Here is a 121896-nt window from a genome sequence, read left to right as displayed (position 1 = left end):
TTGATTCGTTTGCATTATCGTAAAGTATTTTCATTAAATTTAGTTTGAAAAAAAAAGATGCTATTCAGTAGTGTAAACATTTTCAATATAAAATCAGATTTGGATATACTTATTTTATTTTTATTTATTTATTACTTGATTTTCTCTATATTCTTGAATATTCCATAACAGTAAAACTAGGTTACAAGATTTTATTTAAAAAGATATACATTAAAATTTTTAGTTTGTCGATTTGAACCGAAAGTAAACAAAAAGTTTCAAAGTGGGGAATTTTCGGAAAAGTAGGCTCAAATGGTCTGGCCGTAGAAAAGGTGCAAAACTGCTATTAAAGAGAGCCCTCGTGCTCATCTAAGGTATGTTTTGAACAATCCAGATTAACACTATTTATATTCATTATTATATTTTTAAACTTCTTACAGAGAAAAACATACCGACAAACTACAGTTTAACTGGTTCAGAAGTTTCGTATAAACGTGCATACATACAAACATACTTGCAATGCATATACTAGAGAACGGCAAATTTTGAGGCCGGAACCGAATTTCAGCTAATTTCGGCCAAAGTGCCAGAAAATTAAATGAGCGATGACATTAAAAATCCAGTACTTTTATAAGTAAAAACAAAACGAAAAAGGTTGTTGTTGTTGTTGTAGCAGCATAAACATTCCCCATACTTACATATGGGGAATGCTGCTGGAGTGGCAATCCTTGGCCGAATATAAATCCGGGTCGTTTCGGTAACGTAGAACCGCCGTGGAAACTAACGAAAAAGGTATTTATGTATGCTCATTAAAATAAAAAATTTTGTTTTTGCAAGTGTACATGTGGTAGTTATTTAATACCCATAGTTGAATAATTTTATATTGTAATGTAAAAACAAGAGCTTATCGGCATTTTTACCTTGCTAGCGGCGCCGTTTATCGGTATAGAGCTGACCCGCAACTCGCTTTTACTCACTACCTGCACTCCATGTAGAAGCAGATACAGAACATACATACACCCATACATACGTATATATATCAAAGCAAATTTTTTGCAACAGAAAAAGTGGGCTTTGGTTCCTGATACCAAAAATATTCCAAAAACTAACATTCTGTAGCAAAACAAAATGTAAGAAATGTTCGGCCAAAGTTCGTTTTTTTTTACCAGAACCGACAAAAGTCGAAGTCGTATCTCGATTGTCCTCTAGTACTTACATACATACATATGTATGTATGTATTTGCAGTAGCAGTACAGTTGAGAACTTACCATTGGCACTGCCATTTACATTACAATTAAGAAACCCAAAAGCATTTACAGAGAAAATCGAAAAATCGTGAACAATGCTTGTATGTTTGTATGTATGTATTTTAAATCTAGTCGGAATTCCAAAGATTGGCATCAGAGTGCCTTTTCCGGAAGCAACAGTGTAGAGATTGGGGATGAAAACAGTTCATCATCTTTCCACCGCTCAGGACTCAGAATTCAAGTCCTAACAACTTCAAAAATCGGTTTGAATAATGATTTCTTCGCCAAAGGAAACTGAATATTACAAAGTCAAAGCAAAAGTGCCAGGCATATGTATACGTGCATACACTTGTGTACACCTAATTAAGTCACTTTAATTTATTTATTTAATTTACAAAATTTTTAATGTTTTTTATACCAAAATTCAATTAAAAAAGTTATCATCAATATTTTCAACTTGTGAAGTGCTCAAAAATGGAATTGATGTCTGACAATTTTGTTTTTTATAAAATATTGAACATTTTCTCCCATATAAATCTGACTTTTGAGTGACTTCTTCAATCCGATTTGTGAGCAACTTCAAAAATTGAATGGGCTATTTCTGTACACCCAGAAATTTCCAAAAAGCTTCTGATTGAAAAGTTTAAAATTTTGAGGACAATGTTTTAAAATTGTTAAATTTTTGAGAATTTTATGCAAAGTCTGGAACTTTGATTTATAATGTTTTTGCCATGCAATAAACTGTATTTTTATAAAAACTTAACGAAAAAACTTTGGCACGAAAAATATACGAATTTTGTAAAAAGATAAAGCTACTTAATTATGTGAGCACAAGTGTATGTATGTAAGTATGCATTATGAATAAGCAATTGAGATTTCAAATCCTTAACTTTTAGTTGCTCAGGTTATTTTCAAAGACTTGCAGAGTACATCTAAACTGCAGTCGACACACAAAGATACACATTTTCCAGAACAGATTAAATTGTTTTTGTGTCGAAATTCGTATAGCCATATACATATGTATATGCGTGGGTGTGTGCTTGAAAACAACAAAAGTATACTCGGGGAAAAGCGATATTTACATGCATATCTGTACAGAAAGAGGCATTGGATTTCCATTCAAGGTCTATGTATTGGTTTGCCTAAGCAGCATGCAAGTATTTACATATGTATCGAGCGCAGACGAGTAAGCGCATTGAATTTTTGAAATATTTCTGTATTGCACTGATCCTGTAGCTCAAACACTTGCACAATTTGGCTGTATGTATGTGTACATTAGGAATAAGCAACTGAATTTTCTTTTCCTTAACTTTCAGCTGTTCAGGTAATTTTAAAAGACTTACAGAATGTATGGAAACTGCAGTCGAAACGCAAAGGTACAAATTCTTCAGAATAGAAGAAATTGTTGTTGTGTCTAAATTCGTATAGACATATACATCCATATGTATATACGTGGGTGTGTGTGTGTGGCATGTGCTTGACAACGACAACGGTATACTCGGAAAAAGCGATGTATATCTGTATACAAAAAAGGCATTGGATTTTCATTCAAAGTCTATGTATTGGTTTGCCTAAGCAGCATGCAAGTATTTATGTATCGAGCGCAGATGAGTAAGCGCATTGAATTTTCGAAATATTTCTGTATTGCACTGATCCTGTAGCTCCTACACTTGCAACGTTTCGCCAAAGCGTTTTTTGGGCTGGCGTGTGTATATGCGTTATGGGATGTATGAGTATTAGTGAGTATGTACTTGTGTTTCATCGACAAAGCGGATGTTTAAACTTTCTCTCTTTCTCTCGTGTTGGCACCAAGGATAACTTCAGTTATGTATAGATGTATGTATTAGCGTAATGTACAGTGACAACAACAACATTGTAGCAGATGTTTGCATCAATGCAACAGTGCACAGATACTGTCTGGGTGTAAACTGCACACAGTTATGTGTGTGTGTGTGTGTGTAAATACGTGCCTGGGTCTATTTTATGTGTATCCCTAGGCAGGATTGAGAATAGCTTCTATTTCACGCATTGCTATTTTGCTGACCTCTAACATGGTATGCACACACCGACATACATGTGCATAAATGCATTAGATGCCTGTGATTCGATGAAAATCGAAGTAACGCTTAGAAATTTAAGTTAGCTAAGCGCAGTGCTGAAACACGAGTTGAGCTGTTGCGACGCTTTTTTTATTGTGTGTAGCTGTGTGTCTAAATCAATATAAAATATAATATTTATATAATATATTAGATGTGGAAGATTATAAGAAAATAAAGCTTTAAAGCTTCCAAGTGCTTTGATTCCTTATGTGGCTCTTTAAAGTGTCGTTAGAAACAATTTTTTTATCTGTGGTGATTTTAGTTCATTGATTAAGCCCAGATGTGTTTATGTTATTACTAAAATTGTGCAACTAATAAAATTCAAAACATTCTACTTACTATTACAACAAGAACGCGATTAGTTAGTTGTTTTCTTTTGTAAATACAAAAACAAGACGTTAAATACAACTTTTGGTATTACTATTAACAAATTTAATAAAGAATAAACAAATGGTTTTCAAACAAAAAAGCTGCACACTCGTCGTTAAACAGAGCTCTCGTGTTCCGGCACTGCCTAAAAAATATACATGCATAGATCCATACATATACTTTCACACATAAAATCGTGCTAATCTATTCCTTTTTTATTTCTCTGCTTTTAGGTCGAGATTTTTGTTTCCTGCCAACGAAAGTGACATCAATAAAACCGGTTTTTTAAGCGAGACTAACCTATTTTCTCTTTTGTTTGTTCACAGAAAATTGAAGGATGAAATGTGCTCAAGCTCTACAAAAAGTAAATGATCAGATGTACCTGCCTATAATTGTAGATATACCTGTATGTGAGTAAGTGATTAAGCATCCGAAACAACAGCTAATTATTTTTGAAACATCTGATCATTCAAGTTGCACATATCTACTCTCTTATCATTTATACACTAAGTTATTAAATATACATGCACGCGTTTGTAAAGCCTCCACCAGCATTCGCAAACAGTCCAGTTGATATATCCATACATAGTACATACATGCATACATATACATATAAATATGCACATACATACTTACCAAGATCTCATCATACAAAGTTATTAATATATAATATTCCTCCGATTGAGCGTCCTGAAAGTCCTTTTTATCATACGCTGATTAAAATATCCAATGTTATGAGAAAATTTTGGTGCGAGTACTTTCAAATTGTATGTAGTACAGACAGTCATACATATATGGGCTTTAACTTTGTTGGTCCTGCCGCAGTCCGATTCAGTGGAGGAAATTGACACAAGTATGCAGGTCTAAAAATAAATTGCATGTGTACTAGTGTAGATTTCTAAATTCATTTCCGGAGGCTTTGCAAAGAATATCGAACTGTTGATACGGAGTTAGGTATTCTGGGCTAAGATTAGTTGCGACCATATACATACATACGCATATACACGTATGTATGGATACGTACATATGTATGTGTGAATGTTAATTTTTCTTAAAAACTCACTGGTTTATAACACAGCTCCAATGCAATTAAACAATTTACATGTACGCATACAAATATACATAATTTTTGTAATAAGATAATTTTAAGAATGATTTAGTTTACTCGCAGCGCTTTTTCGATAAATGTAAAGCGTCATCGTTTTCACTTATTTTTTAAATAGATTGTTTTTTACTAAGTTCAATTAATTATTAAGTTTTGGTACTGACTATTTTTATTTTTAGACCTGTATTTGCAACACATGTTTCTCATAATAACGGATTTATACATTAATGTGGCTGCCGTATCCGAATGTCAGGACATAAAATATAAACACTATAGCAAAAGTTATTTCTGTAATAATAGCAATCGGGACAATAGAACTGTACCTTCATCTGTCCGGTAGCATAAATACACAACCAACATTCCAGTAGAAACTCGAACTAGACAACCGTCAAGAATTTAAGCTCTGAAATATTATTATTTATAGCGGATTCCCCTGCAGTATTTTCTCTTAGATACTTTGTGTTAAGTTATTTGAATGCATTCACGTTCCCACTACAGTCGTTTCTACGTGACCGGAACAACCCGGATTTACAACCGGCTGCGGACTGTCACTTCAGCTGCATTCCCCGTATGTAAGTATGGGGAATGTTTATGCTCCTACAACAACAACAACCCTGATGTACTTACATGTTTAGGAAAAGGGATCCATTGCCATCTGTTGGGAGCACTCCAAAAATTTCAGAGGGGCAAGCCTTTTCTGGACCTCATACAGTTCGGAATGAAGTAATTTACTAATTTAAATACAACTGATGTCATTGCGTTGTAAACATATGCATACATACATATATACATATTTACATCTTTATACATACTTGATCGGATTGCGCACAACAAATTAAAAATAATTTTTGTGTAAAAAACGAATTCGTATCATCTTATATTTGAAAAATATAAAATTGAAACATTCACGTCATGGCTTTTTATTTTAGTTTTTTTAATTATTGAACTTTTAGTAAAAAATATTTAGTAGTTATAGTGTATTAAAAGCAAGTGCATGTGCCTCGAATATTTTCTTTGTTAAGTTTTTAACTACTTGAAAGTATGTAAAACTCACTTTCTATCTTTAGTTAGTAACTTTTGTCCGTTGCGTCTACTGTGCACAAGTTAATTTCTCACTCAACCCTATTTTCCGTATTCATTTAACACACTATTGATTTTCCATACAAATTAAGAGCTTTCCTCATACATATGAATATAATTACAAACAATTATTTAATAATATTGAAAAAAAAAATTTATTTTACAGATTTGAGCCGAAAACTGTCCCAGTTGCACAAGGAAAACACCTCGCCACAGGGAGTTATAATACAAAAGACATGCCAGCGATCTATTCTCAATACACACGCCGTCAAGCGGCTGAACACTCGCAACGCTTCGACGCCAATAACAGCACCACCAGAATCTTCGCCTGTGTTGGCGTCAGTTCTGGTGCCACATCCGCGCACCGACCTAACCTCAAAGCGGAGTGTAAACCGCAAAAATATGTCCATGTCGGATGTTTCCGATATGCTTATTCAGTTACGTAAAGCTAATGTAGCAAATGCACCAAAGAATCAACAGGCAGTTGCCAGTAAGAATAGACAAACTTCGCCGTCTCCTGCTGAGAGTTATGAGTCAAGCATCGCGGCCATTGCAACCAAATGCGTCGCTACAGTTACTGAGTCAAAAAACTTGCGACGTGATGAAATGGTGGCAATCCCAATAGAACAGGAAAGGCCGACTATTGCACCTAAGCCAATTGGCGAGGGCGCAACTGCCGCCGAAAATGCATCATTTCATCAACCCACTGAATATACAAGCGTAAATAAAAGTACTGACCCGGGCAAGAGTTTGATGGACAATATCAAAGCATTACCAACACTTAGGTCGATCCCCACACCTGTAGTGGTTGCACCAAACTCCTCACAAATTGACGTTAAACCACTAATACATCCCTCAACTGGTTTAGTAATTCCTACAGGGCCCAGCCCAGATATCAGTATAGGTTCTTCAGTAATTAAGGAGGTTGCTAAGATTGTCAATGTCCCTGTTCCGTCTTTAATACCATTGAGTACGGCTATTGACAATACAAAGCTTATTCCTGGCCAAAATAATATCGCTACTGCAGGTGTAATTTCATCCAATGTCGATGTCTTGCCGCACGCGGCAGCCATTGCCGCGGCCTTCTTACGCGATGGATACAATAATTTTCAACAACAACTACGCACACAAGAATTATTAAAGGTAAAGGAACATTCAGACAACGATAGCGTCAATGCAAGCGACATCAATACGGCAGCAAACACTTATTCGTCAAAACTACTGGAAAACTTTTTGCGGCAACGACGCTTTAAATCCGAAAGTGCGCTAGATAATACCGCTGATGTGGATGCAACCGATGGTGATGACGAAGATAACGGTTTCGATGATATACATTTAGTTGAAAACTCAAAAGCCAATTACAATTGTTCCGCATCAAACATTTTTAATCCCAATGGCGCATCTTCCTCCTCGCCGAGAATGATTGCATCGAATACGGATTACATGTCCGACGACTCGCAAAAATTCTTATTTGCAGCACAAGCACACGCACAAGCACAAGCTTTACGCAATTTAGAGTATTCACTTAGTGACGCAAGTCACAACTCTTTTGGGATGCTAGGCAATGATACCAATAGTCCAAGTAATGCCAATGAAGGCCCAGAGGCTATTTACGAGTGCCGCCATTGCAGTAAAAAATACCGCTGGAAGTCTACACTTCGTCGCCATGAGAATGTCGAGTGTGGCGGCAAGGAACCCTCACATCAATGCCCATATTGCCCTTATAAGTCCAAACAGCGTGGCAATTTGGGTGTACACGTTCGAAAGCATCATTCAGACATGCCGCAATTGGCTAGTAAACGACGCTCGAAATACTCAAATAAAATAGATTGTAGCAATAACAGTGCAAATGCTTCCGATGACTCTTCCAGTAAATTAGTAATTGATTGCTCCAAATAATTGACACAACTGGCTAATCAGCCTAGTTCGAAGTTACTTACAAACGAGATTAAATACATACCTGCAAACGCGTTTTCGTAGCAATTTGTTTAAAGTTTACTTCTGAATACGTATAATGCATTTTTAATCAAGTATATGTTTTTTCTATATAATTATAACCTTTACATTTAGATCGACTGAACTGATATTATATACATACTTACACACATACATATTGTATTTATAATTACATTATCATATGCATAATTGCGCTCTAACAATATGGCGCCCAATCCCAATGAGAACCAATTCGACTCTAAATGAGGTTTATGTCTTTAGACGTTGTCCTTTTTATGTTGCTGCTAACTTAGTGGAAGGGTTTTAGTTTGGCCGTAATTATATGCCGATAATAACTCTGTGCCTTTACTTTAAGTTTTGTTTACGTCCATATCAAAATAATATTCACATTGCCAACATGATAGATATTAAGAAAAAATTACCGTTAAGAAAAGATCACAAAAAATGTAATTTACATTTGAAAAGTCATAATGGGTATAGTATCCATCAAATGATTTATGAGCTGATTACTGAATTGGGTGAAGCGTTATTCTCGGTTGAAAATAATATATGTAGTAGCATAATTAATTAATTTTAAGGACATAACGGCAAGATATTGTGTGAAGACTGGTTGATTTACTGTTGGAGTTTTTTATTACCAAGTGGGAAAAATTTAATTGAGTTGATTATTATCGTGTTTATGTTAAAGCCCACGGCACAGGGTAGTCACTTTGCTTTAAAAAACAATCACACAGAGAGTGAACACACAAATGGCTCACTGTAGCTGGAAAACCAAAACAAAGTTAAATTTACTTAAATAATTACAATTCAATATGAATAACGAAAATACTTTTCCGGTCGACTCTATATTTGGATCTGGCTTCTGAATGCCAAATTTACGTTACTAATAGAGGAAAACATTATTTTTTGATCAAAGTTTACTTTTAGAAACCAGAGAAATTTTTTTGGTTTCAGACAGTGTACTTGTAAAATAGAGCACACAAATTTATATATTTGTATTAAAGTGTAAGCAAAATGTATTTCACAAAGTGTGATAGAATTTGACAGTGCTCTCATAAGAAATATACTATAATGTCAAATTTAAAAAAAAATGTTAACCCCTATCAAGAGAGCTGCACTGATTTGTCAATCATATTTTGGATATAACAGGCAACAAACGAACACTATGCAGGTTTTATGCTACATACGAAGAGTGAAGTAAATTTACTTAATATTAATAAATAAAAAAATAAAAAATATTTAATATAGTAGTAACCAAAGCCGAACACTTCCAATGATCGGGAAAGCAATCTCAATCAAAAATAAAGATAAGAAAAACTGTATATCGTAAGTGTAATTTTTGAAATTTTTTCTAAAGAAAGGCTGAGTGAGAGCACGTATTAGACAATATTTGTATTTGATGTTTATTTTATATAAATTTGAAGATTGCCGATTTAGGCTTCAGCGGCGATAAATTAAGATTTAAATTCCAAATTATATGTATTAGAAATATATGTACATATGTGCTTATGCACTATGGACGTATGCAATACAATCATTTAATCATGAGTGATCTCTAAGAAAAATTTTGACTGAGTTTATTATTTGTAATCAATAAAGACTGAAAGAGCCTCTATACGGCACAAAAAATCGTACATTTAAATATGAATATAAACACATACACACAAACATATATTTTATTGTATCCACGAAAAGTTTAACATATGTATAAATTTATGTAAGCGCTATGTATTATGTGAGAGAAATCATCACATAAGTTTAAAAAAAAAAAAAATGATCAAAAATGTAACCAAATATGTAAAGGTCGTTTAGTTAATATACCGCAAATAAATATATGCATGCTTAAACCACAAACGCATTCTTATGTAGATACTTCAGAGTGTTTAAGTGTTCTTCTTGAAAGACAGCATTAAGGTGGATGTGCTTGTTATAGCAGCATAAAATAAAAACATGCGGAATATAAAAATAGTTATAACAGTTAAGACAGTGCTAGAGTGTGACGAACCTGCTGCGGACAATTAGGCGCAAAATAAAAAAATATAAAACATGCAATAAAGAATTGTAAACAGGTATAAACTATGTTGTCAAAATGGAATTGGCAAATTCAATTTGAGTGCACCAAAATTTCGTGGATTTAAATTAAATATAATGCGCGTTTATCTTTAATTGCGAGTTAATTATTAGTAGGTGTATTTTGTATTAATTAGCATATGAATTGTAATCAATTTTTCCTAACTTTTGAATACTATTGCAATCAAGACAAATTCACACTAGGTGATAGCAGTAGTCTATATCAGAATGTAAACAAAACAACAAGGGTTTGTTCGAGGCGCGTAATGAAAGCGGCAGCATTGAAGCACTATAAACGTTAAACGTTAGCATGCCTGTTGCAAATTCTAAGCTAATACTTTGATGATGTGCGGTACTTATTTTACGTATGTAGATACATAGCCGACACCGTATAAGTATTTTGCTTATAGTTGAGTTTCTCGCTAAACTACACAAAAAACACAAATATAAGTTGTTATGTATACCTATATCGTAAATTGAATATATTTTACAAGTTTCAAAAATAACTATTTTGCCCACCTTTCGTCTTCCATTCCATTGCACTAGAATCCGACCGCTGCCGATTTATTAAAAAAACTACCTGAACATAAATTCATTCATGAACAAATGTTTTTAATGATCAAAAGATAAACAATCTGTGCATAAAACATTATGTGTATACTTAAATATGTCCTCACAAATTGCTTCACTTAAAAATTGCATTACAATATTTTGTTCCATAGTATTTTTCATATTCAACATAAAATAAATGTTTCATTCGAAATTGCATCTCCTAGTGGTACTCGTAGCAATAAAAATATGTAGCCTCTGCTGACTATTCGAGAATTAGTATATTTTTAATGCAATCATTAATAAACAGTAACTGTAAATTTCAAAATAGTGATGTTAAGTATTTTTGTAATGTAAACAAAAAATCGGTTGAGTTCGCCGAACTCATAAATTATAGTAATATTGCGACACTGTTACTGTTTTGATATATGTTACAACATTTTTGAAGTTATTTCGCGCCAAACGTTATTGAAAATATTGAAACTTGGACCAATAGCTTCGTTTCATTTAATTTTAATTTTACGCTAAAACCAATAAATAAACGATATTAAACTTCAAAGTGGTATTTATTAAATAAAAACTTACTTTTCCTCTTCCATTTCAACTCCGCAGTGAAAACTTTTATAATGCGCCTAATTAGCAGGTGCAATCAGATTTTTATAACATTTTATTGATACAAAGCGTGACGTTGGCATTGTTGGAGAAATTTTGTCACAGAACGTGAAACTGTATCGTAAAAAATAACTGCCGCAATTCTTCCCGCTCGAGCGCACTCATCAGTTTGATTAATTTGGCTATACGGCATGATGTCCAAAACTTAGCTATTCAGGAAAGTTTTTAAAAACTAGTATGTCTTTTTAGCTATCCAAAAAAGTATAATATTCGAAGAATAATGTACGAAAAAATTACAAGGAATCGGTCAAAAACGACTCGATAGATTGACCGCTATATTTTTGCCAAAGTTTTGAGACATCGACAAATTGCAAGAAACGAAAAATTGCATTCATAATCATTTTGTAATAGTAGGCAATTTCCCCTCTCGCTATCTCTATGCTCAATTAAGGGGGTGGTAGGGTTTAGCGCTAAAAAAACACTTTTTTTTGAATTTTTTACAGAAATATGGCTTAAGATACTTTAATAAAATCAGTTGCATGTTATTGTACATCTTTTCAATAAGTTTTTAAAAAATATTAGTAATAAAATATTGACAAATAAGCCCATGACAGAGTTTTTTTGGAGATATGTTTTTCGAGAGGTGCTCTGCGGTGCCAATCGGCATTCGTCGTAGAATCATCTGAAACTAAAAAAGTCGAATTTTTCAGTTAAAGTATGACTTTTAAGAAGTCGTTTCGGGAAAAACGCGTTTGAAAAAATTACTCTGAAAAACTATCGATGCTCCGCATTCGAGGTAGAGTGCCTACAAAGGCTATAACTTTGAGAGTTCTGCTCCGATCCACTTAAAATTTTGACACAACATTCTTGAAATGATTTACTATAAGATGAGTAAAGAAAAAAAATTTCGATTTTGTTAATAAGGAATGGTATATAAGGAATGGTAATAAATAATCGATTCCTTCAGTCCACAGCAAAGAGTTGATTATTTCTTGAATTCCTTGGAAGTAATTTCAAAAGTTTTTTTTTCGATTTCATTACAAGGAATTATGATTTGTTGACTTGAAATGATTTGGTACTTTGAAAGGAATTGAGAATGTAATAACATATGTAATTTAAAAATATATGTTTTGCTTCTATTCCATTTACGATTCCTCAAAGTAATTTAAAAAATAATCGAAAAAATTTATTAAATAAATTGAAATCTCTTTCTTCAGTTCAGTCGAATGTCGAGCTGCCAGCGGAGACGAGGGCCTGTTTCAGCTAAAAATTGCTAGTCTAAACAAATTAAAGGAATATTCGATGCTGGAAACATGATTTACAAAGACGAATACACCGTTTACCTCATCAGCGCCGATTGAGAAGTTCCTCTTATTTGGTAGCATTTACGTCATGCTTTCTCCGACGACCACTCTTTCGAAATTCTCGTGTAATTCGTCTGAACACAATTTTCGGTCACAAATTCATCATCAATAAATTACTTTGTAACTGTCACAATTTATACACATATACATATGTGCTTCTGGAGTGACAGTACTTGACCGGATATAAGTCCGATCGTTCTTGTAACGTAGAACCGAGCGCCGTGGGAAGGAGCGTTGTATACTCATTAGCACTGCATCAAATCTTGCTCTACATAATATTTTTTTTAAATTTGTCTACTTTTGCTCACAAAAATAAAAAGAAGCATCAGAACGCAACGTCCGCAACGCCAGGATATTGCCGTATCGCAATTTTCTTGATTATATCGGGTGTTATTTTTAGCTGCATGAGGACCATGATTCAAATATAAATACTATAATTGAATCATGCATCGGACTATCGATATAGACCTGTTGACATTTCTGTTCAGTAAGGTTTGACAAGTCATCATGAATCGTTTAACGACGGAACGCCTCCAAAATGTGGAAATTTACTTTGAAAATAAAAAAATTGTTTGCGAGGTTCATAGAGCACTGACGGCAACATCGATCCTTATTATTTTCGAAATTAAGAAGGAGTTCCTGTTACGGTTAATGGCGTCCGCTATCGAGCCATGCTGACTGAATCAATCAGCTAAACATCAACGTAATTTGGTTCCAAAAGAACTTTAATATGGGCAAGACTCACCAGACACATGTGCCTACAATAACCTTTTACATCGAACACAACACCATAACAAGGATTGGTTCAATTCCACTACATCAGTATTATAAACTCTTAACAACAAAATTCATACATCCATACAAAGAGCAATTATTGCGTTACGGTAATGATTTATTTATTTTAAGTAAGTCAATCATCATTAACAATAAAAGATAACTGCTTTAAAAAAGTGATTTGCGGTTCATATAGCAGCAATTTTGTACATTAGCATATTCTATTTCTGTTTTATTAGAGAATCTAGGAATGACATAAATATTCTTCTGGAGACGTGCATATATATATTGAGATGAACTTGTTGCAATTTTCGTACAAGCTCAATTTTTTAGGATCATTAATATGAACATCCAATGGCAATGCTTAGAAAATCCTCAAATCCTATTGTAATAGTGCCATTTTGTTGCGAGTCCCGTTGCCGAAATGCCTCAGTAAAACGTTGAATTTGCACACAAAGAACAATAAATTGATCAACGGAAATTTCTTTATGCTCCCTGGGATCACTCTTTTTGACCAGAAAGTTTATAAATTCCGGCGTGAATCTGAAGCCCATTTGAGTAAACGCTTTTAAGAAAAATAAGACAGCAATTATTTAAATTGGGAATAACTTTCTCAAGTAAATTTCTTACCTTGCGCCAACTCGTTTTCGTCAATATGGCCGCTCCCATCTCGATCATAGGTTTTAAATACCATTAACCACTGATTTATATATTCATAAAGCTTTTCGAATTCATAGACATCAATAGTGCCACTAGCATCCTTGTCGAACATGCCTAATAAACAATAATTATAAAAATATGATTCAAAAGCAAGGAAAACCAATTGTAGAATACTACAAAATGTGATCAAGAGATACAATTTCTGTTAATGCCAAACTTGCCATTTTCCATTTCCAACTTTCTATTAAAGACTGGTTTTTCTGTGCTAGTTTAACAGAGGAGAATTTTTTAAACTGACTTTAAGACTGCAAAATTGTGCGTTTAAACTTAATTTAACTGGAAAGCACTGAAAAACTGACCCTAAGAAAGCATTTCGTATGTTTAGGCACAATTTTTCAGCGTTAATTTAACTGCTTTCAGTTTAACTTATAAACTAAATTGAACCCTGTTTAACTAGAAAATACAGTTAAATGTGCACTGAAAAACTGACTCTTAATGCTTGAAAATACGCATGGCATCCACTTACTAATCATTAGTTTGCAAGCATTGTCCGAAAAGTTTTCTCCTCGCCCATTCACCAAAGCTGCCTTTAACTCAGTGGAACATATCTTGCCGGAACGATCGCGATCGACCATATTGAACCACTGTTGCGCCTGTGGAGAAACTTGAGCATTTTGTGGTGAAAAGGCACCAGGAGGGGCGGCATATGGATTGTAGCCCCCAGGATGTCCGCCCTATTCAGTAATATTTATTAGACACGCTGCTCCAATTATTTGGAATTTAACAGTATATACTTACACCATATGACATATTGACCAATAAACAAATTATTCAAAAATTAAGAAGTAAATTAAGACAATTACTAATACTACTTTTCCAGTAATGTAATTTAATTGTTTATGCTAAGCAAATACCAGTACAGGGTTGCACGCCAGCGAAATAAATTTTTGTAATTAGTCACCCAAAGCGAATCTATACAAGGTGATATCACGGTAAAGAATATAGAAAATAGCGCTTCCGGAAACCCTTACTTTATTTTTCCCGCTATTGACAACCGGGTGACCTCGGCGCTGCAGATGTCCAAACAAAAGGGAGAGAAGTTACGTATTTATAAATTCAGTGAATGAATAGAACAAAATGCCGCGTCTTAAATTCGGACAGTACGAGTTATGACAATGCCTCCCAATGCATTTTCTGCTTATGTCGTGAAAAGAAAATTTGTGATTGTGTGTATCCGTTTACGCTTATTTTTTCTCTTCACAAACAATTAATTCTTCTTCCTTTTTTTGGTTATGTGCAGCACTGACATTACAAAATGTGCAATCTTGCATTCTACCATTCTTGAGGATATATCGATTCTACAGAAGAATGGCGAAATACAAGGTTGCTCCTTCCCAACTCGCCGTGACGTCAATGCTGCGAATAAATAGAAATAGACGAAAAGTAAGTGAAAGCAATGGGAACTACCAATGACAAGAAATTATGTTCAGCCACACCACAGAACGTTAATTTCATTCAAGGATGTTATAATACAAGGTTGCGATCTTACAGGAATACGAGATTTGGCGTATGCAAGGGTAACAGCAAATTTCGTGGAAAAGATGAGGTGCCAACCATTCATAAGAGGAATACAAGATCCAGACACGAAAGGGCAGCGTACTCTACACCGAAGGAGAAGTTTGCTACGACAGTGGACTTTGCACTAACAGAGGAAACAGCAGCTCTCTTGAGCAAGCCAGAGCCGAAAGTCCATCGGGTTGAAATGGAAACGCTTACCTCGGTAGAAATCTTGAGGAGAGTAATAATCAATTTACACGACCCAGAAGCTCGGATTTAAAGTTTTACAACTGCCGACAGGACATAAGGCTCGCAATTACAGCCAATTAAAGATGAGCTCAGGTTGGAGGAAATGCTAAGACTGACAATGACGCTCTCGAAATACAAAAACGGTTAAAATAAAACGAACTAGTTATAAGAGGCGAGAACTAGTTCCCACTGCGATCATCCGAAAAACTTGGCAGAAATCCTTCAGCGCATTGCCACCGCGGGTTTACGATTTAATCCAAAAAAATGCGCCTTGTTTAAAACAAAAGTCGTGTATTTTGGGCATAAGGTGCCAATCGAAGGCGTTAAAGCAGACGATAAGAAATATAAAGGGGTAAGAGGGGTCAACAATTACGGTCAACGATTGTGGTTAGGAATAGACTATGCAGGATACGGTGGAAAAATATGCTTGGTGGATCGAAAGGCCCCAAAATTATGACTTCGATATCGAGTATCGAAAAATGTAACAATATGGAAATGCTGACGCACTATCTCACCGACCTTGTGCCATAGATTGTAAGCATAAAGTACAGAGATTTGAAGGGATAGTTGATATCAGATTAATGCAGTTGCAACCCGATGATGAGTGGGAATATAGACGATACGAAGAAGTTATGCTAGTCTGGAAAAGATCATGGAAGCGAAAGACGTTCAGAGAGACCATCTAAAAGTTCCGCAGAGTTTACGGTAGCAAAATGTTCAAAAGAGAGAAGTGAAAAAGGACGCATTTTGAGGTGGTGTTATAATTCAGGCTTTCATTCGCAGCACTTAATTTTTATTAATATACTTAATTTAAAAATCCCAAATTACCAAGCCATTCACTGAATTTATAAAATAATTTACTTCTCTTCATTTTGTTTGTTCATCTGACGTAACACAAGAACATTTTTCGGAAGCCGTCACCTTCTGTATTCTCTATACCGTGATATCAAAGCGAATTGAATATCTAAGGTGGCCAAATTAAAAAACAGTTTCTTTATTTTTCGCGATTTTGAGAAGTCTGACGTCAGCTCCCTCCGCAATACAAAACAAACAAAAGTAGGAGAAATAACATGCTTGTGAAAATTCCGTGAATTGCTTGGTAGTTTTGTGATTTGTAAGATTTAAACTAATCAAACTAATGAAAACGTAGTTCCGCGTGTTAAATTGTGAAGCATAAATTAATATAAATCCTCCAAATGCAGTTTGCTTGCGTTTTTATGCGGAAGACGCCGTGTCAAGAAAGTATGTGTGTGTGCATATAATTTTTTGTGTTTTGTTGTTTCCTTTCGCCTACTCTTCTTTTTCACAGACAAGTAATTCCTTTTCGTTTTGCTTGTTTATTCATGGGCTCAAACGACACGGGGAATTTGGAAGGCGCAATCGTGTATTCTATTATTCTTGTTCTTGCTGTGACATGAAGCTCAAGAAAATGTTTATAAATATGTAATGTGTAAACGCACAGTAACTCTAAGTATCGGAATCGATTGTACATCCATAACGAAAAGCCGCACCGAAGCGTAAATAAGAAAAGTGCTTGCGAGGGAAAGTAATTTCGTGTTTAAAGTTGTTATTGTTTAAAGCATGGCTAATTTTGTCGATCTAGAAATTTTTGCCAAATACCAGAAGTATATGGAAAATGAACAGGAAATTCGTGAGGTGATTAGTTATTTAAAGAAAACATTGACTATCCATTAAAAGTTTTGTACCAGCCGTACCACCACAGGTTTCTCCGTTCAATTGTATATTATATTTCTTATTTCACAGAATATCAAAATAAAAGTGCGAGAAATTGAGCAATTGGCAAAGGAATCAACAATTCAACTTCAAGTCATTCATTCTGACTTATCAAATAGTAAGGACATAAATATATATTAATTACATGTTGGTTCTTATATTATTTCCTTTTCAGTTGACAATGCGTGTAAGGAAGCCCGTAAACAGATATCTGCTTGTTCTAACATCTATAAGCAATTAGCTGAACTAGTTCCCATGGGACAGTATTATAGGTAATTTATTATTACTATAAGCTAGCTTCAATGATCGTGTACCGCGAATGAACCGAATAGATGTATCAAGTTTGGTTAATTTACCAGCGGCAAGCTATCTACAAAGTTTTACTCGTACTGATCGGCGTGACTCCAGCACCATTCCCGTACCTGTATGCGACTATCTATCGTCAAAGTACGAGTTGTCCATATGTTGAGCGATGAAGAGGAATATATGTTATTATATTACCTTCTCCAGAAATGAAAGAAAAAGAGGCATTGGGTACATCGGTACATTAGGAGTAGCTCAAACAGCAGATTATTCATTGCCAGGAGGGAGTTACAATTTCAGACATTTTAAGGGATCTCTAAAAATACTTTTAAGGAGCCTGCAGAAATTGTGAAGCCGGCTATTTGTGCCAAAAAAAAAACAATATTTGAGGAAAGTTCATAAAATAAATTTTTAATTGCAGTCAAAAACTTTTTAAACCTTTTAAATAAGAGTATTGCATCATTCCAAAAAAAAAACATTCCTTTTGAATAATGAAATACATGAAAATCCAAAATAAACCACAATTGTACCATGATATTTGACGACTCTGTTCTACGATAAGCATCATTCTGCATGCTTGCTGTGACGAGTATGAGTAGCTAACGACTTGTGAGCGTTTCGCCAACACAAGGCTGCGAGTCTCGGGTACATTTTGTCGCATACGCTACGATGACGATACGAGCCGTGTGCGAATGGATTTGCTCCCTCCAAAAATGTTTTAAATGTACTCAACGACCTTTTGTATGGTGTGGAAGGCTAAAATTATGTTTATCTGGAACTGACCCAGACATACTAATGACCAATCCTTTGCATCTCCAATCCCAGGATGGCCTAAATCTATCGTTACGTCTTCCAAGATAGTTGGACATAAGAACCAGTTTTTTGGAATGTATTTTTCAACCTTTGGATTGTCACCTCATTCGGGCGAATATTTCCACCAAAAAATTCACGAGTTTCGTTCTTAACGATCGACGATTTTTATAATAAGATTCAAGAATTTTAACGCGTTGTATCATGTAAAATTTTATCTCGGTTTTCTTAACAAATGTCAAAGATGGCATAAAAAAGGTACCGCCTAGGAATTATTCACTACTAACATCTAGCCTCGCTTTTGAAAGACGCTTTATTAAATATGTATATGTATGTAATTATTTGGAAGGGCTTCATTTTTCTAGTTCTTTTTCATATGAAATATGTAATATTTTCTCAGGGTGTATGGCATCATTTTCATAATGTTGCCATATAATGAGTACAAATTGTTTTTGTTTTTCAAGAAAAGAAAGTGATGCTACATAAACAAAATCTAAAATTCCTAACAAACCGAATTCATGCATGGTGGTAATAATAGAGCAGCTGCTTGCGTTTTCTTTTTGCGATTTGGTATTTTCAATGTCAGAGTGACCCGCTTCTTTGTTTTTGATTTGTTTACATTTTGGTTTAAATTTTGACATTCGAAATACCGAATTACAAAAACAAAATACTTGTAAATGTATAGATTCGCTTTGATTTCTAACTTCTTGATTTTAATAGCTAATGATTTTATGTAAAATTCCTCAATACTTTCAGATACTCGGATCATTGGACATTTATAACACAACGTCTAGTTTTTCTGATTGCAATGGTTGTTTATTTAGAAGCGGGTTTTTTAGTAAATCGTGAAACTGTAGCGGAAATGTTGGGCTGTAAGTATAAATTTCGATATTAGAAGTTTATAATTTCAGTAATCCAATTCTTTATCATAGTGAAAACTAATCAGGCGCATGGCTTTCACCTGGATATAGAGGATTATTTAATGGGAATTTTACAAATGGCATCTGAACTATCTCGTTTCGCAACCAACTCGGTAACTATGGGTGACTATGACCGGCCTCTTAACATTTCTCACTTCATGGCGAATTTAAATTCTGGCTTTCGTCTACTTAATTTAAAAAATGATGGTTTGCGAAAGAGATTTGATGCCTTGAAATACGATGTGAAAAAAATTGAAGAAGTGGTTTATGATATTACCATACGCGGACTGCGCAACAATGCTACACAAGGTGGGGGAGAAGAGTCAAGCTCAAAGTAAGTGCGCACCGGGGAAGTGTCAAATAATTAAGAAAATTATGTTATGCTTCATGTCTTGTAAAAATTAAAATTTAGCAAGCAGTTCAGTATAGAATATGTAACTTAATGTTTTAGTCATTAATATAATTAACGAGTAGCTCTATCTCATGTTCTCGGAAATATTACAAATTTAAAATCGGAATCAAACGCTGATATGGTAAATTTGTGACGAAAAGATGATTTGAAATTCCACATATTAACCTTTTACAATACATTATTAATAATATTTGTGTTTACGACTAATTTAACTTAAGGATGAATAATTTTAAACTCGGAAAATGAGAGCGTAATAATAATAATTTATATTTACGAAGTATTTAACAGAAAATGTAATTCCAAATCTTTAACAAACTGCAAACATTTTCATATGAGCTTTTAATAAAATGATTTATACAGAATTTATTAACGTATTTACATTATTATCAAGTGAAACTTTTTCCTTGACCGATAAGCTTGGTGTTCGAAAAGTACAATTTTATCACAACGGTCAAATGCTCCACACATATGTATGTACGTATGTTTAAAAAAGCCAGACAACAATGGCCAGTGCCGATGCGCAGATATGAACACATGATAGGCCTCTGGTCAACGGTTTTTAAATCAAAGCATTGCGTATTTGGATTCATCAGGCGCTTAAAACTCAGTAAAAGAAAATATCACACCTTTGTTAGAAAAGCTAAATTAAAACAAAATCGAAAACATGGGTTTAAAGTATTCTCTCTTTACTACCGCACCCTAAGTAAATAGTTATTTACGACTAGTAGCAAATGCTATCGGCTTTTGTTTTAAGGCGAATTATAATTCGCATTTAGAAGCTATTGAATAATGCAACACATTCAGCCCTATCATGCAATTCATCGTAGATTGTTTTTGTAGAAACTAAGAAATTTTAATCATACAATTCAAATAGCTCCGAACGGGCATTCGAAGTTCGTAGAGTAGCATTCACTGCGTACATTCGTAACGTCAAATCTTAGAGTTTTGTACAATTTTTCTACGACGAGATTAGACTAACGGACAAAAATTAGAACGTGTAATAAAAAGAGCAATTACCATTTATTTAAGTCCTATAACAACTAAACTGTAAGAAAAAGAATTTTTTTAAGTACATATACTTTTATGTGACTTTCACAGGTGTAAAGTTGTAACAACACGGCACCAACAAAGTGGCATATTGTTGGAGCTAATAAAGGAGAAATCAATCATTCTGTAGTGGCATTAATTCTGTAGTAGCCCTTCCCGTTGTAGTAGAGGAATGTTTCTTAAGGCGGGGAAATAATTTTTATGTGCGTCCCATCCACGCCCAAAATGATGCCAGGAAATCTATATTTTTGATAGAATTCAATCTTGCTTTGCCGTTTTCCATTGACACTCATGTCGAGATTTAACCACGGAGGACACACTCAAATTTCAAAGCTGCATTCGACAGTACGGAAAGGAGTTACCTGTATGCCGCGATGTCTGAATTTGGTATCCCCGCAAAACTAATACGGCTATGTAAGATGACGTTGCTCAACACCAGTAGCGCCGTCAGAATTGGGAAGGACCTCTCCGAGCCGTTTGATACCAAACGAGGTTTCAGACAGGGTGACTCGCTGTCGTGTGACTTCTTTAATCTGATGTTGGAGAGCATCGTACGAGCCGCAGAACTTAATCGCTCAGGCACAATTTTTTATAAGAGCGTACAATTGTTGGCGTATGCCGATGATATTGACATCATCGGCCTTAACAACCGCGCTGTTAGTTCTGCCTTCTCCAAACTGGATAAAGAGGCAAAGCGAATGGGTTTGGTGGTGAACGAGGACAAAACGAAGTACCTCCTGTCTTCAAACAAACAGTCGGCGCACTCGCGTATCGGCACCCACGTCACTGTAGACAGTTATAATTTCGAGGTTGTAAAAGACTTCGTCTATTTAGGAACCAGCATTAACACCGATAACAATGTCAGCCTTGAAATCCAACGTAGAATCTCTCTTGCCAACAAGTGCTACTTTGGACTAAGTAGGCAATTGAGCAGTAAAGTCCTCTCTCGACGAACAAAACTAACACTCTACAAGACTCTCATCATGCCCGTCCTAACGTATGGCGCAGAAGCTTGGACGATGACAACATCCGATGAAGCGACGCTTGGAGTGTTCGAGAGAAAGATTCTGCGTAAGATTTTTGGACCTTTGCACGTTGGCAACGGCGAATATCGCAGACGATGGAACGATGAGCTGTATGAGCTTTACGACGACATAGATATAGCGCAGCGAATAAAGATCCAGCGGCTACGTTGGCTGGGTCATGTCGTCCGAATGGATACAAACGCTCCGGCTTTGAAAGTATTCGATGCGGTACCAGCTGGTGGTAGCAGAGGAAGAGGGCGGCCTCCACTGCGTTGGAAAGATCAGGTGGAGAAGGACTTGGCTTCACTTGGTGTGTCCAACTGGCGCCGGTTAGCACGAGAAAGAAACGACTGGCGCGCTTTGTTAAACTCGGCCAAAATCGCGTAAGCGGTTATAGCGCCAATTAAGAAGAGAAGAAGAAGAAGGACACACTCGTGTTTGTAGTCACGCCAATGTGTATTTTTTAAGTACATAGCTAAATGTTGAGTGCTCCATTGGTACGACGAAATCTTTGCTAACTCTGTAGTGATAGACTCCCTCCGCAAGAAACAGTAAAGCAGAGGATAGTCTGAGAACTGGAGTCATGGGCTCAATATTTTTCGCTCAATTCTGAGACTCCGTTTGCTTCTCTCACTTTCCTCCTCCGTTAACACCAGCGCACATGTCAACGAATACATTCTAATTTGAAAATTCAGCTAACTGGACAAAAAATATCAGAATTTGCCATTTGAGTTTGGCAGCACGTTTTTTGTGTTCACATGGAACCACGATTACAATTTTTTCGTATTCGTAGTAGACATTCGTATTCGAAGGTTTTCTACGACGGATTCTATCATAGGGCTGATTAGTTATGTTCATGTAAAAATTATCCACTAAATTAATTTGCTAGAATTTGCTCTCAAAGAGAAAAATATCAAAAAAGTGCATGAGCTCAAAACTAATAACAATTTGCAAGTTTTATGAACAGCTGATTGAATTGTTGGCGGGAAAAATTACAAAAATGAAAAAAAAAATCGGTTAAGTTACCTCGTATTGAATTGAAAAAAATTAAAGGAAATAATAGACAAAATAACGAGCTTAGCATCACATGATTTTATTTTGTCCACAATAATTTGCTCCATTTCATCATCGCTGTTAGATGAAGTACATTACATTAGCAATTGTATTGTTGTGGCAATCATAGCCTTCTTCATACTTTCCTTGCTTATTCTTCTTCTTGTTATGCATGTATGTACATATGTATGCCAAATTAGTTAATAATCAAGAAGTAAAAGACTAAAACACAAAATATACTTCCATGATACACTGCACTTATTAGCCTTTTGCCCTGGACTAGATAGACAAAGATCTCAGCATTTTGACGGGCATGATGCACTATTACTACTAATTAACCCCTCCGATTCGAACATTTCCTAAATCTATAAATTTCCGAAGGATTCCGGTCTTCCACGACGTACTTATATGTATAAACTAGCAATACTTCACCAGCTGAAAGCCTCCGTTGTTAGTGCTGCGTTTCCTTTTTCTTTATTTAACAATTTTATTTGTATTTAAGCTTTTAAAAATAAAATACCTTCAAGACTTTCGATTTGTATTTAAGAACCTGAGCAACAGTGATTGGCCGATTCCTATTTCATATGTGACTTCAAATAAACTTTAAAATTTTATCTAAAAAATATTTACTTTCATTTTATATTTTCATCACCATTTTTATTTAAATTTGGAAGTTTGGCTCAATTCGCAAATTTTAATTCGTTTTTATTTTTACTTTACGATCAGCTATTTTCTCATTTGCAAATTCTTACAAGTACAAATTTATCCAGTAAATATTTGCAACTTCCCCTCGAAATGAATGCCATTTTGCTCTCTCACTTTCCCCTACTTTGCAAGTTTTTTGGATACATGAACACTAAAACTGGATAATTTGTAACAATTGCCTGAATTCGTTCAATTCTATCCAAAGGAATGTAGAACAGAAAATAATGCGTAACCAAAATTAGTTTAGGCCATTTAGGCCATTCACAGTCAATATTTTCAAATACAATAAATAAAAAATAATAATTTGTGTAGTTTTAACTTTCATGTTCGGGAGTTTAGAAATAGTGGTATTAAAATTTTGCGCAAAACTGTATTCAATGGTTATACTTATATGAAAATAGGGTGGAGAGCATGTGCACACATACATAAGTATACGCAAGAGAATGTGTCAATATGTATTTATGTATGTATGTATATGCTATGATTATGAATATTTATTCGATGCCTGGCTTCAGTATTTTTGCATACTGAGTTGTTTATTTACTTTTTGCCAACGCAAAAACAAACTTTTCAGAGTTCAAAGTCCTACTCTTGTATGTGTACGCGTACATACATTGTTGTATGGACGTTTATTTCTCCCGCAACAAGTGCGCGGCAGATCTAATCAGCTCATGCTCCCAAAATACGATTCCAAATGGTCACCTCGTCAGACGTGTTTCAAAATATTGTGTTTTGCCTGTATGAAATCTTCTATACATATACTTATACATACAGACGCTCATAGCCAAAATGATGCAGCCGCATTTTTAAACCCAGTAATGAGATCAACGGCAAATAAATATGTATGTACATATATAGGATAATTCATTTTGAATATTTACGATATACTGTATAGTGCAAAAAACAAAACCCAAGCTAAAAAGGCAACAGTTGTGAAAATCACTGCTTATGACTATTATAGTAATAAAAACTTAAATTTGTAGTAGATTAAAGTTTAGTAGGGTATCTCCTTTTGTCAATCACAGCTAGGAGCCTCCATAAATCCGACTCTACTAACTTCTTGTGAACAGATTCACCATCAACATCTCGACACTCATTTATTTATTCAAAACGCAAAATAAAAATGCCAAATTTGATTTAATGCGATGCCAATATTTTAAGTGGGGACATTGCCATGTTATGTTATAGTCAATTTGAAAATGCCAGTACTCAGTATGAAAAATAGGCCAGTACTTTGTGAACGAGCTCTTGATTGTTTGAAAGTATTTTTTAATTGTACATACATACATACATATATGAAGAAAAGGAAAGAATTATGAATTCTTTTTGCAAAGAAGGGAAATGTATAGTTGCAGTTGCACAATGCAAATTATCAAGGATGCTGGCAAAGTGTCACAAAAAAAATACTAGTTGGCTGTCAAACATGGAAAATAATAGTTGGCAATATATGACTTAAAACTTTTCATGAGATGAAGTGCAAAATTCTATCAATTTGTTGTCTCCATTGGCAATTTAATTGAAATTGATCATTGAAGACAATCAAAAATTTAGGGTTAGATGCCTAATTATTTTGCACACGATTTTCGCGGACACTACGTTCAATAACAGGCCTCTTCTATTCGCCACTTCTTTGCTCGGCTCGCTTGACGAAAAATTTTCATGCGAAAACAACAACAAACAGTTACTTTATTATTTGACAAGTCTGACATCAGCCCCCTTTCCAATACAAAACAAACAAACAAAAGGAGGAGAAAGTACTTATTTGTGGAAATTCAGTGAATGGCTTGATAGTGTTGTGATTTGTGAAATTTAATTAAACCAACTAGTGAACACGAAGTGCAGCGTGTGAAATTGTGAACGCACAAATGAATATAAAGTCTCCAATTGCAGTTATTTTGCGATTGTATGCGAATTTCTTGGGTTTGGTTGTTTCCATTGCGTTCGCCTACTCTTCCTCTTCATAGACAAGTAATTCCCCTACCTTTTGCTTGCTTATTCGTGGTCTCTGACGACACAACGAATTCGGAAGGCGAAACCTAGTATTCTATCCTCCTATCTCAACAAAAACCGAGTTAGTGAGATACTAAAACAAAAACACCAGATGACATGTCTGCCTTTTTTTTGAAAACAAACATGGGTACTTTGGTCCTAATATTTCCACTCTTGAAGTCTGAATACCTGCCCACCAAGGAGAGCGTTATCATCCAATAACCCTCCTTTCCCTAATAGTGAAGACACACGAGCCTTTCTCGCTTTTTCACTACGAGGAATTTCCAGCTTTTCCCCACCATATCCAAGACGACCCTCTTTACTACCTGGACGAAAGAGGTCAAACTACATCTAAAAGTGAAAGTTGATGACACACCAATACCGACTGTTAACAACCTCAAATTTTTGGGTGTCATCTTCGACAGTTTGCTCTCCTCAGCGTATACACCCGCAATTGCGCTAAGGTCCTCTAACCGCTAGCCGGTAGCACTTGAGGCAAAGGCAATGAAATTTTTCAGGTGACATTTAAAGTGATTGACCTGTTGATTCTGAATTACGCAGCGCCCGTCTGGTCGCCTGGTACTAGTGATTCGAGGTGGGCAAAGCTCCAGACCTGTCAAAATACTGCTGTCAGGACAGCCTTGGGATGCCTCTTGATGTCCCGCTGCAACACCTTCACAACGAGACTTCCATGCTCCCAGTCAAGGAGCACAGCAAAATGCTCAGCAAGCAATTTCTGCCTGTGCGTTATGGGAGGACTCATCCCTACATACATTTGCTACAGCTTGAGCTACTTCCCAGGCGAGCCAAGGACATCTCTTAGTCACCGACGAGATCCAGGACAAAACAATTGCAACTACTGGATCTGATAGTATATAGACAGACGCTAAACGACATTCAACGGGACAGTCTTACCATCTTCCTAAACTCCCAACCCAACCACCTATTGCAGAAGAAGGCAACACGTTTCCTGGGCCTACCGTTAGATGCGTTAGACTACAACAACAACAGCAACACGTGTCTGGAAAAGCATATAAAAGTTAGAGGCCTTGAGTGTTTCTTTTATATTACGTCTACCTTTTTTTATGTACATATGTACATATGTAGATTAAAAAGTACTTGGTGCTTAGTTCTCTGTGTATGTTATAGATACAGTATTTTCCTTCTGCGTAAAAAACGATGAAACGTCTGAGTACGTTTTTTATGAATTTCCAGTCAGCAGAAGGCCTTCAAGCAGGTTTGGCTATCTATGTACATATGTATCTACTTTCACAAGTAGCTAGTTTCGGGTAATTTTTTTATGAAAACTGTGTTATATCAAAGGCGAAATGCTATTTGTCAACACTGTTACACACCTCTTTTTGCGCTTGCATCTAAAATTGATTATATACATAGATGCATACATACATACATACATACATACATTAATACTACGTAGTACGATGGTGGACGCTAGAAGCCACTGTAAGATATTTACGCACGTATGTATGTATGTGTGTATGTATATACATCTCTATGTGCGTTATCTAAAATATGTATGTATAATATTTATGAACACACATATTTGCCTCCATAAAAGTGTGGTATACATACATATGTATGTATACGAGTATATGCAACGAAGGTATTGGCCCAATGTTAGCCCAGCCAACAAAATTGTACTATTTCTGAATTGAACAAGAACAGGCCTTCTTACCTGCCTGTCTTCAATGAAACATTATAGCGATCTATGGTCACATCTACATTGTAGTCAAATACATATACATACATGCACTTCCCACACACGTTCATACGTACATATGTAGCCAAGCAAGAGTGTCTCTATAAATATTGATATAATTTTGAACAAAAAAATCGTGTTTTCTTTGTTTTGTTTGTTTTGACTTTTCAGCCCTCGTGTTAAACATACATACATACATACATACAGAGCTGGGTCGTAATAATGATGATTTGGGAATGAAATTAGTCTCAATTATAAATTACAATGTAAGTAAACAATTCATTCAGTCCACAGCAAAGGAATTGCTTAATTTTCCAATACTTTAGAAGTAATTTCGAAAATAATTATTTTTTTGTATTTTCTAATTGGAATTTATTGTGTGATTAACGTAATTGTTTTTTCCAAATACTGAAGGTATTGATAACCCGTTACTGAGGAATGTATTTGTGATGCAATGTAATCTAATGTATTGTAATTTAATACATTTATCCAGCTCTTTATACATATCTACATATAACTGCACTTGTGCAATACAGCATCAAGGTCGTGGTAGATTTATAAACGTGGGCTGAAAAGTCCCGGGCCTAACAAAAGGAAGAACGTGTTTTTGTTCAAGATTAGCTTTAGTCATCAACGTAATTTCCATCAAGAACAACATGAAATTTTAACAATAAAACTAGTACCATCTACATATGTGTTAGGCCTGAGACTTTTTAGCCCATGTGTTAATGCGTTTCTACTATCTAATTTATCGTAGGTGAAGAGCCGACTCAAAGCTATTACAGTCTGCACCATCCGCTCTGTAGCTACTATATTTGAAGCCACTGTACCATTAGCAGTACATATCCATTCACTTTGAAGCACATAGACATTTTTGCTGCTGGGTGTATGTATATAGAGAGCAATGTAGCCGCTCGCACTAACACAATCGCATCGACACATACTTACATATATGTGAATGTGTGTATCTATGTGCACACATATACATACATATGTATTCCACTAAGATCTAGAGACAATTTTCAGAGTTTTCACTAATGGGTAGTAAGACTTTAGCAGCCAAACGATCAAGTTTGATTTTAGAGTAGAGTCGAGTCGAAAAAGAGAAACTCAAGTAAATTAAAGCTAATTAAAGCAAAGCCGTTGTTTTATTCAAAGCGTTAAAAGTCAGAAAAAGACATATTATAAATAAGTAAATAAGAAATCGTAAGTGTAAAATATATAAAAACAAAATTAGTGTTCAGTTAAAGATGAGAAATAAGAAGCAAAACAAACAACGACCTTCTAAGAGTCGAGCAGTGAATGTGAATGAAGCAAAAGTTTTCAATTCCATACAATTCGAGTAAACATATGCAGCATTTAAGTATACTTGACCGAGTTTTGAACCAACAACAAAGTGGTTGGATTCGTTTTCTGAGTCTAGCATGCAACATATACATACTTACGTATTTACATGAATGTGTATATGTACATAATCATACGCATGTTGATATGTGAGTGTTTAAAGCATATCTAACTTAACGACAGGTTAACTTAATAATTCGAAAACTTATATGTAAACATCCATACACATATTGTTTTAATTTTAATGTAAACTAAATTGCGTAATATACATATGTATACATTTAAATGTACAAACGTTTATATGTACATATGCGCAATAACATTATCAGACAAATATTTTGATCCGAGTACTTGTGCGATAGTTTATTTTGTTTATTAAAAAACCGGTTTATTACGTAGCTGTAGTTGTTTGGATTTGTTTATTATATCGTCAGGAGAGAACTAAAAATATGCGGCAATTGTCCCTCAAAGCCTGTGCGTGAGCCTCCAATATTCCAAACCAAATTGTCCACATCGCGATGCTGCACTTTGTCTACAAATATGTATGTGCAGATTTGCGTGCATATATGTATGTATATATGTATCTATGGATATATGTATGTATGTACGTATGCGCTTACACCTACACCACGCAGCAAAACGGCCTATCTCACGATATGTGAAGCGAATGATAGGTAGCACCTGATACCATTGCAAAATCCTACAAGTGTGAAAAAAGTTTGGTCAAAACCGAGATTACGGGATTATTCGAGCTACGCAATAATTACCGCATTACTGCTGTTTGCTTGGCACTCTGGCTGATAGCCTGCTGCAACATTGCGGGGGTTCCTTTTTTTTTTGCTTAGAACCAGAAATGCTCAACAAACATAATAAATCCAGCTCGTTTGTTTAGCGAGTAATAATGCTTCGTATTTCATATTAATAACACAATAGAACACTTCCACAAATTATAAAAATTGTATATAAATAAATAACTGCAAATAATAAAAAATGGAGTGGTATAATGAAATAGAACAACGAATTACTTCCATTTTTTAACAATTACATTTTTCGTCGAATTGTTTTTCTGAACTTATGTACACAGATAAACAAAAACCAGATGCACAACGGTCACCCTCAATTTTGAATAGGGTAGAAATGCCATACATTAGCCTGGCCAGAGTGTAACAGCTTGGGAGCCTTGTCGCGGGGTGGAATGAATTCGACATTGTTGTGAGGAAAGAAAACACTAGAAAGAGAGAGCTTAATACTAAGATTTTCATCTAGGGTTTGGCATTTTTCTTCTTATTTTTCGACGAATTTTCATCGCATATGTAATACATACTTCCATAATTCTATGCAGATGTTTGCGCATCTATGTTTGTTTTTCATTCCAACAATACATTGGCAATACCATCTGAAAATTGCAAACAGTTAAAGTACCTGCTATTTATATACTTTTACATAAACTATGTGCAGGTATTTGCCGTATTAGCCTAGGCGAGAAAGTATTAGGACAACAGCCAGTAATGGAACCACTCTTCATTTGAGAATACCATATTTCTTGCTGCTAGGTATGCAAGAAAACTCAAACGTGTATGTATATTCATGCATATATGTATATGTAATCATGCATGCACATATACACTAAGTTAAATAAAGAAACAAATTCTCTAACAACGCCACCTCGCTAGCAATGATGAAAACAAAAAACATCATTTTGGACTTTGAACGTTTGCGGCCAGAGAATTAAGTCTGGTAACTGTAAAATAATATGTAGATGAGTATAAACATATGAAAGTGTATAGGTGTGTACATACTCATTCATGTGTCAGATTGTACATTTCAACATTTGTATTGATTTAACTAAAAAAATAATATACGAATAGTACGAGTACACCTACAAATGCACACACATACGTATGTATGTATGTAAGTAGATAAGTTAAAGTGTACATATGTATGTATGTACGTTCATTCGCACTATAAATTGTACTGGAATAGAAGAGCACGCGGCTCACTTGGGCATACGAAGTATGTGCATACGTACTTAATATAATATTTTTCTGAAATAATGTCTTTTATTTTAATAATACTCGTAAACGGTCATCGAACGTGTTATCAATCAGCAGTTAAAGCACCGACAACTTCAAACTATACAAAGTTGTCACAAATATTTTAATATGCATAAAATCATATTTGCACGTACATACATATGTATGAATAGCAAGCCTACATACCTACATTTGTTTGTGTTTATGAAATTTATGAATTTCTTACCTCTCTGGTTCAACCATTTGCATATTTAATCGTTGATGCTGTAGTGGACTTTATCTCCTTTCAATTGATCTAAATGATCATTTGGCGCAAAATAAAACTGACTACGAAGTCAAGCTCCATACAGCTATGGACAATAACATACATACATATGCATGTATAATGAACCAGTAAAAAAGTTATTTTTGCACACATGTTTTATTTTCTTTTAATATTATCAATAATTGTAAGAAGTTCAAAAAATCGGATTTTACACATTTTGAATTGAACACTGAAATAGCGCACTTTCATCGATCTGCAAGAAAAACGGAATTTAGTTATTTCAAATTGGTAAAATTTGTTTATTAATTACCTACTTGATAAATATTTTGTTGAGTATAAATTATTTTTTCAACCTTCTTCACATTTGCGAGGTATCCCTTGCTATAGTTCAGTGGCATTTAAAATTCTTTTTTGCCCAACCTTAACCTCAAACTCGTTCCACAGATTTTCAATGGGGTTTTGTGCTGGCCAATCCAGAAGTTCAATTTTTTCTTTAGAAAGCCAATTTTTCACCACTTTTGCTGAATGCTTGGGGTCATTATCAGCCACGAATAATCAGTTTAGTGGCATGGGCTCGAAGAAATAAGGCTCCATTTTTGAGAATATCAAGATAAGCAAATGTATCGATATTATTATTTATTCTCACTATTGATCCAACTCCATTCAAAGAAAATTATTCCAAAACTTTCAAGTTCTCTCCACCGTGCTTAACGGTCTTTCTTGTATGCCGGGAAGTGAGCAGTTGGTTTTTTTTCATGCACAAAAGTTTTCAGGACCAATCACATTAATTTTAGTTTCGTCCATAAAACGTATTCTCTTTTAGAATTGTACAGTTTTGTGTCTATGGGCAATGGCGAAAGACAAACGTTTTTTCGACCGTAACAGTTCACAATTTACTTTCCTTAACGCGTCTTCCCACAAGTCTGCTTGATATATTCAGGCTATATTCCCCATTAATTTCGAGCGTTATCCCTTTGGAGGCTTTAAAAGGGGGGTCACACTTATTTTTCTTAGCGATGGCCTTGTCCTGCTGAATTGTTGTCTTTCGCGCAGGCGTCTTTCGAACTTTCTTTCTTTTAAGCATTATTTTGTCTGTGCCAATACATTTGATGACATTATTTCGGGAATTTTTGTTTGTTTTCATAAAGGGCAAGTGAGCAGAGCCCTTGGCACATACATACATATATACTATATATTATCCCGAAATAGTAAAAAACCAGATGCATGTGTACAGTGGCGAGCACAACTAGAGTGCTTTGAAAAAAGTATCTAAATATAAATATAAAGAATTATCTTTACATGGAATTGAATTCGAATCTACATACATACATATATGCATATCTATGTTCTTTTCAACAGAATAAAAAGAATAAAAAAATAAAATGATCTGTTGTGATACCACTGTAAAACACGGAAACCTCATTTAATTTTCTCGTGAAACTATTTTGACGCCCTTATGAAACGTAGTATTGATGCCAACCCCACGCCAGACAGATCTGTAAGAGAATTAAAATAGTATTTACCTAGTCAACCTGCTCTGATTTTAGCTAGGGCTGGACAATTGAAAAGGAAGTGCTCGACTGTTTCTTCTTCTTCCTCATCTCTGCAACTTCTGCAATATTCATGGGAGAAAACTCCTAGTCTCGAGGAATGCCTGCCAAATAGCCAGTGACCGGTTAAACAAGCCACGACCTTCGAGATATTGTCTCTTGAGAGACTAAGCAATTCCTTTGTTCTTTTCTTTTTTATTTGCGGCCATAATAGCCTAGCTGTTAGACACGTATCTTCATTTCTTCGTGATCTATTGGCCTCTTGGATAATGTGGTTTTTTATTATTAGCTTACTCGTGGCCATCGGTATTCCAATGGAACTTTTATCACTGAGCAGTTGGAGAGCAGTACCTTTTCTGGCTAGCTCATCAGCTTTACAGTATCCCTCAATATCTTTATGTCCCGGAACCCAAATAAGGCTGACCTTGAATACGTCACTAATATCATTTAGAGCTGCCCGGTATTCCTGGGCAACCTTCGATCTTAGTAAAGCCGCATTCATTCATTTGATGGCCGCCTGACTATCCGAGAATATATTTATAGTCGTTTTTGTTACGGCGTGCGTATTTAGATACATATGTAGCCACTTCTTTTATAGCTCCATAGCCAACTTTATCGCCTAGCTTGGAACCATCTGTATAAAAGTTTAATTCCCCCCTTCTCCATGGTCTTGGTGTCTTGACGGAATACTCGTCTTGAAAAGCCTTTCAAAGGTGAGTCTAGGGATAGAGTAGTCTATTTCTTGTTTGTGACTATTCAGAGAGTGCAAAATAGAAGCGTGGCCAAACCACCGGTCTTTCTATAGCGCCATACTTTTGAGTCTGAGCGCCGAGGCGGCGGCCACTTGCTTCCCTACCAGATTTAGGGCAGGTAAATTGATTAGCACTCCCAGCGCTTTGTTTGGGGTAGTCCTTAAAGCGCCAGAGATGCATAAAAAAGCTGTTCTTTGGACCTTATTCATGATTTTGGCAAAAGTTGCCTTTTGAGCAGATGGCCACCATACAAGTATTCCATACATTAAGATTGGCCTAACTACAGAAGTATAGTTTGACTTTATATCGCTTCGTTGGTCGCCAGTGTCGCTATTCTGCAAGATGTCTATAAGTTTGTTCAGCTTACCATCTTGCCTTTGCATGGTACAACCCCAATTATTGTTTGACAATGATAACACTTTGGTATAATCAGTTTGGACCTCTTTGCTGTGGTGATTGCTTGACAATCCGTAACAATAGTGAAGTATTTTCCGAGTAAAAACATTCAGAATCTTTCGCAAGCTTCTACAACTGCAAGAACTTCTAATTCGTACGCATTCGGCTACAATATGCCACTGGCCGGAAATCGTTTTCCCCCTTTTGCAACAGGATAACAGCGATGCCGTGCTCTTTCGTGACGTCATAAATTGTAAGAACTGGAGCTCTAGTAATTAATTTAATTAATAGCCCGCACGTTTCTTCGCATTTCGAATCCTATATAAAATCAATGTTCTTTTTCGTTAGATGGGTGAGGGGTTTAGCTACATGAGCATACCCGGGAACAAACTTGCGGAAAAACCCAGTCAACCGCAAGAACCGTCGAACTTCTAACTTATTTTGTGGAGTCTGATATGCCTCTATGGCCACAGTTTTCAAAATCCTAGGCTTAATGCCATTTACATCAACCCAATACCCTAAGAAACTAACCTCGTTCCTCAAAAACGAACACTTCGATAGCCTTAATGTTAGCCCCTCTTGTTGATTGATTTTCAGAAATTTTTCTCAATAAAATAAGTTTTCTTCTTCAGTATCAGTTGCTATAATCACTTCGTCCACATAGCTAATGACTAGACTTTAAAGGCTCAATTAATTCTGACATCATTCTGGAAAGCACATGGAGCAAATGACATTCTATTGAACTCAACATCCCCACCAGGTGTTACGAATGCAGTGAACGTTTTGGAATCTTCTTCTACTTCAATCTGGTAATGTCCAGACATAAGATCTAACGTAGTGAAAAATTTCTTTCCAGACAATGTTGCCAAAACCCCATCTACTGTAGGTATTAACCAGGTCTGCTTTTCAGTAATTGCGTTCAGCCCTCAAAAATCTACACAGAGCCTCTCTTCGCCATTCTGTTTACGTACCAAAACAACAGATGATGCATACAATGAATTGGCCAAATGCAACAACTCGTCCACTGTTTCTTCAACTACGCGGAATAAGAATACTGCACGGCTTTTTAACTACTGGCCTGTGAGACTTTAATTTAATGTTCATCTTAAACTTTCTCGACTTTCCTAATTTGGGTAACTTTTCTCCAAAACAATTCGCATATGCATTCACTAAATCAATTAAATTTTCCTCTACCCCCAATTACAACACGATCGTCGATTCCAATAGGTGCATCATGCGTCATCATGGAGTCATTTATAATTAGCAACTCGACAATACGTAAAACATCATCAAATCTAATACGCGCTGATGTTTTCCCGAGGCAAACAACCTCACCACCAGCGAGACCAGTTACCTTTCCACGGTACCCTATGACACATAAACCACACTTTTCTGCAATCGACCGCTTCACGAAAGATTTGCTGCTGCCCAAATCAATGAGCGCTTTACACTTCAACTCTGTTACACCTACGATTGTAATTTCTTTACACAATTCCACGCACTCATTTTTATCAGTAGTTTTATTTACTAATGCCACACTTTCAACACATTCCTCACTTACTATCTGATGTACAGGGCCTCCCTGTGTTACCTAAACTTTTCTTTCCCACAATTTCTAGCACTGTGTCCTCTTTCCCTGCAATTGTAGCCAATTGGCCCACTTTCACTTTTATAAGCATAAGTTTTATTCACGTCACCTAAAACATGCGATGACTTCTGAGTTGTGGTTCTTTGACTCGGCGTTGATCTTATCTGCACTGGCTCTGCTGCATACTGGCGTCATATGTGTCACGTACGGTTGACCCATAGTAGAATACTCGTATGATGAAACTGGCTGCTGACTACGACATCGAATACATACCAGCGTACTGCAAAGTAAGTGGAAAACTCCATTCCACTGGCAGTGGAAACGAAGTTCGCAATGCTTGTGACACTTGCATTGATGGTGATACTGCTTTTTGCGACTGGGCTAACGGCGCCTGCGTGACTGCGGTCGGTGGCGATCGTCTTAAACTGCAGTTTTTGCAACACGTCCTTTAACTCTGCTACTGTTAAGTGGTTTAGGTCCACCCCACTTCTGACTTCTGTCACCACTGACAGATTCAGGATAAACAACTTTATTGAGATCACTCTAACGACTGTAAATTTTAACTTAATACATATATTTTCCCGTGGCTCCCAGAATGAGCAAAGGGCCTCGAAAGTATTAGAAAACATTATTCAAAAACTTGCTTCCTGACGAATGACTAGCATGTTTTAAAAATATTTGGTTTCCCTCCAATAAACGGCATCAAAAATCGGAAAGAACAGTATCAACTTTTCACTTATATGTGAATTTACATACATAAGTAAACTCTTTGGAGCATCCTGAATAAAAATGGCCCCTAAGGGGAACTGAATATTTACAAAACTTAATTCAAAATAGGGATTATATAAAAAGTATATGTAATACTTAAATCTATTAATGAAAGTAGCTATAAATATGTTTGGGGTGCACGCAATTAAATAAATTTTAACGGTTTGATACATATTTTTTTATCAGATCCAAGTTAATTTTTGTGCGACTTAAGTTGCCTCTAAAATGGCTGAAGCTCATTCTGCCGTGGCATTCTCCTTCGCCATCACCCATGAAGGATTCGATATCAATTATGACCAAGAGGTTTTAAACCTTGTCTGGAACTCCGGAGTGCGATCGTGGAAAAAGCGTTTGGCCCGTGCCCGGGTAAGTTTTCGAGTTAATTTTTACATACTTTTGTTATTGAAGACTTGGTTTTATTTTCAGAACGGAATTCGTAATGGTGTCTATCCGGCGCATATACAGAGTCTTTGGCTCATCACGGCCATTGCCATGGGGCTACATTTTTCTGGATTTGCAGTTCCATTCAATCTTGTTCATCATATTCTGGTGCATCTACCCGCTAATACAGTCAATTGGCAAGTGACCGCTTGTTTTTTTGCAGCACTGATTGTCTGGCTTTCTATATGTTTTACCATGCGTTATACGCTCAAATTACTGCTTATGTACAAAGGTTGGATGTATGAGTCCAGAGCGCCGGGCAGCAAGGTGACTTTAAAAACGAAAATATGGGCTGCAGTCGTGAAAATACTCTCCAGCTGGAACACGCCTGGTCTGTATAGCTTTCAGGGCTCTCTACCCAGGCTGCCTGTACCAGCGTTGCATGACACAATGCAGCGTTATTTACGTTCTGTACGTCCTTTGTTGGATGATGAGAATTACGTTCGTATGGAGCGTTTAGCGAACGAGTTTGAGAATACAATCGGCAAAAAATTGCAATGGTACTTAAAATTGAAAAGTTGGTGGGCTACCAACTACGTTTCGGATTGGTGGGAAGAATACGTTTATCTCCGCGGACGTAGTCCTTTGATGATCAACAGCAACTTTTATGGTACAGATGCTATTTTCATGAATTTGACTAGTAATCAAGCAGCTCGTGCGGCGAATGTTGTATACTTGTTGTTGGGGTTCCGGCGTCTCATCGAACGCCAAGAATTGCAGCCGGTATGAAATAAAAACAAATGTATTAATATATTGAACTGTTGTGTTACTTTAATAGTTTTTCGCATGTTTTATATGTAGATAATGGTGCAAGGTATGATACCGCTTTGTTCATGGCAATATGAGCGCACTTTTAATACTGTACGGGTGCCCGGTCTAGAAACTGATCGCATTGTTCATTATCGCGATTCAAATCATATCGTTGTGCTCCATAAAGGGCGTTACTTTAAGGTGATTATCTATTTCAAGGGACGTATACTAAGGCCATGTGAAATTCAAATTCAAATTGAAGAGATACTGAACTCTAAAGCCACACCATTGCCGGGCGAGGAACATTTGGCAGCATTAACATCCATGAATCGTTCGAAGTGGGCTGAGATACGTAACGCAAACTTCTCGCGGGGCGTAAACCGCGTTTCTCTCAACATCATCGAATCGTCTGCTTTTGTATTGTCATTAGACGATGAGCCTTTTGAATTTGATTTGGCACAACCGGAATTGCTTGATAAATTTGGCAAGACATTATTGCATGGAAATGGATATAATAGATGGTTTGATAAGAGCTTTACTGTGTGCGTCGGTACAAATGGACGCGTGGGCTTTAATGCTGAGCATACTTGGTAAGTACCATTTACAAGTAAAATGAGTTGATGTTCCCGCTGCAATATTGGTTTTTGCCGTTTTGTTGACCGTTTAATACTTTAAAAGGGCCGATGCTGCTGTTATGGCTCACTTATGGGAGAATCTTGTTATGGACGATGCCGCCACAAATGGGTAAACGAGATTCCATATTTTCATAATGCACAGGGAGGCGTTCTAGTTAACATACGTTATACATATGTACATTTGTACTTAAATCAGTTATAATTGAAGTATCTTAAATGGTGGAGGCTGCTTTTTCTTGTATTTTATACCGCTTCTTGCGAACAAAATGATTTATTTTTTATTTTTATTATTTTTATGAGGGGGTTTAGCACTGTAACCTGAAAGATCTATTGTGCCCCCTACATGGATTCAGAGTATTTCTCTGATCCCAACTTTCTCAATAATTTTTCGCATTTGTCCTATTTTCTATTTATACGAGTATAAGCATACTTTTGACTTACGGAAATGTCCCTTTTATTTATTTTGTATTAACATACAATACATACATATGTACATACAATATATTTATGGGCAATATTTTGACTATGGCATTTAAAGGTATTTTGTGCTTTGTTTCAGTTTTTTGCTTTGTTTTAAGGTTTTTTTCACTAATATTTAAAAAAAAAAACGCTCTTGGAAAGCAGAATGTTCAAGAAAAGGACTCTAATTGTTGTTGTACTTTGGAATCACACTCCAAACCTCTATTCATAATGTACAATCCTCATTAGGACGCCATCGTAATAATTAGCGTGAACAAATTTCTAATTCGATTACAAATACGATTTTTATTTAGGATTTATTTAACGGCTTTTACTCTTTCGATGCCACAGCTTCTCGCTTAGCAGTGACGTTCACTGAAATGTACAGGAACTTTATAAATTTTTGTCCATATTGATAGCTGTATATACATGTGTATGTATGTATTTGTAAAATTTTGTGTAGTTTGCACTACCTGTGTTTTTTAATGCAGTTTTAAGTAATCCTCTCAAAAATTTTAGGGCTGATGCACCGGTTATGGGTCATCTTTGGGAATATATGTTCGGTGATGATTTATATGGGTAATTCATACTTACACATGTATATACCTTATAATTAATATAGATTTCATACCGATTTTTTATTGCGACGTCATCACTAGTCTTAAAACTGGCTTCATTTGTATGTTCACGTAGTCGTAGATAACCAAGACAGCAGCAAAACTAACATCTATACGTAATTCGGACGCTATAAATACTCGCACGTGTTGTTCCAAAAAAGCTAAAAACTTTGCCTTTATATAAAATGTATTCACTGATTTCTAAGTAAACACTAGTGTTAGTCAATTATGTAATGAGTGTTCCCATATGCTCTGATATAAAAATGGAATGACTATGATTTTAGTGGAAGAGGCGATATAAGAAAAGGGGTAATCGTATGCGAAAATGTAAACGAAATTTAAAATTACGACAGTCCATCAATTGATTCTGTTAAATTCATTGACCGCGCTACGTGATACGCGCGGAAAACTCTTATAACCACCACAACCTTCTTCAGTATTCTCTCAACCGTCCTCTTGTCGGACTGACGAATTGTTAGGTTTTACCGAGTGAGCATTTATAAGTCATTTTGAGAGCTTTATATTATACTCAAGACATGCTCGGGACCGTCCAGAGAAAACTCGGAACCGAGACAAAAAAAATCGCGATCTCTATACAAAATTGTTATTCGATTGGAAGGATGTGTAAAAGTTCACCGTACACCCCTGAGTATAAAGAAGGCCGTTAATTGTTTATTCTTCTAATAAATTCACAATATTTCATAAAAATCCCACTTCTTGGGTATTTCGTTTCTCATAACTTCCGTATTTTTCATCCAATCTGTATCTTCGATAACGGTATGTATATCACACATACATCTTTGTTAGGTGTTTGGCCGAACTTCTCCACCAATTTGTAGTTTGATATTATCCTACGAATGCGGGCCTTACACTTGTATGCCGTCTTAGATTACTCAACTATAGATAAAATAGGCAAATAATAATTAGATCGACTGACTGGACTATTTTGGAGATGTTTGTGTTCTAACATGCTGCTTAATATGTACGAGGGCGGTTTAATAAGTACTCGTGTGCTGCCATCTATCAAACGACGGCAAAACAAATTTCAAACGGATGGATAGATTAGTTTGGATTTGGCAACTATTCGAGTAAGACGTGTTTCCTGATTTTCGCCAAGTTGGAAAAGGAGCAGTAACGTTTGGTAATTCGCTTTTTTTTTTGGTTGGAAAAAATGCGAGGAGATAAAAGCAAAGTTGGATGCTGCCTATGGGGACGTTTCGCCATCTATGATCACAGTTAGATATTGGTTCAATGAATTTAAACGTGGGCGGACATTCGTTTTTGATGAGGAGCGACCAGGACGTCCGGCAGACGTGGTTACCGGGAAAATCATTCAAAAAGTCCACGGTATGATTCTCGCTTATCGACGAACGAAAGTGCGCGAAGTAACAGAAGCCATAGGTGTGTCGACCGGAACGGCAAATTTGGAAAAATGGTGTATTTATTTCTAACACGGGTACCTATTGAACCCCCTTCGTAAATATATATCGAGCTTATTATGTTTCTATTTTATATGCTTTTATTATTATTTATGAATATACTTATATATACTATATTAATATTATACATATATACATGTATATACGTATGTATTTACGTCCTTCCATTGTATGCCTTTTAATATTTCATTTATATTCATTATTATAAAATCTTTACATATCTGTATGTGTATGTATGTATGCTAATTTTGCGTATGACTTTTAACCTTTTTTTATGAGCTTTTCACAAATATAAGACCCATAAAACTGCTTCAGTGGTCGAAAAGCATTTCCGTATGACATCAGGGTCATGAAATAAGCGAACTTCATATTGGCCAATGACAATGACGACAGCGTTTCGTAAACATTGATGGGGAAATGTTTTTATTAATATTATACTATTCCATGACAAGAGTAGCGAAATATGATGATGCTACTGACTACATAAATAATATGAGATTAATACCTTCAAGTGGCCAGTTACTGTTAAAACTCTTATTGAAAAATATGGTTGGTTGAGATTAAATGGAAAATCTTTGAGAAATTGGTTATACATATATTTCGATGAAACATCTTTTTGGCCTACATATACTCTTATCCTAAGATTACGCTTTAACTTGCAGTGGTACGCAAAATGTGTTCATACATACAACCAGATATAACCCACTCTTTTTTTACGCGGTAGATACGTTCCTTGAGAAACTGTGCAAAAAAAATCATAATCACAAATTGCAAAACAAAAAAAATGAATTTGTGTAAAGCTAAAATTCCATCGATAAATACATTGAGCATATAAAAGTTTAATTTAAGATTAGGAATAAAAATAAGTCACGCAACTATTCATCGCTACTTGATGGCAAGCGTGGCTACGGGAATAAAAGTGATATCATCACTAGATATGTAAAAGCCCTGTTTCCGATATGTCCAGCCCATCTATCGGGTTTGATTCAAATTATTAACGACTTCAGTTGATTTTTTCGTTTTTATAAAGTCTGATATTCGCGACGATCGTTTTGGTTTCTCAAGTTGCTTATACAGGGTACTCGATCGCAGAATTAGGCCTTAGATTTAAATTGTCGCCCTAGCCGCTGAGCGTATGAGCGTGGGGCTTTTAAATTATTATGTCGCAGTGGACGGGGGAACAACGTACATTCGAAATCGAAGCGTACTTCAAAGCCAATGGATGATTCCGTGTGCAACTGCTCGTCGCAGATTTTGTTCGCCTTGCAATATTCCACTTTTACGTTTTGCCCAAGTTAAGATTTGATTCGTTCAAACAGCCTACGGTCGCGCCCAGCCGAACATCGAGAGCAAATGAAAATATTGAACTCTTCTCTACAAGCTGTAGGCGGGCGGTATATATAAATACATATATAAATAAGCAAAATTTCCGTTATTTTAAACCTAAATGACAGAACCCTACTCACATGGTTTCAGCAAAATGGCACCACACACACGGCCAGAGGGACCATGGCGATACGGTCTGAACTATTCCCTAACAAACTGATAAGTCGCTTTGCTGACATATCCTGACCATCAAGGTCACCCGATCTTACACTTATGGACTTTTTTCTGTGAGGGTATCGCAAAGTAAAGTCTATGAAACAAACCCAGCGATCTAAAACACTAAAAGAAAATATCGCAAACGAGATTAATGGCATCCCGACACCACTTCTTTAGCGAGTGACACGGACTACGGAGGCCAGATTCCAATAGTGTATCTGACGTAACGGTCCAGGTTTGGTGGAATACTTTTTAAAAAATAAAATCCACACTTGTCTTCTTTGTAATAGTTATTGAAAAAACTCTTATCGGTAGCATTTTTTTATTTAGCTTTTAATCCCTAATACTGCTATGTTGAAATCTGAATGATCAGATGGCGACTTAGTTAATTCTAAAATGTACTTATTGCATCGTTTTAAATAATGAACATAAGTATGTATGCATATATTACAAGAAAAACTTTTTCTTTATAAATCATTTTTTTAGAAATTATGTTTGTTGTTTAAAAAAAGGTTTTTCTTTGTTTTTTGAGATTCGTGCAAGAACGAAATTTTTTTATGAAAATATTTATTGGTGAACCGTGTTAAATCAAAACCGTGTAAAAAAAGAGTTTGGTATATTTAAGTATACAAATACATGGACATGGAACTCACACATAGGAATTTCAAAAATCACCCATTATATATTAATCTAGATATGACGAGGCCGGAAATGCAAAGGGCATTCCTGAATTTCAGCCACCATCTCCTACGCGATTAAATTGGGAACTAACTGCTTTGCAACCACAGATTGAAGAGGCGACATTGGATGCTACCAAGCTAATAAATGTAAGTCAGTCTACAAATATCTAGCAACATTTGCTTGACGGTTTTACATATCGCTACCTTAATACGAATGTGTATAGAAATGCCTGGATATTTTTACCAAATAGAGTTTTTAACGGATTTTTGTGTATGACCTCTAAAACCTTCACTGAAAAAATGATTGCATAACTATGGACCCTGTTCTGGTTAAATTTGCACTCCTTCTTCTGTAAAGTAAAAAAAATATATATTAAAGAAATATGTTCAAAAATATATTGTATTAACGTAACGATGTGTAGATACACAGGAATATGCATACAATACTCATATCTGGTTTACAAATACAATAAAGTTATGTAATATTTGCTTAGGACGTGGACTTACGCATTCTGGTTCACAACGAGTATGGAAAGGGTTTCATGAAGAAGTGTCGATTGTCACCCGACGCGTATATCCAAATGGCTCTCCAGCTGGCCTACTATCGTGACGCTGGTCGATTCTCGTTAACATACGAAGCATCTATGACTCGTTTATTCCGCGAAGGTCGAACAGAAACTGTGCGGCCATGCACGATTGAATCAGCGGCTTGGGTGAAAGCAATGGAGGATAAAAATTCAACAGTAAGCTTATTAATTTATGTACATACACTTTTTATATTATCGCAAACTAACTCGCAGGAGGTCTCAACTCCACAAATATTTGTAGGCTTTATATTTTTGTAATGTTATATGGATAAGGAGGTGAAGAATTCACGACTGTGAGCAAGCTTAGCTAGTACTTAACTAGATAATGGCTAGATAATTTTAGTTGCACGATTTTTGATTATGTGATTTGTGATATATGGCTATAAAATATATGTAATATAAATTTTATAATTTATATAATTTAATTATAATTATTATAATTTCTTTTTTTAGAATGAGGAGAGGATAAAGTTATTGCAAAAGGCATGTAAGCGTCATCAACTTGGCTATCAGGATGCTATGTGTGGAAAAGGTATCGATCGTCATCTATTTTGTCTTTACGTCGTTTCTAAATATTTGGAGGTGGACTCGCCATTCCTCAATGAGGTATTGAGCGAGCCGTGGCGCTTGTCAACAAGTCAAACACCTCACGGCCAAACCCCGAAAATGGATTTAAAGAAGCATCCAAACTGCATAAGTTCAGGCGGAGGTTTTGGGCCAGTTGCCGACGACGGCTATGGTGTATCATACATCATAGCAGGCGAAAACTTAATCTTCTTCCACATATCAGCTAAATTAAACTGCAAACAGACGGTAAGTAACGACCTATACAATTTTTGAAATCAAACTGAAAAAATATCCGTATGCATTTTAGGATGTTCATCGATTTGCAGAAAATATTTGTAAGGCTTTATCCGATATTCGTGAAATATTCGAGAAACACTTTAAAAAGCAAATGTGCCAAGAAGAAAATAATACCAACAACGGTACTGCCTCAACAAAGCCACATAAGGCGAAAGTAGTAAAATAAAATTATATAATGAAATTAATATTAGAATTTGCAAAATAATATAGTAATTGTTAAAATATGATAGATGATCTGTATCATAATATTTTTTTTGTATAGCATAAGTCGGAGCGATTGAGTCAAATTACTAATTTTCTCAAACCGTAAGCAATTTTAAGCTTATTTGTAAGCCTATTTTTAAGAAAGTGAATAAAAGATCCAATTATGCAGCTTAATTTATATCTGCTTTATGGTACATTGCATAACTAATCGAAAGTAATTTAGTTGGGGAGATAAAAACTTTTACTGAAACTTGATATTTCACAGGTACGTCATGCGATATTTTAGGCGACCACCATCTTGACTGAAATTTGTAACACAAGTTGATTACTAATTCGAAAAAATATATATATTTTTTTTATATACTAAAGTAACTGTTTACTTATAAATATATAATTGGCACTTATACACATTATTGGGTGTTTGGCCGAGCTCCTCCTCCTGCTTGCGGTGTGCGTCTTGATGTTGTTCCACTGTTTACTTGGGTTTCTTAATTATCAATACAAATGCCAATCTCCTCAATGTTTCTGACCTAAAAATTAAATCGCCTACCCTATATAGCCACCTAACTAAAAATGATTAAGTGAAAAGAGCAAATGCCATAAATCTGACCAATTTATTCTTAAAGTACTTATATAAGTTTATAACATACCAAAACAATTGTCAAAAATTGAGTGGGCTATAAAACCGAATACCCGGAAGTTTTCCAATCGAAGTAAAAAAAGTTTTCAGTCACATGCGAAACTCACAAGACTTATGATTACTCATCGATACACTTTTCTTATACAGAGTAGCAAAACAATCATTTGGGATGAGTGTACGATGTCACACAAACGAGCAGTGGAAGCACTCGAACGTTGGAGGGTTTGCGAAATAATCAGGAGCTACTTGAAGGTACAATGATACTGCTGCCCGGTCATTTCCCCCAAACGCTGCCAGTCATTCCAACATCAACAGCCTCTAATGAAATGAATGCTTGCTTGAAGTCGTCGAATTTGTGGGAGTTAATTCATTCAACATCCTATAAGGAGTAAATATAAACTATTCGATATCTTTAAAGACTTTAAATCAGTGTTTTCACATGCAAATGAAAAGTAAATTTGCTTTCGTTTGTTATCCCGCCATCTAAATAAAAATAAAAAAAAACACAATTGATTGTTGATTTCACTAGCTTCATTTCGTTTCCACCGGTTTTTGCCAATTTACGACATCGGAAGAAGAATTGACAACGAAAGTGTTCCCCAATATTAGTGCATCCACACAAATCTTACATTAGTTGATTTTTTTTTTTTTTTAATTTAAGATGATTTGAAGACTTCATTGTTTTTAAATATGGAAACAAGGTCCGTGTATGAATCAAAAAAGCTGTAGTTTGTTCTGATGTGATCAAGGAGTGGACAGTTAAAGAGTTAATTTCACCACACATACAAAGATCAGTGTTATTGGTGCTTTTTTGCAATAGCATCGGTTTTTCATTTATTCGAATAAGAACTTGTCCAGCTGACCAAATCACCCGAACACTATGAAAACCATTCATCTAACTTTTGTTTAAAAAGAGTGACACAACAGTTGTGGGAGCTTGCTTTCTTGAGCAGCAGACATGAATTCAGACTATCAGTAAAAATACACATCTTACTTCCTGCATCTTTCGCAATATCTAAGGCCTTAAGCAAAGCCCACAACTCACCAAAAGTGGAGAAGGTTCTCCAGACGTATTAGTTGAAGATCAGAAGACCAACATCACCGCGCTTAAGTTCATCCATTTTTTCAGCAAAAATAGCTTTAATTTCTTGATTAGAAACTTTACTTTTAGCTCAAGACAAGGAGTCATCTATCACCACCAAATTTTAAGTGGTATTCACAAGAATATCTTTAAACTTTTTGAAAACAAAGCTATCATTTTGTAAATGCTAGGATTAGTTTGCTTTAATTTCCAAGCTTCTTTAGCAGTAAGCCAAAGAGATCTTTCAGCAGGTGGTACCTCATAAGCAACATGCCACCGCACACAGTCGACCTGGCGTTGAAATCACCACAAATGAACAAATTTCTAGAACCGTTTAGAAACTGAAACAACCTTTTGACTTCTGTCGCAAAATCATTTAAGTGCAGGCTTGGAGGGAAGTAGAACGCACGAACTACAAAATTTGGGTTTAAATTAACCGTTTTTGCAACAATTATATCAAGATTAGAAGAGAACGTAATGCTCTTGAATTGAATTTGTTTTTTCAGGGCTATGGCTACTCACCCATAGCCATCTGGTCTATTTTTTTTATCAAAGTTAATAAATTTCCTACATGTATTTTCATTTCAGGCTTCACAGAAGACTGATTGGCAATTGCACCCCTCTAGACAAGTGAGCTGTATTTCTTTTGGGTCAAGGACTTCATTAGAGTCGATCATGTTGTTATTCTCAACCAGTACCGGGAATTCCGTATCTTCTTTCATCGAAGTGGTTCTTCTTTACGAGATAACTTTTTGACTGTTTTCAGTTTGTTTATCTCATTCTTCTTCCTCCCGGTTTGACCTTTATTTTTAGTCTTTCGCAGATTTCCTCAAAATCGTCTGCTGAGCTCGATGCCGAAGGCGTTGAGAACGTCATCGCATCACCTTTTTTGCGGCTTACCTCAGGCACTTTTGCGGTAAGAAAACTCTCTACGTTCACTTTTCAGGGGAAAATTCCGAGAAGTAAAAAACCACGTGGTTTTCACAAACAAAACTATTACCGGATTCTGCCAAAAAATTTCACAATCTATTGGATCTTTTAGTTTCACGATGCTTTTTATTTTTGCCATTTTTGCTCTGGTTTAGCACTGACAAAAACACACCGATCACAGCTACATTTGTATCATATGTATGGATGTATGTCACGTTGATTTTTTAATGATTTTTTTTTTTTTGCGATAAAGGACTAACAGACACCCATGAGCATGTATATAAAGAGAAGAATCAAAAAGAGTTTCAATATATGAATTAAAAGTCAATCATGTGAGAATATTCGGAAATTAATTCTTACGTTAAATGTTGGAATTTGCCTGAGCTGGCGCTAGTTAAAAATATGTACATAAACCTATTCTCGACGAGTTTCATTAGACGAACTTCGTCGTCGTCTTAGTTGTGTGCAGTCTGATAGACTGCAAAGTGTTCTCATTTTGACAGCGGTCTTTCCTCCGACGAAGTTCGCTCAATGATTTGTCTCTATTTAGAATTTTAAGCAAATGTGGTAATGCGTCCTCGTTTGTTATAACTAACAGAGAGTAAATCCTAGGTGCAACGGCGATTTCTCGGATAATATCAATAACTGGAATGCTTCCGAAGGGCTTTTTTACCATCTCTATATTTTTTTAACTCTCTTTGAGAAATCGGAGGAGGGCGCACCAAGCAAAATACAAAACGTCCCTGTCAGCCTCACTCCACAAACACGCTTTGCGCCGTACGCTCAGGCCCGGTTAAGAAGCATGACTCAAAGTTTAAAATTGATGAGGTGATAAACTTTGTCACCAAAATATGTAACTCCACTATTAAAACATCTGGTGCTAAAGGCAAGAGAAAATCACCCTGGTGGAATCCGGAGATTACCGCCTTGAGGAAGGATATCAGGAAATTGTTTCATGTGCCTAAAATAACCGGTTCTTGGCAAGCCTATAAGGATTCCCTCAAAATCTTCAATAAATCAGCCAGAAGGGTCTAAAGACAATCTTGAAAAGACTTCTGCAGAAACATCGAAGGACACTCTGAAGGAAATCGATTATATTAAATATGATCACCTCTTATGCAACGAAATGCTACACGTTGTTGTTGTTGTTGTAGCAGCATAAACATTCCCCATACAAATATGGGGAATGCTGCTGAAGTGACAGTCCTTGGCCGGATATAAATCCGAGTCGTTCCAGTAACGTAGAACCGACTGTCGTGGGAACGAAATGCTAGACGTCCTAATGAGCGCCTATTTTCCTGTGTTAACAAAAGACCTTGGCTCGAACACTCTTAACTTGAGGACCTGGAATTTCTACGGGGGTATCATAAGTCACTCAAAGGTAGAATGGGTGATTAGGTCTTTCCATCCGTACAATTCTCCAGGCTAGTACTAGATGACATATTTTCTGCTTCTAAGTCCCCTTTTCACAAATATCTATAAGGCTTCCTATGGTGAGAGTGGTTTCGCTCCAAAATGTGGCTGAAAAGGATATGAAGCCAAAGGATTATAAACCGATAAGCCTCACCTCAAAATTCATCACAAAAAAAAATCTACCGAAATTGCATCTCATCGGATGATTTTAAAGAATTTTCGCTAGGTCTCTTTCCCGGTATAGAAGAAGTTTTCAACAACATCTACCCTGATGCTGCTGTCAGGGTTCTGCCTCAGGCGGGTCTGGATTGGTCACTGGTAAAATGAGTGCTGCTTATTATTGAGGAATGAACCATTGCCCCACTTCATGAGGTGGGATCCTCTCCCTGCTTGTTTTAAATGTCACTGTAAGTACTCTACTCTTAAATTTGCAAAATACTGGCGTTTACGCTTATGCTATTGCATTACCAGCGTCAAGAAAGCATCTCGAAGCTCTGAGCGAACTGTTACAAAACGCTCTCTACATGGTGGATAACTACTCCAAGGGAGTGAACTGAATATCAACTCTACAAAAACCGAAATGGTTAAAACAAATATAAAACAAACTTGCTATCCAACTTTCAACCCTTTACCAACAAAAACTTTTCCATTTTATGGCCTAACCATCTGATGACTATAAAACATACCACATCTATGTAAGTAATACGAATGTAAGGAAAATTAATACAATTTATAAGCAATAAAAGTTTATTTTTGTTTTTTAATTTTGTTAGATTTTCTGTATAGTTAATGTCGCCTTCTTTCCCGCTCATTGCGTGAGTCGCGATTATCATAACGTCGTTCTCTGTAATCTTCTCGTCTATAGTCTTCTCTATAATCATCGCGTATACCACGATAACTAGAGCTTCCGCCACCACTACGGTCTTCCCAGTGGCGATTACTACTTGAAGTCGAACTAACACCGTGGCGATCCCTTTCACGATCACGTTCACGTTGACGATTATAGTCCTCCAACTCAGTATCATAATCGCGAATACGTCCGCCTCTTTGTTCCCGCGGAACAGATGGACTACGTGAACGGGAATGATCTTTGCGAGATCTTTTCTTGGATAGAAACGATTTATTTTTTTCATCGTCACGTTCGCCACCACCATCATCATCGCTGGCCATATCATCATCTAAGTCCTCATCAAGAACAGATAATTTAGGTTCAAGTTCATTATTTTCCTCAAGTACAGCACGTTTTTGTATTCGCGGAAGAATAATGTCACAAACGCGGTCACTTCGGAGCAACTCATCTATAAAATCATCCATGTGAACTATTTCGTACTGCCCAGCCCTATTCTGACGTCGAAGTTTACGATTGTCATTATACAAAGGTTCCAAATACTTATAACAATCTAGTGCGCTCCCCGTGAGACTGTTAGAAAAGAAGAAATTAAGACACCTTCTACGAAATAAATTCAATTTAAATTACCGTAAATAAAAAGCGCCTAGGGCCCTTACGTATTTGAATTCTTCATTTTTGATAAATTCTACAACAATATCTTTTTCAGGTTGAATCTGAAGCATTTTAAGCGTAAGGCAAAGGAATTGAGTCGGTTTTATATTCCCGCCGTAAACACCACCGATGAATCGCAGCTCCATAGCTTTATCAACCAACAGCTCGGCAGTGAGTGCAAAACATTGCTCTTTCCAGTACTTAGAATCGTATATGCGGGAACGTATAATTTTTTCAACAAGATATTGCGGATTTGTTCCATGAATATTTTTCGCCTCTTTTACTGTGCGATTGGCCATACTTCTTAATTAAACTATTCAAATACTTCCTTAAAAGCTAATCTGGTTTTGTGTTAGTTTTGTTTTGGTTATACGTAATTCTGTGCAGAAATCATCGATAACGCGAGCGATATTTCTATATTCATTAATGGTCTGATCCAATACTCGATAATTTTTCATTTCAATACAATCATAAAGCTAAAGGTGCATATTATAAATATTCGTTCCCACAATCGGATCTACGTTATCGGAACGACCCGAAATTATATCCAGCCAAGGACTGTCATTCCAGCAGCATTCCCCGTACATGTATGCTTCAACAACAACAACAACCACTGTTGTTGCCGCCCCAAATTCTCCATTTTTTTAAAATGATAATTCATATAATTGGCAAATCTTCGCTATCGCTAAATTTTTTTTACTATTTTCACTGCTATCAGCTGCCAGTTATTGTTTTAGTTAGAGGCTAACCGGCAGTTTATTACCGATAAACTTTATTAGAAGTTATCTGACGGATATTCACTAACGCGGCCTTGAAAATTCAAACATTGAGAAAACCTCCATTTTTTCATTACTAATTATTTATCTCAATACCAAAGCGGCATAGTTCTGCATTTTTAAAGAGTATTTCATGAAGCAATAAAATCGATTATATCCATTTCTTAAAATAAAAAAATCGATAAGATAATTTCCTTTGGTATATATGTATTTAATTTACTAGGCAGATTTAAAACTTTTCAATTTTCCTTATTGTTAAATTTATTCGATTTGAAATATACGCATTGAAATCATTGCTTAAATACATACAATATGTGTTAACCATTTCTCATACTCGTATACAGTTTGACGTTTATAATTTTGAATACTTTTATTGATTTTTAATACTGCATACTTATGTAATAGATAGGCTACAATACTTATAAGACTCTTTGTTATAAAATTAAATATATAGTTTAGGAATGGAATAGAAAAATTGTCTGTGAGTTATTAACGACATATTGTTTCACATTTAAAACGGAGCCGAGAGATTAAATTTGCAGTGGGCATTTATGGAAAAATTTGTATAATTAAAAAAAATGTGAAAAATTAGTTTTGATATTACTCATATCTGCCTATTCAAGAGTTTCATATCACTTCATCTTTGCTGTCAATACTGTGTCGTCCCTATTACAAGCCCGTAAAAGAAAAATTGATAATGCTTCAATTTTTCATCTGCTTATTCAAACGTTGCAAACCTTTTTTTTTATTTATAATAAATTATTTGAAGTTCAAAAATCGGAGAAATTTTCGTTAAGTTGAAAATGTCGAAGAGTACGAAGTAAAAATATTTATATGGAAGTTCGTTCGGCAACGCCGAATGATGACGCACCAACGTCAAAACGAAAAGCAATTTTTCTAATAAGAAAGAAAACACGGAAAGTGTGATTAAGTAAAATAACGTCTGATATTGATAATTTTATTTTAACGCGTATAAAAAATAAAGTTGTAGTAAAATGAGTTTCTTTGGAAAAATGTTTGGTGGGAAGAAAGATGTAGCGCCTACCACTGGGGAAGCTATACAGAAACTTCGTGAGACAGAAAATATGCTTATTAAGAAGCAGGAGTTTCTCGAATCTAAGATAGAAGAAGAGCTTAATATTGCCAGGAAAAATGCATCGAAAAACAAAAGAGGTGAGCATCTTTTTGTATTTTACTTGAAAAGGAGATTCTTTTATTGGTATAAAATAGCGTTTCATTAGTATTTATGTAAATTCCGTCTCCTTTCACGAGTTGTCAACTGGGAGAAAATGACTCATTGTTGACTATTAAATATCTTTCTTTTTGTCTTCTTCCTTTCATTTTCTTTAAATAATGCTACAACTGCCCGTACAAATCTTCAATTCCGGGACTCGTCCATTTCTACCAATCATTAGAGCGTAATGTTGATAACCAATAAAAATATATATTGAGTGTTATAAAAAAGTGTTGTTTGTACGTGCATATTAACAATAAAATGATCAAGACAACATATCCAATTGACATGAGCGAATTATACCATTCAACCATGTCTAATACACGGTGCACAGAAACTATCAGTCTTGTGTTTTATAGATATTCACTTTTCGCTGTATATGGACAGTTATGTGAACATATAAACGTAGAGATACTCAAAAAATTCTTGTTTATATCGATGGGGAATTGAGTCCATGTTACTGATAATTGTAATAATTTATATGTGCAAGTGTATCTATGTGATTTATATTGCGTATTTTCTTATATTTTTAGTTGCATTGCAAGCGCTTAAGAAAAAGAAGCGCCTGGAGAAGCAGCTACAGCAAATTGATGGAACCTTGTCTACGATTGAAATGCAGCGCGAAGCGTTGGAAAGCGCTAATACGAATACAGCAGTCTTGACAACAATGAAAAATGCTGCTGATGCACTCAAGGCAGCACACAAAAATATGTTAGTTTATACAGTATTTTAAATTTTTTGTGTAAAGTCTTCATTCACTCGTTGTGTTTATTATCTTTATTCCAGGGATGTGGATAATGTGCACGATATGATGGATGATATTGCTGAGCAACAAGATGTTGCGCGTGAAATTTCTGATGCTATTTCCAACCCAGTTGCGTTTGGTTTGTATTATAATGAATTATTTGCTCACATATATTATATTATAATTTAATTTAATATACAGGCGCTGATTTGGATGATGAAGACCTTGAGCGCGAATTAGATGAATTGGAACAAGAAGAGTTTGATAAAAAAGTTATCGGTATACCAGAACCAAATGTCACATTACCCGAGGTACCGGCCGATGAAGTGCCAGTGAAAATCCCTGAGAAAAAGAAAGAAACGGCATCTGCTACAACTTCAGCAGAAGATTACGGTAAAATAAGCATTTGTCTATAACCCTAAAAGTGTTTTTACTTATTTATTGCGCATTTATTTTGTTTTTTAGAAAATGATCCTGATATGAAGCAGTTGCTTTCTTGGGCTAATTGAAGTGTTTAGTAATCTCAACAGTACATATTGGGGAAAATGTGATTGAATATTGCGAAAAGCAACATGAATTTACTGAGCAGTTTTAATGGTTGTTTTGCAATATTATCGTAGGAAGTATAAGCCCATATTGGAAACAATCGAAAATTAGAATAATATTTTCTTTATTAAACTATTTTTTCTGCTTGCTTACCAATGGAAAACAATTAAATTTTAATTTTGAAATACACACAACTCATTTATGTAATAATAATTGACTTGTTCTAATACGGAGGATAAACTGATATTTTTAACAATTGACATTGAAATCATTATCCAAAAATCGCGCATTAACGAGTGATTTTAAGTGTACAGAATTTTGGATAGGGTTATTCGTAAAACGATCTAACTAAATAAACACACCTTTTTGAATTTCTATTCAGTTCATTCTGGCAAATTATATTGTTAAGAGGTACAACTGAGTAAAATGTCGACGGTACGGGTTGCTAGAAGTTCATCTTTAGGTTATGAGGATTAAATGTGTGAATAAACAAAATGGTCACATTTGGAGCGAATCTGGACAACAGGTGACACACCAACTGACGATGCACTATTTGGTCGTCCAGACCATGCAATTGGTTTGTTTTGGGCGATAACCCATATGCCCGGGGTTTATATAAACACTAAAATTCGTAAAATTTGCGAGCCAATAAAGTAAAAGTATTGGCAATTTCCTAAATTGTTGTTGTTTTATTAAGAAATAAAAGGTTCATACATTTTTGTTCTGTTCTTAGTTTAAAGCAGTTTTGGATAATTTAAATCTGTTTTCTCAGGGAGGGATTGCGGATAATTTTTTTAATATTACAATCCAGTTCATTTTATGCATTAAAACATCTACAGGTAACCCTCCTACAACGCGATTAATTGGTTCCTGAAAAACTCCGCGTTGTAGGAAAATCGCGTTGTAGGAAACTTTTTTTTCCTCCATTTTTCCTTTTCTTAAACAATATCACGCAAGTAACATTTTAAAGTTTTCTCAGCCGAATTAATTATATTAGACCTTTCATCGAATAAAAAAAATTTATTTTTTCAAAGATATTTTTCTATTTGTCTATTTCAATATAATAACATAAATTAATTCATTTAATTAACCAGCAAAAAGCAATTCATTTATTTAAATAACATAAAACTAAGGAAAATAAAATCTGGGAAAAATAGACACGGATTTTCAAATCTACATATTTCAGAGGATTTTAAATCTCAACCTTCTACAAATCCGCTTCCTCGTCCTCGCTTATTATAATTTGCTTCAAACGTTTTGCTCTTGGTCGTCCTATTTCAAAATCCGAGCAAACACTTTTAGTATGTACATATGTATAATACAAACATATTATTATTTCTTTATGAGACTACGAATAATAGATATACACATATACACAAGTAATTTTTGATAATTGTGTGTTTATAGAATACAGTTTATAGAATATGTATTTAAAAAATGCTTAAAAATCGCGTTGTAGGAGTCGCGTTATAAGAAACATTCCGCAATTCGCAAACCGCGTTGTAGCGAAATCGCGCTATAGAAGTACCGCGTTATAGGAGGGTTACCTGTATTTCGTCCAAAAAAGCATACATCAATTTCTCTAATGAGGTTTCGTTATTAGATACTTAAACCGTTTTCTCGTTATAATGTTGCCTTTTTTCTGTTCTGCGCCAGGGTATTCAAGTTTTCCTGTTTTTTTCTCAGCATGTAGCGTTATTCGATGTTTTTTCGTGTAGAGAAAAAAATCAGCATGGCTGCCGACGAGTGCACAGCCGTTCCCACGACAGTCGGTTCTACGTAACCGGAACGACCCGGATTTATATCCGGCCAAGGACTGTCACTTCAGCAGCATTCCTTGTATATGCACGGGGAATGATTATGCTGGTACAACAACAACAAAGAGTGTACAGTACCACTGGCTGGATATCACCCTAATATTGGTGCGCTCATCAGAGGTGAAAACCGATTAGTTGTAGGTGAATTCAATGCGCGTCACGATCTTTGGCATTCAAGCCCTCTAAACGATCGTAGGGGACATCAATTGGCAGAGCAGATAGACGATTCGACATTCAGCACTGCGAATGACGACGCCCCTACCAGGGTAGAGGGCAATTGCAACAACTCGCCTAACATAACAATAGCTAGCGGTGGTCTGATAAATAGCAACCTATACTATCGCTATCATGAGACCACTTGATTGAGAGACCTGCCCACTTTGTTTCCGCGAATCATCGGTCTTATAGTAACTTTAACAAAGCTAATTGGACCGGCTTCGCGGAACTTACCGAGGACACCTTCGCCGCTCTTCCCATTGTCACTGATGTACGCGTAGGCGAACGCACATTCCGCAAAGTGCTCACAGCTGCTGCGGCTCGCGTCATCCCTCCTGGAAGGATCAGGGACATACATCCTAATTTTCCAACCGAAGAAGTTGTTTTAGCAAATGAGCGTGACCACTTACGCCAGGTTGGTCCCGCGGATCCCCGCATAAGGGATCTCAGTTTGGAGATCCGGCAACTGGTAGATAAACATAAGCGGACCAAATGGGTTGAGTATCTTAAGACCTGCAATTTCACCACTGGTGTGAGTAAGCTCTGCTCCACCCTCAGGTCCTTGTCGAACCCAACGAAGCATAACGACAAGGTGGCTATCACCTTCAACGGCTGCACTTCATTGGACCCGAAGAGATGCGCAAGCTATTTTAGCCGACTTTTTACACTGCATCCTCCGGCCGACAGAACCAAGCATCGTGCCACCAGTCGGCTGCACAACTGACGAACAACAGTGCGCCACTTACTTTATCTTGTGATGAGGTTCAGGGGGCCATCAACAAATCAAAATCATCAAAAGCCATTGGCATTGATGGACTGAACGCGCTGATGTTGAAGCACCTGGGACCATTGGGAGTAGGGTATCGCAGAAGGGTGTTCAATCTGTCCTTGGCCACTCTCATCATCCTTGACAAGTGGAAAGCAGGGAGAGTGGTCCCACTACTGAAACCCGCGGGCTTAACCAAGAAGCGTTGGTCCTGAAGAAGGCTTTCGACACCTCCAACCACCTACTTCAGCCAAAGCCGCCTTCCAGGCACGTCAGGAGACACCTCCTCAATTACGCCGACGAGATCCAGAACAAAACGAACAGACAACTACTGCACCAAACAGTGTTTACACAAACAAAAGACGACATTCATCGGGAGCCCATCACCACCTTCTTAAGCTCCCGACCACCGCGTAATCGGAGACCAACTAGCACCTACAGCAGACGAAGAGCTCCAACTTCCCCACGGGACCCGCGTAACACCGGCACAATTACATTCTGGATATTGCAATCGGTTAAACTCCTACTTATCCAGAATTGGCCCCGACATACTAAACATATGCCCTGCATGTGAAGGCCCCCGCACGACACTAACCGCCTTTTCACATGCCCCTCTAAACCCACTCATCTAACACCCCCCTCCCTCTGGACCCAACCTGTCGAAACAGCATCTTTCCTGGGTCTACCTTTAGATAAGTTAAACGAAGACGACCGGTGATTTACACTACACTGGCAGGGTTTAGTTCTCAAAATGTTGCACTCTCACAATAGTGCAAAAGTTCAACATTTCCTGCCGTATGCAAAAAGTGGGAATGAGCCTTGCCTTCCTGATTTTTTAGTAAAATTTAATTTGGGCTGGTTGTTAATTTGTGGTTGGAACTAAAGATTTATACCAATAAATACTCTAACGAACATGAAAAAATGTTATATCGCGGTAAAAAAACAGCCCAGCAGAGTCCGACCAATTCAACGGCAGGTATCGGCATCGGCCTTGGTCGATTCCTTGCACTTTTTTAGCACATTATGCCTCTCCACCAATTTGTGGAATGCGGTTTGATGCTTTCTCACGAGCGGGAAATATTGTAGTTTTATATGAAAAGCTTTTTTCATGACAGAAAAGTAATAATTAAATTGTAATTTCGAACAAAGTGTGTTATTTACAGCTGTTGACAGCTAATTAGAAACGACACTCATTTCAAAATAAATTTTCCATTTTCCTTTTAAACACGTATTTTCATAACTTTTTGCCAATTTTATTTAAACATATGATAAACTTAAAAACTAGTGGAAAACAATTTAATCGTAATTCTTTATTAAATACTAGCAAACCCGGCCCGCTTCGCTGGGCACACGAAAAATTCATGGATGATCAGGAAAAAAGACGATTGTTTCTCAGTTATTCATTTGCGTTGATTTGAAATTTAAAAACAATCTTCTTTTTTCCTGATTTTCAATTTATATTTTATATTTACTCAAAAACAAATAGAAAAACAAAAAATATTGTTTATGTCAAAGCGCTTGAATAAAGAATAAAGAAATAAATAATATGAAAATCATATATTTTCTGCTCTAAACCATATATATTCTATTTTAGTGTGCTCAGCTTCAGTCGACGATGCCGCAATCGAGTTTTGTTTCTTTGTATTCCAACAAATTCCAACTTTATATATTTCACCTGAATTTAAACTTTCATAGTCCAATTTACTTGAAAGTGGAGTATTAACTGGATTACAACCATTCATGCCAAATTTTTCCAAGACTTTATTGATATAAGCCGATTGACTAAGTTCAATTTTATTTTTTGTCTACTAACTTTTATTCCGCCCGAAAATTCTACCAGAAAGGAAGGTAGGTATGAAAATTACCCCATATTAAAGCACTTATGAACAGCTTTCATTTGATACCCATATTGTACATACACAACCAAACGTTACCCGGGTCCACGTTTTGACCTATGTCTCGAGACCCCAGTCACGGAGCGGCATGAAAAACACTTTGTACTAACAGCTTCAATTTGATATCCATATTGTACAAACACATTCTAGGGTCCACGTTTTGGTCTCTATCTCGAGACCCTAGTCACGGAGCGGCATGAAAAATACTCTGAACTAAAGCATTCACCAACAGCTTCCATTTGATACCCATATTGTACATACACATCCGAAGGTTACCCGGGTCCACGTTTTGACCTATATCTCGAGCCCTATCCACCAATAGGCATCCAAACTATAGGTAAACCATCTTCAATACCTACTTAACAATGTGTGTAAGTTTGGTTTAATTCGGTGCAAAGACACGGCCGGTTAGCGAACACACACAAAAAGTTCACTTTATTTTATATATAAGATATACATTTTTTTTAAAGCATGTGAAATGCACGATTTGGATAGGGCAACTAATTAGAAACAGTAATGTACATATTATCAGATCGACATAAAGATTATGTTAGTATTTGGTTCCATAACCCTTTTGCTTCAACACTGCCTCACATCGATTGCGCATTGATGTAATGAGATTCTGACAGCGCGCCACAGGTCTTGCTTGCCATGCCGTTTTTACTTCGGCAAAAAGGACATCCATATTTGGGATATTTTTGGCACTCACGGCTTTTTTAACGTCACCCCAGAGATGCTCTATTGGGTTTAAGTCCGGACTGGATGATGGCCATTCCAAAACATTGATGGAATTTTCGTCGAAAAACTGTTTCGTCAACTTTGCCGTGTGCTTTGGATCATTATCCTGTTGAAACTTCCATATAACAGGCAAATTTTCCTCAAAATTTTAAAATTCCATCAATCGTATGGATTGGGCCAACACCATTCCACCAGAAACATCCCCATACCATGATTGATCCTCCACAATGCTTCACTACCCATGAAACGTAGCGAGGATTGAATTCTTGGTTGATTGGCCGTCGAACATACCTTCTACCATCTGGGCCTATGCGATTTATCTTGGTTTCATCGCTCCAGACGATATATTTCCATTGATTTGGAGTCCATGACCACTAAGACTACTCGCCGTCTCCTTTGTATCTTGGTTAGAAGGGGCTTCTTGCGTGCTGCTCTGCCATGCAGTCCAGATTCGACCAGACGCCGAGCAATTGTCCTCTTGGATATTTCGAAATTATATTGATCCTGAATTTCCCGTTGGATGTCAGTGGAAGTCTTTTTTGGGTCTCTTTTGGAGATGATTGCTATCTTGTGGCCAATTTCTGCTGAAGTTTTCCGCGGCCTTTTCTTACGTGAAACATTGTCAAAAGTCTTAAAAAGTTGGATATGCTTTAAGGCATTAAAAACCATTTTTTTTTGAGCATTTGACTTGCTTAGAAATTTCACTGTACGACTTTCCGTCTTTACGAAGGTCAAAAATGGAGCTCCGCAGGGCAGGTGTACAGCTGCTGCTTTTTCCCATTACACATCTTGAAGACGAATATTTTAGTTGCTTTTAAATAACCAATTTAAAATATAATATATACACACCAAAAAGTCGATTATATTACTATTAAAATAACACAACTTGCCGAATATGCTTCCATTGAACAACTGTTTCTAATTAGTCGTCTCAGTTTATTTACCTTGAACTAAGTAACCCATGCACTGCGTTGGATAATATTAACGGTACTTCAATTTCACAACTACAAAACTAGGCGCATTGGATGAAAAACCTTTCAAAGCAGTATTGACAGTTGATTGTCAATTTTGCCGTATGTGAACGGGTTAATCAATTTTGTGGATTTATTGCTAATTACTGCATATGTGAACGTACTTAAAGACGAAAACAATGAAAGACGAAAGACAAATATCGAGTACCGAATAGCAAGTATTGGGTATTGAAATTTGAAATATTGCAGCTGAAAACTTGACACAACACTGTTTAATTATTAATTGCTAATTCGTCGTGGTTAAGAACTTTAAGCGTAAATATGGCTAACATTTCTTTAAGTGAAGCGGAGAAAACTTTTATATTACACGGCGTGGAGGTAAAGTTATCGAACAGAATTATAAGAGTAATTTTATTCTGCGGGCTTGCAGGAAGATTTTCGGTGCGATGGACGCTCGCGACGTGATTATCGGCCCATGGAACTGGAAACTGATTTGGTGAGCAATGCCAGCGGTTCAGCCAGGTTGCGTCTAGCCAATACCGATGTGTTGGTTGGTATTAAGACTGAAATTGATAAGCCAAATTACTTAACTCCGGACCAGGGAAAAATTGAGTTTTTTGTTGATTGGTAAGGCACTAAAACATGCTATTTGTATTGAATTGAAATGATTTTTATTTGAAGTTCAGCAAATGCGGCTCCGGAGTTTGAAGGACGCGGAGGGGAGGAATTAGCTTTAGAATTGGCAGATACTTTAACAAATGCGTACGAGTCCCCAAAGGCTTTCGATTTGAAATTTCTTTGTATTCTACCTGGCCAACAATGCTGGAAGCTTTTCGTAGACATTTTGGTATATTGGAGTGCAATAGTTTACACGAAAAGAGCCAAATGATTTTTATTATTCTAGATCTTAGAGTGCGGGGGGAATTTATTTGATGCAGTGTCCTTGGCGGCAAAGGCAGCTTTGTTTAACACGAAGATACCACGTGTGACGGCAGCACTTATGGATGCCGGTGAAGCTGACTTAATAATATCAGATGATCCTTATGATTGTACTCGGATTCAAATTGAAAATTTGCCTATTTTGGTGACAGTGTGCAAAATTGGAGATTCCTGTGTAGTAGACCCTTCGGCAGAAGAGGAAGAATGCAGTATTGCCAGCGTTGTAGTCGGTGTTTCAAAAAGAAATGGCAAAAGTGAGGAAGTGGAAATATTGGGTGACTTCCTAAACGTCAGCTACTCTGCATAAGTTTAAAGTCAAATGCTCCTAAACAAAAAAGTCTGATGCAAACCCAAATTGCTTATCGCAGAATTTATGATGCAAAGTATCATATTGGTACTAGAAAATTGCAGTGGCTTTTAGGAAGTCAGCCATTCCATATACGTGATTTTATTTATTTACAATGCAATATTGTAGGTTATATGTCGAATGTCCATACAATAGGGGAAGGATCATTACATAAGGATACCATGCATAATTGCGTACTTCTGGGTTTATCTGCGGCTGATGACTTGAACAACGAATTGGTGAAAGCATTAAATGTTGAAGAGCAGCGGGTGGGATCCAAACGTCGTAATACTATAGGATTTCTCAAATAAAAAATTAAACTAATTTCTACTAACTCCTTTATTTAGATCAGTAATAAAACCAGTGCTTATACGAGTATAAGCACTAAAAGATATTTCGTATTAATTACGTTTTTTGTTTTGTTTTGATGAAATTGGTTTCTTTTCTTTTTCTGGTGGCTTACCACCTGAGAAAAATGATGTAATCATTTCGCTGATTTCTGGCATCTCGTTGCTCACCTATGTGAATAGATATTTTGTATATGTTAATAAATATCAAAAAATATTTCACTTACTTTCGGGAATTGAATATTCTCAATTTCCTTCTTTGTTTCTGGATCATTGATCATCTTTGGTAGAACAAGCATTACCAAAAGGGGTAACACCATCATTAAAACCATTGGGCTGAATAAGAAATCCGTTATCTGTTTAAAAAAAAATATGTAATTAATAATCATGAATCCAGTTTAAGTAATTTTAGGTTTTTCACCTTCCATTGCTCACGTGTCTGGAAGTATTTAAAGCGGGTTAATGCCTTCATTTTCAATGGGTATGGCACTTGTATGATCTGCGAAGGCTGTATATAATTTACCTTCCTAGCACGGAATTTACCTTTCGGGTTAATTTCTACACGAATAGGCTCATAATAGTAGTCCGGATTGTGTACTTCTAAAACATAACTTCCAGACGGTACACTGCTTACGATAAATGTGCCATCATCCCTCAAAAACCCCTTGTATTCTCCGCCATTGATGGATAACGAAGTTTCGGATTGGCCTTTGTTTTGCGTCTCTGGTGAAAATATTTTCCCTTCTATCGTGAAAAGACCCGCAAGCTCCTCGATGAGATCGTCCTGGCCAATCACCAATTCCCCATAGGCGACACTAGCCGTAAGTGCCAAAAATACACACATTATTCTATGCCAGAACATAGTTACTTATTATTTAGGAAATTTTTGTGTATTCAAGTCAAAAATGCAATTATGAAGTAAATATTTGGTCCAGTGCAGCGATGTCGTGATCTTTATAAATTTTTAGTCACACACAAATGACATTTAGCTTAGCATTGCCAACGAAAAGAAACACCTAAAATCTATTACATTTTTAACAGGTGGGGTCACCATAAGTCATAAAGTTTGCGTAAAAGTAAAAGTTCACATATGCATTGATTACCAATAAATCCACAAAATGAATCTACCTGTTCACATATGGCAGATTACCTGCAAAACTGGCAATCAGCTGTAAATATTTTTGTGAAAGGTTTTTCTTCATAGAAATTATTTTGGTGGAATATTTCGGTGTTTTTGGTATCTTTACAATTGTAAAAATAATGATCTATTACACAAAAATACAGGGTTGTATGTCAAAGAGTAAGGTTATTATCTGGATTATTTTATAATCTCAGATTTTGGGAGAGAAATTTTGTATGGGAAATCTTGCTTTTTCATTACGGATTGGGAGTTAAACTCGAAAAACTAGATAATCTACTTATATGTGAACGTATTATAATCTAAATTATAACTCCTTTTATGTATTCCCATCTTCTCGAAACGGAAGCTGCATTTGTAGATTAAATATCTTCGAAATTATAGCCAAATCGAGTCGTTTAGTTTGCGTCAAGAAAGGAAGTGATTGGAAAATAAATACCATCGCTTCCCCCTGAAGGCATAGAAATTATTCTGGGCAACTACATAGCTTTCACTAATAGCGTTTTCTTGTTTCGTAATAATGTTTCAATTTATTTTTTCCTTCGTCAGGCTGTCAAATTTTCATGGTCCTTCCTCAGCATATTCATAGGATTGTGTTCTTTTCTCAAAATGTTGCATACTGGTAAAAAAACAAGCATCATTTTGTGCGCTCTTGAAAAGTGACGTCGTGCGTTTTCCAACTGATTTTAATTTAGCTGCGTTCATGAACATAGTTGTATCCCTTAATTTTATTACATTCAATATATGTACACTGAACTATATATTTAATAAAGATATATAAATAAATATATGTTGAAGTTAGCTAAAGGCTTCGTCCACCTTCTGCCTTGCTTGGACTGCGGCAGGAGCTCAATAATGCAAAAGTAATTAATACTCGTATTTATTAAGTAATAAACACGCTCTGGATCTCTTCTGCGATAGTACCATATTACCTTGTTTCTGCTATTATTGATGACCCTGTAGGTCAACGGCTCTTGAGCTAGTATTATATCAGGATCTTACAAGCTGACCTACACGATATGACGGCCGTGGTCGCTATGGCACAATATAGGTTGATCTGGGCTACTGTGGAGTCATTTTCTCAGGCACTCGATGACGTCTGAGAGCCACAGACTGAACTCGATCTTACTGTCGAGCTCATTTCTTCTTGTGTCGAGCCACTTCATCAGCTTTTGCTTAGTTAGAATGGTAGACTGGTATGCTGACCAGTGACTTGTCAGGAGGAACTTCATATACAGCGGGGAGGCTGAAGCTTTAGCTGTTTAGGCTTCCAGATAGTTGAAATCGTTGGATAGCATAGTTTCGGTTTTGTTTCTTTCTTACCGGCAGCTTTTAGTCTCGGGGCCTTCTGGTGACAAAGCTGAAGCGGTGGCGGATTTAACGGGTGGCGAAAGAGACATTGTCGACTGGGCACCTCCCAAAAAGTAGGAGTCAGGGCCTCCAGCAACTAAACCTTTTTCTAAAGATCTGGTTGCGTTTATTGACGTGTATTTGGAGTTTGTACCTGTAAAGAGAATTATGAGCAGCTTTCCTGAGTGCTGCAGTGTATTTTGGGTTTAATTTTCTCTATTGGTTCAGCTAGTGCTGGGTGAGTAATGAGTTCTTTAACTGAAAGCATATTCAATAATTTTAGTATTCTTTACATTAAAAAATCCGCCACTTGCCTGAAGCCAAACCTATCCTGTCGATCCGTAGGCCCTACTAAAAGAGGTGGCAAGTTGTCACGTTGTCGTTTGGAGCTGGGTGTTTGCGGTGTTCGTTTTCCGCTTTTTCGCTCAAATGTCAGCGCGATTGGTATAGCCCTGCCTGTTCGGCCGTATTCCCTTTCGGCGCGGCATGCGGTTACAGGTACTGGTACAGGTTACTGTACTTTTCCTCTTACTCTTGAGCACGTTGGAGTCATTGCCCTCCTAGTAAGAGAGCTACCTCAGGAGTTTTGTGCTCCATTTGAACCCACTCGGCCCAGCCCTTCTAGAATCATCCAAGCCGCCGCAGTGTCCATGAAGCATCAAAGTTGGAGGTTTGCCATATCTCCAACTACCCTTTGCCGTTTTGAAGTCGGAAGATTCCTCGGATCAGAGTGCCTTCTCAGGCGTGAATTGTACCTGTCTGACGGGTGACTTCTAGCCGCAAGCCAATGCGCACAGTGACGCATGACATCTTGGACTATGAGGTGCTAATTCTTGGTCTGTTTGCGAACAGTACTGCTTAGAACAGCACCAGATATCGGGCTGAAGCACCATTTATTGAGCGACAGTCTCTCACGGTGTTTGAATCCGTTTTGAAATTCGAGTAAGCCAGGTCGAGTTGCCTGCCCCATAAGTGGTAATACCGTATACAAATATGCTTTCCTGCAAAGTAGACCCAAACGTAAAAGCGTTACGTAAAGCACATCCGATTATCGCGAGTTATACACTCGTAATAGTCGCGTTCTTTCGCAACTGACCTGGAATTCCCCTATAATTTACATATAAATACATAGTTACCTCACAACACTGGCGTCATTGTAGTTCTTCCTGAATTCCTAATCCCTGAATTCTCTCAAGTACTTCCCTGCGGCCATTCACAGAAGTGTCGTTTGTTTAGCACTATTGAGCAGGTCACGCTTTATTCAAACCGCTTATGTCAACTTCAGTGGCTTACGAGTATTTGTGTGTTTGGTTTCCACGTAATTCGCTAAAATATCTAGTATTCTTTTGTAGGTCGGTTGTAAAATAATACAGGCACCAATGCATCGGTTAAGTACGCCATCTGATAAAAACAGGTTAAACGTATTGATGAGTTAATTAACGGTAAGGATATAAAACAATATTTTACCAAGAAATTTGTTGGTTTTTCTAAAAAAAAATTGTTGGTCCTTTAGGTCATTGCTCTCTTGCAGTTTGTCTTAAGGTCTTTTGTGCTGCATATGCAGCTACTCTTATCTAAAAACTTTGCATGCAATTATTCAACTCGTTATTCAATATTTAAAAGGAAATACATTTGTACTACAAAGAGTGGATACATTCGGATGAATATGTTAATAATTTATATACAGGGTGCACCAACTTTTATGTTGGTATGTAAACGCTGAATAACTTTGTCATTTACCAACCGATCGACTTCAACATATATGTATGTTTTCGATATGTGAATTAAGAACAATTTCAACCATGGATCGCTTTCTACCGAAACAATGCGAAAACGACGCTATAAACTCGAAATGCTTGGCAAGGTGATGACAATCGCAGGAAAAAGATCGTAGTTTGTGATTGCTAATAAAGGTGGCCATTTGATTGATAGTTTTAATAAATTGTAAATAACCAAACCAAAGAAAAATAAATCACTTATACAAATCAGTTGTTTTTTTTCCAAGTTATTCAATATTTTCATACCAACATAAAGGATGGCGCACCCTGTACTATAAAATGTTTTTCAAAAACATAAATGCAAAAAAAGGAAAATATTAAATATGTTCTTTGTCCATAAAAATAACAATTCATGTATGAGCTGATGCATAAGCTGCTGGTGATAGCAAAAAAGAGTCAGCATTTCTTTTAGATATTCTGAAATTAAAATATGAGTGTGTAGGTCTAATTAAATATTTTTTGTAATTTGTTGTACATAAAGTACGTATTAATTACTCGTGCATAATTTTCGTTAGTAAGAACACGCTAAAACAAGTTAACATTAACACGACAACGACATTCATACAGTCGGATTCACAAGCAAGTTTGATTTGCGGTTAATTTTTCAGTCTAAGCGGGTCGGGCAACTTGGAGTTGTCTTCAGTTTGAGGCGGTTTCTCGTCGCGAGTGGATGAGCCAGTTAAAAAGCACAGAACTTGAAAACTGACAAACATATATTCAATAAAGCACTTGAAGGTGCGTAACGTAAATATTTCGTCGTTTTATGATTAACATATGCACATTTTTCCATACATCGAAATGTTTTAACTCGCGTTCAATTATCAGTTATTTGGAGAGGTGGACTACTTTCTATAAGAAAAGTTTTGTGTTTAAAAATATGCTCCATATACACTAAAAACAAATATAAAGTGAATTTGATGTACATGTAAACATACATCAATGTGTATGTATAAATTCAGCTAAACTTAAAACTAACATTTTCAGAGTTTTTGTACACAAAGAAGTTTTACCACGCCCGAGCCTTTAAGCATACAGAGTGTGTAAGAGGGGTATTTGCAAGTATATTTGGATTCGGATTGCATTGCCACATGTACATATACCTATATACAATGTACGTACATCGGGGCTTTTGGTGCAAACGGTCGGTATTGTTCCCTACGGTAATGCCAGAATAGCTGTTCGTGTTTAAAAAGGATTAGTCATGAGAAAAATCCAATGAGTGTTACTTTTTAAGAAAAAATGATTAAGCAAGTATTTACATACATATGCACGCATGTGAAAAGTTCACATATAAACTTTTCAATAAACTGGTTTTGAACTTTTTCTCACTTCTCCAAGTCTGCTATAACTGCGATCGTTGTCACAGCGTTGGTCGATCTCGGCTTGCTCGAGAGTTTTCTGCTCTCGCTAGCTTTACATATATGTATACACATTTAAACATATATATGTGTTTGAGTACATTCTCCGGTGTATTCCGTGGTACATATTGACGTGCTGTATGGGCTAATTCAGTTTGGCGGCATTGACAGAGAAAAATAGCACAAAATATGGTACATTTAACACCTGTTCAAAATGACGCCATGCAAATAAACTACATACCACTACCCCACCCATGCATACGTACGTACATATATGCTTATGTACGAGTATATTTGTTTATTGTATTTTATTTCTGAAATCATGAGAATGTAATTATTTGATCTCGTATTGTGCCTTAAGTTTGGCTGTATTTTTCGAGTGCAAAATCTTGTGCTCATATAGACGTACGACGTGTAAAGGAATAATACGCTAATGCACGTAATAGTAAACAAATACTGTTATACTTAACAATCTTGACAGATCATGGTAACTTGCGCCTAGTTCTATTTATGTACTTGTATTTTTCTTGCAAAATGAAATATATTCTCAACAGAAATCTCTGAAGGCAGTTTGGTGTTAAAAAACGCTAGGAAACATTTTTAATTTAGCCTTACCTAAGTATGCACGCACGCTCATATAAATGTTTTATTGTATTTATATTGAGGGGGAAAAGTATATATTTTTTAAATTAATCTTTTATACCTCAATAAAGAAAAGAACTCTTAATCTTTTTACGAGTACCTTAACGTTTTAACCAAATGCGTGCTAATACACGTATACAAATGGACACACTTTAAAGCTACCATGGGCACATACCCACATATATTTGTAAGTATGTATGCATGTTGCCCATTTGCATAAGTTTACCTTATGCAAATGCGGTCAAAGAATTCATAATTGAAGCAATCACGCAACCTTTTTCACAGAACTACAAATCGATAAAATTAGTAAAGTACACAAATATTCTATAGGTATGTGTGGATGTATGCATACATTCTTCTACTTACGAACGATCGCATTTTTTGGGCAAAATCGAAACCGAGATCCACTTTTTCAAGGGAAACCATGAAAATCCCAATTGCTATGGAAGTTATAAAAGCTTTTTAATTTTTGAATAACTCTTATTTTTTATACAAAAACAAAAAAAGTTCATTTTGTAATTTGTACAGTAAATTATTAAAAAGACATGTTATGACTTTCACACAAAAATGGTTAAATTAATTTTATATTGTTAAAAAATAACACAATTTTACAAAAAATAAGCAATAAATGCATTGGAAAAATGTTATTATTGGATAGTCCATACAAACGCTACAGCCTCGGCAGCCTAAATAAATAATTGGCCATACACTTTTGTTGGGTGTTTGGCCGAGCTGCTGCTCGTGTTTGTATTGTGCGTCTTGTTTTTCCACAAATGGAGGGACCTACAGTTTAAGCCGAATCCAAACAGTAGATATTTTTTATGAGAAGCTTTTTTACACCCAATAAAGGGTGTAAGTGCCAGTTATAAGTATGTACATATATTTATCATTCATATTATATACAGGGTGGCTGATGAATTTTGCTACATTAAGAAACTCAAATAACTTTTTTTTTAGTGCATGAATTTCATTTATTTTTTTTTTCAAGTTGAAGGTCATTAAATTTTATTAAATGTAGCTTAACTAGTTTTAAAAATAATTGAATTTAAATGCCCCCCATGCTCGTTGACACAAGTGCGGCATCTTAGTAAAAAGTTGTTCACTGCTGCTTTGAGAGTTGCGACAGGAATAGCCGCAATTGTTGCCCGAATGGATTGTTTTAGTTCATCCAAATTTGTTGGCTTTGTTTTATAAACTTCTTGTTTACATAAACCCCACAAGAAAAAGTCAGGTGCAGTAAGGTCAGGCGACCTGGGGGGCCAACGAAATTCGGAGTTTCTTGAAATCAGTTTATTGGGAAATTTTCGTCGCAACTCTGTCATAACAGTCTGGGCTATGTGAGACGTTGCCCCATCTTGTTGAAACCACACAGAGTTGAAAGGAATTCTCTTTCGGCGTAGTACTGGATAGAAAAATTCTTTCAGCATTTTCAAATAACGGTCTCCAGTAACCGTAACGGTGTGACCATTTTCTTCAAAAAAATAAGGCCGGACAATACAGCGTGAAGAAACCGCACACCACACTGTCACGCGAAGAGGATGCAATTCCGTCTCGTGGAGTATCTGTGGGTTAGAAGTACTCCATATTCGACAATTTTGTTTGTTCACATTGCCGTTTAAATCGAAATGGGCCTCATCAGACATGAAAAGGCAATTTAACATGTTTTGGTCTTCTTACACCATTTGCAGGATCTTCTGGCAAATTCCAAGCGAATCGGAAAGTCTGCTGCATTCAGTTTGTTAACCATTTGAATTTTGTAGGGAAATAAGTCTAAATCTTTGTGCATTATTGTTTGCAAAGACTGTCGGCTGACACCAAGTTGAGCAGATAAGCTTCTTGTTGAAACCCTTGGATTGCTTTGTATAGCTGCAGCTACAGCAGCGATCGTTTCCTCCGTCCGAACTGGTGGGTTTCGATGATAAGGCCTTCTTGCGACTGTTCCTTGCTCAGCAAAATTATTCACCAGTCTCATTATGGTCCATCTGCTCGGGGGATCGCCGCCAAACATCCGCCTGTACTCTCTCTGTACCAAAACTACGTGCGTGATAGCGGCGGACTATCCAAATTCTTGTTTGCGTGTCCCAGTTATCCATTTTAATAAATTTTAAAGATCAATCTGCAAATTAAAACAAAAAATGGAACAGATAACTTAAAAAGAAAAAAAGTTATTCAATTTTTTTTTGGTAGCGGCTTTCATCAGCCACCCTGTATGTACAGGGTTGGCCATATTAAACTGACCCATTGAGTAACCCTATAACTTTTTACTGTAATTTGAAATCTAAGGTTTATGTCAACAAGCCAAAGACACTAGGCGCACTTAAGGCCAATATCCGACGGGAAATAGCCGCCATATCGGCCGAGACGCTGGCCAAAACTATGGAAAACGCCGAAAAACGGGCACATTACGCTATACGAGCTAAGGGCGACCACTTGCGCGATATCATATTCAAAAAGTGATGTAAACGAATCTCCTTGAACTAAATTAAATGTTTTTCACAATTAAACACAAAAAAATGTTTCTTTTTCCATATTTTTTTAATAATCACATGGGTCAGTTTAAGATGGCCAACCCTGTATGTATGTGTACATTATTATTTGTTATTATTATTATGAGGGGATTTAGCACTACGATCTGAAAGATCTATTGTGTCCCATTCACGGATCCAGATTACTTCTCTGAGCCCAACTCCCTCCATTAATTTTAGTATTTGCCTTATTTTATTGAGTATTTTCTCCACTGGTAAAATAAGTTTGTCCTGGTGTTTGCGCAGCTTATGCATCAGTGCGGGCACGATGACAGCACATATTTAGCAGTTTTATCTTCCTCCCTACAGAATCTGCAAGAATATTCCCAGTTTAGTAAGACGATAATTCATTCTACAAGGCCCTGTTAGGATTTCTGTGATGCTTCTAAAATAATTCCTATTTAATCCCATACAGTCTTTAAATTATTTTAGGTTAAAGCTGCCTATTATTAACTTTGATTGCGATAAGTCCGGTAGATTGTCCTAATATATTATTTTGGCATTTCTCTACTTCCCCATTAAGAGAGGAGAAATTACCCTTTTCTAAGCCATAAAATGGTTATGAGCCGATACATGGGTAGGCCGCCACTTTCTTGTCTAATTTATTTGCCATTTTGTTCCTAGCGCTAGAGCTCACAGACGTCAAGACATTCCGGCGTCAATTTTGATGTTAGCTTGATTGCTGTCTGGATATCAGTAACGATAGCTATGTTATGCGTACATACGCAAACCTTTGCAATTTTGTTAGTGTGTTTATTACTATTTGCCTCGTCGGGAAATTCTCTCATTCTAATGCCCTGTAGGAAATCATAGGTTTGACTATAGCCATGCAGATGTACCGCAGTAATTTTGGTGTACATCCTCAACTTTTCCCTACATTGAATAATCAAATAGCCTTTCTAGCCATCGCTTCTATGTGTGTCTCCCATAGCGACTTTTGGTCAAGAATTTTACTTCGCTTTGAATTTTTATCACAATTCCATCTAAGTAAATTAGTTCAAGATTTTGAAGTCTATATTTTACTGGGAATGTTACGATGGTCGTGTTTACTGGATTCATATTCAGCCTCACCTTAGCACACCTCCCTTTAGTCAGCTTTAACTCTAACTGAATTCTATCATATTATAAAGACTCTTTTCGTAAATCGATCTAGAATAGAAGTTGTGCCAAACTAGCTGCTTAGAGGCGGTATTGAATCTTTCTCTATTCCAATCGAAATGCTTTCAACCATCTACGCATTTTCACGTGACAAGAGAAATCTTACTTACTCTTATGTCTCAGTTTCAATAAAGAAAATATTAACATGACATTTAAATTTATTATTGTTGTTTTGTTTTAACAAATTTCATTTTTGTTTTTACTATATATGATTTAAAAATTTATTAAATGCACATCCATTCCACTACTTATCCGCCACGATGACTCAAACTAACTAATAACATAGTGCGAGGAGAAACAAACTACTGTCAAAAGAGAGAGAGAGAGACGTTGTGTGAGAGAAACGTAATTTGTTTACCTCACTTTTCAACTTGATAAACATAATACTATAATTAGAAGATTCAGCAGCGCTGCTAGGGCAAACTCGAGCCTCAACTCTTCCAATCTACTACAGTATCTCGCTCTAGTTCAGAGATACTATAGCTACATACTCCATAGTATCTCTGAACTGGCCCAATATTTTTCTGCAGGGTACATATAAGTTGAAGTGGCCAACTTTACTCGTAATTGCGCTAATGAATATTTTGTTGTTGCTTGTGCTTGTATACAATTTTTACTACGACCAATCGACATACAACCATACTATGTACTTTCGAATTTATAAAATATGTAGAAACGAGTAAATGCTTTTTAATTCATTAACATTTCAATTCATTGGACGCTAAAGTGATTGGAAGTATGCGAAATTGTATACTATTTGATCTTGAATAAACTTCAATACCTCAGCAAAAAAATTTTCAAGGTAATCGCGATTAGATCACGATCTTGTGGGATTAAATTATGTAGCGATTTATAGGGTAAATATGTATGTATGTATGCGTATATGGTGAGTAATTGTAAGCCGCAGCTTTTGAGCACTGAAAAAATGTCAACTATTGTAAAAAATGGTATTTGGAGACTTCGTTTGTGACTACTTTTGCACATAAAATATACCTTTGACCAAATATAAGTTATGTATATGCACATGTATGTATGAGTATTTATTTAAATTCTGGCGACCGACTTGACTGATCTTTTAGACTGCTTTAGTCCCATATAGGTACAATAATATACATACTTCCAGGTTCAACAACATATACGAGGTTTATCCAAAAAAGGCGGCTATGTTAATTCCAATTTCGAGTTTTTTGATTTGTTATGTTGGTGCACAAGCCCCAAAATATGTTGACGGCTTTTTGAAATTTTAGTTTGGTTTTGCCAGATATAAAAGTTAGGTTACACGTATTATGACTGAAGCTACCCCATCAGCGTCAGGAGCTGTTAAATGACGTCAATTTTGGTCGTCAATTTGCTCAAAAGGATTATAACTGATGGCGAAACCAAAACCCTGGCAGTCCAGTGGAAGTGGTCAGCAGAATCAATTCCAATAAAATGACGCCAAGTTCGGCGAAATGTGAAGGTTGGCGCTTTGTTCACTGTGGCGCTTAGTGAGTATTTGCCAGAAGGTTGTAGTGTCAATAAAGAATATTACCTTGAAGTCCCCGGAATTGTGGAATAACTAGTAATGGATTTCACAGCATGATAATGCCAGCCTATACACACTTGTTGGAATTTTTTGTTAAAAAACACTCAAAAACAATCAAGTCTAAAGCTGCAATTTGTGGTGCCATACTGTAGCCATAACCGTAACAATGCAATCCAACAAAACATATGGGCGTCACTGTAAACGATTATACATAGGTGCCGCCGTATGTATCTATTGAATTTTGATTTTTCGTCGTAACCGTAAGCAGCTGTGAAATACTTTACATTTGTTTTGATATTTGCGATAAAAAATTGAATATTAGATTTGACTTAGTGGAAAATTATCCGTGTTTTTACGACAAAATACATATGTTGTCATTGATTAATCCTACTTCAATATCAGCTGTTTATGGTTACGACATGGCTAATCGACAAATGCTGTAATATTGCGGCCATACCGTTACGGATACGGCACCACTAATTGACCTTAAGTCACAAAGTTGAGAAGGGTCATAGAAGGCCAGAGATTTGCCATGATTGAATAATGCATCACTGGGCTAGAAGTGCTTTGAGGATCAGAAGAAATGCTTGAAGAAGTCTAAGAAGATATTGATGCACAATAAATAATTTTTTTTAAAAAAAGCCACGTATTAACAAACCTCGTATATTTGCCCATATATGTATGTATATTTTCTACATATGTACAGATATATACTGCAAAAATGTTTATTTCAAACTCAGTGAATGAATTTATGTAAATATTTTCTTACATACATACATATGTATGTGTATACACATGCATGTACGAGTGCATATTTATATATGTATGTTTGTGATTACTGATATATGTATGTATGTTTTTTCTTGCAGATTTTAAGACACAGTCCTTTAGTAATAGGCTAACTAGAAGATGTTCAGTAATAGCAGGCAAACAATGGCGCTTAGTGTGGTACTAATCGCCATACAAATGATATCATGGACACCAATAATGAGTTTACCTCAAGGTGCACCGGAAACGGTGTGCGACACAATGTTGCCATTTCACGGTGGAGGCATTCCGCCTTCTAGTTCTTTACCGCCATTTCGAATAGAAACGTCTTCGTCAGCAATTGGTCAGGGCCAAACGATGCGTGTGGACATTGTAGGCGTTCCACCTGGCTTAAGTTTCGGGGGATTCATGATACAGGCACGCAACCGAAACGCACCTCATCAAATTGTAAGTCATTCACATTCATACATACATATTTAAATACTATGTGCATACATACATACATTAGCAAGTACACTGCATATGATACTATGGGAAATACCATAAGTTTGTATGTACGTATTTGTGCTATTAACTTTGGTTTATTAATGGGTTTATTGACATGCCATATATGCAGGTAATTAATTAGGTAAACATTTACGTTACTTTTAAATGCACTGCATCAAAATGTTAAATGTAGTTATAAAGTATTTAATTCGCTTTGCAAAATTCAAAATTGACATTTAGTAAAAATTTTACCTCGTCTGATTTGTAGTAGTTAAACGAGGTAATTAAGTAATCAAGTAGTGATTTTGTATTCTGCTTCTAGGTTGGACAATTTAATCCTCCATCAGACGGTCGGGCCAAACTAATGAACTGTGAGAACTCAGTTGGAAATTCAGCAACTCACACCAATGCGGGACCAAAGCAGTCCGTTAGCTTAGAGTGGCAGTCTCCAGTTGACTTTCTAGGAGAAGTTGTCTTCAAGTACGTTTTTTATTGTTTTCTACTTTTTATTTAATTATAATATTTGACCAAGCCACATGATAAATGTTAAAATTTAACCACCTGCCACTTCTAAAATTCACTTTAAAACTTAATGTCATACGTAGCTTTTTAATATTTATGATTACATTTACGAGTACACACATACATATATAGTCGTATATGCTTACTTTTAGCGCTACTGTAGCTCAAGCCTACGATTCATTTTGGGTCGGAATACCATCGAGCCCTGTGCAGGTTGTGCGGCGAGAGGATGCCGCCACTTATCCTCAGACCACCCGACAACCTTATGCTACACCTCCTCCACGTGGTATTTACACACCACAAACAGAAACACCGACGGCAACAGCACCGCCAGAAGACCCATTTTACTCCGAATGTGGCCGTAGTAAAACTTGTTTTGGTCTTCCGAATGGCTGCATCGAAGACAAGTCCTGTAAATCCTTATCTGCGATAACGGTGCGCGGAGATGTGTATGAATTTGAAATGAAATCGGGAAGTAGTGAGTATTTATTCCTTATTAAGAAATGATAGCATTATTTACAATTTCCATAATAACTTGGGAACTGATTGCTGAAAAATATTGAAATTTGGTCAGAGCAATCATTAACTTAATATTTACACTATATTCTAAATGAAAGTACCAAAACCACCCATCTGTGTGAGGTAGGTTGCTATCGGCATCTCGCCTAGATTTGATGATCTTCCCGGTCACTCAAGTGAAACTTGAAACCGCTCCTTAGTGCTCCACGAAGCATGCACTGCTTCGCCAGCGGAGCCCTTTCATGGGCACGAAAAGCTCCTCAGATCATTATAATATATTAATTATATTAATAAGCTATAAAACTGCATACCAAAATTTTTTTTAGCAATCCATTTAAAAACCGTGTCATTGTGATCAAAAGATTCGATGGATTTTGTTAGACAATTAGTTGTACTTTTATAAAAAAGTAATTTACATTCAAAAAAAAAAAATGATCAAAATATTTTGCGCTATCGTTTATCGCGGGTTGTATGTGCTATTTGAATTTATTTTCAGTTTTGACAATTTACTTTTTTATTTTAGAAGTTTGGAGCATCAACGAAATTGAACATTTATTATAGTTATTATGAAGCTTTACACAATTACAATTAAATCCTTTTCTACAATCAAGACTGTTTCTTGAATTCATTTATCTTTCCAAAGAGCGAATCGAATTCCGAGATTGGGGTTTTAGATTTCTTAACAGACTTATTTTTAAATGGTGAAATATAAGCCAGTTAAATTATAAAACAAAATACGAAATTTCCTTAAAAACGTTAGGTGGTTCTTCTGCTCTCTAATGTGCGCCGTGCGACTTGACGTTGTCCTACGACGCCTCCGAAAAACATGACGGTAATGATCTTGAAGGACTCCTGAGGTACGACCGCTATTAGAAAAAAGTTTCATACGTTTTTGAATCGTAGCCACGTACAAACTCGCATTTCTATTAAGCATGACATAAGCTATTATGTAAAGTCGCCATTCGTTGTCCGTTTAGCATAAGGAGAGAGATTGTGTTGCCAAATTTTGTTTAAGTTTGTCATTGAAAGTCTATGCCACGGCCCAAGCTTACTTATATAACCCAGCCTTTTAATTACAACCTAACCATTTCCATTCGTTTATAGATGGGGCCGCCTATATTGCTCTGGGTCTTTCGGAGGATGCTAAAATGGGTGAAGATCTGGTGACTGAGTGTGTACCACAGAACGGCCGAGTGAATTTATATTCGTCCTATACATCAGGTTCACCTAATTATGGTGCCAGCAGAAGCAACGTGGTAAGCATATACATACACATGCACATGTATTGTAAAGTAATTGACTGCCTGATAACTCGACAATTTTATTTGCATCTTTAAGCCTCAAAATAACGCGCGCTTGCTTCAATCATCCGTTATTGATGGGGTTATATATTGCAAAGTGCGTAGAGAGGTTATTACTCAGGTGCAAGGCAAAACATTTGATTTGCTAAATAACAAATATTACCTCTTGCTAGCAACGGGCACAGGACTTAAAGGTTCGATACTTGTACTGATTTTCACAATGGCACTTTTTGAGGACTTAATTTTAATTTGAAATGACAGCATGCTGCCATTTTTACATTTTGCTGTGGTTCAAATTGAAATGACCCGAAATGATACGTGTTTTCATTAGATATCATAGATGTCATAAAAATGTCCTAGTGGAAATCAGTCATTATTTTAAGTTTTTTCTAAGAATATACAATTTGGCGAATTGTGTTTTATATTCTACAGAAAATAGTGTTGGATATCACGATATTGGACGTTTGCCCTCTGCTGGCCCGATAAACTTGGCTGTGGTTCAGGATTTATCTGGTTCGTCTACACTATTGCTACGGTTACATGGTGCTTTCATGGTGGTGGCCTGGATCGGCACAACGTCGTTGGGAATTTTGTTGGCGCGCTATTTCAAACAAACTTGGGTTGGCAAACAGACATGTGGAAAGGATCAATGGTTTGTTGTAAGTCGCTCTTGAAAACTACATTTATACTATCAACATACAAATTTATATTATTACTATTATTTATTAGAGCAATGTGAAATATTAAATTAATCAAGTAATTCTTTTCGGACTTGATAATTATGAGTTTTCGTTCGCCAGACTTTCCGAAAAACGAAATTTATACGAGTATGAAATATTAGATGAAGTAAAAAATATACACGGCGATTTAAAGTTGACGAAGAAGAAAATTAACATTCGGATCAAAATGAAAAATTGGAGCAGCCGGCCAAAAAAAATGTGTTCCTATGGACCCAGTGCAGTATCGAATGGATGTATCTGCAAAGTGGTGACTTTCAATTCATTTGTTCTGGTAATATGGACATTGAAGATGAGGCCCGCTCTGTTAAACCAATCGTTGAAAATATATGTAAAATTATAGAAACCGTGGAAATCGGATAGTCACGTCTGCCCTGTTGCATTGCACAGGAAATTAAGATTAACGAAAGACTTTGATCTAAATAAGTGAAAGAAAGTTTAGAATTTTTGACTTTACTTCATATAATAACTTTATAGTGAATTAACTAAGTGTCAAATTTTTTTATAAAAATTGTGTTATTGTATTGCTCTTTTTGAATAAGTGAAAAACTTATTTTAATCATAAACATTATTTTGAGGTCTAGTCAAAAGGTAAAAAGGCGTATTATCAGGCCTGAGGATTGACTAATCTCATTGTCGACGTTGTGATCCGTAACTGCAAGCAATTGCATATATGTTTGCGCTTCTTTTTGAATTAATGGATGTATTACACATTTGTATGTCGTTAAAAAACATGTTTTCCAACTTAATAATGAAATACTTCTTCGGAAAAAGACAAAACTAACAAAAAGTCACAAGTATTTGCAAAAGTTTTTTAAATTACCGGAACAATTTAAGAATTATCGTTAAGAAGAGCATAAAAATATTGTTAACCACTTTTTTTTAAGTCAGAATATCCAAGCTACCAAGTTTTTGCAAACTGCAAGTTTATATTTTTGATATCATTTTCTCAGGCACGTCTCAAAATATTATGTACCTACTTTTATTTTGTATGAAGAAAAACATTATTTAGCAAAAATAATTATTTTTATGTTATTGTATGACCTCCTTCTTGACATTGTGAATATCTGTATGTACGTAATGTATGCATATGTATATGTATTTTAGTGGCATCGTGCTTGTATGGTCACTACCTGGTCACTGACAATTGCCGCTTTTATTATTATTTTTGTTGAAATTGGAGACTGGTCATCAGAACGTAATCCGCACGCTATTCTTGGCACTATAACGACCATAATTTGCTTCATTCAACCAATTGGCGCTCTCTTCCGCCCATCACCAAATTCCAAAAACCGTCCTCTTTTCAACTGGACCCATTGGCTAGGAGGAAATCTGGCCCACATTTTATCGAGTAATATTTCAAATGTTTTGCTTACGAGCGCATAGTTACATTTATTTGTATTTTATAAAATTATTATTTATAGTTGTAACAATTTTCTTCGCCGTTAAGTTAACCAAGGCAGAGTTGCCCGAATGGATGGACTGGATTCTTGTAGGATACGTGGTGGTACATGTAATCGTTCACTTAATTTACTCAGTAAGTTGACAAGCAATTATGCAAAGGTTTTTTAGTGAATTTCAATGATAGTTGTGTCTTAGCGTTCCTCCTGCATCGGGGAACATTGATTTAATTTTAAGATATTTTTGTGTATGCAGATTGCCGGATGCTCCTCAGATCGCCAACATACGCAGCAAGTCAATGCTTTTCAAATGAGCGACATGGGCCACCATGGTATGCGCAATGGTCATAGGATGGACCGCAAAATGGACGCACCGGTAGCTTGCCAAATTCTATAAATTCGCATTAATTCAAATGACTAACATTGATTTGCCTTGTTTCAGTATGCCGCTTTTCGCAAGGGACTTCTAGCAGCCTACACTGTAGTTCTGATACTTTTCGTTGTTGTATTGGTGGTAATTGTAGTGCTGGCACCTATCGAAGAAACGTTCAATAAACTTACCAACAACTGAACAATAATTTGATCCATATAAGGATCGTTCAACCTAACTCAAAATGCAAACATTAAATACCTACAGATTCGCTCAAGTCTACAAGACGTTGTACACATGTATAAGTGCTATGTTCGATCTAATTCGAACGATTTGTTTATGTAGTAATTATTTGTGCATGTACCTCAAAGCATTTCTAGTATAAGATATTACCATTTTTACGTACATACATACATATATCGAAGTTGTATTATTTCAGTTGTTTTACCACGAGATTTCTTTTATATTGTTGAGATAATTTATTTCAAATAAAAATATTTTGTACGAAGAAATTACCTGATTGGTTTTAGGTTTGAAAAGCCCAGTGGAATCGAAATGTTTAAAGTAACAATAGGAATTATTAGAGACAGTGTATGGATTGTTGCATGATAAATTATAGTAAGATAGAACCACCTTAAGCATTTTTGATGCGTGCAAGCCATTTGGCCTCATTACCATTGTTTGTTTTTTGGTTTTGTTTGGCCATTTAAATAAATTGTAAACCAGAAATGAAATATTGGAGAGTAAACATTTAGTTCTGCTGTGTCGTAAAATCGTGTGAAATTCGGATGAAACCGTTTTAAATTTTAGTTCCGTGTACCCGGGTATGTAAATTGAGCAAGAAATTGAAAGTTGCACCCCAAAGAACGAATGCTCTAATTTTCACTCCTACAAGGAAGCTAACTAGCTCCGCATAAGGCCAGTGAATTATTTTAGTAGAGTTCCTCTGCGCTTATATTCAAGTTGTGCCAAATTCTTTGGTCGCCCCTGAGAACTTATTCTAAAATGTACACAAATAATGTAAATTATCCTTTGGGAAATAAAACAAATGGCTTGAAAATTTCATGCGATGATTTTCTTCTCTTTAGATGACGTCAGCAGAAAATCTGATTAATTAGTAGATTCGGCTTGGACCCTATAATGCTGACAAACTTAAACCACGAATTGAGAGAACGGATATAGCCGAATTTAATTTGGGCTGGTTATTCATTTTTAACATTAAACAAACTCATCGATAATGAGCGTTATAGCATCCGAGTTAAACGTAGTTATTTTCGAATTTTCAATTCTAAGTCAGTCGGAAAAATTGTCTATTTTACATTTGTATAGCCAGCTATGATTTCGAGATTGTAAGAGACTTCGTTTATTTAGGTACCAGCATTAACACCGATAACAATGTCAGCCTTGAACTCCAACGGAGGATCTTTCTTGCCATGACTGCTACTTTGGACTAAGAAGACAATTGAGTAGTAAAGACCTCTCTCGACGAGCAAAACTAACACTCTACAAGGCTCTCATCATGCCCGTCCTAACGTATGGCGCAGAAGTGTGGACGATGACAAGAGATGACATTTTTAGACCTTTGCACGTTAGCAACGGCTAATATCACAGGCGATGGAACGATGAGCTGTATGAGCTTTACAACGGCATAGACATAGCGCAGCGAATAAAGAATCAGCGGCTACGCTGGCTGTGTCATGTCGTCCGAACGGTCCTGCTTTGAAAGTATTCGATGCGGTACCAGCTGGTGGTAGGAGAGGAAGAGGAAGGTCTCCTCTGCGTTGGAAAGATCAGGTGGAGAAGGACTTATCTTCACTGTGTCCAACTGGCGCCGGTTAGCACGAGAAAATCGCGTTAGCGGTTATCGCGCCAATTAAGAAGAAGAAGATAGCCAAGGATTATTAATCCTGTATGCATAATTAGTTTTTTTACTTAAAAAAAAAAAAAGAGCAGTTAACTGTTATAGTTTGACCAATATTTTTTCAATCAAAAATAACAGTTAAATTTTAACTTTAATTTTTCCGGCCATATTTTATCTTTTTTTGTGACTGAAAAAGTATCGGGTCAAAAAATAATTCATTATTTATTGACTCTTGAAAAAAGGCATAACAGTTACAGTCCCTGATAGTAATTGAATATGGGTAAGCATTGCAACAAATTTAACTCTTCATATAAATAAAATATATGAATATATAAATAATTAATAAAATAAAAATAAATAAACGATAGAAAAGAACTTTACCATTTTTTTTTAATGATTTTCAGAGAGTTACACCAGAAGCAAAATCCTAAGAGCGACATAGCCAAGAACGTGTTTATGTGTACATGCATATATGCATGCATACGTTCATTATTTATTTCTTTATGATTATTTTTTAATTTTCATGTACGTGAAAAGCCTTAATCTATATATGTTTTTTGAGGATTTGAAATCAATATTGGTTTTTTTATCGCTGGTCCGTCCGTCAATGAACCACAGATATTTATTACAAATCTATTGTTACATTGTTTGATGTGTAAATTGGCGTTTTCCAGCCACTAGTAAAATCATCGCTCTTCAAGCACGGCTTTCGCTTGTGGAAACAGTTTAAGCTCTTCAAGTGTTTTGTTAGGGTCAATGGCCGTTAAGTCGCTACGTGGCCAGCCAGATATTAGGATTAATTTATTTTCTTCGATGAGATAATTATTTGCGGCTACAAAATTCAAGATATCCTGAAACATAATATGCCAATATGAAACCGCTATGTATTGATTGATATTAATTTGTTTAAAATTTTACCTGTAGTGTATTGTGTTTATAGAATCTTCGTTCTAAGAACTCGCCAGAGGGTTTCTGAATACGTATTGTAGAAACATTCGCTTCAGAGTCCGAAGGTTCTGTCGGTAGTGATTGTAGGGCCTTAAGCAAAAATTGGGTATAATTGAGTACAACGATTCTAAGTGTTCTATATACAAAAACTAACTTACCACTAGTCGTATCGACTCTCGTTTCGCTTCCTCTTCAGCCTTTTCCGACTCCAATCGTTTGCGCTCCGCTGCGATCGCTGCTTCTTTTTGCCGCTTGGCGGCTTCCTTCGCCATATCAGCTTCCAACGTTTCACGATAGGCCAAATCCTGCTCAGCCTTGACTTGATCACGTTCAGCTCGTTCATCTTCCTCGCGTATTTCGTCTTTCAACTGTAATTTGTACATTTCTACTGCATCCATAAGGCGCGATAAAAATGTATTTAAATCAGAATTTCCTACAAAAGACAAATATATTAATTACAAAATGCAATTGGGTGTACACCTTAAAGTCAATTACCATCTACGACAGAAAGCACTTCGCACGAAGATCTTCCGGAGAGCCGACTTTTACCAATAATTAATATCGAAGGCAGCTTATCTACTGGTTTTGTACTAATCGTTATGGATGCTGTATTGCTCACACAGGCAGTGACCGAAGATAAAAACCTGAAACACAATTAGATCGGATATATCAAACATTTTCCAACTCAAGCTATCAACTTTGGAATTGATTCTCACTAACATATTTCTGTTGGTTTCAAATGTTAAGTCCCATCCGTAGAGTATAAAGTTTTGTGCAAATGCTTCTATGATTCTCTCGTTTTTCATTACCTGATCACAGAATACATTTGTGAGAATGCTATCACCGTGATGCAAATAAATTGCAAGTAGTTTTCGCTATTTTATCAAGGAAATGAGACATTTGGTATAATAGTATTTATGAATGTTAATATGTCTCTTATTACTTCACGCGCCGGCTTGTGGCAAGCTTCTCTAATCGCATCTTCTAAACTGCCAACATAAAATACGGGGTGTGGGTCACCGAAACGTTCACGGTAGTTGTCGAAAAACTCTATTGAACCAGCGCATTCATTTCCAATGTTATTGGGAACTGTTGATAAAGGTCAAGTTAGTATATCTGATTTCTAACTGACATGGTTGACTTCCAAAAAGATATGCCTATTGAAAGTTCACTTATTGTTTATTCTAAAGTTACGTACTTAAGTGCCTGCTACGTGGTGGAACAGGCTGTTCGTCTTGTAGTGGATCATAGGCGTCCTCGTCATCTAAGCTGTTGTCGTCGTCAGTCTCGTTGGTATTACTGGAAAGGAAAAGTGGGTTAATGATACTGTTGTCGTACTTTCCAATGTCCGACTTACTTGCTGGCATTTATGTTATTACATAATCCAACGATATCCATATTTCTTTCATTTGCATTACGAAGTGTGAAATTGTGAGACAAACCAATGCCAGATTGCTAAAATAAATGCGTTAGGAATTAAAAAACTCAAACGTTTTTAGAAATAAAGCTTGACAATTCTTAATAATTTTCATTAATTAATTTGAGTGAATATGATTAGTGACAGTGGAGTCTGTAACTTACGGCTAAAGTTAAGTTGTCACTACAGTTAGAGGGCCAGCCTTCCCACTCCTGATCACGCACATTTATATTATTGACATAATACACCTTTGTCTTCACCTCCAAAATGGTGGTGCTGCCAAGAAACGGTAACGTTATTGTTTTTCCGCTGGGTTGCTCAACTATGGTCAGATTAAACATGTCACGTAGCCGCTGTGCAATTTCCTCACTATTAATAGATTTGATAGTCATTACACTAATGAGTTAATAAGCACGTCTTACTTTTCTGTATCTACGTAGCCTTCTTCGCTTAAATTGTGTAAAATGAGGTCGTTTTCTGGACCCAAATCTAAATTACATAACTGCGCAGTTATTTTTCGAGCTTCTTGCAGTTTCGCCGGGGGCCAACCTCGAATAGCTTGCCGGCAAATCGGTACGTTTGTTTCTTCCGCTATTTTCAATTTAAGTTGTTCTAAAAGCATAATTTAAAACGTGTATAGTATTACCTTTGCATTTGCTTAGGGAAAGCGTTGGAAAATGGTTTATGCGACATGCAAATGTATGCATACATAAAATCAGAAAATTTTCATCAAAATTTAAAAATCTCTACTCAGAATATTGAGATAAAATCTAGGTATGCAGTTTATTAGCTAATTGATTTGGCAAAATACAAGTTTCAACAAGGCCAAAAATTGCATTGATTTTTGAGAACTTTCGTTTTCGGGCGGTCTTGTGCATTTTCTCCATTTAACGCATGCTTGACCTTTTTTTGATATGGAAAAAAACACCCAACACCGTCCAACAAAAAAAATAAAAAAAAAAAAATAAAAAAAAAAATAAAAAAAATAAAAATAAAAAAAAAAAATAAAAAAATAAAACATTATTTCAATCAGCTGAAACCTGTATACCCGGATTTTATTTAAAATTTCTGAGTAAAAAGTTGGAAATTTTGATGCAAATTTGCAAATTTTATGCAAAGTATGAAACATATTTTTGTAAAAAAATTGAAATAAAAAAGAACAATAATAAATAAATAAATAGTCAAAACTTGACAATATGTATCGTAAACTTTCTTTTGACGCTAGCACTATATATGTATATTTTATTTTTTATTTTCTAAGTACCGGATTTTACAGGTCGCAATAATTTCTTTATTTATGGTACATCCAAATAAACATTTTATCAGTATCAATTTACGTAACATACCTATTGTGGCAATTGATGGCAGACGAATTGTATATACTGATTCGTTGTAGTGTATGTTCAGCACCAAAGTTTTCACATCATTATGTCTTGCAGGGTCCAAGTCAATGTCGGACGTGAGATCAATTATTTCCGCGTCTGCAGAAGTGGAAGCTAAAATATACCAAATTACAATATTTATTGTGAAAAAATTAATGACAAATGCAATAAATGTAAATAATATCAAGTAGACAATTTTTGCTAGAACTTTCTACGTTTTTGTAACGATAGCCATGTAAGAAAGGTCGTCGTTCAATGTTAAATACTGAAATATCTTTAAAAACCAAAAATATAGAAAGCGCTTTAAAGGCTCCAGTCATCAGAGGCTTGTTTGAACTGCAAGCGAGAGCGCGGAACGATGTATATGCGCATATATATATATATCCTTCCTGTGTGCTTGGTAATGAACCATTTCTCTGTTGAGAATAGGACGATCATAGGAAAAGTAGTAGTAGTTTCGAGTGTAATGTGTCTTGAAAAAGTCAAATCGATGATGGTTCCTCTTAGTATTGTTGACTTATTAACATCTGATGCACAATCGAAATTGAACATATTTTTCATGAATTTGATGTTTCGTAATTTTACACGTTTGTGTAAATGTAACTTGATCAATTCAATTGCGATACCATTTACCTCCTTCTCTATATCCATACAAAATATCTATCAAACAAATAAAATTAAAATTTTCTTTTGAAAAATGCAACCGTTCCATCAGTATTTTTTATGACGTTGACACGTTAAACTACCGTCAGTAAACCGACCTTACAGACAACCTCTTTTCTTACCAAATGCGTTATTTTCAAATAATTTTTGGCAGTACACATCATGTGACAATATTACATCAAAAGAAGTAAAGGTATATTGTAGACATACCTGCTAAACCAATATTGGAAGCACTATTAGCGTTCCACTGGCGACAATTAGAAGACCCCGCGTTTGTGGACAAATCGTTAAGCGCTGTTGTTGCTGAGAAACCCGATATGTCTGCTCCAAACGCTGAAGTGGAGTTTCTTCCGTGTGACGGTGCATCATCCTGGGGTATGACTCTTTGTAAAGCGGTCTAAAATTATGATCGTTAAAAGTAAGGTGATATTAATAAAATGTTTCTTCTTACCATGAGGTCCCAGTTGGTTTGCTCCAAATGTGAAAATGCTTCTCCAACATCGTCTATTCCAGTAATGCTCTACAATTCAAAAATTATTGTTTGAAATTTAAAATCAAATATTTATTTTTAAAGACATTGCATATGATATATTTAACAATGTGAACTCCTGCACGTTTTTTCATATGTTTGATCTTTATTTAATTCCTTGCTTATAGTGGATTAAAGTACGCTTCTAACTTAAAAGAAAATTCGTCGAGCCTTTTCAGAATGCTCCATTCATGACATATTTTCAACTGAGCGCACAGCCACAGTCATTTAAATAATAAGCAGGCGGTAGGATAGTAATATCCGTCTGATCGCTAAAGCCACATAAATATTTTATGTATATACTCGTGCACTCGTATATTTCTATATATTAAAATGTTGAAGTACTTCACCACTTTTTAATTAACTATATAGTTTGACATCAAGTTTCTTTATTATCAAATCGAAAATGTTTTTGGCTACCTGAAAAGTCGCCAAAGTCTCGTCTTTGTTCTCCGACATTTGTATTTTTTTTATTTAGCCTGTATGTTTGTGCTCCTTTATATGGCTTTTATAAACGCCGATTTCTCCTTGTCCTGAAATCACCGTGCAAATTATAATAATTTTAATCGCGTATAGTCACACAGAAAATTAATTCGGTTTTTAGTTTAAGTTAGAAAACTTATTTTTCTTTGTGTTATAACAAAACGCATTGAAAAACTTCAATTCACATGAACTGGAAAAAAATTCGCTCGTCTCAATTGCAGTGTTGCCAATATGGGGTTTCGTCGCAAAGTGTTGATCAAAAATTCCTCAAAAAATATTAAATGTCAGCATGAAGTGTAGCTTATGTGGTTCAATATTTGCGGCAACATGTTAAATTTTATATTTTTGCTGAGTGCCATATAAATCACCTAAAAGTAAATTTATTAAACTGACAGCTAGTTTTTTCATGCGATGTCAATTAAATTAACCGGTTCACCAATTTCAATAATATTAGCTTTGCATTTTGTTTGACTGCTCATTAAATATATCTAATACAGTAGGTTCTGTTTTTATGCGGCTTTTTTTTATGCGGTTTTGAAATAGTGCGGTTTTTTTTTAAATTACAAAATGCATGTCGACCTATGGGGAATTGTACATATAAACAAGATTCTAAACCAGCTAAGCAAAAACTCATCACAGATTGCATCAGAAATGCTAACCCTACAAGTATGGAAGATATATAAAGATATAATTTTCAAAGATACAATATTTTGTTTATGCGATTTTATTTAATTATTTCAGATTCATGCGGTCTATGGAACGTATCTATAGTAATAATATGGGACTAGTGCCCTTTTTTATGCGATTATTTCAGATTTATGCGGTTTTAGCATTTGAAACGTATCTATAGTTTTACTATAGAACTAGTAGCTTTTTTTATGCTGTTTTTTCTTTATGCTGTTTCTTGCGGAACGTATCTACCGCATAAAAACAGAACCTACTGTATATGTACATAATATTATAGTAAATATCTGTTGTATAAGAGGCAAATGGATGCATTCGCTGAGTGTTCTTAGTAAGAACAGATATTTCGAATTAGATCTGTTTCGTTCATAGGTTCATAGGTCAGATACAATGAACACGTTCCGTTCGGTGGTAGCGAAATAGATTGAATGGTTGGAAGAGATTAGGTTACGAAAAATTTCATGATGAAATAAGGAACGAACCAACAGTCAGAATTAGGAAGGGGTGCTTGGCCAAACACCCAAAAAGGGTGTACGCGCCAATTATATATATAATATAAACTGCTTTTAGACCTTGATTTTTGATATCATTTAAAATTGATTCTTGATCACATGAGTGATGAAGGTTTTTACTATTACTTTTATTGCTCCTGTTTTTTTCTTCGCAGTTGGATCAAGGAATATTTTGGTTAGTTAGCAATTTTGTAACAGAGCGATATTCAAGAGCATCAAAGGTAGTTACTCTATATGAACCACTACTTGTAATCTTTACAAATTACTTGTTTTTATAGTTGAGAAAAGTTTGGCATGCAATTTTTGAAGTGAAATTTTTTAGGCGTCGATGGACGAGCGAGAATGGAGAGAAAATTTCAAGGCCATGCAACGTTTTGAGCATTTTTGTTCCGCGAAAGAGAAAAAAAGATATAACGTAGTGGAAAAGGAGAGAGAGAGCTATACCTTACATATATCTTAGATACACTTTAGGCTATTTTTCCTGAGTTTTTCCTTGTGGCTGCTAATTTCGGGTGAGAAATAACACTGCCTATTTTATGGCGCTTGTTTGTTGGTGCAAACTTGTAGGAAATATATTTTTGGTGTCTACTTTGGCGTTATATTTCCTTGGTGCCCACTGTTTGGAGTGTTTTTTGGTCCCAAATTTTTTGGGGTTTTTTTTGTGGTGCCTACTTTTTGGCGCTTATTTCCTTTTCCTGGCTAGTGCTTGTGCGTACTATAAAGTGCTATCCATTCCGGCGCCGGATTTATTGGTATTGCCTTGCGGTAATTTGTGCCGTTGCTGCGGTCGTGGAATCGCTGCGTTTGTGCGGGTGATAAACGCTCGGAGTAGTGCGCGTTGTTACCTTGGTTTGTGTCCGGCGTTTACCTACCCCGGTCGACCCTTCTTCGTTTTTTGTAAATTTTGTCTATTTGTATTCTCTGCAAATATTGTGAATTTATTTAGATATCTATTCTTTCTCCCTCTCTCTCTCTCTCTCTCTCTCTCATTTTCTCTCGGGTCTCTCCCTCTTTCTTTGTCTGCCTAGAAAGTTTCACTTCTGTTATGTGTACTACGCTACACGCATTTTTTTATAATCACTTGCACCATTGATAATAATTGAAAGTAGCCTAGTTGTTTTAATAGCAATAGTTTTTTCTTTCACATTGGGATCCGAGGATCTGATTTTATTAGTCACTTCTGACGAAGAATCGGTCTTTCGGTTTTTACTTGGTTTCTGTTTTTTGAGTATCCAGTCGGTTTCTCTGGCAAGTTTGTCCTGATAGGTTTCATAAATATATTCAATATTTTCTGTAGATTTTGTGGATTACTTTAATTTTTCGTTTTCACTTTTGAGCGCAGTTATCTTGTTTTCTAAATTTTTGATTTTATTTGTTAATTAAATGATTACATATTAATTATTAAATTTAAAAATGAATAAACTAAAATTAAATTGCTAATTAAATTAAATTAAATTAATAAATAATTAATTAATGACTTAAATTGTTGCTCCTCGTTAAATTAATTGATGGAATTTAAATTGATTGATAGGAGAGGAAATTGAATGTGCGTCCCACTATTGAAGTTAAGGTCGCACCCACCGCCTACGACTACCATCAATTTTATTAAGACCCTCATTCACTTCAGTATGCATTAATTTAAAATATACTTCACAACCAACAAAACTCTGTTTATACACACCGAAATGTAATAATTGCTTTCACGACAAGAACATCTGTTTGTTTTGCTTATATGCGGCAATACTTTCACCACGGCACCACGATACTTTTACATGTTGCGCCAGTCAAATGCGTTGCCGCAATGGACGCAACGGACCCATTGTGGCAGCCCTAAAATATTAGCAGACGATACTTTGTTAGTTTATGTCCAGGAAAACCGCATGAACCCTTTGTTCCGGGCTTCAAGAATTAGATCACAAAATCAAAATACGAAATAAAAAAAATAATAAAATACGAAATATTAATATTATTATTATCATTATTTTAGTTATCTTCAAAACACCAACACTATTCTCAACAGTTTAAAATTGTTTTGCGCTAAAATATTTTATGTGGCAGCTGAAATCCGGATGATAATAACGGGTGATCAATTAAGAGGAGTGTTTTTCATTTGCTTTTTTTTTACAGATCGCGCGCGAGTTGTGGCAAACTGTCATCGTGGATTTGTTGAACAGCGTTTGGCATTTCATCATGGAAAGACTCACACCGCAACAACGTCTACAAATTGTTCAACTGTATTATGAAAATCAGCGTTCTGTGACAAATGTTTTTCGTGCGCTTAGACCGCATTATGGTCAACATAATCGGCCTGCCTTAAATACTATTCGACATACCATCAACAAATTTGAATCCGAATTTTCATTGGTGGATAATTCTCGACCGAATAGACCACGTCCAGCAAGAAGCATTGAGAATATAGCGGCAGTAGCAGAGAGTGTACATGAAAACCGCGATGAATCGATTCGGCACCGTTCTCAGCAACTTGGACTGTCGTATGGAACAACTTGGTCAATTTTACGGAAGGATCTTCATTTAAAAGCATACAAAATACAGCTCGTACAAGAACTAAAGCCAAATGACCTTCCTGCACGTCACCGTTTTGCTGATTGGGCTCTTGAAAAGATTGAAGAAGATCCGCTGTTTTCGAGCAAAATTTTGTTCAGCGATGAGGCGCATTTTTGGCTCAATGGTTACGTCAATAAGCAAAATTGCCGTATTTGGGATGAAGAGCAACCAGAACAGGTTCAAGAGCTACCTTTACACCCAGAGAAAACAACGGTCTGGTGTGGTTTATGGGCTGGTGGAATCATCGGCCCATATTTTTTCAAAAATGATGATGACCGCAACGTAACTGTGAATGGTGCTCGCTACCGTACCATGATATCGGACTTTTCGCTACCTGAAATTGAATCTAATGATCTCTACGACATTTGGTTTCAACAAGACGGGTCCACTTGCCATACAGCTCGTGAAACAATGACTTTATTGAGAAGTCATTTCGGAGAGCAGCTGATTTTACGTTTAGGACCTGTGAGTTGGCCATCAAGATCTTGTGATATCACACCTTTGGACTTTTTTCTTTGGGGATTCGTGAAGTCCAAGGTCTATGCTGATAAACCAGCTACGATTGAAGCTCTGGAAGCCAACATTACGCGTGTTATTCACGACATACCAGTCGAAATGCTCGAACGAGTGATTGAAAATTGGACCTTCAGAATGGACCACCTTAAGCGTAGTTGCGGCCAACATTTGAATGAAGTCATAGAAAAAGCTGTTCCATCAATTGGTGTTTCGTGGCCGGGTTTCCGAACCTGTGCACTTCCGAATGGCAGTCGCGCACCAACCCATTCGACTACGACGGCCGTGTATATATGTATATATGCATATAAATACTTCCAATTTTTGCGTGAAATTAATGTTTTATTAGTTAAATACGATTTACTAAAAATTCAGTAAACGCCAAGGCCGCGCTGATGTTTCCACTGCAATCACCGCCTCTTGCAATATCATTTAAAAGGTTATTCACAGTTTCAGCTTTCAGCTAAATTAAAGATCATCGTAGTAGCGGGACTCCTGGGCACTATTCCCAATTGGAGGGAGCGAACCGTTTCGATTAAAATTTCGATAGGGTCTTACGGAAATTAGACTCAAATTCAGGCTACCGGGCCACTGCAGTGTGTTCCAGGCAGAGGTAGCCGCAATCAAGGAGGCAGCCGATTGGCTGCTCAAATGCGTATTAACGGTCAAGAAAGTAAATAGTTACTCCGATAGCCAAGCGGCAATTAGGGCCCTGGGCTCTATTATGGTGCATTCGAAACTAGTCAGGGAATGCCTGGTCTCTCTCTCGATTGCATCAGAATTCTTCGATATAAAGATAATTTGGGTACCTGGACACAGTCACATTGCTGGAAACTGCGAAGCCGACGAGCTGGCCAGACAAGGGCCTGTGAGGTGGTGTGCCTGCGAAAGAATAGGATCGGGATCCCCTTGACAACCTGCGCTCTACTCCTGAGGGTGACAAAATCTCATCTCTCAAATTTCGTGGGCATCCTCACGGGGAACTACCCGCGGGGTATACATGCCGTGAGACTCGGAATTGCTTCGATACCTCTTTGCGTCAGCTGTATGGAGGATGAGGTGGAAGCATCTCAGCACCTGCTCCTTAGCTGCCCAGCTCTCGCGCGACTAAGATTCAAGCATCTTGGTTCTCACTTCTTTTCTGCGCCTGCTGATATAGCAGGTCTTGATAACAAAAATCTGATGAACTTCATCAGCAGCATAAAGAGGTTAACATAACCGCAGACTAGTCACCGTCATAGTCCAGAAACAATCAACCCTCCCTACCTCTTTCGTCCTATCGTCCTTTTTACTTCACCTCTTTTTCCCCTCTTGCAATGGTATCACAAAAGATGGACCAAACTTCTTTCGTCCAAGTGGGCCCACTCTCTGGGCAACCATTACTACCTAACCTAGGAAATAATTGTTTTAAATAATTTAAATATTTGTCACAAAATTTCAGTTGCTCACTCCCTACCCTTCGCTATTTTGTTTATAGGTTCGGGGTCTTTCTCAAATATCCAGAGACAAATCCGCAGATCAATTTTCGCTCATTTTCAGTTATTTTCAAGTCAGCCTAAAAAAAGTTAGTTTTGAAAGACACGCATAAAACACAGGCCAAATGTGTTAACAAAATTTTAATGCAAATACACATAAATACTAATATATATGTATGGGCAATAAGTTTCGAAAACATCTTTTTTATCATTTTCATTCAAATTAAAATTATGTTACCGCATGTTCGTGCACTTCAAAAACATTTAAAAATATAGGCGGGGCAAAAAAAAAAAGATCCATATAAAGGAGTAGCTTAAGAGCTTTGAGAGAAAATAGCTTTTGAGTTATACATTAACCCTTTACCGCATATGATCCTATATACGGTATTGCAGTTTTGATGAAATTTTTTTTCCAAATTAAGTATTATAAAGTAATTCAAACTATTTTAAGTAATAAAACGCAAAACAAGTGTCTATGATTTTATGACATTTCGAAAAACCTCTCTTTTGTGAAGTCGGTGAAAAAGCAAAATTGAAGTGCGAGCGATTCATTTTCAAAAAACGATAACAGAGTATAACGTAAATACTTTTTGACAAACAAAAAAATATTTTCACGTATCGACTCTATGACGACTTCTCGACGAATAGTAATTTTTCCGCTTTTCAACTGTTTTCTATGCTTAACAAATATTTAGTTTTTATGTATGGCTCCGTAAAAAAACAAACAAAATATGAAACTTGTTTATGATTTTTCTTTTAATACGTCTTATTGATAATTAAATAAAGTTATTTCCACCGTGAAACAATTTTTTTTAACAAGGGTTAACATCATGGGCTAAAGGATCTCGTCATATTCCTTTCGTGAAGTGAACCCTAAGACCATGCACCAGATTATTACTTCTCCCTAAGGTCTATAAAAGGTATTGATCAAAAATCTATACATACAGTGAGATACCCAAATCTACAATCTGCTGAAAGCTCTATCCCACGTATTCTCAACTATTCTCGAAAATCCTAAATAAAATGGAAAGAATTTTTATTTGTCTTCATTAAATACTGTTTTCAAGTGTATTTCGTAAAATTTTATTTTATAATAATGTGGATTGTTGTACATGAAAATAACTCCTTCAATTTCATTCAGCTTTTATTAGGTTATTTTGTGCATCAGAGTATTTTGAATAAATAATAAGAAATATACGGAAAAGGTTTCATTTCTTGTTTTTCTTAATATACATACACATGTGTGTAGGTATGTTCATGTCAATAAATATGTATGTAAGTATGTTTATATTAAACGCTGAATTTTTTATCTACTGTGTATATATGTATGCTTTTAATAGAGCCGCATAAGTATGCACTGAAGCTGTTTTCGTCTTCTATTGGATTTTTTAATCCAAGAGTACATATGGACAAATCCATCTGTTGGCTTTTCTGAAAAGTATATGTAATCAATTTATTTATATTAAGAAAAATGAAGTACCTTTGTACGGATTTGCGAGCTACACTGGAAAAACTTGATGGTTGTTTCTCTTTTCGCCATTCAATTCTAAACTATATTGATTTTTTAATATCTAGGGTAAGGATGGGTAGTATGAACTACTCGGTTGTTTTGAATTAAAATTGTTGAATCTTCCGTCATTCACGATTAATATCTCCGAATCAATACGAATTTAAACGTTACCTAATTAGTGCACAAAGATAAGATATTAAATTTTTGCATTTTTCTTCTTCTTCTTTTGATAATAAATTAGAAATAAGCAAACAGAAATAAAAGAGTAAAAAAGTCAGAAAGTATATGACCAAAATATTCAGGAAAAAAATAGCGTCCTTGTAAAAAAATTAAAAAAGATCTCTCACATTGGGTGTTTCATTAAACTACATCAATTATTTTCCATTCGCTTAGTTCTTCCCCCTTGAATCTTCATCAAGGTATAATTGTAGCTTACAGCCCTTATTGGGTTTTTGCCCGAGCTGCTTCTCCTATTCGTAGTGTGCGTCTTGATATTTTTCCACAAATGGAGGAACGTGCGGTTTTATGCCAGCTTCGAACGGTAGATGGTTTTTTTAGGAGGAGTTTTTTTGCACTAATATAGCTGATCCATATGTAGCTTGGTATATTACATATTTATGTTGTTGTCTCATTGTTTTTTTATTATAGTTATTTGGATATGTATTTAATTATGGCGGCCGCCGTAACCGAGTGGGAACGTAGGTTCGAATCTCGGTGAAAGATCAAAATAAAGAAAAAGTTTTTTCTAATAGCGGTCGCCCCTCGGCAGGCAATGGCAAACCTCCGAGTGTACTTCTGCCTTGAAAAAGCTCCTCATAAAAATCTCTGCCGTTCGGAGTCGGCTTGAAACTGTAGGTCCTTCCATTTGTGGAACAACATCAAGACGCACACTATAGGAGGAGGAGCTCGGCCAAACACCCAAAATGGGTGTATACGCATATTATATGTATATATATGTGTATATGTACATATGGAAGTGCAATAAAGATAATTAATATGCAAAAGCCTATAGCTTCATGCCGCCTTCGAATGGCAGATATTTTTTTACAATTTAAATTTTCGAAGAGAAAGTGCAAGTGTTTGTTGTTGCTTGTTATTCATCTATAATTCTATAATATATACACTGGTGTTACATTCTTGACTGCACATATTTCTTACAGTGTATGCCAGTTATACAGAATAAGCAGAGACAAATGATATATATGTATGTCTGCACAGTCGTGGTAATGCGCAATGATTGTACTATACCATAGTTTGTTGGAAATGATGTGGCCTGGCGAATGTAATTTCTCCAAACAGTTGAGTCGATTCAAAACAATTGTAAAAGCCGTGCAAAAATGTTGTGTTCGGAGAGAAAGACTGTTATTATATTTTGTGCAATGGTATTGGCTATTTCAGTTACACAGGCTGAGACGAATTATTTGAATAAGAATAAGTTGAATTTAGGCAATATCGTAAGGAATTTATTAATAAATATGGAACGGAGTAAAGTTTGGGATGAAAATTTGCATTTTGCGCTCATTTTCTCTGAGTTTATAATCAAGCGTAAGTGTATTATATTATTTTTAAAATGATTTCGAGCTATTTAAACTGCAAAAAGATTTGTTTAATACTTGGCGTCTTTTGTTTAGAAAATATGCGTTTTTATGAACCTACTCGCTTCGAAAGTCAATTGTATGACCAGATTTTGAAGAAAATCGTAGCTTTCAGAGGCAAAATAATACGCAAGAACGGAATGGGAAGATTATCTTATATTTTGCAGAAGAACGTAATGCTCATAAAGCCTAAACTTGTAGAGAATCAGATCAATACGGAGTTGGAGTATAGATCTCTGGAGCGAAATTATGAAAGCCTGCAAAATATTGGATTCCCGAATTCCACATTCTCAGGTGAGCTTTAATAACAATTGTAGATTAAAGTTGCAAGTGAGCATTAATTATTATTAACCTTTTTTTTCTAAATCAAGCATGTGATCAAGTTTAAACTTATTGTTACTTTAATTAAATCCGTTTTGAAGATTTCTGCCTTCTCCATATTAGTACCTTGGATAACTGTAATGACCTTGACGCGGGGTGTCTCTGGGTGATAAGCTCTAATACACCAACATATGGCTACCGTAGAATGCACCAGTAAGGCAACTTCAACTTAAAAAATCCAAGATATTTATAACCCATTAAAATCTCCCACAGAATTCTAATTCTTTATGTGATAATGCATCATAGCTGTGCCTCGCATTTTGGTTCGCCGCTTGTTTATGAAATTCTCTCAACGCAATACTGCTCGCAAGTTTATCGTGAACATAAAATATTAGCTATGTCGCACTCCCAAGCTCGCCGAGAGTTGTATATAGAGCAAAGTAAGGTTTTCAACTCAAGCAGTAGATCATAAAATACATTCATGCTTACGCGTAGCCATGCACATATTCCTGCATACTCATACATATGCACGTATTTTTATTTTCAGCTGCTTTGTGTGGACTCTTCGGCTTTAGTGAGTTTCTTAATATGGGAGAGGTACGGAAAATTGTTTCGTGGGATAAGTTTGGCATTTGTCATTGTGTCAGTGGAATAACTGTTTCTCAAGATTCGGACGAAACGGACATTTGCAAGTGTGCCGATCACTCGCACAGTGTGGCGTTATTGCTTTATGTGAATGCTATGCTGTTTTTGAATTAAGGGACGTTCATTTCAACTTATATTCCTATGTGCGTAAGTACATACATATACATACATATGTGCATATGTAGTACATGCAGCAGCACCACTAAAGTTATCAATATAAAATATATGCATTAAAGATAATACATTGATGAAATGATAATGATTTATGTGTATCTTGTCTAAAATATGAAATTTGTGTATAACTATAGCGTTAAAAATACGTTACATAATAGAAATAAATAAAATATTTGTAAAAAATATGTAAATACATACATAATATAATATATAAATATATATCGAAAAGTCAGTCGCCACACATCACAGCTTTACTTTCGGTGTATATACATACATAGCAACTCAAAAACAAAAAAAAGTGACAATTACAACTAACTTGTTTTATTTTATTTTTATTTTAAAATTTGAAAGGCCTTAAAATATTTTTGAATGTTTTAAAATTGATATTCGGTATTTTCGTTATCGCTTTCATCGTCATTAGAAGCTTTAAATTTTTTGGATGGTTGAACATATTCAGATGTCAGATACAATATATAGATTTAGGGTTTCCAACGTCAATGCCTTTCATCGGAACGCAGCTTAAGGAATCAAGAGATAAACGCAAATAAATCTAATTTGTTGTTATTTTGACGTCAGTAAACTTTATAACGTTCACCGCGTGCACGTAAGATGGTTGTGCAAACTTTTTCATGTATTTTCAGCCAAGTTTTTTCCTTTTACTTTTGACCGGTGGGACATATGTAAGTCGCAAAAAGTTTTATACCGATAACATTTGGTTTTTTATTGCTCATATAAATAGTCGAGACTGTGATGTGCTTAGTATGCCGTTTTTCCAAAATACCCGTAACTTTATGAATTTGAATATTTTGTGATGCTAGATTATTCTTGAATTCGTTGGATTTTGCAGCCAATTTGCGCAAGTCATCGACAAAACGTTCGTATATTGCCTTAAACAACTCAGCATTCTCCGCGTGTCAATTATATTGAACAGTGGGCAATAAAATTGAGACCCGATGTTTGCCCTCTAAAGCGTTGATATTATGAATAATTGTTTTTGCGGCAAAGTCTTCCGAATTACTCACACAAATACCGAACCTGTTTCAATGTATGCAAACTTAATTAATTTTTTGTAATTATATTGAATAAAATTGAATCTCTTGATTACATACTTGTTAAATTTTTAGCCTGGACAAAATCGCTTTATCAATAACAAGACTTGGATCTTTTTTCACACCTGCCAAAAAACCATTTACAATATCAAAATAAAAATCTTCACTGGCTTTATTACGTATTTGTATTGTTATTAACTTCACGGGGCTCTTCTCCTTCACCTTCCAAAGAACTATCGACAGCTTTTTCAAAACTATCCCTGGTGTCTCTCTCAGCCGGTGCGTAATATGTAGCAAATGTGCGACTGAAAAATAAATGCACGTATTATATTATATATAATATTACACCCTTTCTGGGTGTTTGGTCGAGCTGCTCCTCCTATTTGTGGTGTGCGTCTTGCTGTTGTTCCACAAATGGAGGGACCTACAGTTTTAAGACGACTCCGAACGGCAGAGATTTTTATGAGGAGCTTTTTCATGGCAGAAATACACTCGGAGGTTTGCCATTGTCTGCCGAGGGGCGACCGCTATTAGAAAAAACTTTTTCTTTATTTTGATCTTTCACCGAGATTCAAACCTACGTTCTCTCTGAATTCCGAATAGTAGTCACACACACACCTATTCGGGTACGGCGGCCACCATCATTAATAGCCTTTCGTTATTTTCTGTTAAATTTCCAAAAATTTTCCTAATTGCATAGTTTTGAATTATTGTGCATGAATGACCTTTCTTCAATGCGAGTACAGAATTTTTTTAACTGTTTATTACCAGATATAAAAGATACCATAATATAAAATGGGCTGTCAAATAACTGGAAACACAAATAATTAGTTCTGCACTATATCTATTCTTTGTTTTTGACAAAATTATTAAAGATTTTTATCAATCATCGAGACTTTTGTTATTCTGTGCAAATACTGATAAATCTAAAAGCTTTCTTGACACCCATTCGGACGATTATTTCCACCAAAAAAGAATAAATATTCTTAAAGATCGACCAGTTTCATAAAAAATAATCATTATTATTATGTATTATAAATATTATTTGGTATCTAGACAATATATGAGGAATCTTGATAAATATGGATGATGTTGTATTCGGCAAGAGCAAGGGTATGTTAACTTTTTTAATTTTATTGGGTATGGAAATAAGTTTCCGCCCTCGAAAAAGAGGTGTCGCAGCTGATACTATTTTTGTGTTCGCTCTACTAATATACTGGTGATTTGGAGGTGTATATGTGAGGCCTCGATCGGAGTAGTTGACATTCGTTTGAAGCGTAAAGATCCTTTTTTATCTGACGCCAAAAATCTCTACGTTTGTTCCGAAAAACAGCATTGGCGCGAAATCTTGCTTCATTATTACCTTTTAAAGAAAAGTGCAGCTGAAATGTGTCGTATGATATATTGATCACTATTGACAGATCAACCGTCGGTAAACTTTGCACACGATGGGGATCGTCCAGAAAGCAAGTAACTGGGTGCCACATCCATTGAAAGAGAGTGATATCGAGAGACGTTTGGTGACGTGTGAGATGCTTCTTGAACGGCAGAAAAGAAAAGGTTTTCTGCATCGTATCGTCCCTGGGGATGAAAAATGGATCTATTATAATAATTATGATAAGCGTCGAAAATGTTGGAGTCTGCCGGTGAACCAAGTCGATTGACAGCGAAAAAAAATATTCTTGCTTCAAAGGTTATGTTGTGCATCTGGTGGGATCAGAACGGTGCCATATATTATGAACACCTTAAACCATCTGAAACCATCACTGGCGATCGTTACCGACTGTAGCTAATGCGTTTGAATGGAGCTCTCAAAAAAAGCGGCCGGAATGGGACGGTAGACATGAAAAACTGATTTTGCTCCATGACAACGCCAGGCCACAATTTGCTAAATACACTGCTGGTCTTAGGTTAGACGCACCATCGTTTTTTTTAAACAAAATCAATTATTTATTGTCATGCTTGTTCTAATTGTCCAAAATGCTTTTCTTATCAAAGTGCGAATCTTGTTCGAAAAAAAAATGCTGACAGCTGGTTGATTTGCGAAAAAATAACTGTACATTCGGAGATTATAGAAATTTCTATGGCAATCACACGTGTTTTCGGTTGGTCATTGAATTAGACGCAGCTTAAATTTCTTCGTATTGCGTGGACAAGTGTAAACTTTCGTATTGAAAAATATCAAAAATAAACAAATAAAGTGTTTTCGAGCTACATTTGATGAAAAAAATGGGAAAAAAGAAATTGGAACGTCAAAAAGTAGACTTTCTTCACTCGCAAGGACTGTCCAATCGGAACATTGCCAAACAAATAAATCGCAGCTCCAGAACTGTTGACAGATATTTGAAGGATCCAGAGGCTATCAACTGTTCAGCGTACGATCAGAAAAGCAGGACACCTGAAGCGTCTAAAAATCAAGAAAAAACCCCCTTTGAATGCAATACGCAAAGAAAACCGTCTTCAATTCGCGAAAGAATACATGACGTGGACTGTCCAATCTGACACTCGACTAAATGATTGGCGTTCAGTTGTATTTACTGATGAAAAACGTTTTAATTTAGATGGCCCTGATGGATTTCAATATTATTATCACGATTTGCGGAAAGATGAGCTATATTTAATTCGCCACCATAGCCGAGAAGGAGGAATAATGGTGTGGGGTGTTATCACGTTTTATGAAACAATTGACTGGATTTTTATCGATCAAAAGATGAACGGCGATCGCTTCAAAACATTGTTGGAGTCCGTATTTCCAAAATTAAAAGATTTCTTTGGACCAATTCCTTGGATTTTTCAACAAGACAATGCTCCTATTCATAACTCTCGAGTAGTAAAATCTTTTATTTCGAGTCAAAACGTTAATATCATGACCTGGCCACCATATTCTCCAGATCTTAACGTAATTGAAAATGTTTGGGGCTGGCTAACACGGAAGGTATACGAAGGAGGAAAGCAATACGAAGATAAGGAAACATTAACTGCAGATATTAAACGTGCTTGGAGCGAGATTTCCTTGAACTACAGAGATTCCTTGTATCATTCTATGAAGGACCGGATTTATGAAGTTATTACTAAAAAAGGAGGCAGTACTCATTACTGAAATTATTTTTTTTTATTTCAAATAAATCAAATAGTAATTTAAGTTAAAATCCAAATACTTTTCTTATAAAAATTAAAAAGCCAAAATGCGTCTATTCTAATGACCAAGAAAAATTCGCCTTATTTTGAGTAGCTTTAAGAAAATGTTTGAAAAACACAATTTTGTTAAATATGTATAATTATTTGAATATTATATTTAAAGTATCATTAAATAAGATATGTTTTTGCATATCAACTTCTTTTTTGTCGTCCTTTAATAAATAAATATGAAGCAAAGTTGTATGCAACTAAACGTGCGTCTAACCTAAGACCAGCAGTGTAGTTTCAGAAATATTGAGAAGGACTGAATTTGGAAATCTTACCCCACCTGTCGTATTTCCCAGATATTGCACCTTCGGATTATCATCTGTTCCGATCAATGCAGTCAGTCTTTATTGGGGAGCGGATCACTTCTTACGACAGCATCGCAAACTGGCTCAGTGAATGGATCAAGTCAAAAGAACTCGAATTTTTCGTCAGTGACGAATCCGTATGCTGCCTGAAAGATGGAGTTGAGTTGTAGCTTCCAATGGCACAGACTTTACATAATATCATGTATTATTTAATTGTTCAAATAATTCGTAGCTGTTGCTAAGAAAGGACGGAAACTTATCCATACCCAATTATTATACACAAGAGTTAACATAAGTATATTTCAATAAATTAGTATAAGTAGACAGAAACACAAACACCAGTTCATTTCATAATATAGAAACTCGATTTTTGCACCTAATAAAAATCAGGCTCGGTGCAAGTTTCGAAGTTGTCGCCAGTACCTTCATTTTTACATACAAATTAAAATAACTTTTGATGAAATAACTGATTTCTATATAAGTTTATTTGTTGGTGTGTTTTGAACACACTCCCTTGTTCACTCAAATAAATCTAAGGTCATCCAAGCACTTCTATTTCCTTTGTAGACAACAGACACATCAGTAAACAACTTTAATGAACGCGGATTCGCCGATTTCCCAAACCCTTATTTTGACTTTATGATTCCCGGCAGCATTTGTACAAGCAAGAAACGTAATTCTTTACAGGTAAGAGCTTCGAAAATAAGGTAGACTCATCGGGATTCTATGTCTGCTGTACGGAATGCATAATCCATAATTGTTTGGTTGAATTTTTCCAAAAATGGTTTGCTGGAGTCACTCTTACCATGCGTTTTTTTTTAATTTGCAACCCAAGCATTGCTAGTGTGTAAACCTCCAATCTTTTCCTGAATTTTGACATGCCATAACTTGGCTTTCCCGTTTAGCACATTACTTATAATTGGTAAGTTTTCGGCCTTTTGAACCGCAACCCAATGGAACAACGCCTTTCGATTTTCCCAAACTCAGAAATCTTCAGACTTTTCCTTTTATTTGGAACAGATCGTGTAACAAACTTCTTAATGGACTGTACATTTTTTTAATACGAGTTATTGTTGCTATATGCACGTGAAAGTTTTTAGCTAATGCATGAATGCATATTCCCGCATTTAATTTGTTCGAATGTCAGCATTTTCTTTTATTATAAGCAACGTAAATTTTTTTCTATGTCATAATGACACCACACCATCCAAAAGATAACTCAATATTGTAATTTCGTCAGCAAATAAATTAGATGGTACTTGCCCCAAATTCATTCAGCTGATTCAATTAAAAAATGTCATAACTAGAATGACATCGACGGTACTTCCCCATGTTTTATTCTCAAAAATACAACGTAAAAAGAGAAAGACGAAACAAAAAATGTTACAACTATCGGATAAAAATTGTTTAATGTCGCAAGTACTGAGAACGTCATGAAAAAAAATTGGGTCGCAAGTATCGAGGTGTGCAAGAATCGAGCTTCTACTGTAGTTATTACAGAGGTATATCTTTCTTTTGCTCCTTTTGGGACCGTATTGAAAAATAATGAATATAATAATTTTTTCGTATTAAGGGGTTACATCTAGTTAGAAGCCCTGAAAAATGAGGTTTTTAAAAAAATTTTCCTGATAAAACTTCTGAATTAATTGTTTTAAGCCTTTGTACACATATTATGGTAACTTTGAATAATATTTAAAAAAAATTTATTTGCAAGAATAACAGTTTTTATAGCTGCTACAGCAGATTTCCAGGAACCCCTCCAAAAAAAGACGTTTTACGGTGGCCACTATATCTCCGAAGTGGATTATCTGAAATGAAAAAACCTAACGGATTTGATTAAAGTATTGTATATTCTTGTAATTAATCGAAGGAATAAGCAAAAAAAAAATTATTGACAAAATGGCGGCTTCTCAAAAAAAAAAAATCTATTTTTTGGAATAGTTTTGGCCTTAAATTGTGTATAAACAAAAAACTGTTTATCGGTTTTAAAAAAGCTTCGATTAAGTACTAGAAAATATAGTTCAGAAGCCGGTGTAAAAATTTCAGACTAACCGGTTTAGCCGTTTCCGAGAAATCGTGGTCACCGACTTTCAAAACACAGTTTTGAGAAAAACAAGGTTAAAGTTTTAAAAGCTAATTTAAAGTGCTCTGACGCGTCGTTACATTTATGCGTATAACTTCAAAAATAATCTTCGGAATGACTTGAAATTTTCATAGTGTTTACTTAAATATATGTACATTACAAAAATGAAATAAAAAAAAAATCGATTTTTTGAAAATTCTAACTAGATGTAACCCCTTAAGGAGGGAACTGACTTGAACTTTATTTAATAAATTTAATAAAGTGCTTTTTTTTCTGGGGTGTGTATTATTTTTCTTGGTAATGCAGAATACATACTTGGATTTTTCTGCAGGCGAGCGCGCGAAATACGTGCCCCTATAAAGTTAAAAAAAGGAAAATTTAAAATTGTATCAACTGTCAAAAGTTTATCGGATATGATTTGCCTAAAAAGAAGTTTATAAATTTTGTGCAGTTTTAATAGTTAAAATGGAGAATATTTAGTGAATGATAACAACAAGAACAGCATGAACAAAAATCACTTAAAAACTATTTCCCTTGCATTCTAAACTAATTTATTTCTGAACCATAAGTGGCATTTAAACCTTTTCAGTTCTCAAAAATAGTTGAGTTTTTAATAAAAGTGGTTCTCGAAAAACCTCATCAGGCGAACTTTCTCAGTACTCTCTGTTTTGTCAAGTTTTTTGTTTTGCTCAAATTGACGCATGCGCAATTAATTTGTTTTTTTCGTTATATCCTGAGTGGGAAGTTAATAAATAGAAAAAAGTTTTCTCTTGATTTCGTTTAGCTACATACGTAAAGCTGTTACAAATGAAGCTGATGAATAAATTCACCTTAGAAGTTGCCCTTGTGAGTAACTATTTGGTGATATGAATAGGGTTGTAGGTAGTAGTAGGTGGTTATATGAATATTTTCACCAAATAAAATATAACATATGTATGTATGTATATTTCATTTGTATTGCACATACGTAAAACCATTTTCAATGTGTAAAGAAACTAGATTTTTCGATCAAAGGTGTGTAACTTTATAAGCAAAAAAGTTTAGAGCCTAAATGTGAGCGAACTGTAAATGTGAGCATCTGATAGACACAACAATAACATACACCTGCGTTTACGGCACGGAAATGAAAAGCACAACTTAACCAAAGCCAGAGTTGTTACTTTTAAAAATGATACTCAACCAAAGGTTACAGAAGATTAGCAAAAGAGATAAACGCAGTTCCTTTACGCCCCTTTTTATAATTTGAATATTCGATGATTACGAATGAATATACATGATAGAGTCGTTATCCAGTTATATTATTGTGTGGCCCTAGTAGCGAGTGTGCTAATTAAGTATAACCCAGACTTGTATATATCCCCTATAAATAATAATAATAATTATTGTGTGATTGAGAAGAAACCGAAAAAAATCCAGTGGCAGCCCTGATGAAAATTCTGTTTTGAAAAAAGGATTTTCTCTCTCGCAGCGAAAGTGAGTAGTTACGTGAGTCGTCCAGTTAAGGGAGCAGCGAACATGGTGTAAGGCAAACGGTAAAAAGGTAAATGAGAATTCAGCTATCTCAGCGTTTGCTTGTTCAATCGGTTTAGATTCGATAGCCTCCCGTCAATTAGAGTAAACGTAACGGTCGCCAGTTCGCTGTTTCGCAACACAAGGAATGACTATATAGGATACCACCAAATAAAACAAATACACGAATATACATATATTTTCACTTTGCAAAAACGGTCCCATCTTGTCGGTGTTGATAAAAAACTACAAATGCTCGAGTAATCCTTGAAAGTATGAGGTAAATGAAGAAGCAGTGATTTAGTATTATTAATCACATAGCGTGTGGGTTTAAATTGCAAAAGACCAACAAATAGAACATGAAAGACTTGATGCAAAATTAGTATAAGTATCTAAAAGTGGGGAGCTTCAAAATGTACATTTGCACAAGTATGTGTAGATATGAGGAATTGCATGCAGGCAAATTTTTCATAAATTTTAGTGCACGATTCAGATTAAGAAAAACTGCCGCATAAAAGTCATAAGTTTCGAGAAAAAATATACGAAATTCGTGAGTAAGTGTGTGTGTTAAATGCCATGAAAACGTATTCTGTTGTAGCGCATTTAAAGGACTTCAAATTATACACGCTAATAAGTAAGTAATCTTGAGGGAGGGTATGTACATATGTATGTGCATATGTAAGTACGTGCATTCGTGCAGATATTTCACTCATACGTGCATACATCTAACACACTAAAGAATGAAGGTATGAAAGCCGCCAATGCAGTGAAGGACGTTGATATTATATTAAGGAAAATTGTTGAACGCCAAACTTCAGGAACCAGCTCTAGTTGCTTGCGTAGCCACAAAAGGGCGATGCGTCACCTCGAGTATCCTTCGCCCTATTCATACATAGCCTCTGTTTGTGCTATATGCTTTTGTTTGTTATTATTGTTTTTGTTTGGAAAAATATTGCTTCAGCCACAGCTCGGGCTAGTGGTGGATTATTTGTTTTTGTGTAACTTAGTATTGGTTTTTGTTCAGTGAAATAAGCAATGAGAACGTGCGAATGGGAGCCGAAGAAAAAGTTCATTAGTGACATGTCTTTGGTACTTCAATGATATATTGCGATAAAGCGATACGGGTATTCTTAGTGCACGAATATGTAATTCTTTAATTCATAAATTCACAATGAACCTTAAAAAATAAGTCGAAGCAAACAAAGATACGTATAGTGAAGTATACGACACGGTGGGCAGCTGGTAAGTCAACAAGAAGGAGGGGGCTGAACGTTTTATTCAAAAAGCAAAATGCTTGACTCTTTTATATCAAAACACTGTTAGCGCTTTTAATTTTCTTTTAATTTACGAGCGTCGCGTACGCCGATCGATTAAATTGTATTAGGGTTGAGAGCACACCTAAAAAATATGTAACGCCAAGCATTGCACGCAATGGTCGAAGATTAAGAAAATATGTATGCATGAATATATTTCCTCAGTCGATCAGGTCCAGAAATGTATATGACTGTGCAGGTCGTAAAGCAGTACGGCACAAACATTGGCATGGCATACAATTCAAAGTAAATTCATGCATGGTTAGGAACATTTTAACAAATGACACAGACACATGTAATTGGCGCGCACATCCTTCGTGGGGTGTTTGGCCGAGCTGCTTCTTCAATTTATGGCATGCGTTTTGATGCCGCCTTTGTGTGGCAGATGACTTTTATGAGAAGCTTTTTCATGACTGAAATACTCGGAAGCTTGCCATTGTTTATCGCTATTTTCTATCACTTGGTGTTTCATGCCCACAGCGCGTGCAACAAACTTGGGCCCTGCCGAATGGTAGTCATGCAAAAACCCGCGCTGAGTCAAAGTTTTGTGCACGGGAAAATTTTGTAAATGCTCGAATACTGAACGTAGCGCATGAAAAGAATCATTGTCCGATGCAGGTTTGTTTGTTTGCATTGTTATATCTTTATGTTACATAGCTACATTTTTTTATCAACAATTTTCGATCGACTTTTTGCCTTTTTTGTGGAAATTAATATGCGAAATTTTTTCAAAAACCAATCTTTAAGATCCTACACTTTGAAGAAGTTATCATTATACTTAACTGAAACCTTTTTAGTTCATTCATTTATCATTGACATTTTTGCAGTTAATGGCTCGGTCAGGTAGCTTATGCTGAAAATCCCCTAAAACAAAAACGATGGACGATTGTGGCTATTACAGCAAATGCGACTGAATTTGCGCCACAACCATGCGAAGGTATATATGAATTGCATACATATGTGTATTTACATAACTAAACATACATATGTACAATATGGCCTGCAACCGTATACCCTTTTGTTTTCCCAAGCCCGCCGTCACCGCCGAGGTTAGTAAATCAGAATGTGAATGGGGCCTTAATTCACTCAATTACTACGCGGCCTAAGTCACACATCTAAGCTCCAGACAACAAACTAACCGAGGAATAAATTAGTGCTTAATTACTCGTCCACAGGGTTGTTGACTGAACCGAGTGAAACTGACAATTACAGTATTACTAGAAAAGAATAAAAAAAAAAAAACAAAAACAAAATACACATGAAAAAACAAAAGCAAGGTAGCACCGAAAACAAAATTTAAAAGAGTAAAATTCAACAAATTGGAGTTGTGGTGTAAGTGCACGGCCAGCCGCAGTTGAATCGAAGTTAGAAAAAAACCAAAGAAATCGATATTAGTGGAAATGCAAATTAATTTAAGGCACACAACGTCAGCACAAAGTAATAAAATTAATATCAAAGAGGGCAAAGAAAAAGTTCAGGTAAAGAAAGTTTTGGCAAAGAATAAAATATTCGCTTACCTCATTTAAATACACACATAACTACACCGTTATATGTACAATACGAGCTCATAGCATTTGAAATTAGTGTGCAACATGCGTGCAACTTCGTAGTGATGGAAAGGTGGTGGATCTGAGGCCTGCATTCTACAGTTGTAAGCAAAGAAGAATTAATCAGGTGTGTGATAAAGGGTTTCGGTTTTAATGCGCTCATTTCAAAAGAAAGAGGCCAACGGTGCAATGCATATCGTTAGACGAATTCGTTGTCAAAGCAACAAACATTAACGACAACAACATTGGGACGAGCAATTTATTGTTCTGCATAAGTGTGCAGATTTGAAATTTCTGGCTGGATCTTGGCCATTGTCCTCAAAACTTGATTACCAGGAGAAAAATATATTTTGCGAGAATGCCTTCATTATCGCTCCGTAAAGGTAAATACAAGGAGCCTAGTGTGATGACACTTTTTTTGTTCAAAAATGAAGGCTTAAAATATTAATACGATCATATTCCTAGCAGTTTTTTTATAATTTAAAATAAATAAATTTGATTTTTATGTATATCCACAGTTTTCAGCAGTGGAAATTTCTTTCTCACGTAGAAATATTTTCCATTTTTACCTCTGTTTTCGGGTGGGGTGGTGCTATCAGTTCACATTGTTGTGGAAGAGTCCGTTGCCAAGGCTTTATTGAATTGTTATGCCCAGTAATACAGAACTTATGTGTGTTTCGTAATAAAGCGAATTATAACTAATCCAAATTCGTGGTATGAATTTACGTGCATACATATACTTATACATATATATACACACAAATGTGGGGATAACTATGCAACATATCGATGGACTTCGATCAAAGGGCTGATAAGACTTTTAAAAGTTTTTATACCGACAATGACAGCCGTAATCGAATGGGAAGTTTTTTCTAATAACGGTCGCAGATAATGGCAAACCTCCAAGTGTGCCTCTGCCACGAAAAAGCTCCTCACAAAAACCATCTGCGGTTTGGAGGCGGCATACAAAACTATAGGCCTCTCCATTTGTGGAAAACACCAAGACGCATACCGCAAATACCACACCACGCCAAGTACTCAAAAACAGGTGTAAGCGAAAATGATGTATTTTTATATATATCCATTCACATTCAGAAGTACTTGTGTGCGTTCAAATTAATATACATATACATTCTATACGCGTATATACACATACACATACAAAAATAAGTGACATAAGAACTATACATTGAGTTCTGCTGTGTTAACAATAAAAAAATAACTTTGAAAAAGGTGATGACGGAAATAATTTCCTCTGATTTGATGCCTACAGGCTTGGAATGCAAATCGGCATTCTGCAGCGAATAAATACAAGTAGATAAATGTGCCAAGGTATTCCCAGAGTAATTCGAAAACGGAACCTAGTGGCTACCAGTGCGCCGTCAAGGTCTGAAGTTGGTATTGTTACAAACATATATATACGAGTAGCAAATACCCGACATGCTCTGCCATTAAGACAAAGTATTTTATTCTAGCCTCTTATGATGCACTATATTTTTTATTTTTCCATCTTCTGTAAAAAAATTATGGATTTCCCACTCGAGAGTAGGTGGTATGTAGGTGGCAGCACATCCGCAAAGGAGATACCCTACAGTTTCCCTTGAACTGTGCTTCCTAGATTTCCTGCGTTCGTCGCTGTCCGAGACGCGGATCTTATAAGCATGCGCTACTACAGGGCTATGTTCCGTCAGCACGCCAATCATAATTCTACAATCTCTTCGTGTTTGTGATAGTATGAATTTAGTATAATATATGTTATCGTCTCCTTTACCCATGATCTTTGCATTCCTCCAAGTGGACAGACTTTCCCACCTTGTCCTGAATGATCATATTTTCGTCTAGTTCGTTATATAATTTTGTATTTACTTTGGTATTTCGTTAACAAGATCCGAAGATATCTTATCTATCTTATTCCCCTCAAAGCTCTTATGGTCTGAAACCCAATAAAAAGTGCAGCTTACAATTCGCTACCATCCTTTCTACTGCCTCCCTGATCTCAAGAACTGTGTTGGAGTTTATACTAAACGATGTAATTGCTTTAATCGCTATCTATGTAAAAGATAACTTTGGTGTTGGTCCCAGTAGTATCACAAGCTAGGTCTGTTGCCTTTCCAACTACGAAAACCTCAGTCTGGAATAGACTGCAGTAATCGGAAAGCTTATACGACTTCTTTAGGTCCAACTCTGGACAGTTGATTCGTTCTTAGCGCTCCTGCAATGCATAAAACAGCTAGTCGCGGTACCTTTGTTATAGGCGCAATGTATGAAGATTTTCAAGTCGCGGTCCACCACACCAAAGTACTATAGAGAAATATTGGACTGACCACTGCTGTGTAAAACCTATGCATCAAAGAGGGGGATAAATCCCAGGTTCCCTCAAGCATCCTTTTACATGCTTGGAAGGCGTCATTGGGTTTTTACACCCTTCCCTCCACTTTGGGTCCACGAGAGCTGTCTAGTACTATCCCAAGGTACTTTGGGTGTTATTTGGGAGTAAGTGTAGCACCGTTTAGTACTGTGGATGTCCACTGTGGGATCTCATACTTTCCTGTAAACGCACTTAGGCTCAGTTCTGCTTGATCTGCCCATTGCTAAACCGATGCGAGAGTATTTGCCATGATGTTACTAAGGCAATTTCATGCGCAGACACTGTTAGCTTGGGAGCTATCCCATCAAATTTCTTTATATAAGCCATATATAAAGGGCCATGAAAGTAAAGTTTTCTATTAAAGAAATGTTAAATTTCTGACAATCTTGTTTGTATTAAGCACCTAATATTAAATTTTTTATCGCGGCTATAATGGCTAAAATTCGGAGCGTAAATATTTATGCTAATATCTGTACTCCAACTCCACTTATTGGGTGTATTCTCTGCAAAAATATTATTATTTAGGTACGAAAATTCATGTCCCGAGTACGAATTTAATCGGACGATAAACATGATTTTTATGAATTTCGCTACTCACAAATATTTACTTTTGTATCTTCCTCTCGTGAAGATATATTCGAATTTAAGCCCTATGCCAATGAAAAAGTTCGTAAAAATAACCTAAATTTCCTTTATTTGCAGATGAAAAAGGCGAGAAATGTTCCGTCTCAACAATGATTTTGCAATGGGATTAACAAATTATTTTCAATAAATTGCGACAATGTTACAGGTATGAAATACCACTGGAAAGCTATTCCTACACTACAAACATTGAAGTGTAATTGCAGGCATTACAGTTATCGGATTAATTTTCATTGAAGGTAGAATTAGCAGTGGAAAAGATTTGAAAAAAGTAATAATTCATATATTCCAAGTAACTCACAAAGCATAACAATGTTTCTTATCGCAGCCGAAAAAGCAGAAGCAGCAGTGAGAAAATGAGAAAGGCTAAGAACAATAAGATGCTGATGCACGGGCTAATATTGGTAACTATTTTGGCAACTGCCAAAAGCACCGAAGCAGAAATTACAATGGAAGCCGCTTTTCAAGGTAAACATATGCATGTATGTGTGTACAGGTGTAATGATATTTAACCTACGATAGTCTGGTTTTTTCTATGCTACGAAAGAAACATTTACTTACAAATTTATAAAATGAACTTTATCATTCTCACACGAGGGTTGATTTTCTCCCAGAAGCCTTTGATTTGCGGTGTTCAATAAATACCCAGTTGGGTTCCGCAGATATCACTAGTCTACAAGGAAAAGTATCCGAAATAATTTAAACTAATATCTGCTTCTCTGTCCATGCAAAATTCGGATTGATATCTAAAATTAATTTATTAGTTTGAGTTTTTACGATAATCGTATCTTTCGTGTTTAATGGAACTAGGCCGACAAAATTTAACCAACATTCAGACCCAGAAACCAGACTATATATTTCCGAAGGTTTATGATGCGCTGAATCCAAATCTGGCCTCAGAATTGCTCTATCAGCTCTGGTTTTCGAGATATCCTAACCTAAAAGTGCAAAAAATACAAAAAAAACATGAAAATTTCAAAATGCGATATCTCTGCGAAAAAAAATGATATTTGAGCAAACAAAACACCATTTGAAAAAAGAAGGATTGTATTTAAAGATGCCATCCTTTAATTTTGGTGAAAGAAAACATCTGCAAGGCTACATAACCTCAAATATGGGCAAAAATGGGGTTTTTTGCACTTTTAGGTTAGGATATCTCGAAAACCAGAGCTGATAGAGCAATTCTGAGGCCAGATTTGGATTCAGCGCATCATAAACCTTCGGAAATATATAGTCTGGTTTCTGGGTCTGAATGTTGGTTAAATTTTGTCGGCCTGTGTATTTAATATAAGCTGCAAACCACAAATTTTGGTGTCCAAAAGTATACAAGCTAATTCTTATAAACATAGTTACTTACAAGTGAACTCATAGATAAAAAAGTGAATACTGAAGTACTTCCACACGGATTTGGAAGCATGACTGGCTCATACTGTGTAGCAATATTTTGATAATATTTAAAAAATAATTCTTATTCTGACTTCACAGAATATTTTGTTTAATGTACCACTATATATTGTAGTATATCCTCCAATTTGTAAGATTTTACTTTAAATAAAGAAATCTAAAGTTATATGTTGCTTCCGAATAGCAAATGGTTTTTATGAGAAGTTATTTTAGGGTAGAAATCTTTTCTAAAATTTTATGTTTCATATGCGAAGGTCTCGATGTCCCATTGAAGGAACAAACATCTTTGTTCTTCGTCAATCTCTCTTGATATATAATTAGTAAATTTTTCTTAAAAAATGTGTAATTTATTTTTTAAATTTTCTGCATTCAGGTCATTGCGGTCACACGAGTCCCTGCGAACAGTTGTGCTATGAAATCCACGACGGGATGTACGAGTGCGATTGCATAGAAGGATATGAGCTGAATAAAAATGGCTACAGCTGCCAAGGTAAGTAGACGCGTTTTTCATTGAATAAGTAGCGTAATCGGCCAATTTGTCATGTGGGAATTCTGCACCCCACTCTAAACTTCTGGGATCTACCACAAAATTGGCATCTACCTTGTCCTAATCTACCGATGAGAAGTCATTTATTGTCTTAATTGTCGACTCAAAGTATCTCTTTTTCAATTGTATTAGGATAGTCATAGTTGGGCCTGGCGGTGAACGGCGCATTCGCATATCGGCTGACAGTTGTAATTTTAAGATAGTAAGAGACTAATTTTAAAGTAGTATGGAAAGTAGAGAGTAAGGAAAGTAGTGGCGGCCGCCGTAGTCGGATAAGTTGGTGCGTGACTACCATTCTGAATTCAGAGAGAACGTAGGTTCGAATCTCGGTGAAAGTCCAAAAGGAAGGAACAGTGTTTTCTAATAGCGGTCGCCGCTCGACAGGCAGTGGCAAACCTCGGAGTGTATTTCTGCCATGAAAAAGCTCCTAAATAAAAGAAATATCTGCTATTCGGAGTTGGCTTGAAACTGTAGGATCCTTCATTTGTGGAACAACATTAAGATGTACACCACAAGTAGGAGGAGGAGCTTGGCTAAACACCCAAAAAAGGCTTTACTACTCGTTTGAGTACTTAGTCCAAAGTAGCACGTACTTGCAAGAGCGATTCCTTGTTGCATTTTGAGTCTAGTATTATTATCGATGTCAACGCTGGTTCCTTATTTTTTATTTTATAATGGCATCATCCGATGAGGCATCCCTCGGAGTATTCGAGAGAAAAATTCTACGGAAAATTTTAGGATCTTTGCACGTTGGCGGCTGCAAATATCACAGACGATGGAACAATGAAACATAAACATAGTGCCACCGCTCCGCTGGCTGAGTTAAATCGTTCTAATGAGTACAAACGCTCCAGCTATGAAAGCATGCGATACGGTACCTCCTGGTGGTAATAGAGCAAGAGCCTTCTCTTCCTTTCCGTTGATTGAGAAAGTAATGATTGGTGCGCTTTGTGTTAATCAAGAAGAAGAGGAGTTAAGATAGTGATAACTGGATCTTCTCGGGTCCTTCATTCCTTTTGATATCAACTGTGAAATAACCGGGAAATAGGGAATAAAAGCATTTAGAAGTGATCCTTTTATGACACTGACCGAATATTTGGCATAGGAATATTGTACTTGAAGAAATACATATGTGTGCGTATTCACGTGCTTAAATATTAGTGTACATTAACATTTACTTGAATTAACAACTTTGTTTTTATAATTTGGGTTTTTATTAGTAATAAACTCCACAGCCAACACTGATGGGCACTCCAAATCTGACGAGGATGTACTTTACCAAAAGGGTGCATCGTTTAGTGCTAAATTAGCTAACGGCAGCGATCGTGATGGCGAAATATTTCTCAGCTATGCACCTTCGTCATCAGTGGCAGGTGATGAGCAATTGGTGGCAGCCTCAGCTTCAATCTCTTCAGCATCCTCCTCTTTGGAGGATGTTGAAGCTGATGACAGATACAACTTTTTTGATGATGATCCGAGACGCAACGAAGAGCGAACGAAGGTCAATTCAAACGATTATTACATATCATCTGAAGACGTCTATTTCAGTAATGGGGACGATCAAGAGTTAACTAATACTAGCCAAGATGTACCTGAGTTAAAACCTAAATTGGTAGAGCAGACAACTCCACGAGAAGCGATCAGCTCTCAGCGTGTTATAGTAACTGCCACAACTGACGACTCTTTAGCAGTGCCGCCTAATAAAAAATCAATAAAAATTCATTTAAAATCTGAAATTAAACCTACTAAAAATATAATTGTGTCTAATGGAAGTAAAATAAAATCAGCGTCTCAAAACATAAAAAGTACTTCGGCGTCTACAGAATCAATTAATAGTCAAAATGAGAGGACGAACTTTTACCCTAACGACATAAACATGGGCATGCCAATATTTGAAGGTGTCTTTGGTAATAAAGCCAATCGGCTAAAGTCAAGTGAAAATACATATCAGGATCAGTATGCGGCGAACGCTGTCGATCTGTCAAAACAAATGTCAATAACGAATAAAGATAATCATAGCAAGAATACACAGTATTCAGCAGGGTATACTACTTACGGTGTGCAAGAAAGTGGACCATTTAAGGTAATAACAGACACATTAAACATATCGAGAGGGGACAGCTTTAGTGTTAAAACGTAAGTTAAAATAAAACATTTAAAAAAAGAGTTTCACTCACCTCGATGAATTTCTCAGTGGACACATTTGTGATTTGGATTGTGGAGCTGAAGGAGTGTGCGAACGCGTTGATGACTCTAATAGTTGTCTATGCCCCTTTGGCAAAAGTGGCGACAGTTGTTTGGAGGGTCAGCAGATAACGAAATTCATATAAAGAACTTATTTGTGCTCATCGAATTCTTTTCTTTTTTTAGAAATCAAAATTCGAACTCCTAAATTTTCAAAGCATTCATGGTTAGCGTTTCCGGCACTCAGAGGTGCATATAAACACGTACAGGTAATATAGAAGCGTTAAATAGTATTTTGAACTTTTGCGTGGTTAGTATAAATTAAGTATGGATTTTCGTGTTCGGTGCAGATTGAAGTCAATGGATTTCTCTAGCATTCTTTCAATTCTATTTGGTTTTTTTACTAGACATCAGTTAATGTCATACATTTTTTCTTTGTCAGATACGAGTTGAATTCAGACCAGAGTCTTTTGATGGTATTCTTTTGTTGAGCGGAGAGAGAGATGATCTGACTGGAGATTTTATGGCGCTTCTTTTGAACAAGGGTTTTGTAGAGTTTTGGTAAATTCAGTTTATCACAAGATCACTGATGTACGGTGCATACTTATATGTGTATATAATGATTTTCAAAAAGGTTCGACTGCGGCTCTGGAGTTGGGAGCGTACGATCTCGGGAAACAATATTGCTGAATGAGTGGAACTCCGTGATAATCTACCGTCACCGGTGGGATGCCTGGTTGGTGCTGAACCACGGAACCAAAGTACAAGGTCGCTCGAATGTGAGTAGAATTTACCAATCATATTTAATAAGCATTTCAAGCGAACCATTCACTTTGATGCGATAAAACTACATACAATTAGTCACTTAAGTAATATAAGTATACTCAAAGCTTTGGCTTTGGAAAAGATCGAAGTTAACTCGTTTGTCAATATGTATGTAATCACAAATTTTTACACATAGCGTACGCTTTCAAAATTTCTTTGTTTTTATTATTATGGACTCTTATACAGTTTTTTAGAAATGCTGTACAATTGCACCTAGTATACATAAGTATAAAAGGATACTAAAAGCAATTTCCATTTGTGCCTTCACATGTACACAAATTAGCTGTAAATTTTAGATCCCGTTAGTCACGCCTCGCTTGTTCTTTGATGCGAGCGAAATTGATGTCACAGAAGTTAGTATCAGTTGGCGCTTTTTTGATGAACATAACTTGATTTTTCGTTTTGGTTTAGAAAAATAAGTCCAAGCAATTTAAAAAAAAATTAAAAGTGAGGATTATCACCTAAAGATATGCATTTTTGTTTTTAATTGTTTACATAATTTTTAGCCATGGTGAAAAGACTTTTAAAGCCGTGCTATTTAGCAGACGGTTATTCGAACCGAATCAGCTGGTGGCCTGACGTCACTTGGGGTGTGTTTACAAAAAAACTGAGATTGTGGTGGTGATATACGAAAAAATTCAACCAATGACACTTCGTTGCTGTCTGAACAACGACTGATTGGACGGGTGTGTGAATATGTGCGAAATTATCGTTCACCGTTCGGCTGCCGAACCCCCAAGTTACGTGGCAGCCAAAGTTCCCTTCACAATTTTCTTGTTCATCTTAGTGAAAGAGCAAACCTGTTAATCTTTCATCCTTGATTTTTAGCGATGGTACCAAGAGGAAAGGAGCTTTCTGATGATTTAAAAAATTTGATAATAAAATACCATAAAAAGAATAAATCATTACGCGAAATCGGTCGTTTAGTATTGTAGATTAAAGTTATACTACAATTCCAAAGATGGTAGAAAGAGCGGAAAAAACTCTAAGAAGACGCGTTCCAGGCGCCCACGGGTCATTAGAGGCAGGCAAAGTAGCGTAATCGTACCAAATCCCATGAAAAGTGCTCATATGTTGAAATTTGAAGTGGAAAATGAGATTGGAAAGTAATCTAGTATCAAAACTATCTGCCGAGTATTATTTTATGTTGGTTATCATAGACACGTGGTCGCCGCTTCAACGCTTAGACTTAATGGTATGACGGTATGGAAGACCCGGCGGCTCGACCACGCTTCTATATTACATACCATGAGTAGTTATAACCAAGAAATCGACTATTCTTCCCTAAACCCACCTTTGTTAGGCTCTTCAAGACTAACATCTCCTCAAGAAGAGAGTGGCAAACTCAAAGACCACGGAGAAATCAATTTCTACACGGATAGAATAAAACAGAAACTTTTCGCCTCTAAATCTTCACGACACAGACCATATAATAACATGTACAACAATAGACGAAAAAAGCAATTTGGGCACAGAAAGAGCTACACGGCAGACATTTACACATAATGCGGGACCAAAATATTGACCAGAAGAACAGCTACACCTGGCTACAAAAAGGAGAACTTTAGCCTGAAACTGAAGGATTTGCGAACGCCATTCAGGTTCAAGTATCCTCACAAAAAATTATCAACAATACATTTTGAATGATCCCAACGTCTCAGATGATAAATGCCGCAGATGCCAAATACACGCAGAAACGAGAGGCCACATAATCACAGGATCTCCTGTACAGAAAGACATAATATAGTCGCAAAAAATCTACACCAAGAAATAGCAAACAAACTACAACTGTTGAAAAACGAGGAACTGTTTTATAAATACACTTGCGTGTATAACAGAATATGAAATATACATACTACACCGGGACTTAGCAATAGATACATACATACCTATAAAATCATAATTAACAATATACCAGATATAACACTTATTAACAAAACCAAATAATCCTTCTTCATTGAAATTAGCACCCCAAGTGATACAAACATTCACAGGAAATATACAGAAAAAATAGAGAAGTACTTGGCGGCCGCCGTAGCCGAATGGGTTGGTGCGTGACTGCCATTCGGAATTCAGAGAGAGAACGTAGGTTCGAATCTCGGTGAAACACCAAAATTAAGAAAAACATTTTTCTAATAGCGGTCGCCCCTCGGCAGACAATGGCAAACCTCCGAGTGTATTTCTGCCATGAAAAAGCTCCTCATAAAAAATATCTGCCGTTCGGAGTCGGCTTGGAACTGTAGGTCCCTCCATTTGTGGAACAACATCAAGACGCACACCACAAATAGGAGGAGGAGCTCGGCCAAACACCCAGAAAGGGTGTACGCGCCAATTATATATATATATATATATATATATATACCATATATACCATATATATATATATATATATATATATATATATATATTGAACTTACATAAGAAATAGACATAACATTAAAAAAAAAAAAATTAGAAATATACCATAATATTCATCACAGAATCCAAAAATCGGTAATTCTTAAAACGTGCAATATAGCAAGAAAATTCCTAAATCTTTAACGAAAGTAAGTAAGTAATAAAAATAGAGAAGTGAATTATCCGAAAAATTCAATAGTAATATTTTTTAATTCTATATAAAATATAACAATAAAATAAAACACTAAAAACAAAAGTGCCAACACGATTTGCAGCCCCAAGCTGCCGCCGTGCTTGGTGAAAATGGGTGGGGGAGAGTGGCGTGGAAAACTATAATAATAATTCTCCAGGAAGCCAATAAGTCATGTAAATAGATAAAGGTCAGGAAAATTGCTCAACCTCTCATAAGAGAATATTGCGAAAGTCGTGGCTTGTGTCATTGCGCTAAGTAGGCACTCTTCTAGGTTAAGTGTATATTCTCATCAATACTGCAGAATTTGTAGAGACGAGGAAGAGAAAGAAACAGTAGAACACTTCCCCCGTAATTGCCCCGCCTAAGCTAGGAGTAGGAGGGTTGTTAGGAAAATACTCTTTTGACTCTCTTACGGAACTATCCGGTGTTGGGATAAAACCTATTCCACGCTTCATAAGAGCATATAAATGGTTCCATGATGAATTAAAACTCTGGTTCCCATTTTACGCAGTGGTACCATAATGTACCTACTCGGCCTAAGTGAGATACTTACTTTTGTGATACTATAATTTTGTTATTTTTTTCAAATTTTGTAAATATTCTGTAATGAAGTTGAGTTTTATGTTCCTTTCATTATAATTTGTGTTATTTCAAAGAATCAATAGCGGAGGTGTATACTTACTTAAGTGGCTAGATGTGTACACCATGTACCTTCTGGACTCCAAAATTTTTTTAACTTTTATAAAAAAAAAAAAACAAATACAAAAGAACTTTGCCGTGTGTGACGAAATTACCGACAAAGTCCAGATTTGGGGCCCTTAAAATATCTTCTCATATTCCTATGCACTTACATATGTACATATGTATATTACACACTCCGTTATGAAATTGAATATATTTCACGCAGGGTCTCTTTTCTCGAATCACTTTCCGTGAACCTGTTTTCCTGGGTGGCACTGGCAATATCACTGGATTGGCAAAGCGCTTACCAGTCGTCGGTGGATTTATTGGCTGCATAAGACGATTCGTGGCAAATGAACATGAGTATAAATTTGAGGAGCATCCCTTGGGAGATGTTACGAAAGGTTTTGACATACGTAAGTACAATCCAATTTTTTTATATAAAATTCCAGAAAGTAAATGCCTAATATTTTACTAATTTATTTTACAGAGGACTGTGCAACTGACAAATGCTTCAAATACCCCTGTCAGCATGGCGGCAAATGTTTGCCCTCCGATCAGGGTGCCGTTTGTCTATGTCCCATAGGATTTGTGGGTGATATTTGTGAAATACGTATGGATCTCCAGGTATGTTAAGGAATAGTTATAAAACCCTAGATATTAACTCAACTTTTATACATGTAGGTGCCAGCTTTTAACGGCTCATCTTACCTTCACTATGCGCCCCTCGGCGATAGTGCACTTATTTGGTTGGAGTTGAAGGTGACTAATCAGTATTACGTATTATGGGAATATATAAATAAAATAATTTGTGTTGCCTTCCGTTCTATGTTATAGGTAATACTGAAGGCTGAAAATCCCGATAGTTTGATTCTCTACTCAGGATCCCAGAAGCATGGTGATTTTATCGCTTTATCGTTAAGTGGAGGTTTCGTTGAGTTTATCTTTGATCTAGGCAGTGGTCCCGCTATAGTAAGGTATGTTTTTTTACTGCATGTGCCTTCGTACAAGCATATGAAGCAATAATCCTGCTATGAAATCAGAAAATTATCTTGTTCATGAACTGGTCTTTGATGCAAGAAGTTGTACCTGGTCCAGAGTGAGTAACGCTGAATGAGTTGCAAAATAACTAATTGAAGGTGTAGGCAAAATTAAATATTCTTCTGTTACCATAAATAAGAACGCCTCAAACATTAAGGATATGCGAAATGAAGATTAGGCGAATATAAATGTTGATGTTGTATATTTTATGCATACCGCATTTATGTACATATATATTCCCTAATAGCCTAGACAGTTGGTAGCGTTAATCGGGATTACCGGCGCAGTTAATTCTGATTAAAATTGTAGTGTGACAGACGTTTGTTACGCGGTTTAGTGAACCGCTGATTTGCTTATTATTTATTTCAAAAAATTTTAAATTGCAATTTTTCAAATTGCCCCGCAATGTCCAAACAATTAACGACATTTCGAAGGTGTTAGTGCAAACTTGCATTGCATCCATAAGTAGAGGATTTTCCGCCTGATGGACTCATTTTGCCTTTCACGCCTCTGTAAAAATCAGCAAGTTAGTTAATGGGTAATATGGAATGACTTAGTTAAAAGATGCACCTGTATCTCTTCAAGTTTTTATTTTTTTGCGGATTTCCCCCGCGCTGTAATTGCCTGGCATTTCGACATCAATATCATTGTATACATTCCGCCAAAAAAGTACCGGGAATTGTTCAATAAAACGCAAAATAATTGTTTAATTATAAAAATTTATTTTGTCTTCAATTTCAATTCAAAATAGGCTCCATTCGAAGCAATACACATATGCCAACGATTAGTCCAGTCATCAAAGCATCTTTTAAACGCGTTTGAAGAGATCTTCTTCAGCTCCTTCAGTGAATTCTCCTCTATCGACTCAAAGCGGCGTCCGCGGAGTGGTAATTTAAGTTTTGGGAAATGGAAAGTCACAGGCGCTGAATCCGGTGAATACGGTGGTTGTTCGATGATATTTGTCGAGTCTTTGCTCAAGTGTGACGGTGCGTTATCATGGTGCAAGATCCACGAGTTTTCATTCCACAAATTGGGCCGTTTCTTAGGCACATTCTCTCTCAAACGTCGCATAAATTCCAAATAATATTCTTTATTTACTGTAGAACCATTTGGAATGAATTCAGAGTGCACAACACTATGATAATCAAAGAGAACGAGTATCATGACTTTCACTTTTGACCGACTTTGACGTGATTTTTTGGGATAGCGCCATTCAGCCTGTTATGATGCGCAGGATAAAAGTTGGTTCCGAATTCAAGCATGTCTTCAGCCACCTTCTTACGATGAATTTTTTGAATGAAATATAATATAACTCTTTTGGAACGAGTCGAGCAGCCATGCTCAATTGATGGTGTAAAACATTGTGAATTGATTCGTGAGACACGCTAAGGTCACGAGCTACCTTCCTCAAACTTAAATGATGGTTTTCCAGCACCATTTCCTTGACTTTGTCCACGTTTTCATCCGTTGAAGACGTTGATGGGAGACCAGTTCGGGGCAAACCTTCCACGACTTCTCGGTCCTCTGCAAGGCCATAGGCTTTCTGCAACATTTTCAACGATTCGACACACGAAATCCCGTTGAAAACACAAAGTTTAAGGCAAATTATTTGTTCGATATTTTTATCCACTGTACCAGCATTCCAGCAAAAAAAAATGTAGACATATGTGTAACGCGCGCTTGACAGAATGTCTGTGGGCATTCCTTTTTGCCCTACACAAATCATTTGCGCGTTCTTCCCATTTGGTTATGAGTGCCTGCTCGTCCCTCTCCGTCCAGGGACGGGACTTTCTGCTTGCCATTTGAATTGAAGCTAAAAAAAAAAAAAACGAAAAAGTTATAAAAGACTTTCTCCTGTTGTGCTCATCATATTGTTCCAGAATTCTAATGTTGGAATGACTGTTTTCAATCTTTCCTTGTTCCTGTCATTTTTCGGCAGTATTGCCATCGAAAATTCAATTAAGTTATTATTAAGGCTTTAATTTGTTAAAATTTAATTAGAATTATGTGTGTTGAAAATTTGGAGATCCAGCACTCTTTGCATCTTAAACTATAATTCATGAGTAAGAAATTGTGTATGTTTGGTGGTTCCTGAATTCGATTCCTATTGTAAACATTAAATATAAATAATTTTATTTCTAAAAACAATATCTGCTCGCTACTCAATTGAACTCTTGCTAGTGTATTTCTGTCAAGAAAAAGTTGTTATGTATAAAGCCATCTGCCATATGCATGCAGCATAAAATTGTAGGCCCTCCGTTCGGGCCATAATACAAGACGCCCACCTAAATTGGAGAAAAAGCTTACTCTAAATGCAAATGACCAATTTGTGGTGGGCACTTTGAATGTTGGGGTCTAAAGTTGTATACACTCTTCGACCGACAGGTGCTTTTTTTTGAGCGGATTGTTCATGACAGAAATGCATATGGACGTTTTCCTCTCATTATACGAATTATATTTGTACATTATGTCTCCATTGGGCATCGAACTGGGGACCGAATGAATGTTAGTCCCATACATATTATTTGTTGTTTATATAAGTAATAAATTAAAGTTATCTCCAA

The 121896-nt window shown here is 36.0% G+C and overlaps 12 protein-coding genes across 17 annotated transcripts in view; 8 read left to right on the top strand and 4 right to left on the bottom strand.

The window, feature by feature from the left end:
- Positions 1-663: 663 nt before the first annotated feature.
- LOC129243468 (uncharacterized) lies at positions 664-8617 on the top strand. Its single transcript, XM_054880513.1, has 3 exons — positions 664-771; positions 3929-4105; positions 6047-8617. The coding sequence occupies exons 2-3, from the start codon at positions 4033-4035 to the stop codon at positions 7777-7779; spliced, it is 1806 nt and encodes a 601-aa protein (XP_054736488.1). The 5' UTR covers positions 664-771; positions 3929-4032; the 3' UTR covers positions 7780-8617.
- Positions 8618-13302: 4685 nt separating this feature from the next.
- Positions 13303-14829, bottom strand: LOC129244592 (peflin). Its single transcript, XM_054882313.1, has 4 exons — positions 14664-14829; positions 14392-14599; positions 13836-13979; positions 13303-13770 (listed from the first exon to the last, which is right to left on the bottom strand). The coding sequence occupies exons 1-4, from the start codon at positions 14673-14675 to the stop codon at positions 13544-13546; spliced, it is 591 nt and encodes a 196-aa protein (XP_054738288.1). The 5' UTR covers positions 14676-14829; the 3' UTR covers positions 13303-13543.
- Positions 14830-17164: 2335 nt separating this feature from the next.
- On the top strand, positions 17165-20216 carry LOC129246303 (translin). Its single transcript, XM_054885004.1, has 5 exons — positions 17165-17327; positions 17436-17523; positions 17581-17677; positions 19275-19390; positions 19451-20216. The coding sequence occupies exons 1-5, from the start codon at positions 17253-17255 to the stop codon at positions 19774-19776; spliced, it is 702 nt and encodes a 233-aa protein (XP_054740979.1). The 5' UTR covers positions 17165-17252; the 3' UTR covers positions 19777-20216.
- An 8229-nt stretch (positions 20217-28445) lies between these two features.
- On the top strand, positions 28446-44477 carry LOC129246302 (carnitine O-palmitoyltransferase 1, liver isoform). Of its 3 annotated transcripts, XM_054885000.1 has the most exons (10): positions 28446-28595; positions 36272-36451; positions 36512-37249; positions 37328-37866; positions 37955-38020; positions 38890-38949; positions 42663-42795; positions 43143-43391; positions 43689-44048; positions 44110-44477. In XM_054885000.1, exons 2-10 carry the CDS (start codon positions 36311-36313, stop codon positions 44263-44265), a joined length of 2442 nt encoding a protein of 813 aa, XP_054740975.1. In that variant the 5' UTR covers positions 28446-28595; positions 36272-36310; the 3' UTR covers positions 44266-44477. The 3 variants fall into 3 exon arrangements, with proteins under 3 accessions (XP_054740975.1, XP_054740978.1, XP_054740977.1); XM_054885003.1 differs by lacking the exon at positions 37955-38020; XM_054885002.1 differs by lacking the exon at positions 38890-38949.
- A 4619-nt stretch (positions 44478-49096) lies between these two features.
- Positions 49097-50234, bottom strand: LOC129246301 (pre-mRNA-splicing factor 38). Its single transcript, XM_054884999.1, has 2 exons — positions 49845-50234; positions 49097-49787 (listed from the first exon to the last, which is right to left on the bottom strand). Exons 1-2 carry the CDS (start codon positions 50165-50167, stop codon positions 49154-49156), a joined length of 957 nt encoding a protein of 318 aa, XP_054740974.1. The 5' UTR covers positions 50168-50234; the 3' UTR covers positions 49097-49153.
- Positions 50235-51516: 1282 nt separating this feature from the next.
- On the top strand, positions 51517-53555 carry LOC129246300 (charged multivesicular body protein 4b). The gene is made up of 5 exons (XM_054884998.1): positions 51517-51817; positions 52412-52589; positions 52665-52762; positions 52825-53016; positions 53089-53555. The coding sequence occupies exons 1-5, from the start codon at positions 51640-51642 to the stop codon at positions 53130-53132; spliced, it is 690 nt and encodes a 229-aa protein (XP_054740973.1). The 5' UTR covers positions 51517-51639; the 3' UTR covers positions 53133-53555.
- A 6197-nt stretch (positions 53556-59752) lies between these two features.
- LOC129245556 (exosome complex component RRP42) lies at positions 59753-61262 on the top strand. The gene is made up of 5 exons (XM_054883773.1): positions 59753-59950; positions 60003-60199; positions 60254-60419; positions 60477-60765; positions 60987-61262. The coding sequence occupies exons 1-5, from the start codon at positions 59894-59896 to the stop codon at positions 61166-61168; spliced, it is 891 nt and encodes a 296-aa protein (XP_054739748.1). The 5' UTR covers positions 59753-59893; the 3' UTR covers positions 61169-61262.
- On the bottom strand, positions 61179-62183 carry LOC129245557 (ER membrane protein complex subunit 7 homolog). Its single transcript, XM_054883774.1, has 3 exons — positions 61626-62183; positions 61432-61560; positions 61179-61375 (listed from the first exon to the last, which is right to left on the bottom strand). Exons 1-3 carry the CDS (start codon positions 62064-62066, stop codon positions 61259-61261), a joined length of 687 nt encoding a protein of 228 aa, XP_054739749.1. The 5' UTR covers positions 62067-62183; the 3' UTR covers positions 61179-61258.
- Positions 62184-66070: 3887 nt separating this feature from the next.
- On the top strand, positions 66071-79296 carry LOC129245261 (putative ferric-chelate reductase 1 homolog). Of its 4 annotated transcripts, none has more exons than XM_054883333.1 (11): positions 66071-66205; positions 73548-73893; positions 74255-74412; positions 74607-74932; positions 76078-76229; positions 76312-76468; positions 76707-76933; positions 78119-78362; positions 78436-78548; positions 78668-78787; positions 78854-79296. In XM_054883333.1, the coding sequence occupies exons 2-11, from the start codon at positions 73588-73590 to the stop codon at positions 78980-78982; spliced, it is 1932 nt and encodes a 643-aa protein (XP_054739308.1). In that variant the 5' UTR covers positions 66071-66205; positions 73548-73587; the 3' UTR covers positions 78983-79296. The 4 variants fall into 4 exon arrangements, with proteins under 4 accessions (XP_054739308.1, XP_054739305.1, XP_054739306.1 ...); XM_054883330.1 differs by having other exon boundaries at positions 78650-78787; XM_054883331.1 differs by lacking the exon at positions 66071-66205 and adding an exon at positions 66229-66413 and having other exon boundaries at positions 78650-78787.
- Positions 79297-81070: 1774 nt separating this feature from the next.
- Positions 81071-86299, bottom strand: LOC129245516 (FAS-associated factor 1). Its single transcript, XM_054883712.1, has 14 exons — positions 86002-86299; positions 85504-85572; positions 85263-85449; positions 84354-84503; positions 83430-83619; positions 83172-83376; positions 82948-83045; positions 82789-82889; positions 82534-82679; positions 82311-82465; positions 82086-82234; positions 81749-82023; positions 81561-81680; positions 81071-81493 (listed from the first exon to the last, which is right to left on the bottom strand). Exons 1-14 carry the CDS (start codon positions 86038-86040, stop codon positions 81329-81331), a joined length of 2049 nt encoding a protein of 682 aa, XP_054739687.1. The 5' UTR covers positions 86041-86299; the 3' UTR covers positions 81071-81328.
- An 8347-nt stretch (positions 86300-94646) lies between these two features.
- LOC129245470 (uncharacterized) lies at positions 94647-96188 on the top strand. Its single transcript, XM_054883648.1, has 5 exons — positions 94647-94868; positions 94955-95212; positions 95341-95452; positions 95513-95679; positions 95787-96188. Exons 1-5 carry the CDS (start codon positions 94661-94663, stop codon positions 95996-95998), a joined length of 957 nt encoding a protein of 318 aa, XP_054739623.1. The 5' UTR covers positions 94647-94660; the 3' UTR covers positions 95999-96188.
- Positions 96189-104293: 8105 nt separating this feature from the next.
- Positions 104294-121896, top strand: part of LOC129245297 (uncharacterized) — a 21504-nt gene continuing 3901 nt past the window's right edge. Inside the window, exons 1-14 of the mRNA XM_054883379.1 lie at positions 104294-104470; positions 110121-110208; positions 110267-110331; positions 110389-110528; positions 111838-111954; positions 113232-114147; positions 114206-114315; positions 114382-114464; positions 114638-114756; positions 114830-114974; positions 118518-118707; positions 118782-118918; positions 118976-119053; positions 119129-119268. Of these exons, the coding sequence (XP_054739354.1) occupies positions 110417-110528; positions 111838-111954; positions 113232-114147; positions 114206-114315; positions 114382-114464; positions 114638-114756; positions 114830-114974; positions 118518-118707; positions 118782-118918; positions 118976-119053; positions 119129-119268 (2147 nt within the window). The 5' untranslated portion in view covers positions 104294-104470; positions 110121-110208; positions 110267-110331; positions 110389-110416. The remainder of the gene's footprint in view (positions 104471-110120; positions 110209-110266; positions 110332-110388; positions 110529-111837; positions 111955-113231; positions 114148-114205; positions 114316-114381; positions 114465-114637; positions 114757-114829; positions 114975-118517; positions 118708-118781; positions 118919-118975; positions 119054-119128; positions 119269-121896) is intronic.

The sequence above is a fragment of the Anastrepha obliqua genome, chromosome 4 (assembly GCF_027943255.1).
Source record: "Anastrepha obliqua isolate idAnaObli1 chromosome 4, idAnaObli1_1.0, whole genome shotgun sequence".
Classification (NCBI taxonomy): Eukaryota; Metazoa; Arthropoda; class Insecta; order Diptera; family Tephritidae; genus Anastrepha; species Anastrepha obliqua.
Note: the sequence above shows the minus strand (reverse complement) of the source record. Positions and strands in the feature narration are given on the sequence as shown.

Excerpts from the sequence above, each read along its gene's own strand:
- LOC129245261 (XM_054883330.1), top strand. The coding sequence starts at position 73,588 with ATGTTCAGTAATAGCAGGCAAACAATGGCGCTTAGTGTGGTACTAATC. Across the intron at positions 74,413-74,606 it reads CTAGGAGAAGTTGTCTTCAA|CGCTACTGTAGCTCAAGCCT; the intron begins GTACGTTTTTTA and ends GCTTACTTTTAG. Across the intron at positions 74,933-76,077 it reads TGAAATGAAATCGGGAAGTA|ATGGGGCCGCCTATATTGCT; the intron begins GTGAGTATTTAT and ends ATTCGTTTATAG.
- LOC129246302 (XM_054885000.1), top strand. The coding sequence starts at position 36,311 with ATGGCTGAAGCTCATTCTGCCGTGGCATTCTCCTTCGCCATCACCCAT. Across the intron at positions 36,452-36,511 it reads AGCGTTTGGCCCGTGCCCGG|AACGGAATTCGTAATGGTGT; the intron begins GTAAGTTTTCGA and ends TTTTATTTTCAG. Across the intron at positions 42,796-43,142 it reads ATGCTACCAAGCTAATAAAT|GACGTGGACTTACGCATTCT; the intron begins GTAAGTCAGTCT and ends ATATTTGCTTAG.
- LOC129246303 (XM_054885004.1), top strand. The coding sequence starts at position 17,253 with ATGGCTAATTTTGTCGATCTAGAAATTTTTGCCAAATACCAGAAGTAT. Across the intron at positions 17,678-19,274 it reads CCCATGGGACAGTATTATAG|ATACTCGGATCATTGGACAT; the intron begins GTAATTTATTAT and ends CAATACTTTCAG. Across the intron at positions 19,391-19,450 it reads TGTAGCGGAAATGTTGGGCT|TGAAAACTAATCAGGCGCAT; the intron begins GTAAGTATAAAT and ends TCTTTATCATAG.
- LOC129243468 (XM_054880513.1), top strand. The coding sequence starts at position 4,033 with ATGAAATGTGCTCAAGCTCTACAAAAAGTAAATGATCAGATGTACCTG. Across the intron at positions 4,106-6,046 it reads AATTGTAGATATACCTGTAT|ATTTGAGCCGAAAACTGTCC; the intron begins GTGAGTAAGTGA and ends TTTATTTTACAG.
- LOC129245470 (XM_054883648.1), top strand. The coding sequence starts at position 94,661 with ATGTTGTGTTCGGAGAGAAAGACTGTTATTATATTTTGTGCAATGGTA. Across the intron at positions 94,869-94,954 it reads CTCTGAGTTTATAATCAAGC|AAAATATGCGTTTTTATGAA; the intron begins GTAAGTGTATTA and ends TCTTTTGTTTAG. Across the intron at positions 95,213-95,340 it reads CCCGAATTCCACATTCTCAG|ATTTCTGCCTTCTCCATATT; the intron begins GTGAGCTTTAAT and ends TCCGTTTTGAAG.
- LOC129245556 (XM_054883773.1), top strand. The coding sequence starts at position 59,894 with ATGGCTAACATTTCTTTAAGTGAAGCGGAGAAAACTTTTATATTACAC. Across the intron at positions 60,420-60,476 it reads AGCTTTTCGTAGACATTTTG|ATCTTAGAGTGCGGGGGGAA; the intron begins GTATATTGGAGT and ends TTATTATTCTAG. Across the intron at positions 60,766-60,986 it reads TTCAAAAAGAAATGGCAAAA|GTTATATGTCGAATGTCCAT; the intron begins GTGAGGAAGTGG and ends GCAATATTGTAG.
- LOC129246300 (XM_054884998.1), top strand. The coding sequence starts at position 51,640 with ATGAGTTTCTTTGGAAAAATGTTTGGTGGGAAGAAAGATGTAGCGCCT. Across the intron at positions 52,590-52,664 it reads AAGGCAGCACACAAAAATAT|GGATGTGGATAATGTGCACG; the intron begins GTTAGTTTATAC and ends TCTTTATTCCAG. Across the intron at positions 52,763-52,824 it reads TTCCAACCCAGTTGCGTTTG|GCGCTGATTTGGATGATGAA; the intron begins GTTTGTATTATA and ends TTTAATATACAG.
- LOC129245516 (XM_054883712.1), bottom strand. The coding sequence starts at position 86,040 with ATGTCGGAGAACAAAGACGAGACTTTGGCGACTTTTCAG. Across the intron at positions 83,620-84,353 it reads GCCATCAATTGCCACAATAG|AACAACTTAAATTGAAAATA; the intron begins GTATGTTACGTA and ends TTATGCTTTTAG. Across the intron at positions 83,377-83,429 it reads GGCTACGTAGATACAGAAAA|TGAGGAAATTGCACAGCGGC; the intron begins GTAAGACGTGCT and ends ATCTATTAATAG.
- LOC129244592 (XM_054882313.1), bottom strand. Across the intron at positions 13,980-14,391 it reads TGCTTGCAAACTAATGATTA|GCATGTTCGACAAGGATGCT; the intron begins GTAAGTGGATGC and ends ATTGTTTATTAG. Across the intron at positions 13,771-13,835 it reads CGAAAACGAGTTGGCGCAAG|CGTTTACTCAAATGGGCTTC; the intron begins GTAAGAAATTTA and ends TTTTCTTAAAAG.
- LOC129246301 (XM_054884999.1), bottom strand. The coding sequence starts at position 50,167 with ATGGCCAATCGCACAGTAAAAGAGGCGAAAAATATTCATGGAACAAAT. Across the intron at positions 49,788-49,844 it reads CTAGGCGCTTTTTATTTACG|TCTCACGGGGAGCGCACTAG; the intron begins GTAATTTAAATT and ends CTTTTCTAACAG.
- LOC129245557 (XM_054883774.1), bottom strand. The coding sequence starts at position 62,066 with ATGTTCTGGCATAGAATAATGTGTGTATTTTTGGCACTTACGGCTAGT. Across the intron at positions 61,561-61,625 it reads AGACACGTGAGCAATGGAAG|ATAACGGATTTCTTATTCAG; the intron begins GTGAAAAACCTA and ends TTTTTTAAACAG. Across the intron at positions 61,376-61,431 it reads AGAATATTCAATTCCCGAAA|GTGAGCAACGAGATGCCAGA; the intron begins GTAAGTGAAATA and ends CTATTCACATAG.